We start from the raw sequence: 123,131 nt of genomic DNA on the forward strand, positions 1-123,131 counted from the left end.
CTGGCCCCGCCGCCGCTGGAACGTAGGCACAGAATCCAGCCCACACTGGAAGGCTGGGAGCCTGCACGCAGGGCCCCGCGTCTCCTCCAACCTCGTCCAGTCTAGAGGCCGCCGAGCGGCGCCGGGGCGGGCTCGGGGCTTTTGGGGTCGCTGCCAAGGGCTGGCTGGAGCGCAGGGAGCAGCTCCGAGGCGCCGCTGCCGCTGCCGCTGCTGTGGCCGACGGAGCTCCCGGCGCCGCCGGTGCTGCCGCTACTGAGGACGCCGAAGTTAAAACCGCCGCCGCCGCCGCCGCCGCCGCTCCCGCCACTGCCTCCGCTGCTGGCAGCGAGGAGGGCGCCGGCGGCCGAGGCCTTGATGACCGTCGTTTGGTGCAGAGACCGCTCGGCCCCCTCAGTCCGCTCCGTGTCGCTGGGAGTCATGTCCAGAGACTCGGAGTCGCTACTCTCGCTCTCAGCCTCGCCCTCCGAGCGGCTGGGGCTCAGCTCCGGCTCGCCGTCGCCAGCCGGGGCTCCGCCCGAAGGTTTCTCACCAGCCTCCTTGTCTTTGTCCTTCTGGGCCTGGGCCTCCTTGGAGTGTCGCCACTTCATCCGCCGGTTCTGGAACCACACCTTCACCTGCGCCGCGCCGCACCGGGACACAAGAAGGGACACGGAGGTGAGACGCACGCTCGCTCCTACTGGACTTGCGCGCACCCCGGAGCACTCCCAAAGGCGGGAAAGCGTCGCTAGATGTCCCCAGCACCTCTACCACAGGCCAGGTACTGCTCTAGAAGCAGGGACCGAGAGGCAGCCCAGAGAAACCACGAGGATCACGAGAGATCCTCACTTAGGGAAGCAACTAGGACTGTTTCTCAAAATGTGGCCCTCCGACCGCTAGCCTGGAGTGACCTGGATGCCCGTTGGAAAGGCAGATCCCTGCACCTTGCCCTCAAACTAGGGAGGATCAATGCTCTAAATCGATGCTTCTTAACCCCACTTGAGCCAGGAACCCCCCTCCCACGAATCTGACTACAATTATGGACCCCTGACCCAGAAAAATGCACATATACCCAAGATTTTGCACACAGTTTCAAGGGTTTGGTGACCCAATGTCAAGAATCCCTGCTAAGGTGGGCCCCTCCTCTACTGCCACTACCCAAGGCAAGTCCCTACAAAAACAATTCTTTTTAAGGAGCAACCGTGGAAAACAAAGGGGGACGGGGGTTCAAAGAGTTAATCCCAGTGGGGTGGGGCACCAATGGACCTTCTATAAAAGAGTATTTCCTTGGCATGTGTGTACTCAGAAGCTGATAAGGACCCTGCCCCTGCCCGGGATAGACTAATCCTTCTGTGGGCTTAGAGAACACTGGAATTAAACCTGTGCAAAGTGGAAGAAGGGGGTAGGGATGGGGCGGAGATTCTTTATAAATATACAATCCCCTGGGGGTCCCAATGCGTTCACACAAGTTCCAGCTTCCCTTTTAAAAATAACATCCACAGCTGGTGGAAAACGGCTAGGCTCTTCCAGTGTGTGTGCTGGGGAGGGGAGTTGTGTGCTGGAAGACAGAAGCACCAGGGAGCAAGGGCCATGGTGAGGTGTTTGAGAACGGGGACTCTTCTTTTTTCAAAACTTGAAAAAAAAAAAAAAACAGGTCTTGAACTTGAGAAAAGAAAAAATATTGAATTCAGGCAAAATAGATTTGCTATTTGAAGATTTGTCTTGGAAAAAAAAAAACTCAACTAGGCAGAACCTGGTGAAATGCTCTTGGGCGTTCTAAGCAAATCTCTTTTTCTTTCTCTTCCTCACTTCCCCCTCCCATTATGCCGTTAGAAAATCGGACTGACTGTGGCCGCTCCAAGTGGACTTCTTGCCCTACTGGGGCTAAGTAATTCCGTTTGAAATAATGTTTTCACTTCCTCACAACTGGGGATTTCACAATCCAGCAGCAGCAGCAGGAGGATGAGGGAGGGAGGGCCGGAGGGGGGAAGAAACAACAACAATCTCTTGACTTTGGATTTTTATCTCTTCTGAAATAAACTGCCTCCTACAGCAAATTGTGCTACAGTCGAGTATATAATTATTATCTCCTGCTGCCTATTTGCTTTCTCGGTAACATGCTTTCGCTGGTTGGCCAAAATAAACACGCAGCGCTTGTTGACAAACCTCTCTGGGGATGGGCTATTCTTTCTGTCCTTGTCCCCCACCCCCTTCCTCTCTCCTGTCTCAAATTGAGAAGTCCACCTAGTCTCCTGAAATTCGAGACCTAGTGTTTCCACTGCAGAAGGAGAGTCAGCCGGCGGAGGGGGCCTTGGGGCTAGGCCGCGAGCTGCTGCCCGTCCAGGGGGCTGTGCGTCGGGGCCAGAGCTGGCTTACCTGGGCGTCGGTGAGACCCAGCATCGCGGCCAGCTGCTTTCGGTCTGGCTTGGTCACGTACTTCTGAATCTCAAACCTTTTCTCCAGACCTTTCCTCTGCAGGTTGGAGAAGACCGCCCGCGACCACGAGCGCTTTCTCTTGTACGTCTGCGGCATGGTGTCCTTTGTGAGCACAGCGTAGGGACCTGTCACCATGCGGGAGCAAGAGAGAGACAGGAGGACCCGGTTAGTGCCCTGTCTGCGGCCTGCACGCCTGGGGCTCACTTGTTTTACGTTAACAGTCGGCTCTCAGAGCCCTTCACGCAGACACGGAATGGCCTCTCTAAGGAGGAAATGTACGGCTCTTAAGACCATAGGCCGAAGGCCTAACGCGAGTGTGGAGTGGAGAAGCCCGGCGTTTCACCGATTAATTCCAAAGTAAAGACGTAAACCAAATGCATGGCCATCAGGCATGCTAAGAGCAGGCGAAAATGTGCCCCGGCCTAAAGGATCTAAAGATGACTCGATTCTCCATTGTGTGTGTGTGTGTGTGTGTGTGTGTGTGTGTGTGTGTGTGTACTCGCATCCATGCCCATCCGTGCAGACGGAACCTTCGGCAAATGTTTGAGGTCATTCCAAAATGAGTGTATGTTAATAACACCACCACTGGCTGCATTTTCAAAGCACCCTCTCGGGCGAAAAGACTAGGGAAAACCCCCCAGCCCACCCGCTCACGCACACTTTCTTCGCTACCCAGGCTCCCCACCCCTTAACCCCGGGAGCCGACCGAAGAGTGAGCTAGCTCACTGAGAAATCTTTCGGTTTCTCTCCGGACGTGGTAGCCTCCCGCATCAACTCCGGGATTGCTACACCTCGGTGGCCACGTGATCCTCCAGTCCTAAGTGTTCTGGCAGTCGACCTGCCCGTTAGGCCGGCATTCAGGAGGGTTTCCGTACCTGGAAAGGTGTCTTGAAACTGATGCTGAACTGAATTTCTCGGGTTCGAGCTTAAGGGACTCAGGATGGCAGAAGCCTCGTTGATGGGATCTAGAGACGCGAAGAACTGGCCAGTGGAGGGCTGCAGAGCGGGGAGGTGCATCCCCGCGGGCCGCCCGCCGGTTAGCAGCGATGTGAGATCTGGGGACGAGGGAAAAGAAGAGCTGTTACCCCTCCGGCAAACCCACACTCACACTCTCTGGGACTTGTTCGTCTCCTCCCCAACCCCTCCGTTCCGTTTTCCTGAAGGGAAGTGGTGAGAGACCTCTGTCTCCGTGCCGCCGAGACGCCTCTCTCCTGACAGTGGCCCAGGGGCACTGCACGAACTGTTCCTGTGTGTCCCACAGGTCCACGTCCACGCATACAGCTAGGAAGGACTTCAGGTAAAGAGGCCTAAACGAAGTCACTTTCAGGTGCCTTCCAAGAATTCCACAGACCTAAACTGTCCCTCCAAAGGATCCCTCATCCTGCTCTCTCCTCTTGGGAGTTTAGAGGCAATATTGTTCATCTATATTCCTTGGGTGGAATTTCACTAGAAATCAGACCAATGGACGGGAAACTGTTCCCCAAAAGGGCTTTTCCTGCCAAATAATATAGTTCTCTTTGTAGATACGTGATTAAAGAGACAGAGAGATGATAGTCATTTTAGCAAATATTATTTACACCGACGGTTTTTATGAATACTGATTCTGTGGCTTGTGTTTTTAAAGCATCTCTGGATTCTTCTTCCTCTTTTTTTTAATGTAAAGCAGGTGAGTTTTAAACCTAATGTTTCACAGTCTCCTTACAACTCATTTTCTTCTCCCTCATTTTACCGATTTGTCCTTAATTGTAAAAACACTCAAAGGAATCCCAAATGGCCCAGAGATCGGGGAGTGCGTCAGTGCCCTGTTCAGAGGCCTGCAGCCTCTCGCCCAAGACTTACCTCTCAGTGTGTTGCCTTCCTTGACTTTTGGGTCAAATTCTGCAGACAAAATGCGGTCAATTCCAAATTTGAGGTCCTTGCTGGAGGGGGCCGGGGCGGAAGCGCTATGGTGGGGGTTCGGGACCAGCCGCGACCCGGAGGCCTGGGGCTGCAAGCCTCCAGCCCGGGGTGGAGGCGGAGGCTGCTGCTGCTGCGGTTGCTGCTGCTGCGGTGGCTGTTGTGGGTGATGGTGGTGGTAGGCGGCTGAGAGTGGGGACAGCCGCGGAGGGAAGCCAGCCGGGACTTCGGAGGGCGCCACCACCGGGGTGGGTCGAAGCGGGGATCTGGTGGCAGCTTGGAAAGAGGCGTGCGGGTGAGCCGATCCCAAGTGCGCGGTGAGGGCAGCGGCCGAGGCCCCCGCCAGACCCTCCGGAGCCGCCCCCGTCTCCCCAACGCCGGCGTGCAGGATGTCCGCGATGCAGAAGGAGGGTTTCTTGACGGCGGCGGGGTCCAGGGGGAAGGAGCAGCCGCCCGGGCCGGCGGAGGAACAGTAGGCGGCCGACCAGAGGCTGAAGTTGGACGCGTAGAAGGGAGCCAGCCCGGCGGCGAACATTCTGGCGGGGTGCACGGAGCTGCCGCCGCGGCCTGGCCGGGCCCGGTGGGTAGGGAGGGGCGCGGGGAGGGGCGCGCTAAGTCCAGGAGGAGGCGGCAGCGCAGCCGGGGACGATCCGCTTACTCTTCTCCGTCCGAACTGAAGGGAGGCCAGGGAGCCCTAGCGCCACCGAGGGAGGAGGCGAGGGCCGGATCCCGGCCGCTCACGGCCTCAGCCCCTGGCCTCACTTTAAAGGCGGCGCGGCGCCCGCGCTCCCCGCAGGCTGTAGGCGAGCGAGGGGCGCTGGAGCCGCTAGGCGGGCGGGGGCCGCGGCTCCACAAACGCCAGGGAAACCGGGGAGACAGGAGCCGGGCACCGAAAGAAACACTCAAACAGCTAAGCTTTAACAGCTAAATTTAAAACAATAACAATAATAGTCCGTTAGTTTAAAAAGAAAAAAAAAGTAATAAGAAGAAAAAAAAAAAAAAACTCCTCTCTAAAAACTCCCAAAGTTTTGGCAGGAGCTTTCGAGTCAGACCCAGGGTAGGACCTCGATCCGAGCGCTCATTGGCCATCCTGGTGACCAATGGGAGCGGGAAGTGGAGGGGAACTGGGAAAGAGGGCGTGGCCCGCCCCTTCGGCCACGCCCCGGCCACGCCAATCTGTTTGCTGCTGGCGCGTGGGCTGTGCTTGGTCGGGCGCGTCCTTCTCCAAAGGGTAGGGGACCTCGAACCGCTGCTCCAGGGAGTTCTAACTCCCACTAACTTCTGCAGCTCCAAACCGGCACCAGGCGTGGAGAGTTGGTCACAGCGCCCCTGGAGCTCTCGCCTAGGGAAGCTGGTGCTCCCGCAGATTATCGCGGGTGCAAGGCCCGCCTTCTGGAACGCTGGCGGCGCCCTAGGTTTCCCTCCTGTTTACATCACTCGGGCCAGATTTTTCTCCAGTCGGCCTTTATCCCGAGAGTCGGTGTCTTCTACAAGCTCCGTCCTTCGTGGGTCCCCGCCCCCACGCTGCCCTGCTCTGCTCTCGCGCGGGAATGCGGCGGCACTGGGTCCGCTTCCCTGCCTCGGAGATCCTCAGGGAAGAGAGGAGGGGCGGTCGCAAATTAGCTGTATTCCGAGCTGTCACACACTGACAACTTGAACCAGTAACTTTTCAAACAAAATAAGATGGATGTCTCCGAACATCTCTCTTGGACGCAGCCAACCCGAGCCTCGGAGACAACAAAACAAGCAGCCGTCCGAAACCCGGGAGAGAGGCACGCGCGTCCCCTCCTTTGCTGCACCTTGTAGGAAATGTCACCCTCCCTTCTCCGCCACATCCCCGATCACGTGGGGTCCATTGTTTTGCAAGGGCCCACAAGAGTAGATATCCTTGGGGTTAAATACTACTTTCAATGCTGTGACTATTTCTCCAAGGAACCCCCTGGGCCTGGTCGCAGGAGAAGCTTCAGTGGTGACCGACATCTTCACTTCGGACTTCGGGTCTTCAGAGCGCATAGTGGTTGTAGTGCGGGGTTTTCTGCAACACCAACTTCTCTATTTTAAGAATTCGTTCTCTTTTAAATTATAGTCAGAGTGGATTTCCCCACCCCTCTCCCATACCAACCACAGGCCACCCAGATGAGCTCTTCTTGCATATTTTCAGGAAGAAAATAAAATACTACTAATAATAATGAAACAGAGAAATCTTTTGTTTTCGATTGTCCTGATAAGCATCTTCTAACAGAACAGCATCTTCTGTGGCGTTTTCCTCCCCAGACTTTCAATATAGTTGCAATAAACTTTCTGTGGCTTTTTTTTTTTTTTTTTGTCTACTTCAGTATTTACAGGTCTTGCCGAAGAAACCCAGGAAGGCAACTGAATTTGCCATGCCTATCTCGAGTTCAGGATTGGGGCTAATGAATTTGGTTTCTAGCCTCTGGTTGCAGATGCTGTCGTTTTAAGCTTTTGACTTTGTCCTGGAAAGTATCAATCACTAATCGATCATTTGTAACCAGCCAGCACTGAGAACAACCGCCGCCCTCCTGCCCGCCCCCACACCAGCTTCTGTCTGTCTCTGTCTCTCCCTCCCTCTTTTACTAAGGGGGTTTCTTGCCCTGCTCTGTGGAGCCTCAGCCCCGACAGAGGTGTTATGTCCAGAGAGGGAGAAGAGCGGGGTGATCTGCTGAGGTGAAGGGCACCTGGGGCGAGAGAAACGCAGGAAGACCAGTCCTTCTGTTTCTAGCCAGAGGCCAAGGGGTAGACCAGCATAAAGCCACTGGAGGTGCTGGACCCTCCTTGAAAGGCTCCAGTGCAGGCTTTGCAGGAAAAGGCTGAGGATTCTGGGGAGACTCCTGTGGGAGGGCGCGGCCTCAGTATAACTTCACTGCCCTCGGGGAAAAGCACTAGCGCGAGTGTGGAAAGGGTGGCCTTAAGCCCTCTCTCTCTTTTCTGGTGTCGCTTCCAATTCCGCTGCAAACATTGAAACCGCGGCCTAAGCACAAACTCACAGTTCGAAAAGAGGCGCTAATATTTAGGCCTCACCCCCGGCAGCCGGCCGGCAAATAAGACGCGACCCTCGAGAGTGGGTGCAGGGTACAGGCTGGGCGGAACGCGGGCTCTCCGGGTTTCCAGCGGCATCCGCTACCCGCCTCTGCAGCATTTCAAGGCCCCGGGCAGGAGGCAGGAAGGGTGAGGACGAGGCCCGAAGGCGAGTTTTCCCCCCCGGCAGAGTCTTAGCCCCGCCTCCCGCTCCTTTCTCCCGGCAAAACCCGCGGCTTGATTGTAAATTGCAACTTGCCCCGCGCGCCCTGCTGCTCTCCCAGACTCTCGGCTTCATTGCAACCGCATCAGCGCCACCCAGACCCACCCGGAGCTCCCGGAGGGAAACGCGAAAAAGGAAACCTTTGGAACGACCTCCTGCCTCCCCTCCACACTCCTTCCCAGGCCCGGGCTTCGGCTCTGCGGGCTCCTCTCCCTCTTTTGAGTCCGCAGAATCCCCTCCTCCTCCTTACTCCCCCCACCACCACCCACCCTCAGAACCAAGAAAGCAGCAGGAAACCCTGGACTCGCCGGAGTTCAGGTCATCTCCTGTTTTTTGATGGGCTCAAACTCGGACTAAATGAGCGGATGTGCCTGCAAGATTGGTCTCAAAATAGAAGCGCCCTTAGTATTTTAGGATACTGCAGAAATCCTTATTTCTTCCGGAGAAAAACTCTATAATGACTCCTAGCACTTCCCCTTTCAATATTTGTGCAACTTTATCTCCACCGACACGTTGCTCGGGTGACGCAAATCCGCCCCTGTGTATTACAACTACCAAAATAAATGCGCGGAAATCAATTCCCTTCTAGCAATGAAAATATAAATATACAGCTGCGACTTTCCCCTTTAATCTTTGCTTTCCGAGCGGCTCCGGGCTGTGGCGAAATGAACTGGTCCAGAGCAATTGAGACGGGGCGGGGGGTGTCGGGGGAGATGGGGGGAGGCCCTGGGGGCCTGGTAGCCGCGGATTCCGAGCTCCAGCAGGAGTGAAGAGGGCCTGACTAAGCCGAATCAACTTGAGCTTAAAGGTGGCTGCACCGTCCTTTGAGGAAGCTCAGACGAAAAGACGACTTTGGGGCTTCCCTGGTGGCTCACTGGTTGAGAGTCCGCCTGCCGATGCGGCGGATACGGGTTCGTGCCCCGGTCCGGGAAGATCCCACATGCCGCAGAGCGGCTGGGCCCGTGAGCCATGGCCACTGAGCCTGCGCGTCCGGAGCCTGTGCTCCGCAACGGGAGAGGCCACAATAGTGAGAGGCCCGTGTAACGCAAAAAAAAAAAAAAAAAAAAAAAAAAAAGACGACTTTGTCTGAGGTTGCATAGCTGCACCGGCAAATTACAGTTGACAATAGAGCAACAGAGGTAGTCGTTTATACAGAAAGGTTAAACAGCTTTGGGTGGGGGGCGAACTAGAGGGGGAGATACCATAATAGCAGGGGTTTCAGACCAATTCTGATGGCTGTCTTTAATGTTTACATCCTCCCTTTCTAAATCAGAGGTTTATGCGTTGAAGGGAGAGATGGGTCTCATTACCCTTTGGTTGTCCTGTCTTCTGAGTCTCCATCCTTAAATCACCAGTGCTTGGGAACACAGATATGCACCAAATGAGCATAAAAGCTCAAGGAGAGTGAATGTTGAGCTTTGCTTATTACATAACATAACTCTTCAAGGGCTTAACCTGTCCAGATGTGCTTTCTGCTTTTGGACTCTGGAAAAAATAATGTACAAGGTACACCCTGCAACACACAACCTTAATTTCAAATATGCATTCAAACAAAGAAAGAGATAGAAATAAGTAAATATTCACAGTCAGAACGAGAAGGAAACAGCTTACCTAGCTATCAGGATATGAGAGGTTTGCAGCAATGTAGGAATCTGAGTATATTCTGCCTGTCATTCTGCCAGCTGAAGATTTACAGACTGCTGGGCCCAGTGCTCGCATTTAGCGGTCGGTGCGGGCCTTCTCTTCCTTGTGACGCTAGATACTAGAGCTTAGGACTCTAGAGAACACACACACACACACATACACACACACACACACACACACACATACCTTGGATTATTCTAAGTAGGCCACAACTCCCTTTTCCTGGAGACCTTAGTTATTCCAGAAGTAAATATAGTTCCTGAGCTTTTTGAAGATAGTTAGACTTTGATAGGGGGAAGGAAAGGTGAATAACAATGTGGTAGGACTGCAAGGTCCATAGTCCCTTGATTTATTGCTTTTCCTTTTCTCATTTCCCAGGTGAGACAGACTTACAGGTGGCCATCTTTTTATGTGGCCATAGCCCTGCCCTTGACCTCTTGCCAACAGATCTGCCTTCAGAGCTGAAGACAGCTTTTCAGGTCTGATCCCATTTGCCCTTTCTCCTCATAGAGTTTCTCACATATTTCTTTTTCCCCATTAATAGGATATACCACTTCACATACATGTGCCTTCTCTCTCCCTCTTCCTGTCTTACATACACACACACACACACACAAATATGTGTGCACACACCCATCACTGGGGATCTTAGAGACTAGGGAGAAAGGCAGGACAGGCAGTTTGGGGTTTGCTCCCGTTGCAAAAAGCTATATCTCTGTCTCTCCAAGTCACCTCTCCACACCTAGCCAAGAAAGACCTCAGACCTCATAGAACCCATTCCCACATGGCACATTGTAACACAGACTCACACATATTTGCAGTGGAATCATGACCTCATAAGAATAAAATATGAGAGACCGTCTTTAACATGGAAGAGATTTAGTACTTCATTCAACAGGTTTCTATTCAGTCGCTGGAACCCGTTCTCCCTCCCTCTCCACGTATTAGTCACTTGCCTTGTAGAAGCTGGATGTGCTGCCTGAGTTATTGAATCTGAATAGCTGGGGTTTTATTTCTAGTGAGTGAGTTGAACATTAAGGTAGGAGAAGCAGGTGTAGGTGAAAATCTTATATTCCGAACAACTCTGGTGTTGACAGAGAGAGAAGAAAGGCACTCCCAAAACAATATTTATCTAAACAAACAAAGCCTTCCTTTCCTTTGAGACAAGTTCCCCAAGTAAGAGCACAGGTTCTAAGAACAGGAGCGGGATTCAGACCCAGACTAAGAGGCAGGAACGGGAAGGAATCCTCTGAAGGGAGAAGATACTCAATCCAAGGTAGGTCGAGCCGGAGGGTTGTCCCCATCTCAGTGATTCCAGTCTGCCCACCTACACCCCTCCAGAATTGGGACAGCTCTGGATTTAACAGCAGAATCCTGCCAGCCCCCTTTCAGCTCCCCAGGCCCCTGCATCTCCTCATCCCTAATAAGCCTGCTTAGTACCAAAAGTTGGTTCTCTGCTGACACCTGCTGGGCCATCTCTACATTGCTTTCTGGCAGCGCCCATCCTGTGCCAGCGATGTTGCTGTGATGAAAGTGGACTCTTCCTTTTGCGAAAACGCAGATTTCTAAAATTGGCTTGGACCAGCAGCTGTTTCCTTCCACACTGCCGACAATATGAAAAGATCTTGTATTATGTGTTTGAAATCACCAGACAGGGTGAGGGAAGCTGTCATCCCTCAGTGCTAAAACCTTACATTTTACAGATCTCAAGGCCAACTTCACATTTACTATCTTACTTATTCTGTAAAATAATCTATTGTAAAGATGAAGGGGAGGTATTATTACCCGATGTGAGTTTAGGAAGTTGATCCTCAGAGAGGTTAAGTGGCTTGTCTGGGGTTACATAGTTAGGAAATGGTGTTGCAGGGGGCAGAGGCTACATTTTCTGACTCGTCAGCTATGCCACTCAGTCAATTTCTTTAGGAGAAACAGTTTATTCAGAGGGAAAACTCTCTGCCCCCCAGTCAGAATGTGCCTTTGTTACAGGCAAGGGGCTGGGGAATAGAATTGTGTCTAACCCAGAGGTTGTCATAGGAACACTGTGAAACAAGGACAGATTGGCGATCACGTCACTGATTTGTGATTACAGGTATCAGGGAGACCCTGAGTTCGCGATGTTTACCTTCCCTTCTGCTCGAGGTAGCTGAAATTCTACTCCTGCAGGATTCCTTCTTTGGAGATGAGACATCATACTATGAATGCATGTATCTGATCCTTTTCATTTTCAGGTGCATATACCTGAGGGCAAGGAGTTGTTTTGACCAAGAGAAGACAGAAGGAGATTCTGAGCATGAAGCAGCCAAGGGCACATGCCTTTGTGGGGCAGAGAGCAGTGTGAGAGCACTGGGCATGGTCTCCTTGCAGGGAACTTAAGAGGGAGATTGCAGGATGGCATTTTAGCATCTTTCTAGGGTCCGTCCTCTGTCCACAAGTTCTCTAAATAATGAGAGGGGAGCAAAGATGGGTACTCCAAACCCTGGCACTGTGACATTTATTTTCCCCCATCAGCACCAAATAGTTTTATAAGATTTCAATGCTCAACTGAAATACACACAAAAAAATAGCCTTTCACTTTTGAAGCTGATAGTTATACAGTAGGATCACTGTATTATAGTTATTTCGTGTAGACACAGTGGTTCTTTTGTCTGAGTCTTAGGTATTAAAAAATGACCATAGGCGCTTCCCTGGTGGTGCAGTGGTTAAGAATCTGCCCGCCAATGCAGGGGACATGAGTTCGAGCCCTGGCCGGGGAAGATCCCACATGCCACGGAGCAACTAAGCCCGTGCGCCACAACTACTGAGCCCGCGTGCCTTAGAGCCTGCGAGCCACAACTACTGAAGCCCGTGCGCCTAGAGCCCGTGCTCCGCAACGAGAAGCCACCACAATGAGAAGCCCACGCACCACACCGAAGAGTAGCCCCCGCTTGCTGCAACTAGAGAAAGCTGCACACAGCAACGAAGACCCAAAGCAGCCAAAGATAAATAAATTAAATAGATATAATTTTTTTTAAAAAAAGACCATAATACTCGTCTTCATGGGTCTTAAAAGAGAATCAGAATCGTGAAGAAGTAGAAAAGCAAGCCTGAGGTCACCAAGACCCCAGTGGGACAGGGATCTTTCTGCTAACCAGTGTCCACCCAGCTCAGTCCAGTTACAGAAACTTTATTCCCGAGAGAGAGATGGGGATAGCCTAAAGTAAAGCAGGGGGGATGGGTGTAGATGGGGGTAGAGGGAAAGAATTCAAGATGCTTAGAAGGTAGAATGGACAGGATATTCAGTGACTTCATTTAAACAGACCCTGTTAAGAGCACATACTGTATTAGAACGTGGATATAACCACATTCAATCACAAATTTGTAGATGGAGCGCTTGATGATAATTTAACATTCAGCTTTATGGTTTGTTTTCTCTTGTGTGGTTGCTTCCTTCTTTGGGAGATGCTAACAAAATGTTCATGATTCTTCCAAGTGATCGGTTGTGTTTGAGTTTATACTTTTGAACTCAGGGCTCATTTTTTTTTTTTTTTTTTTTTTTTTTGCGGTACGCGGGCCTCTCACCGCTGTGGCCTCACCCGTTGTGGAGCACAGGCTCTGGACTCACAGGCTCAGCAGCCATGACTCATGGGCCCAGCCTCTCCGCGGCATGTGGGATCTTCCCGGACCGGGGCACGAACCCGTGTCCCCTGCATCAGCAGGCGGACTCTCAACCACTGCGCCACCAGGGAAGCCCAGGGCTCATTTTTGTGTTTGCTTGTAATTAGGTTCACATAAATAAGCTGGTAGGTTCAAAATAGAAATATTTACAAAAACTCAATTTGGTGATTTAGGATGGCCATGAGCCTGCTGAGGAAGGCAAGGTTTGAAACATAATAGTACTTCAATACCCTCACTTTGTAGAAATTAAAACACAATTAGGGTACATTTAATTTTCAGGGGGGTTTATCTTATTTTTCATTTAGTGGTTAGCCCTAACAGTGCTTTACCAATAGAATGAGAAATCCCACCACTCAGAATGTATGAGGTCTCCTGGTGATGGAGAAGAAAACCATCACAGAAACAACTTCCATTTTACAGCATTAGTTCTTCCCTTCAGACCCTTAATGGTCCTCACTGGGTTGTTTGTTCATTGTGTTTTTCAGAATCCACAAAGGAAAGTTTTATTTCAAGAATACCAACATTTCAGATGCTCACTCATATCACTAAATGGGAAACCATGTGAGCAGAAAATGAACACTAAGATAAAGCTGGCCCACACAGGTGACTCTTCCTTCCCCACATGGAAGAAGGTGAATGGTTGACAATTCTCCACCTAATTCAGGCCCAACCTCTCAGAAAAAGTTGATTTGGCATTGAGTTCATGTGAATGATTCCCTGACTTCTCCATGTATATGGGGCACCTACTCAAACTCTCTACTTGTTTGACTCATTTATACCCCACACTGAACATGTCCCAAACTGAGCTCATCATTTACTTCCACAAACTGTTTCTCCTCTGGGGTTCTTGGTAAAGGCACCACTGCCTTGTAGGGTTTTTTTGTTTTGTTTTGTTTTGTTTTTTAAGCCCAAATCTGATCATCATCCTGGACTCTTTCTTTCACTATCCACATCTAATCAGTCTTCCAACTCTCAGGGATATCGAAAATCCTTCCACTTTTCTCTGTACCCTGGCCCCCACCTCAGTCCAGACCACCATCCATCCTCCCCTGAAATATTATGGTGCCTCCTAATGGGTTCCCCTGCAACCATGCTTGTCCCCCTCCAATCTGTTCTCTATTCTGGAAACCAAGAGACCTACTAACAAATCATTTTTAATCATACCTCTCCTCTATCCAAAGTCCAACACTGGCTTCCCACCACACTTAGCATACAGTCTCTAATTTAGCACATCACTTACAATGCTGTGCATGATTACGGCCCTGGGCACTGGTCCAGCCCCATCTGGCTCCACCGTCTTCACTCTCTGGATGGAGCTGAGTCAGCTTTCTCTAGATTCTGTGAGCACACCATGCCTTGTCTGCTATGGGGCCTTTGCAGGACCTTTTCCTGGCTAGCCTTCTGTGTAGCCAACTCATTTCTCTTTCAGCTGTCAGTTTAAAGGACATTTCCTCAAAGAAGCCTCCCTTGATTTCCCAGCCAAGTCAGGTCTGCCCCTTTTTGCTCCAGCCTGTAGTTCTAGGTACCTCTTGGAAATGGTCCTCATCACATTTGTAATCATTTGTTTCCTATCTGTCCTCTGTCTCTCCTATGAGGACAGAGCCTATGTTTCTATATCTGGCAAAATGCCCAATACATATTAGGTGTTCAAGAAACATTTGTGGACAAATTCATGGTCGAAATAAAGAGTTGGCTCCTTGATTTCATATCTAGGCTGATTCATCTTAGACTCTCCCATCTACTGCCACCCACATATTCTCTTGCCTATCTTCCCTTCCTAAATCAATAGACAGAGAAGTGGGGAACAATGCTCTCTTCACTCCTTTTACTTGTAACTTGACAATTTATTTTGTTCTTACCACTGAATGGGGCTGTTGATGTAGTGGGAGAATCTGTTTCCTTACACATGGGTCTTCCTCTTACCCAAGACCTCTGGCTTTATATAGCAGTATCAATAGATAGCAGAAATGTGGAAGACAACAGGTTGAGTCTCCTTCTCTCTTTGCAGTCAGTATCATGGAAAATTGAAGGTTTTGAAAAGTTTTCAGTAGTACAGGAAAGTGCTATACATGTTAAAATATTTTCATTAGCAGTCTAAGCTGAACTATATTTATACATGTATATGCATAGAGAAAAGATTAGGAAGATATCAGAGTGGGCATCTCTTATCTTTTCTATCAACCTAGCACGCTTCCTTTTGGAAACTACCCACCTTTTTCCTCAGAGCTTGGGTTGTAAATCATGGGACCCTGCACAGGACAAGTATGTCACAGCAGACATGTGACAAGCTTATGAGAGTAGGACTGGAGTGGGACCAATCAGATTCCTCCTTCAAGATGGATAGAGCCGGTGAAAAAGAGGATCTCTCCCTTTCCCTGGATTTACCAGTTCTGAGGAAAATATATGTCTGGATCATGCCATCAAGAGGAGAAAACCTATCCAAGAGACAAGCCAAGAACTGAGAGAGAGAGGGAGGCTTGATGTCAACTTCTGACATTCTGTATGCTGCTGGGTGGGGCTGATAGCCTCCCTTTGCAAACTTCACTATTGTGCTATTTATTTCCAGGGCTTTGTTGCTCCTGTTGAAAATCGTGGGCTTTCATTTAATTTTTCCTTCATTGCTCATTGCTTTTGATTTGCATAACATTCCGTAATGTGCATGTATGGTAATATATCATCCCTGTATTGATGGGCATTTACTAGGTTTCCGGTTTTTTTTCCACTATGATCAATACCAGTTCTGCAAAGAAGCAATATTGTGTGTTGGTCCTTATATACTGGTTACTGTACTTCTTTTAAAAAAATGATTCCCAAAGGCTTCTGGGTTAAAGGGGACATAAATAGATAATTATATTTTAATTAGTTATTAATATAATTAATTAAAACTATTATATATTTAAATCTGCATATATATCTGTATATATATATTAAGTAGATGTTGTCAGATTGCTTTCTAAACTAGCTGTACCAATTCACATTTCCACTGTTAGTTATAACATTACCCTTCTTCCCCATAGCCCTGACATCAATAGATGTTCTCAGTCCTTTTAATTTCTGCCAATCTGATGGATATAAATTGATATCTCATTATTATTTCAATTCACATTTCCCCGACTTCTCATGAGGGTGCCCAATTTTCCCACAGTAGATGCTCACAGACTTCAATTTCTGCAGCTCTAATTGGTAAAAACACAATAACTCTTCAAGCACCCCCTGTTTTTGACATCCCCTTGTCAAGAGGAATCCCAACTCCACGAGCCCTCCGCACTAACCTGAGCCCACTTTCTCTCTCCAGCACTCAATGTACACACTTCCTTGTCTCCCACCTTTGGTATCAGGCTGTCCATGATCAGAATTCAATGAGGGCAAAAGACAGTGTCCAATTCACAAGTGAAATGAAATCCCTCAGTTTATATTCAGGTGTCTGTGCATTACTAAAAAGGAATCACCCTGAATACTGAAAATATTTGACCAACTAGGTATGGTTTGGAAACGGGCCTAGGAAGGCATTCATCCAAGCCATCTGACCCTCCACTCGTGCCCTCAATCTTAACATCCAGGTCACCTTTTTCCACTGCAACTTGAAAGTGGAGTCTATTTTGGTTGCCAGCAAAGCCCCAACTCCAGCTCGATGACCCTCTGGCTCTGAAAACGCCTCTCAGCTTCAAATGTTTCCTCCTTTCTCTAGCATCTCCCCTTCCTCTCTCCACCCCGCCTTTCTCTCCCCAGCAGCCACGCATGATGGAGAATTCCACAGGAAAGGTGCAATCTGTGGTGCTCAAGGAGCAGAAGCCCAAGAAGCCTGGGAGTGGATTTTAAGAGGCTTCCTTGCAGGAGCCCAGAAGCAAGCATCCCAGATGGCATCAAGCCTCAGACCTCGATGCAGGCACAGCATGGACCGTTACCCCAATCTGCGTGGAGGTAAAAAAGGTTTCAGCTACCCTCCCCCTTCCTTTGCCCTTCTCTCTCCTCCTCCATAACCTGTATAGTTTAATTATCAAAGTCATGGAGAATCTTCTGAAATTTCTCTTAAAATGTTCCAAACCTATTGCCAACCTCCCTGGGTCAGGGTCTGCTTGCTTCATGCCTAGATATACACAAATAGTGAGTGCTAGCGCCCAGCACTGTGCTAAGCCCTTATAGACATTATCTCACTTGATTCTGAAAATAAGCCCAGTAAGGAGCTGTCATTAGTATTTCTGTTCTACTTGGGAAAGCAGAGTTTTCAATGGTTTAGTAACTTGCCTAAGGTCACTGTGAGTAAGTGGTGCACACTGGATTTGAACTTGGTTTTTTTTTCACCACTAGGGCCCATTCTCATCTCTTCTTTGGCCTTTCTTTTTTCTTGTTCTTTCTATAGATAATGAGCCATAAATTTCTCTCGCAGGCACCATTGCCTCTTGAACAGTAGCTCCCTGCTCAAGAATCCTTTTCCAGCCTTTTGTCTCTGAAATCCTTCATCTCCATTGACTCAGCCAGATTCCCTTCACCGAATCAACTCTGTTCTCCTTTGCTCCACTCTCTCCAACCTGATCTGGCCCTCTGATTTCAGCTCTTTTCATTCTCCCTCATTAAATGGGCTTCAGCCTCACAGCCGTTTCTGTCCCTACAACATGCTAAGCTCAATGACCTTGCATGTGCTATTCCATCTGCTTAGGACACTCTTCCTTGAGCTTTGCATGACTTGTCTATTTTGTGTTATTCAGAGCTCAACTCAACTGTTATCTTGTAAAAGAGGTCATCCCCGAAGCTCACTTGTTCCTATCACAGTCTTATCTTCTTTTCTTCGGAGCATTCGTAAACAGCTGGAACTGTTATTTGTTTTTCACACAAGTTTATTGTCTATCCCCACTCACCTGTAAACTCCATGAGAACAAGTCTTTATCTGCAGGGTCACCACTGCTTCTTCTATAAATGCACCAGGCATGTAGTAAATGTTCAATAACTGTTTGTTGGTTGACTGATAACCAGAATACATCTTAGTGTCTTGCTCATTCTAGCATCCCCACGGAAATAGTTTCATCTTCCCAAATCTACATCCACTGTTTCTTGCACAGTTCGAACAAAGCTCACTTATGCTATGAAGATCATCTTGATTAGTCCCTCCCAGAGATTCCTGTCCAATGTTCCTTTTCTAAAAATCTACAGGAGGGCTTCCCTGGTGGCGCAGTGGTTGGGAGTCCGCCTGCCGATGCAGGGGACACGGTTTTGTGCCCCGGTCCGGGAAGATTCCACATGCCGCAGAGCGGCTGGGCCCGTGAGCCATGGCCACTGAGCCTGCACGTCCAGAGCCTGTGCTCTGCAACGGGAGAGGCCACGACAGTGAGAGGCCCACGTATCACAAAAAATAAAAAGAAAAAATATCTACAGGAGCTCTGGTTCCATGCTCACTGCTTTCTCATGTGTCACTTTTCAGATGCCATTCCGTATGTGCCATTGTTTGTCTTATGCATCCTATTTCTTAAGGGTGCTCTTTCTCCAAATATTCCAAGAAGATGAGACATACTAGGTAGTTTAAAAGGAAAATAGAGGTTTGTAGTTATCAAAAGAGTTTATCCATAGCTTTGAAGTCTCAAACCTGTGATGTGTTAATTTTCTACACTACATGACAAATTCCCACCAATTTATTGTTTTAAAACAAAACACCTCTTATTAGGCTAACCTGGTTCTCAAAACCACTATTTTAATTCTGTATTTGATCTTTCATGGAATTGACATTTTCACGTGGTTTTCAGTTTTCTTTATCTAAACTGTCTTTTCTTAATCTTCATTCATTTCTTTCTGATGAAACTTTAATGTTTTTCTTATTGGTAGTTGTGAACTTCTATATATTGAAGATGCATTATGACTTTTTGTCACAGTTCCTTTATCCCAGTTTTGTGGCTTGCCTTGATTTGCTTTATTCCTGTCCCTTAACCTCCATGAGAACTTGGGGCCTTGCTGTGCAGGCCTAGATGTCAAAGTGTCCATGTCCTCCTTATAGCCATTGCTATGGTCCCTACACGTAGGGGACAACCCCCTCACTCCTTGTCAGACTTGTCCAGTGACGCCAGATTTCCTGTGCTGCCACCTATAATCTGAGGTTATGGCTTCTGCATATAGCAATAGCCTGTTGTGTCTACTTGCAGACCTAGCTTTCCTGGCAGCTGAGACTTGACTCTGCTTAGTTTTAGTTTCAGCTTAGTTTTAGTTTCAGCTAGTCTCAGTTAACCCCCTCAAGGCTGAGCTGAACATGTCAAAAATGTTAAAAGAGGGGAGGGGATAGTGACCCTTAATCTATCCCCAGCCAAAAATCTATGGCCAATCCTTTGATGAGCAAGGTTTGGTGGTCACAACTCATTACAGGTTGCTTTGAAATATACGTTTAGTTCAGTTGTTTAGCAAATTTGATTGTAATGTTATTCTTGTGTTTATTGAATTATTTTAAGTAATTTTTTTTAATGCTCTCAATATGTGCTTCACTATGAGGGCTGTTTGCTTCTTTGAAGCAGGAATGTCTCAACACTTTGTTAATGTAGACATTATCTAATAGCCACAGAAAATGTAGGTGTTTATAGAACTATCATAGGAAACAATGTAACTTCACTTCTATGAACAGATACTGTAAAAGGGGAAATATGTCTCAGACATATTGACATATGGAGTTTGACATAGCAAACTCCACACTTAACAATTGTACCTAACCCCAATGGAAGATGGGAAGAAGCCAACATGGGTATATGGGGAGGAGGGATGCTCTTCAATAGGCTTCAGTTTTTAAAACATCATGTACCAAAGCTTGAAGTTACCAACATCAGGACCAAAAGAGTGGTAGGAACCTCTATGTGTAGTTGCCGAATGGCTAGACCCCGTGGTGAAGTTAGACTTCTAACATACATGATCGGTTAAAAAAAAAAATAGGACTTCTAAATCTATGTCTGAAAAGGATGAAAAAGCACCCGGCTTCAGTGAAAATCATGTGATATCAGCTGATAACAAAGAGAAATCAGAATTATTCAACTCATTTTATTTGTCTTCTACAGGGAGAATGACTTTCAAATTGCAAGTAATTTTTAATAGTCAATGTAAATTTGGTGCTCCAATATAGTATACAGTATACTCTTCTATTACCTCTTCTTCCTTGGAGGGACTAAAAAAAGCAGTTACCTTACATTAGTTCAGTTCTTGAGCTCAGAGTCACAATATCCCAAAGTGCTAAAAAGCATTCAAATATGATATTAGATTAATTGTTAACTATATCTATGGGAATTTGTGAGGAGTGGGAGAGGTACCAAAACCTAGAGGCAAAAACTAGGCCAAATTTTAAAGGATTTTTAAACTTTAAACTGGTAAAGATGATGATGTTCTCTAGTTCTGGGTTGGAATATCCAGTTGATAATTTGTCTGATTTTGAAAAACATATAGGATTCCACTGAAGAAATATGGATTTTTTAAAAGAACAAATCATGTCAAACTAATAGCTTTTTTTCCTTAAAAGTTACTAAGTTGATAGAATAATTCATTCATTTCATTCACTAATATTTATTAAGCCAGGTTTTACATACCAGGAACTCTTCTATGCAACCTAGCAGAAGAAAACGGATGAGCCCTTGCTTTAAAGCAGTTTGCATTTTAGTGGTGAGGCAGGCAAAAATTGAATAGATATGTCATATGTTAATGGTGATAAATGCTGTGGAGAAAAATAAAGCTGGATAAGGGTTAAACATAAGAGGAATAATACTGGAAAACTGCATTTTGATATAAGCAAAGCACTCAACAGTGGCTGCATAATATATTTTAGGACAAGAAGGTGAAATGTGAATTAATGATGTGATGCTAGTCGATTGAATTTTTCAACCAAGCCTGACACACAGCTGTTGACAGAAAGACAGGGTGGTTGAAGAATATGCCTCAGACTGTTTCTGGTCCAGTCCTGATCAACACTGGCATCTATGATTTGGATGGAGATGTAGAAAGCACCTTAGGATGCAGTGCAGTAAAGCTAGGAAGAAAAATTGGACAAAACCAATAGAAAACCAAAAAAGGGCAAAATAATCGTAAAAGACCTCTGAAAATTCACTCCTTTATAAAAACAATAAGAATACTGGCAAAAGTGGTCAAAATAAAAATTTTCAGAACTCTAGAAATTAACCAAAACCTTGCCACACTTTGAGAAATATTTACAGTATTTGAGAAAAATGGCTGAATCATTTTAATAACAGTGTGCTTTGTGACACTTTAGCTTGCCCCATTGTGACCCCCCCTCCCCACTTATGCAGTAGCCATGAAAACCAATAATTTCACAATCATAGTACAGTGAAAGCCAGCAGCCTAGCAGCCATTAGACTAAGTTGAATAGTTTTGGATTTCCCCCAAAATCCCATCCCCAGAGAAATGTCACTATTTGACCTCTCTGGCAGTTAACTGGAAACCTCCACTCACAGGGCTGACATTTTTTTCTAATATTTGCTCTTTTTAAAAAAATTATATAAGTTTTAGGTATAAAGCATCATAGATTTTCATCTGTGTAGACTACAGAGTGATCACCACTCTAAGTCTAGTTAACATCTATCACTATACGATTGACACCTTTCACCTATTTTGCCCACCCTGCCAACCCCCTTCCCCTCTGGTAACCGCTAATCTGTTCTCTGTAACTATGAGTTTGTTTTTGTTTTATTTCATCTGTTCATTGGTTTTGTGGGGTTTATTTTTAGATTCCACATATAAGTGAAATATGGTATTCGTCTTTCTCAATCTGACTTACTTCACATAACATAATAACCTCAAGTATGTAGTCATAAAGGGCAGGATTTCATTCATTTTTATGGCTGAATAGAATTCTATTGTGTATATATATAATATGTATATATTTTGTACATATATATATACATATAGATAGATCACATCTTCTTTATCCATTCATCTGTTGATGGATATTTAGGTTGTTTCCATATCTTAGTTATTGTAAATAATGTTGCAATGATAGGGGTGCAGATGTCTTTTTGAATTAGTGTTTTTGAATTCTTCAGATAGATACCCAAAAGCGGAATACCTAGGTCATATGGTAATACAATTCTTAATTTTTTGAGGAATCTTCATACTGTTTTTCAATGTGGTTGCACTAATTTACAGTCCCATCAATAGTGTACAAGGGTTCCCGTTTCTCTACATCCTTGCCAGCATTTGTTATTTGTGGACTTTTTGATGATAGCCATTCTGACAGGTGTGAGGTAATACCTCACTGGGTTTTTATTTGCATTTCTCTAATAATTAGTGATGTTGAAACTATTTTCATGAGCCTGTTGACCACTTGTATGGGGTTTTTTTGAAAAATGTCTACTGAGGTCCTCTGCCCATTTTTTAAATTGGGTTGTTTGTTTTTTTCCTGAGTTGTATGAGTTCTTTAGATATTTTAGATATTAATGCCTTACCAGATATGTGATTTGCAAATATCTTCTCACATTCAAACTTTTTCAATTTGAAGATGGTTTCCTTTGCTGTGCAGAAACATTTTAGCTTGATGTAGCCCCATTTGTTTATTTTTGGTTTGGTTTTCCTTGTCTTTGGAGTCAGAATCACAAAAAACATCACTAACACTAATGTCAATGAGGTTACCACCTATGTTTTCTTCTAGGAATTTTATAGTTTCAGGTATTACATTCAAGTCTTTAATTCAATTGGAGTTAACCTTTTTTAAAAAATTATTTATTTATTTATTTATTTATTTTTTGGCTGTGTTGGGTCTTCGTTTCTGCACGAGGGCTTTCCCTAGTTGCGGCGAGCGGGAGCCACTCCTCATCGCGGTGCACGGGCCTCTCACCATCGCGGCCTCTCTTTGTTGCGGAGCACAAGCTCCAGACGTGCAGGCTCAGCAGTTGTGGCTCACGGGCCCAGTCGCTCCGTGGCACGTGGGATCCTCCCAACCAGGGCTCGAACCCATATCCCCTGCACCGGCAGGCAGACTCCCAACCACCGCGCCACCAGGGAAGCCCGGAGTTAACCTTTTATGTATGTATAAGATAGTTGTCTAGTGTCATTTTTTGCATGTGGCAATCCAGTTTTCCCAACACCATTTATCAAAGAGACCGTCCTTTCTCCATTGTATGTTCTTTGCTCCTTTGCCATAGATTAATTATCCTATATGTCAACTACCATAGAGTCTTGATACTATAGCTTATAGTTTGAAGTTTGGTAGTGTGATACCTCCAGCTTTGTTCTTCTTTCTCAAGATTGTTGTGGCTATTTGGGGTCTTCTTTTGTTCCATACAAATTTTAGAATTATTTGTTTAAGTAATGTGAAATATGCCATTGGCATTTTGATAGGGGTTGCATTAAGTCTGTAGATTGCTTTGGACAGTATGATATTTAACAATGTTAATTCTTCCAATCCATGAGCATGGTATATCTTTCCATTTGTTTATATCTTCCTCAATTTCTTTTATCAGTATCTTACAGTTTTCAGTATACAGGTCTTTCACCTCCTTGGTTAAGTTTATTCCTAGGTATATTTTTTATCCAATAGTAAATGGTATTTTTACTTTCTCTTTCTGATAGTTCTTTATTAGTGTAAGAAATGCCACTGGTTTCTGTATATTAATTTTGTATCCTGCAACTTTACTGAATTCATTTATTAGTTCTAAAAGTTTTTGGTGGAGAGAACTTCTACATGAAATATCATGTTATCTGCAAATAGTGACAGCTTTACTTTTTCCTTTCCTATTTGGATGACTTTATTTTTCTTGCATAAGTGCTGTGGCTTGGCCTTCTAATACTATGTGTTGAATTTAAATAGTGAGAGTGGGCATCCTGGTCTTGTTCCTGAAAATCTTTAAGCTTTCACCATTGAATATGATGTTAGCTGTGGGGTCGTCATATGTGGCTTTTATTATGTTGAGGTATAATCCCTCTATACCCACTTCATTGAGAGGTTTTATAATAAATAAGTGTTGGATTTTGTCAATTTTTTCTATATCTATTGAAATGATATACAACTTTTATCCATCATTTTGTTAATGTGGTGTATCACGTTTGTAGAGTTGTGGATGTTGAACCATTCTTGCATCCCTGGAATAAGTCCCACTTGAGTGTGGTGTATGACCCTTTTAATGGATTGTTGGATTCAGTTTGCTAATTTTTTTTTGAGGATTTTTACATGTTCATCAAGGATATTGGCCTGTAGTTTTCTTTTTGTCATGTACTTGTCTGTTTTTGTTTTGTTTTGTTTTGTTTTTGCAGTATGCAGGCCTCTCACTGCTGTGGTCTCTCCCACTGCAGAGCACAGGCTCTGGACGCGCAGGCTCAGTGGCCATGGCCCACAGGCCCAGCCGCTCCACGGCATGTGGGATCTTCCCGGACTGGGGCATGAACCCGTGTCCCCTGCATCGGCAGGCAGACTCTCAACAACTGCGCCACCAGGGAAGCCCTCCTTGTCTGTTTTTTATCAGAGTAATGCTGACTTAAAACAAGTTTGGAAGGTTTCCATCCTCTTCAATTTTCTGGAAGAGTTTGAGAAGATAGATATTAAATCTTTTTTGAATGCCTTGTAGAATTTGCCACTGAAGCTATCTAGGCCTGGGCTTTTGTTTGTTGGCAGCTTTTTGATATATTCCAATCTCATTATTAGTAATTCATCTATCCAGATTTTCTATTTCTTAATGATTCAGTCTTTGAAGATTATATGTTTCCAGAAATTTATCCATTTCTTCTAGGTCGTCCAATTTGTTGGCATACAACTGTTTGTACTAGTCTCTTATGATCCTTTGTATTTCTGTGATTCAGTTGTAATTTCCCCTCTTTCATTTCTGATGTCATTTATTTGAGCCCTCTCTGTTTTTTCTTGTTAGTCTAGCTAATGGCTTGTCAATTTTGTTTATTTCTTCAAAGAACCAACTCTTAGTTTCATTGATCTTTTCTATTTTTTTAACCTCTTTAACCACTGATTTTTTATTATTCTTTATTATTTCCTTCCTTCTACTAATTTGGGGCTTTGAGTGTTTTTTCTAGTCCCTCTAGGTGTAAAGTTACCTTGTTTATTGGAGATTTTCCTTCTTTCTTGAGGTATGTTTGTTTGCTATGAACTTTCCTCTCAGAACAGTTTTTGTCTCATCCCATACATTTTGGTATATTATAATTCTGTTCTCATTTGCCTCTGATTTCTCCTTTGGTTTCTTTGATGATCCATTGCTTACTCAGTAGCATGTTGTTTAATCTCCATGTTTTTGTGAGCTTTCCCAGTTTTTCCTTGTGGTTGATTTCTAGTCATACCATTGTGGTTGGAGAAGATGTTTGATGTGATTTCAATCTTGAATTTATTGAGACTTGTTTTGTGACCTAACATGTGATCTATCCTGAAGAATGTTCCATGTGCACTTGAAAAGAATGTGTATTCTGCCATTTTTTTGGATGGAATATTCTACATATATCTGTTAAGTCCATTTGGTTAATGTGATCGATCCACCATCTTTATTATACATTTACCTTATCAAGTGAAATGTTATTTTTTTATGTTTTCTTATTACTAATTAGTGCTACTTCTTTTCAGCTTAAGGAAGTCCCTTTAATATTTCTTGTAGGGTCAGTTTGGTGTTGGTAAACTCCTTTAGCTTTTGCTTATCTGGGAAACTCTCAGTCTGTCCTTGAATTCTGAATAATAATCTTTCTGGGTAGAGAACTATTGGTTAGAAGTTTTTTTTCCTTCCAGCACTTTGAATCAACCAGACCTAACAGACATCTATAAAACACTCAAGCCAACAACAGAAGAATATACATTCTTCTTAAGTATACATGGAACATTCTCCAGGATAGACATGTTAGGCCATAAAACAAGTCTCAATAAATTCAAGATTGAAATCACATCAAACATCTTCTCCAACAACAATGGTATGACTAGAAATCAACCACAAGGAAAAACTGGGAAAGCTCACAAAAACATGGAGATTAAACAACATGCTACTGAGTAAGCAATGGATCATCAAAGAAACCAAAGGAGAAATCAGAGGCAAATGAGAACAGAATTATAATATACCAAAGTGTATGGGATGAGACAAAAATTGTTCTGAGAGGAAAGTTCATAGCAAACAGGCATACCTCAAGAAAGAAGAAAAATCCCCAATAAACAATGTAACTTGTAACAATGTAATAAACAATGTAACAGAAATAAATTTGGGAAATTCACTAACATGTGATAATTAAACAACACACTCCTAAATAACCAATGGATTAAAAAAAAAGAAATCACAAGGGAAAATATTTTGAGATGAATGAAAATGAAAAACCAACATACCAAAATTTATGAGATATAGCAAAAGTGGTGCTTAGAGGGAAGTGTATAGCTATAAATACCTATTTTTTAAAAAAGGAAAGAAGTCAAATCAATAAACTTTCATCATAAGGAAAAAGAAGAGCAACTAAATCCAAAGCTAGCAGAAGGAAGGAAATAATAAAGATGAGAGCAGAAATAAATGAAATAAAGACTAGGAAAATAATAAAGAAAATCAATGACCCAAAAGCTGGCTCTTTGAAAAGATCAATAAAAATTGCCAAACCTTTAGCTAGACTGACCAAGAAAAAAAGAGAAGAGTCTCAAATTTCTAAAATCAGGAATAAAAGAGGTGACATTATTACTTACATTATAGAATTAAAAATTACAAGGGGATATTATGAACAATTATATGCCAACAAATTAGGTACAATAGATGAAATGGCTAGAGTCCTAGAAAGACACAACTGCCAAAACTGATCCAAGGAAAAATAGAAATTTGAATAGATGTATAGTGAGTCAAGAGATTGAATTGGTAATAAGAAAACTTCCCACAAAAAAAAAGAAAACTTTTCACTAAAAAAGCTTGTCACAAAGGCTCAAATGGGTTAATTGATTAATTCTATCAAACCTTTAAAGAAGAATTAACACTAGCCCTTCACAAACTCTTCCAAAAAATAAAAAAGGAGGTAACACTTCTCAATTTGTTCTATGAGGTCAATATTACCTTGATATCAAAATTAGACAAAGAAATCACAAGAAAAGTACACAACAATATCCTTCATGAATACAGATGCAAAAATTCTCAACACAATACTAGCAGACATAATCCAGCAACATATAAATAGAATCATACACTATGGCCAAGTGGAATCCAGGAATGCAAAGTTGGTACAACATATGAAAATCAAACAACATAATACACTCTATTAGTAGAACAAAAGGGAAAAAGCATATGATCATCTCAATAGACAAAACAGCCTTGAAAAAGAAAGATAAAATTGGAGGGCTCACATGTCAAGATTGACTTTAAATCTTACTATTGATACAAAGCTACAGTAATCAAGACATTGTGGTACTGGCACAAAGACAGATATGTAGACCAATGGAATAGAAATGAGAGTACAGAAATAAACCCTTACACTGGTCAAAAGATTTTGACAACAGTACCAAATCAATTCAATAGAGAAAGAATAGTCTTCAACAAAGGGTGTGGAATAACTGGATATTTATTTGGAAAGAATGAAGCTGTTGCCCTACATCGCACTATATATAAAAATTAACTCAAAATAGATCATTGATCTGAATGTAAGAGATAAAACTATGAAATTCTTAGAAGAAAACATAGGACTAAATCTTGGTGATCTTGTACTAGGCAATGGTTTCTTATATGACACCAAAACACATTCAACAAAAGAAAAAATAGACAAAGTGGACTTCATCAAAATTAACAATTTTGTGCTTCAAAGGACACCATCAATAATGTAAAAAACAATCATGTAACAGAAAAAATATTTGCAAATCATGTGTCAGATGAGGGACTTTTATAAAGAATATATAAAGAACTCTTACAATCAACAATAAAAAGACAAACCAATTAAAAATGGACAAAGGATTTGAAGAGATGTTTATCCTAAGAAGATAAGCATATAGCCAATAAGCAGATGAAAAGATGTTCAACATCCTTAGTCATTATAGAAATGCAAATCACAACCACAGATGTCACTTCACATCTACTAGAATGGCTAAAATTTTTTAAAAGACAGAAAACAACAAGGGTTGTTGATGTGGAGAAATTGCAACCCTCATACACCGCTGACAAGTTATAAAATGGGGAGGCCACATTGAAAAACAATTTGTCAGTCATCAAAATGTTAAACAGTTATCATATGACCTAGCAATTCCACTCCTTAGGTATTTACTCAAGAAAACTGAAAACATATGTCCACACAAAAAAGTTTACATAAGTGTTCGTAGCAGCATTATTCATAATAACTAAAAAACAGAAGCAGCCCAAATGTGCTTCAGTTGATGAATGGATACACAAAATGTGGTATATCCATACAATGGAGTATTATTCAGGCATAAAAAAGAACTAAATTACTGATACATGCTACACCATGGATGAACCTTTAAAATATTGTGTTAAGTGAAAGAAGCCAGATGAAAAGGCCACACATTATGATTCAGCATATATGAAAGGTCTAGAAGAAGCATATCTTAAAGACAGAATGTAAATGAGTGGTTTTCCAGGAGCTGAGGGAAGAAACCTGATTGTGATAATGACTGCACAATTTTGTGAATATGCTAAAAAACACTGAATTGTACACTTTAAGGAAATGAATTTTACACTATGTAAATTAAATACCAATAAAAATATTATTTAAACTAAAATGCCAAGGCTTACCTTTCAGTTTAAAAACCACCTGCACAAGTACAGATTAGGGCAATTTGCTTTAGCAGGAGTTTATATGAGGAAATTCTGTGAGCCAACTGCTTGACACCCTGAAAGCAAGCTGTTTCCCCTCATTTTGTTGCATTTTCACATACTGTATTTTCTCTCTGGAGCATTCTCCAGCCTCACCTTGCACTCCATGTTCTTGGCTAGCTCCTGCTTATCCTCCAGAGCTCATCCCACACCACAGCTCTTCCCAAAAGCCTTCCCTGACCTCATTTCCATTCGTTATTTGATCCATGCTGGGAACTTTCCTCCAGAGTCCCGAAGCCATTTGTGTTTACCTTGGTCACAGCCCCTGTCACCCCATGTTACAATTGCCTCTGTACACACACACCTAGCTCAGAGTCCCTTCCAGGCAGTGATTGTCTTATTCATTTTGTATCCTCCATTCCTAGCACATGGACTGACAGCAGATGCTCAGTAAATGGTTTTCAATGACTTATTGAGCCAATAGTGCTACTGAAATGATAAATAAAGGAGTTAACAACACAAAGAGAACTGATTGCATTTAAAACATTAAGTTAAGAAATAATTCTCTGAACTGTACGTTCACCAATAGATTCCTACAAAAAGAGAAAGACAATGGCAAGTAACAGAAGGCTCAGGGAATAACATAGATGATAAAACACTGGGATTCCATTTCACATAAGGAAAAGATAAATAATTGGGCATGTTGAGCCCAAAAGAGAAGCAAAAACCATGCACAGGCATGATGGCCATCTTATTTGGCCATATATTTGAAAGAGCATCTGGATAAAAGAGAGTAGATTGATTCTAGGTTTTGAGACTGGGGAAGTTGGGACAGGAAGTGGAGGCAATCATTAACAGTGCCAATGAAAGAAGTGTAATCTCAAAGCAAATTTCAGTCCAGTAAATCACAAACTTTTTTTGAAAAACTCAAACTGATCTTCTTTTTGACTTCCCTGTCACACACACATAAAATTAATGGTAATAACAATAGCTAAATCATACTTATTCGGTGCCAGGCACTGCATCAAATCCTTTACACGTGTTATATCATTTAATTCTAGCAATGTTTTATGCAAAACACACCAGAAATTGTTCTTACTGCTTCTTTCTTTAAACAGATATTCAACAAGGTCCATTTTAATGTATTCTGTAGAAGAAATCCCCCCAAAAGACAATAGTTTCTTTTTAAAGTGGTTGAATATGTATGCACATTAATATTTTTCTATTTTATTATTTTTTCTTCTTTTATATTTATTGACTTTGTTTGTTATTGCTATTATTCCTGAGTTGAATGCTTTGGGGGTTTTTTTTGGCCTCACCACCAACTTGCAGGACCTCAGTCTCCCAACCAGGAATTGAACCCAGGCCCTTGGCAGTGAAAGTGCGGAGTCCTAAAATGCTTAGGTTATTTTTTAATATTTCATTTTCTAAAAAATAAATGCATTTTAAAACTACAAAATTTCCTCTGAGTATTGGCCATATATCATTTGTTTTGATAAGTGACCTTCTTATAATTTATTTATAAATAATTTCGATTTACTTTCAAACCCAAGAACTTAGAAAGACAGGTAAGACATTTTTCAAATGGAGAGATTTATATGTGTGTATGTGACAATCATTTCTGATAATATTTATTTTTATTGCATTGCACACAGAGAATGCAACCTGTATGATTTCATTCATTTTGGAATGTGTTGATATTTTCTCTGTGGCTCAACATATGTTCTAATTGTTTTTAATATTTTTAAAAATAATATGTGTTTTATATTTTTAATCTTATTTTTTTGTATATCTTTATCAGTTTCTTCTTGCATTTTTATTGGTTTTATTTTATATATTTTGATGTTGTTAGAGGTTGAGGTTAGCAACTTCTTAGTGGAATGTACTTTTAATCATTATGAATCTCTTTTTCTTTTTCTTTTTAATACTTTTGGCCCTAAATTACATTTTGTCTCATATTAAGACTCTAATACTAGCTTATTTAAATTTAATTTAAAAATTTTGAATAGTGTTATATTTACATATTCCAACCTTGAAAAGAAACAAAAGCATATTCAGAGAAGTTGCCTTTTCACTCTGGCTTTCCCAAGCCACAGAATTTTCCTCCCCAGACACGAGTGTTATCAGTATATTAAATATATATCTGGATCGGGGAGGCGCTGGAGAGACAGACTCACATGCATAAGCTGCCATCTTGATGCGGTCTCTGAATATTATTCCAGTGGGGGGAATGCAGCTAGCATATGTTCTCTTGCATCAGTCTAGAGTTGCAAATTCTCATGTTAGACCCAAAGAGAATTTCTTATGATCTATCCACTTTGGGCTTTGTGGTCGAGGGAAGCCCTTCCATATTCCTGACCCTAGACTGTTTTCTTCCTTGTGGGGAGGGAAGAAAAGGGTAGTAGGCATGTAAGTGTGACATAGGTTTGAGACTTGAATTTACTCATCTTGAAGAAGTTTTCCAATTTTTATTTCTTGAAATGCCTATACATGACAGACCTTCTGACATTTCAAGACAATATGATTCAATCAATTAATTGATCAATCAACCACCAGTTTTGACTGATACTTATTTGTCTTAATGTGGATAACCATTTGAGACATAGCCAGTTCTTACCGCTGGGGAGCTTAAAATTTAGATGGGGCTAAAAATATCCACGAAACAAGTAACAACATGAAAAACATAAAACCAAGTGTATGCCTCAGGATGATCCTGTTGGTCTTAGTGCTATTGGGATAGTTTATAGAATAGCTAGATAGCTAGCTAACTAGACAGACATATGTATAATTATATAGTTATATATAGTTATAGATATATTCTATATATAACATATAATATATAGTGTTATATAACCTATATATATGTGTGTGTGTGTGTGTGTGTGTGTGTGTATCACAGAACTCCAATATATCTCTTTTTTCCTTATATGAAACTCAAATTTTCTTTTTCCTGTATATATTTCAATATTTATTAATACCTGGGAAGCATAAAAATATTTTAATGAAGAACATTTAAGTAATGGGATTAGCACTTTATATTTTATATAGAACTACTATTTTTAAATGGAGCACTTATATCTTTAAATGGAGCCTTGTTTCCTGCTGGCTGTTCCTTACACGTAGCATTTGAAAAACAGCCCCCTGATGTTAATGGGAATCATACCCAAAGTATGATTTATGCTAACTGACCATGTACAGTTGCTTAATACTTTGTAGCACAGATGGAGAATTAACTCTTCTCTCTTTCATTTATCACTTTCTTAATCTCCCCCCTTCTTAACCTTGTTCTGTCTTTTCTTTCTCCCATGCCCTTTCGTTTCTTTCCCCACTATGCTTCTCCTGCCAGGTCTGATGAAGTCTTCCTAACAAGCACTCTGAACAGACCCTCCTCTGTGGCCTCCCTCCTGAGAAGTTAGGTGGCTGTGTCAGTGCCTCTGATGCCTATTTTTACACTCATGTTTGTCCGGAGTCTGACGTGGTTTATCACAGTCTCTCCAAAGACCCATTGTTCAGCACTTCAAGAAGAATGTTGTTATATTGACTGTTAGTGCGTCAGCCCGGCTCTCTCTGGAGGAGCTCTTGGATGAAATTAGATAATTTCCATTAGAAGACCGTGCATTATTAGTCCCTGGTGCCAAACTGGAGAATGAGCCAAGATGACTATTTCTGGCCAGGCTCACCTCAGGAAGGAACCTTCTCAGCTTTAATGGGATTTTGCTATTGTTGGTTGCCTTCTGTTTGACACCAGGCCAGCCCAGGGTTGGAAATTGTTTAGAAAGCTGCATGAAATATAATAGAACCCCAGCCATTTGTTGAGGCACATTCCTGCACAATGTTTATTTTGAAGAAGGGAAAAAAATATATTGTCCTTGGCAGACAACAATAAAAAAAAAAAAAGCAGTAACTTGAATCTCTGACCATATGCCTCTTGTTGCCAGTTGTGTTTAAAAACTCCCTGCTGGTATCAGAGATTTTCACACCGAAGTGATAAATCTCTTGTAATATTTATAAGCATCTTCACTACAGACCCAGGAAGATATTTCAAGTCATCAAGGCCTTCAAGGCTGAGGCTATATGAAATGGGTTGGTGCCGAGGAGGGGATGGGGACTGAAAGAATATTCTGGACACACACTGGTCCCAGTCTGGGCCCAGATGTGGGCCCACAAAAATCCCTCTGCCCTGATGTCTAGTCAAAACCTTTCACACCCAAGAGCTGTGGGAGCTGAGCCTTTATAAGCTGATTGTGTTCTGAGCAGACAATCATTGAAGCAGTGGAGGAATGTAGGAATAAACACCTCTTCAGTCTTGAGGACATTGTAAAGATCAACCTTTGATCACAATGGTGGGGGGGGGGGTGTTTGGTTTTATTTTTGTTTCTGTTCCATAAAAGCTGGCTCACCATCAGAGTTGACTTTGGAGAAAAAGTTGTCCCTATTTTGATAGAACTATGGCATGAACTAAGGATATTAAAACGTTGGGCATTTTTAAATGAAATTGAAATCCCTAAATTGCTTCCTTAAAAATTTGCTCAGTGTCACAGGCTTGGCTTTCATGATTGTCCAATCCTTTTGGAGCTAAGTGTATATGCGTGAAAATGGTAAACAGAACAAAATAAAACCAAGGAAAAAAAACCTAAGGTGGGGTCTCAATAGACAATCGTCGAAAAAGCAATCCAATTCCGTTATGAGTTTTTTGGTTGAATTAAAATGCAGTTTCCCAAGACTGCTTAAAGATAAAATCTTCAGGTCTAGAAGCTGATTCCATCAAATGACATTTAGATGTCCTCAGACATGTTTCTTCCTTTCAATTATTTGGCCTTAGCCTTGGCCTTTTGCTCTTTAGCTTATTTAATAAATAACATGTACAACTACGTCTTGACTGTCAACACTGGGACAGAGGGGAAACAGAGCTAATTAAAAAATATTCACCAGGGCTTCCCTGGTGGCGCAGTGGTTGAGAGTCTGCCTGCCGATGCAGGCGACACGGGTTCGTGCCCCGGTTTGGGAGGATCCCACATGCCGCAGAGCAGCTGGGCCCATGAGCCATGGCCGCTGGGCCTGTGTGACTGGAGCCTGTGCTCCGCAACAGGAGAGGCCACAACAGTGAGAGGCCTGTGTACCACAAAAAAAAAAAAAAAAAATTCACCAAAGCTAATCACCAAATCAACTTTTGACATAAATGTCACCCCTTTCCCATGAAATCTTGCATCAGAAATACTGACCCATGGCCAAAACTGACTGAGGGATGGTAGATGGGCCCTGCACAAGGGGAAATGGAGACAAAGAATTTCACAGTACATGCAACCCACAGACAGACTCTGCTCTGACCCCACCTAGATAATGGGGTCCTGATTTAACCAGAGGGAAGACAGCACACCCATGGACACCAGGAATGAGTTCCAAGTGACAGGCAGAATTCTGAAATGACCTCAAAATTCCACTCCTCAGGTGTACATGTCCTATATAATACCCTCCCCTTGAGTGTGGACAGGACCTGTAAGTAGGGTGGGATATCACTCTTGTGATTAGGATACATTATATAGCAAAGATGAAGAGATTTTGCAGTTGTAATTGACATCTCAAATTGGTTAGTTTTGATTAAACAAAAGGGAGATTATCTTGAGTGGATCTGACTTATTCAAGTGAAAGCCCTTATAAGGGGGTTGGGTTCTTCCTCAGGAGATACTCTCTTACTGACCTCAAAGCAGCAAATAGCTCTGCTGTGAACTACTGTGGAGAGGGCAGAGTCTAGGAGTTGAGGATTCCTACAGCCGAAGGGAACTGCATTCTCCCAACAATCTGAATGGCCTTGGACATGGATCCTGAGCTCCAGATGAGAATGCAGTAGGCTAACAGTTTGATTGTAGCCTTGTGAGATCCGGGGCAAAGGACCCAGCTAAGCTGTATCCAAGCTCCTGACACACAGAAACTGTGAGATAGGAATGGTATTGTTTAAGCCACTAAATTTGTAATAATTTGCTATGCAGCAATAGATGACTAATACAAAAGCCCTACAGACAACTTGACAAGTTTTGAAATGCTGGACGCTCTACCTGAAGTCTGCTATTGCTGCAGACCTACTGGTGGCAGGTCATCTATGTGGACATGCCTACAGGGGGCTGAAAGCTTTTCAGGATCCATTCCTGAGATCTCTCAATGCCTTCAGTTGGACATGACTGCCTTCCTGGAGTTCCTGAGGCCCTAAGGGACCATTCACTGGCCATTTCTTTTTATTGAGGTAGCATTGTGTATAGTGGGAAAAAATGATATATTTTGAGACCACACTAGCCTGGGTTTGAATGCCTTTTTTGACATTTATTAGCCATGTAACTGTTCAAGTCATTTAATCTCTTTGAGTCTCAAATTTGTAAAATGGGGATAATAATATAATTTCTAGAGTTTTCATGAGAAGTAAGTGAATTATCTATATGAAACACCTGGCCCAGAGACTGGACTCTAGCATGTGCTAATATGTCCATTTTTTTCAATACTTAGCTTAAGCTCTGTCAGAAAGCCATCTTTGATTCTGCCTCTGCTGTCTGCTAGTAAGTTACTTAAGTTTGCTCTGCTTCCATATTATCATGAGTAAAATGAAAATAACATTAGTCCATATTGTATACTGCTATTGTAAGGATTAAATAAAATAATCCAAGTAAAGCATTTATCACCTGCATTGTACACAGTAATGTTAGTTTGTGTTTTAATTATCTTTCTTCTCCCAATTACCAAACTGGAATGCATCACTTCCTTCTCCGTGGTCTCATGAGCTTTGACTGGATTTCTAAGAAAGCACTTCTCATATTCTCAAATAAGCATATTATAAAAAATTGTATGCATTTCTTTCCCCCCCAATCTACCTTTTGCTTTTTGAGGGCAGGAGCCATGACATTCATTTCTGCAAGCCACCCAAAGCCTTGCCTATTGCCTTCCACATAGTAGATGATCAAAAATATTGGCTTGGGCTTCCCTGGTGGCACAGTGGTTGAGAGTCCGCCTGCCGATGCAGGGGACACGGGTTTGTGCCCCTGTCTGGGAGGATCCTGCTTGCCGTGGAGCGGCTGGGCCCATGAGCCATGGCTGCTGAGCCTGTGCATCTGGAGCCTGTGCTCCGCAACGGGAGAGGCCACAACAGTGAGAGGTCCGCGTGCCGCAAAAAAAAAAAAAAAGAATATTGGCTTGACAGAATTTTCAATTGACTTGGACAGAGCCAATATCAGATAAGAGCTAATTACGGAACCCAAGCAATAGTAGTGACCTTGTAGGATCATTGGGTCCTTCCTCCTTGGTAGAGCAAGTCAGCCAAGATCAATGTGTCTCTAGCCTTGGTTGAAAGATCCGTACATTAAGACTTGTCCATACCACTCATTAACCAATCATTTGAACATTAATTTTCTGGGAACACATGTATCTAGTAGATGCTATGGCGTGGTGGTGCAAACCAAAAAGGAGAAGATAGATTCCTTCCCTCAGAAAACTTCATGATCTGACAGGGAGCACTACTCGCCTAGACCAGGAACTCTTTCTCACTCTAACTAATATCCATCCCTCCTTGCTGAAGCTCTGCTCATACCCTCTGCTCTGAACTCAGGAGATGCCCAAGGACAACTGCTCCCCATCCTCAGCCACATGACCCTCACATAGTTAAAACCCATTACTGAGTCACCCCTCAGCTCTTGCCTCACTTAAGCTCTGCCTCTAAAGCAGGGATATTGATGGCGACCTGCCTGGTAGGGCGACTGTGAGAAATAACTCATTAAAATGGCTGCAAGGTGCAATGAAAAGGCCAGAGAACAAGGCCAAGCAGCTTCCCCCAGCACTCCATTCATTTTCAAGGGAAAACAACTCTGGATCAGAGCTATAAAAAGAACACTGAAGATAAAGTGTACCTCTCTCCCCACCTCACTATTTGTCTTCAGTGAGGACCCAGGCACTTGCCAGGCCTCCTTTTCAGCCTTTATCTCAGCACATTTCTCATCTGTTCTTTTATTCATGCTGGGCCATTTTCATTGTCTCCTGCTCAGAAATGTGTGATAAGAATCTAGCTGAGTGGCATTAGGAAAATCCGCTGTTCAACAAAGGAACCTGCCATTGTGCCCCCGGCACTTCAAAGCTCTCACAATATCTTATTTTTATTATTTGTTTTTTTTTTCAAACGCTTGAACAATGTGTTTTGCATCCTAGATTGTCTGTGGGAAAATATATTTCTCATTAGTTGGATCCTGAGCTGCTGACGACTGAGAAAATGACGACATAGTAATTCATGCTAAGGTTTGTAAAAATACTTTAAATTCTTTTTTCTTCTAAACTGTGTACAATAGCACTGATTGGACCTCACTGAGGGCATCAGTAGAAACCAAGGGTCAGGATGTTGCAAATAGATTATTCCAGACTCAATGTTAGCGAATTTTTGATTAATATTAATTCAGTACAACTGAGTATTATTGTAGCTGTAAGGAGAGTGAAAGGACCCTACACATTCTTATAGGAAGGGCCAGACGTGTCTACCAGAGACTATGGTAAGGGATAGTAACAAAGGCCTGATGAACGGAATGGACAGTGAGTGTAAAGTTCAAGTGGATTTTAGACCCTCAGGCCTCACATTTCTACAGATCACGCTTAATGGTGCACAGGGGTAGTTTAACAGATCAAATTAATCAAAACAAAACTGATAATACGTTATGGACACCAGGAATTAGGAGGGAATACTCCAAATGGCAAGGAAGTATAAACTGAGGGGAAGTGATAAAGTGGCTTCTTATAATCCATTCATAGAAACAGAATGAATAGTGCAAACTCAGAAAAAAATGGTTATTCTGAACTTTTCTTCATCTCAGACACCACTCATAGCCTTCTCCAGTGGCATATGATTAAGACTCACTTTTCCAGGTCACTTCCTGAGCTGTAAAGTGAGGACAAGAAATATTCCTATCTTATTCAAACTGTTTACCAAGCATCTAACAAGGTGCTTCATACACAGTCAGTACGTGTTGTATGAATGAATCAATGAATAAGAACATAAGTCTAAGAAGCATCTTGAAAGGGCCCAGCATTTCTTCCATCAACTCCCTGTTTTGTTTTGGACACTAGTAGCAGATATTTAATCCTATTTCTCTGTCCATGTCATACCATCATCATCAGGCCTTGCAAGGCTGCCTTCTTATTTTAATTCTACTTTATTATTTCCTCCCTCTGTTCCTCCAGCCTGAATCCCATTTCTCTCTCCACCATAAGCATCCACACCAGAGTATCTAATTTATGTTCTTAGTTATGTGCATACTTGTAAATATCATGACATTATTTTATATGTGTGTTTAATTTACACTTAGTATTTATGTGTATCTCATTAAATTTCTTACTTTTGCCATGGAATAGTATATTTTAAAGATCTAGTCATGCTGTTACATGTACATATATGTTTTTAATTCTGACTACTGTATTTAGTCCATTATTTTTGTATACGATCTTACACTTATCCATTCCCTTAGGAATGGACATATGATTGCCTTTACCTACCCACGATTTTAATTACTCTTACTAACAATCAATCCTTTCCCCATTTATTTTGTTGATAATTTATAATTTTAATATAATTTGAAGCTTAAAGAAAAGTTGAAAGAGTAGTGCACAGAACTGCCATTAGTCTACCCAAATTCACCAACTGATTACATTTTGTCCCATTTGCTTTCTCATTATCTATTTATCTTTATTTATAAGTGTAAATTTTTTAATCATTTAAGAGTAAGTTGGAGATATGATCAGGCTCCTTTATCCCTAAACATTTTGATTTTATTTCCTAAAAAGCCATACAGAAAATCAATAAGGAAACAGTGGTCTTAAATGACACAACAGACCAGTTGGACTTAATAGATATTTACAGGTCATTCCATCCCCAAACAGCAGAATACACATTCTTTTCAAGTGCACATGGAACATTCTCAAGGATAGATCACGTGCTAGACCACAAAACAATTCTCAACAAATTAAAGAGGATAGAAATGATAGCAAGCATTTTTTTCTGACCACAGTAGTATGAAACTAGAAATTAATTACCGGAAGAAAAATGAGGAAAGCACAACACATGGAGACCAAACAACATGCTACTAAAAAACCAATGGGTCAATAAAGCAATCAAAGAGGATATCAGAAAATACCTCAAGACAAATGAAAAAAGGAAACACAACACTCCAAAATCTACAGAAGACACCAAAAACAGTTTTAAGAGGGAAGTTTATAGTGATACAGGCCTACCTCAAGAAACAAGAAAAATCTCAAATAAAAAATCTAACCTACCATCTAAAGGAGTTAGAAAAAGAAGAACAAACAAAGTTCAGAGTTAGCAGAAGGAAGGAAATAAATAAAGATCTGAGAGGAAATAAATACAATAGAGATAAAAAACAATATAAAAGATCAATGAAATCAAGAGCTGATTGTTGGAAAAGCAAACAAATTTGATAAACCTTTCACCAGGCTCACCAAGAAAAAAAGAGAGAGGTCTGAAATAAATAAGAAAAACACAGAAACACTGATTCAAAAAGATACATGCACCCCAATGTTCATAGCAGCACTATTTACAATAGCCAAGGTATGGAAGCAACCTAAGTGTCCACCAACAGATAAATTAATAAAGAAGATGTGACATATATATATATATATATATATATATATATATATATATATGTGTGTGTGTGTGTGTATATATATAAATATATATATGTGTGTGTGTGTGTATATATATATGTATAGATATATATAATAGAATACTACTCAGCCATAAAAATGAATGAAATCCTGCCATTTGCAACAGTGCAAATGGACCTAGAGAGTATTATGCTTAGTGAAATAAGTCAGACAGAGAAAGACAAATACTCTGTGTTATCACTTATATGTAGAATCTAAAAAATAGAACAAATATAAATAACAAAATGGAAACAGACTCACAGATATTAAGAACAAACTAGTAGTTACCAGTGAAGAGAGGGAAGCAGGGAGGGACAAGATACGGATATGGCATTAAGAGAAACAAACTACTTTGTATAAAATAAATAAGCAACTAGAATATATTGTACAGAACAGGGAAATATATCCATTATTTTGTAATAACTTTAAATAGAGTATATTCTATATAAATATTGAATTACTAGGTTGTACACCTGAAACTAATATAGTAAAGTAAATCAACTATATTTCAATTTAAAAAAACAGGAAACCAGGTTTCCATTATCTTCAATATATTTATAATATAATTTGCTAACCCAAACCACTTCAATGACCAATCTTTCTAACAATTTTAATATTTATTTAGAATTATTTTAATATAAAATTTTCATGAGTGAAATGTAGAAATCTTAAGTGTACAATTCAATGAGTAGTGAATACACCCATATAACCCATGCAATTATCAAGATATAATTTATTTCTATCACTCCAGGAAGTTCCCTCATCAACAACAACCTTCCCACCACTGGCAACCGTTTTTTTTAGGTTTTTTTTTCATCATAGATTTTTGTTTATTTGTCCCTTCCTGATCTCATATAAATGGAATGATATAGCATCTACTCCTTTATATTTGTCTTTTCTTGCTCAGCTTATATGAGAGATTCCTCCATGTTACTGCTTGTGTTACTAGTTCTTTCCTTTTTATTGTTCAGCAGTATCACATTGTATGAAGATAATACAATGATCTATCTATTCTTCTACTCGTAGACATTTGATTTTTCGAGTTACTGTCTATTATAATTAAACGTGTTATGAACAGTCTTATAAAAGTCTTTTTGTGGACATATAAGTCATTTCACCAGTCTTTTAAAAGAACAAATTTTGGGTTTTGTTAATCTCTTTTCTTTTCTATTTTTTTCTATGTCATTGATTTTTTCTCTTATTCTCTATTCTTTCCTTCCATTTACTATGGGTTTAATTTGTTTTTCTTTTTCTAGTTTCATAAAGTGGAAACTTAGGTTTTATATTAGGTCTTTTCCCAGTGTATGTATTATAACTATGTATATATTGTAATGTATATTATAAATTTAATTATAACATATTATATAACTGATAATAATTTATAAACTAATTATGGTGTGACATAAAATTACTCTGCAAGTTTATTCAAACATATCATATGGTCCCGCATATAATCTATTTTAATAAATGTTTTACATGCACTTGAAGAGAATGTGTATTCCACAGATATTGGTTGTAATGTTCTATGTATGTCATTTAGATCAAAGTGTGTTGATAATATTTTTCAGATCTTTTGTATCCTTAATGGTTTTTTGTCTAGTTGTTCTATCAGTTTCTGAGAGAGAGGCAAAAGTATCTCCAATTTTGATTGTAGGATTTTTTACTTCTCCTTTTAGTTTTACCAATTTTCATTCAATGTATCTTGTAGCTCTGTTATCACACAACACATATCTGGGGTCATCATGTTTTCCTGATGGATTCACCATTTTATTATGATGAAATGTCTTTCTTATCTCTGACACTATGTCTTGCCTTGAAGTCTATTTTTGCCTGTTATTAATATAGCCATTCAAACTTTCTTATACTTTTTGTTTGCCTTGTATATCATTGTCCACTCTTTTACTTTCAATCCATCTGTGTTCTTATATTTAAGGTACCTCTCTTGTAGACAGTAGATAGTCTTGGTCTTGCTTTTTACCCACTCTAACCAAATCTTCCTATTAAATTTACCCAATTACATGTAGTTTAATTATTAATGTGTTGGATTCGGGTCTACCATTTGCTGTTTGCTTTCTATTTCTTCCATTTGTTTTTTATTTCTCTATGCTTTCTTTGATGACTTCTTTTCAGTTAATTGAATATATTTTAGCATTCCATTCTTCTACTGGCTTTTTAGCTTTGCCTCTTTGCATTTTTTTTTTTTTTGCTTTTGTTTTTGTTTAGTAGTTGTTTTAGGGCTTTTTAACTAGTCACTTAGAATTAATATGAATTAAATATATGAACATCGCAACAGCATAGTTCCATTCATCCACCCCCCTCAACCTTTGTGCTATTGTCAATATATATTACATACATATATGTCAATATATTATAAACCCCATATATGTTTTAAAGAAATTAAGAGAAAAAAGTACTTTCAATCCAACCACTGAGTTCTTTATTTCAACTATTACATTTTTCACATTCAGTATGTACATTTGACTCATATTCATAAGTTATTATTCCTGTTTCATGTTTCTAATATCCTCTATTAGGGTTTTGAAGATATTTATCAAGCTTTTTTCCATTCCTGTTCTTCCAGTTCATTAATTCTGCTTCCTCTGGCATATGTTGGCCAGTTCTGGCCTTTCTTTCATGATGTTTGTGTTCCTTGGAGGTGTCAATTTTTCTTTTGAACTCATATCCACTGGAGACTCCAAAAGCCTGTATCTAGATTTTATGACTTCCAAGTGAGTTGGGAGAGGCAGAATACTTCAAGGCAATTCAGGGTGATGTTACAATTCCACTAAAATCACTATCTATGCAAACTTGACCCTCGAGGAAATGCTCAGAGCCTCCACCCTGGCCCTGCTCCTTTTCATAAGCTATTTTTCTGTGTTAATCACCAAGCCCAAAGCATCAACAGGGATGCTTTGTTAAGAAATACTGAAAGGGGGCTATCTAGCCAACCCCAGGGAGGATCTAGGATCTCACTATGCTGCCTTTGAGATGCATGATTATTTTCCTGTCCTAAGGTCTGTGCAGCAGGCAGTGATTTTCTCAAGTAAATATGAAGGAATGAAAAGAACCCAACTGGAAAGCATGTTCCAGGCACAACCCCAGCGCCTTAAGCTTCTCAGAGAAACAAAACTAATAGAAGATAGATAGATAAATAGATATTATAAGGAAATGACTCTTGAAATTAGGAGGGTAACAAGTCCCAAAACCTGCAGTTGGTGAGATAAAGACCTAGGAGAGCTGACGTGTAGTTCTAGTCCAAGTCCGAAGGCCTGAGGACCTGAAGAGCCAATGGTCTAAGTTCCAGTCCAAAAGCTGGCAGGCTCAAGACCCAAAAAGAGCTAATGTTTCCGTTCCAGTCTGGAAAAGGCTGATGTCCCAGCTCAGCAGTCAGGCAGAAGGAATTCCCTCTTACTCACCCTTTTTTGTTCTATTCAGGTGTTTGACTGGATGAGGTTCATCTACATTAGGGAGGGTAATCTGCTACTCAGTCTACCAATTCAAACACTAATCTAATCCAGAGACATCCTCACAGATACATTCAGGATAAACTTTGACGAAATTTCTGGGTACTGCATGGCCCATCAAGTTGACACGTAAAATTAATCATCACACCCTGTCTGTCCCTACAGTTTCTCTCTTAGGTTCTGGCAACCATCAACTTCCTCTCACTTCTCCAGTTTGGGCTCTGAATGGAAGCTGGAACCCTTTGCTAGTTTACCATCTTTTGTGGAATAGGAAGCTTCCAAAGTATTTAATTGTAACCTTATTTAGGAAACTCCAAATTGTGGGATTGCTCCAAGACATTTCTTTAAAAAGTGTGGAAGCCTCATTAGCAACTTTTAAAACACTTCTCTGATCTTAAAGAAATTTAAGAGGAAAACATGGGCTTGCTATTTACCAAGTTTTGTTTGATTGGTTGCAATTTTATTTGTATTTTGTTTTTAATAAATGAGTGCTAATGGTTAAAATTCAATATACTAGCCTTATAAGAAATATGACAGTCATGGGCCAAAAGAAATCAATTATAGGAAGTGGAAATTCTGAATAAGACAATGAGATTCCCTGCGTGATAAATATAGTCCATCAAGCAAGATTTTAATCCCAGAGGAAAATGATTTTATAGACTAAACGCTCTTGATGGTGCCAGATTTCCCCTTCCTTGAGGAAGCATTTCCCAGCTCTTCATCCACACACCCCTTGCTCACCCGTGCTCTTTTTTCCTGATAGACAACTCCAAAGCCCCAGTTAGAGAATGCTGCAGGGTCAGTGGAAATGTACAGAGATTCAGCCCACAGATACCAAAATCCAGATAAATATGCAAAGCATCCAAGTGTGCTAAAACCTTGAGAAGGGCTCTGGTGTGGTTCGTTTGTGTTTTATGCTGCATCTCAATATGTTTAAGCCAGTTCCTTAGTTCTCAAGGAAGAGGGAAGGAGGTGAGAATTCCACTGCACCATTATTCATTCTTCTGTCCTGTGGAGAGCAGGACGCTGGCCACTCTTGGAGAGGGAGGAAGGCGTAGTCTGGCTCACGTATTTCTTTATGTTTTTCTTCCTGCCAAGCTAGGGGGTCTCAGAAGAGACTGTGAAAGCCAGAAGTCACACTAGAAATCCTCTGGTCACCTCTCATTTTACAGGAAAGGGAAACTGAGTCCCAGATGCGGTCAACAGTTTGCTCCAGATCTCACAGTTGCAGAGGTAGACAAGAAGCCAGGTGATCTGACTCTTAAATCAATGGCTTTCCCATGACACTGAGAGTTCACATTAATAATGATTTTTAAAATCTAACATCTAAGGGTCTCCTCTGTTCAATGGAGTTATGTTACTCATCTTGACATTTTTTGAACGAGTGATGACCTTGACTCTCAGAGATAATACTTTTGTTCTTATTGATTTCTATGGTTTTTGCTTCTTTCCATTATTTTTTTCTTGACATGGGGAGGGTGGGTAAAGGGTAGAAGTAAATTAGCCTAATTTGGAGCAATTAGCATTTGTACTTTTTTTGACAAAAGGGTTTCCAAAGCTGAGCTTGAGGGGGAAGACAGAAACTGGGCACAGGGAGACCCTCCTTTGCTTTCACCACCCTGAATGGCACTCAATTAGTGGGCTGCTTACTCACTTGTCAGTCATTATGCTTTTCTGGAGTTGCTACGATGTGTCAGGTTCTGTTAGATGCTGGGGGTACAGAACTGAAGTATATGGTTCAGGTAGCAGGTAGGTAGGACGTCAGGAAGCTAGAAAGACACAGCACAGCAAACCATGGATTTCCAGCCAGTGTGTTCAGTGCCGTGATGGAGGTAAGCACAGGATCCACAGATAGGCTGTGGGAGGAGAGGAGAGGTAGACCCAGCCGGGCACGGATCACGTCATGCTGGCATTCCTTATTTACGAATATGTTGCATCTCAGTTACCTGTTTTCCCTAGCCCCCTGTGTAGTACCAGCTCACGAGAGGTGACAGATAATTATCAAATGAATGAATGCATAGATAAGTATTTCAGGTTTTGTAAATACCATGTAGAATGTATAAAGGATCCAATACTTTGCCTACACACACAGGTAGCAAACCAGCAGCCACAGGTTCAATCTGACCCAGACTTTTGTCTTTGACCCATATCGTGATTTTTTAAAACTTTGCACTACATTGGACTTTAAAATACTGATGTTGGACTTCTCTTCAAAGATCAGCAGAATATCTGGCAACACTGCACACTTATTCCAGAATACTGACTGGTTGGCACTGGGTGGGACCTATATTTTCCTATTGAGCACAAGCCCTGAGGTGGCCGTGTCCCCACCTGTCATACTGCGTGAGCCTATGCACCTCACCCAGACATCTACTCTCACGTGTGCTGCTGACTTGGCTCCTGGAAGCATTTGATTCTGGATCTTGACATTCACAGGAGTGGAGAACATTGTGGGGAATATAGCAGGTATAGCTGAGGGAACCAGGAAAGGATTTCTGGAGTTCTAGGGGCCCTCGGAAGTGCAGCATGTGCAGCTGAAGAGAGGGAGGCCGGCCTGGGGGTGAGGAGATCCTAAATACTAAAGGTGGGAGCTCTGGCTAGGTGATGGCTGAGGGCGAGGTGGCCAGGCCTCTAGTTTCCCTCCTGAGAAAGGAGATTTTTTTTATTTTTGAGAAATTAAAAAATACATTTATTTACTTATCTTATACATAGCATCAATAGTGTATATATGTCAATCCCAAACATATACACACTATTGATGCTATGTATAAATAGATAACTAGTGAGAACCTACTGTATAGCACAGGGAACTCTATTCAGTGCTCTGTGGTGACCTAAACGGGAAGGAAATCCAAAAAAAAGGGGATATATGTATACTTTTAGATGATTCACTTTGCTATACAGTAGAAACTAACACAACATTGTAAAGCAATTATACTCCAATAAAAACTTTTTTAAAAAGAAAAGACAATGTAAAATAGAATTCCTTTGTGAACTGAATAAACTGCATATTTCTCCTGTAAAAAAATTTTTTTAATTTAAAAATACATTTATTAAGTCATTCAAAAAGCAATTATAAGCCCATTATATGTTAATAAGCCCATTATATGTTAACATGAAAAACATATTTTTACAAAATGATTATATTTCCTAAAATAAAAACTTTAGTGATGAGTGGCATTATTTTACATTTCTGCAAATATCTTTATATTTAGCTTAATAGAAGACAGCTGGTATTTGTTTCTGTGTTCAGTCTATAGTGATACGTTGTTTTGATTGAAGTATAAGAAGAAAATAGACTCACACAGAGATGAAATCAGAAAAGGCAGGAGTATTTTAATAGACTTTTCAGATAATTATGGCTGTCCTTCTTTAATACTATACTCCAAATTTAACAAGTGGTAGGTTTTTTGGTATTTTTTTTAATTTTTATTTTATATTGGAGTATAGTTGCTTAGCAATGTTGTGTTAGTTTCAGGTGTACAGCAAAGTGATTCAGTTTTACATATACATGTACCTATTCTTTTTCAAATTCTTTTCCCACTTAGGTTATTACAGAGTGTTGAACAGAGTTCCCTGTGCTATACAGTAGGTCTTTGTTGGTTATCTATTTTAAATATAGAGAAAGGAGATGTTCAATCAGCCCTGGGTTTCCATACGGGACTTGGAACTGCTGAATGTAATGCCCATTTGTTGAGGTTCCTTCAGGAGAAGTAGGGATTGCTAGAGTTCCAAGGAAACCTGAGCCCTGTGATTTACCACTGCATTTTGCACTGGAAGAAACTGAGGCCAAGAGAGGGGAAGTGCCTTGGCCAAAGTCATACAGCAAGGTCGGGAGCAAGGTCAACTGCTGCTCTATTTTACTTATTCCTTCACCAGAGAAATAAAGAAAAAGGGAAGGAGGGAGAAAAGGCAGGTGTGAGGAGATACAAAAATATGAACCAGTGTTCTGCTTTTAGGGTAATCAGAACTTTGAATTCAGAGAGTTTCTTCTTCTCTTTCAAGAAAGAAATGTGTTTTTATAATCCGACTTCAATGGCTGGTGGGAAAAAGTCCTTCGAGTCCCCAAGGACTGTTAAGAAAACTGCCATTAAATTCTAGTCTTCAGAGCTGTCTGAGTCATAATAACTGTAACAAACTCTGGGAGTGTGTCTTTTCTTAGGATTTCTCTTTTGGCCAGTCACGCGAAGAAATAGGGAAGGGACGGCAAGAAGGAATAGGCAAGTTTTACTGGCATAACAAGAAAAGGTACAAATTGGGATAATTTCATAATTAAGGGTAGCCTCTCTGGGTCTGGTGAAGATTCACTTCACTATACAGTAGAAACTAACACAAGTATAACATACCAAGTATAACATACTAGAGTATGTTATACATATACAAGTATAATATACAAGTATAATATACACAAGTATAACATACTATAGTAAAACAACTATACCCCACTAAAAATAAATAAAAAGTAAATAAATAAGCTGTCAAGACATACAAAAAAGAAACTATAGTTGCAGAATTCCAGAGGAAAAAGGTGTTAGGAGAAAGAGTAGGGTCGGGTTTGTGGTGGGGAAGGAGGAGGTAGACTATATATGGCACATATGGCATCATGTCCCTTCCCAGGGAGGAATATGTACATACGTAGGTTCCCTTTGCTGGGAAAGCTTTTCCCCACATCCGACCCTAACCATCCCAACACCCTTCAATGGACTGAGGCAGTTATCCTTCAGGGCTCAGCTGAAATGTCCTCTTGGGACCCTGAGCTTCGCCATCGTAATATTCATCACACTTGCAATTAATTATTTGTGTCATTAGTTGCTTTCTGCCCGGCTTTCCTGCTGCAGGGTAAGCGCCACTAATGACTACAGTGTCGGCGTCTGTTTTGCTCATGACTAACAGCGTAGAGCCCATAGTAGACACTCAATCAGTATTTAGTGAAAGGCTTTAGGACATCTTCCCTGCCTCTAATCCCTCATAATCTTTATGGAGACCGTCCAGAAGGCAGCTAAGCAGGAGAGAGGCTTTCAGTACAGCTGTTCCTGGCCTCCCCTCCCTCCCGATACGACCCTGGCACATCACATCTTCAGACTGCTTAAAGAGGCAGGCCTAGCAGACAGGGAGTTTGTTGGACTGGGTCTAAACAAGCAATGCAGAAATAACTTATAAAGGCGCTGACTGCCAAGAAGTGAGCCCAGTGAGGGAACTCCCTCCTCGGTGCGGACATGTGTCTGAGCAGGAGAGAAAGGCCCCACCCACGAGTGAACTGAGAACCGAGTGATTTCAGATGTGACCCCAAAATGCCATCCTGAAGACTTTGTTCTCTGTTGAACTGCTTCTCTCTTAAGGAACTCGACAGCCCAAGCTCTGGGCAAGTATTGGAGGTTAGCTGATTTCACCAGGGTATCAGTACTCCTTAAAGATTCTCTAATGTAAAAGTAAACCATTTGCAAACTGAAGTTCTGTGAGTTCTCGGTAACTACTTTCTGCCCGCACACCCCAGAGCACGCTGGCTAACAACCCCCCAGGGAGGCAACTCTGCAGCTTGCAAAGTGCTTTTTACACACCTGCTATCAGATCCTCACATATACATGAGGCATTTTCATCTTCATATGATGTATGTGGTATTAGCATCCTCATACCTATTTTATGGCTGTTTCAACGAATGCCCACAAAGTTTAGGAACCCTGCCCCCAGTCACCCAGCCAGCTCAAGCCAGAGCTGGGGCCTGGAAGGGCCGTTGTCCCGGCCACCTGCCAGTTCCCTCTTGCCTGTCTTATAAGGCTGAGGTTTTTCCAAGGGAACCAGTTGATGTTGGAAACTGAAGTGTTGCCTTCCAGCAGGCCGGGGGACCTGGACGTTAGCCCTTGAGCGTGGGATCAAAGCTGATCATCTCCGGTTGTGATCAAGGAAAGAAGAACCTCTCCGTGGGCCAACAATATTGTTATGAAGCTCGCCGACAGGGTCCCAGCCTTTGGTGCCCTTGGTGTGTGGGGTATGGGGGTGTCCAGCTGGGCATGTCGCCCTGGGTGCTTTGCACTTGCAGAGGAGGGGGCAGGGAGACAGCGTGTGGGAACACAGCCCCGGGCTGGCTCAGGGTGGAAGGTCACTGCCGGGGGATGGGTGTAGAGGTCGGTGGGTACAGAGCAAGAAGGCAGGAGCCAGGCCTGGTTTTCAAAATCAGCCTCCAGGGCTTCCCTGGTGGCTCAGTGGTTGAGAGTCTGCCTGCCGATGCAGGGGACATGGGTTCGTGCCCCGGTCCGGGAGGATCCCACATGACGCTGAGGGGCTGGGCCCGTGAGCCATGGCCGCTGAGCCTGCGCGTCCGGAGCCTGGGCTCCGCAACGGGAGAGGCCACAGCGGTGAGAGGCCCGCGTACCGAAAAAAAACAACAACAAAAAAATCCGTCTCCAGCCTGTTGTCCTCAGAAGAGGAGACCGCAGTCCCAGCACAAAATAAAAGGGTGGAGGAAGCAAATGAGGTTGCTTCTCTCAGTTGTTTATTTTTCCTCCCTCGTTTCCGCTGGTGCTCCTGCAGCCCCAATCCCCCTGGCCTCTGGTTTCCAGCCACTATCTGGTTAATAACCTCCCACATCAGCCTGCTCAGCCCCCCTCGGCTCCCCCTGCAATCTCTTCTCCAGGCTTTGCTGAGGCTGTATTTACCCACACACAGGATTTCCGTAGGTGATAACCACAGTGCCTGTTGGCTCCGGCGCTGTCCCTCCTCCCCTCATGGGGGTCTATTTACAGCCAAGGAAGAATTCCAATCCCCCCACACACCCAAGAATGTGACCGTCCTTAGACGTCTCACCTACGCCTCTTGGTAAGATCACTCACCCTCACACCCGTGCCTCCCCGGTCTCCTCAAACGCAGAGACGAGAGATAAGGTACACAGGTGAGTTAGCCAAGGTGGGTGGCTCACTCACCCACAAACCTCCAGGCCGAGGGTCGTGAGGCGGGACCTCCGGACGCCTCCCCGTCTGGGCCCCCATCATAGCACAGGCCTTGTCAATCCAGATCCCACAGGAAGGGGATACGGCATCCCCGGCAGACATCCTCGGAAACACGCCCCCACCCCACTGCGTTTACCCCTTCCAGGACCGTTCACTCAACACCCAGAGAAGTTTCCACCTCACAGGGTGATTTGCTTTTTGTTCAGCTTTGGAGGGATGGGCGATGCACATTCGGAAAAGTGCGCAAGTCAGCAGCCCAATCAAGTTTCACAACGTGGACGTCCTGAGGCAATCAGCACCCAGATGAGAATGTTTCCCACCTCCAGAAGCCCCTTCCTAGACCCCAACCTGGCCGCTGCCTACCGTCTCTCACCCCTAGCCCCCAGCACCCAGCATCCCGACTTCTGACACCACACATCAGTTTTGCCTCATGGTTTTACACTTAAGAAGCTCGATTCCAGAGATGTGCAGACAAGACTTTTACTTTTTCTCCATCAACAATATCTGGGAGGCAGGAGGCTTGTTGAGCCGGCTGTGGGTGTTCTATTTTATGTTCAACTGTCAGAATCGCTAATTCCCTAACACCACATAACTGTGAGGAATTTTAGGGAAGGAGTTATCTACGTGAGAAACCCTGCAGTGGGCAGCATGCCAAGTGTGGAGGAAAAGTGGAATGAGATAAATAAGATGAAGGCGTTGTGAAGAGATAGGGACCACATGAAGCTGAGGCCTCCAGGAGGGGGGGAAGGAGGGGGATGGGGACTGCAAAGATGGCAGGAAACTGAAACACAGGCTAACATTTTCACCAAAGGGAGAGAGAAAAGAGTTCCAACCGCTCCCAGCCATCTTCAGCCCATCCTTGCCTCTTTTCACTTTTTTCTCTATTTCTGGAGATGCTACTTTAAGCAAAGCCATACTCCCTACCTCTTTACTTTAAACACCCGCTGAAAACAGAAGTACAACATAAGCCACATTTATAATGTGTGTGTGTGTGTGTATGTGTGGTGAAATATACATGACAAAGTTTACCATTAGTGACATTTAGGACATTCACAATATTGTGCAACCATCACCAGTATATGGATCCAGAACCTTTGTACCACCCCAAAAGGACACCTCATACTCATTAAGCAGTCACTCTCCTTCCTCAAAACCATGTTCAGATGCCACCAAGTAGGTGGCAATGCCTTAACTATACGTGTGTTGTCCAGGCCTCCTCCAATCTTGTCAAAAGGAATGCATATCTTCTCTTTCTCATACAAGACCCACATATGTAATTTTAAATTTTCTGGTAGCCATGCTAAAAAGGGAAAAACAAACAGGTGAAAGTAATTTTAATAATTTATCTAATCCATTTTTATGGCTGAGTAGTATTCTGTTGTATGTCTATACCACACCTTCTGTATCCATTCATCTGTCGATGGACATTTAGGTTGCTCCCGTTTGCAGCCACATGGATGGACCCAGAGATTATCATACTAAGTGAAGTAAGTCAGAAAGAGAAAGACAAATACCATATGATATCACTTATATGTGGAATCTAAAATATGACATAAAGGAACTTATCTACAGAATAGACTTGTGGTTGCCAAGGGGGTTGGGGGTAGGGGAAGGATGGAGTGGGAGTGTGGGATTAGCAGATACAAACTATTATACACAGAATGGATAAACAACAAGGTCCTAAAGTATAGCACAGGGAACTAGATTCAATATGCTGTAATACACCATAATGGAAAAGAATATGAAAAAGAATATAGACACATATATATGTATAACTGAACCACTGCTGTACAGCAGAAATTAACACATTATAAAACAACTATACTTCAATAAGATAAATTTTTAAAAATAACTTCTTTAATGCAATATTTCCAAACTGTTATCATTTCAGCACCTCATCATTATAAAAATGATTGCTGAGATATCTTGCACTCTTTCATTTGCACTAAGCCTTTGAAATCAGGTGTGTATCTCTCACATACCATACATCTCCATTGGACCAGCCACATTTCAGAAGCCCCACGTGGCTAATGGTTACTGTGTTAGGTGGTGCAGCTCTAAACAATTTGTAGAATGCTATCAATATGCCAAGTCATCTTTTTAAGGGTGGTTACTAAATACTGAAACGTTTTGAGGTTACAGTTTTGTTTTTAATACAAATTTATTTTCTTCATTATGAAAAATACTATACTTGGAAACTGTGGAAAGAAAAATTACCCCTAAGCACCAGCACAAGCAAAACTATAATCACTTTTTGACACTCCGTATGTCATGACTTCTTTGTAGTTTTTTCTCATCGTTTTGTGCCCCATACAGCGATATTACCACCACTTTGAAGTGGAAACTGAAGGCCAGTACGACCATTTACCAGAGGCAACAACGCAGCTTTCCCCAGAGTCTCAGAGTCTTGAGGAGGTTTGTGAACTAGCTTGTGTCTAAAATTCCTTCCAACCCAAACATGCCAGGGTGCTAGGATGTCGTTCATCCCTTCCACCTAACAGACACACACAGACATACAGACTCATATACACATACACACACAGAGAGCCCAGGTCTTCCGTTCCACCCCATAGAACAGTCTGAAAAGAGTAAGAACACCTCTACTCAGCCCTGCTAACTCTCTGGGAAAACACAGAGATTTAAATGGAAACACTTTTATTTAGCATTCATGCTCAGAAAGAAAAAAACCTAGCAGAAACCAGACTCAGTATCCAAGAATGTAAAAACATTTCTTTTTAGATTCCCAGCAGCTTCGTGCCACAATGCCCCAAGCTGGAAAAAAAAAATGTGCCATTTCATATGTTTATAGCAACATCTGATTTAATATTATACAGTTTTGCTTAGTCACAAACCAGAACAAATACTTTCAGATTTATTACATCCTTCCATTCAGAGACTCTATAATCAGTTACTAATGCAGCCATTCCACAGCCCAAGAAAGAAGGTTTCTAATTTGGGGGACCAAAGATTCCTGAGAGACAGGTTATTTTCAAGAAGGATTTAAGGTTTTCAAGCTCTCAATGAAGCTTGAAATTCATCTTTTCCAGTTCACATGAAAAGAGTTTCCTCTGAATAGTGGCTGGGAGGTAGAAAGAGAGGAAAACCAGTTGACAGACAGAATCTCCCAGAGCTTTTAGAGAATGTGGCAATCACTCACCAGCATTCCTAATCCTTACCTTGTCTCGCAAATGAAAACAAAATAAACACAAAGCAAACAAACAAACACAAAAACCATACCATTGACTCCCATGTTCTCTGTGCTGTTAATGCTGTATTTGGGGCTTCCTTCTTACTCGTTGATTCATTAAAAGGCACAAATTGATTTTTAAAAGAAGTAAATAGTCTGACAAAGCATACTTTCTTATTATTCCCCCACGCATACATTCCCACGCAGGCATTTGTCACACGTCTGTACACAATTGTTCTGCCTCAAGCCTTGCCCGTTCCTGCCTAATTAATTCAGAATTAGTTACTGAGGTGGAGAGTTAACCAGCTGCGCGAAGGTCCATCCAGGTTGTGTCTTCAGGTCTCGGCTCTCTTTCAGGGCACAGGTGGTCCTCCGTTGCATCCAGATGTGGGTGCTCTGTGGTCCTCTGAGGGGTGGGGGATGCGTGTTTGGATTAGCGTGAGCACGTCGCCCAACGTGGGCGCGTCATGTTAAACCGCAATGCATTCTAGTGAGTTCCATTTCTCAAAGAAAGCCAGGATTTGTCCCTCCAGTATTTCTTTGTTGTTTTTTTTTTTACATCTTTATTGGAGTATAATTGCTTTACAATGGTGTGTTAGTTTCTGCTTTATAACAAAGTGAATCAGTTATACATATACATATGTTCCCATATCTCTTCCCTCTTGCGTCTCCCTCCCTCCCACCCTCCCTATGAGGTGGATGGACCTAGAGTCTGTCATACAGAGTGAAGTAAGTCAGAAAGAGAAAGACAAATACCGTATGCTAACACATATATATGGAATTTAAGGGGAAAAAATGTCATGAAGAACCTAGGGGTAAGACAGGAATAAAGACACAGACCTCCAGTATTTCTTTACACACCATTAAAGAGAATGCCAACGTTAAGGTAGGGTGAGAAGGTGTCAGTGAGAAATTAGCCTGCAGGGAATCAGTTAAGAGTTTAGAAGAGACTGGGGCCCTTATAAAACTGAGGATTCCTAGGTCCTACCACAGACCTGCCACGTTGGGATATCAGGGGGTCAGATACAGGAATAGTCACTCTGAGCAAAATTCTTAGGTGATTCACATACACACTGCAGCCTACACACACCGGTCTTAAAGTTCCCTTCATTAAGTCATAAGCAAATACATCAAAACGAGACTGTAGGGTTAAACCAGGCTCCAGTTGAAGATACTACCACTCTTTGAATGAATTCTTGCTAACAGATTTTTAGCAGCACGTTGCCAGAAATCAAAAGCCTTGAGTTCTGTTCTAGCCCATCACCTATAACGTGGGCAAGTTACTTAACCTTTTCAAACCTCCCTGACACTGAGTTATGCCACTAGGGGCAAGTGTGATCACAATCCTGGAACAGCTTACAAAAGGCTTTCCCATCCATCCACCTCGCTGGATTGTCAGGAGGATTAAATAGTGTGCAGTGGATGAACTCTCTCTGCAGACTTCATGGCACCTGACAAAGGCACAGCACAGTTAAGAGTGTGGACAGGGTTTCAGATGAAAAGTCCTATTTGTTTTCTTTTGAGGTCAAATTATCTGTTTTATTACTGATAAAGTCTAGGCTGGAGGGTGTGGTTTAGGAATATAGAGGCAATGGAATTTCTTTTTTTTTTTTTTCTCCTCTCAGTTTAAAATGTATCCACCAAGCCTCAGATAGCACTGGACAGTTGCAGGTCTCTCCCATCTAGGGCAGGGTTTTTCTGCCAAGCTCACCACTTGAACCAAGGAGACTTGAGTTCCAGCAGCTTGAAGGCAGGCAGATCCCAGGAAGGAAGAGGGAGGAGGAACAGCAGAACTCAACGGCTAATCCCAAGTTTACCAAGCATTTCTCTCCTGAGAAGGAGAATGAGAAGAAGTGGGAAGGGACCAAGACTAACTAATGCCCCTGCGTTGGATGCGTTGGGGATAAGTGTGATTATAATACTCAAGCAGCCTGAGGGAAGTTACAATCTCTGCCCCCAAATTACTCAACTTTTTGTACTTTGAACCCATGATGCTCAATCATTATGCCTATGGTCAACCAGAAGCGGTACCACATCTTCAGAGAGGGAATCAACCTCCACCCCCAAACCAGCCACTGCTCCACTATAGATCTTCCTGGGCAGGCAGTGTGGATTTTTCTCCTATAAGTTTCTGAGTTGGGTCAGGGAAATACATTATGTTTTTCAAGGCCTTTCTACAGTCAAGAAGAAAAAGGTAGTTTCTCTTCAATTTTCCATCTCAAATTATTTCAAGCTACATTGACCAACATAGCCTATCAGAGGTTAGGCAGTAAAATCATGATATCATAATTTATGATATCATAAAAGTACCCCAAAAATGAAATGCCAACAATACGATGTTCTACACTTGAACTTAACCCTCTCAGTATCAAATTACCAGGGAGTCCCAGGTCCAAAATTTAATCCCCTTACAAGATCCAAAGAAGTGAAAAGAAGAAATGAAAGCCTGAAGTTAAATTATCTCACTCTCAATCAAGATCAAGTTCAAAGACATTCCATTTCAATTTCTTATTCTCTTTAGCCTCAGCAAGAAGAGTTCTTGATGTTCTGGGTGGGGTTGAGGCGCTGTCAGCAACTATAGCCTGGGCTGGCTTTCCAGGAAGGGGTCTTAGAGTTTGGATTAATTCAGCTCCTAGCCTTTCATGTGCCTCACTTTTTTTTCCTTTTTTATTATTATTTTTAAATTGTGGCAAAATATGCATAACTTAAAATTTACCCTCTTGGGCTTCCCTGGTGGCGCAGTGGTTGAGAGTCCGCCTGCTGATGCAGGGGACACGAGTTCGGGCCCCGGTCCAGGAAGATCCCACATGCCAGGGAGTGGCTGGGCCCGTGAGCCATGGCCGCTGAGCCTGCGCGTCCGGAGCCTGTGCTCTGCAACGGGAGAGGCCACAACAGTGAGAGGCCCGCGTACAGCAAAAAAAAAAAAAAAAAAAATTTACCCTCTTAGCCATTTTTAAGTGTACAGTTCAGTAGTGTTAAGTATTTTCACATTGTTGTGCAGCCATCACCACCATCCATCTCCAGAACTCTTTTCATCTTGCAAAACTGAAACCCTGCACCCATTAAACAATAACTACCATCCCCTCCCCCCCAGCCCCTGGCAACCACAATTCTTCTTTCTGTTTCTATGAATTTGACTACACTAGATACCCCGTATGCATAGAATCATACGGTATTTGTCCTTTTGTGACTAGCTGATTTCACTTAGCATAACGTCCTTAAGGTTCATCCATGCTGTAGCACGCATCAGACTTTTTTTCCTTTTTAAGGCTGAATAACATTCCATTGTACAGATATAGCACATTTGTTTACCCATTTGTCTGTCAATGGACATTTAGGTTGTCCTTCTGGCTATTGGGAATAGTGCTGCTATGAACATGGGGGTAAGTGTCTCACTTTTCAAAAAGACCAAAAAGTTTAGATCACACAGGAGATTATCATGGCACTGTCCTCACACCAGTAAATTTAGAAAATAATCCAATCCCCTGTAGAAAAGTTTCAGGCAAAAAGTCACATTTCCAAAGCCCAATATGTGCTTTTGCCAAAGGCTATAGCAGATTGAGAAGGGAAGATCCTTCTTAGAAGATTCCTCTAAGGGAAGAAGGGTAAATGGTTTTATCTGAAGTGCTCATCAATCATTGCTAGGTGACTGTAATCCACATGGAGTTTAATGATGGTACCATGTTTACCGAATCTGGGGGAGATGAACTCACCCCTATAAACAGTCTGCTCGCTCAGAGAGTAGCACGTGAGACATTACTGCCTGAAACACATTTTCATGGTCCAAAATAAAAGCATGATTAAAAAGGGTTTCTTAAAACAAGCATTTATTTTCTGCCTGAGAAGTTTAAAACGTGGATACTGCCAATAAAGGCCCACACTTCTGAACGCAGTGTAACGAAGAGGAAAAGTATTTGACCCGTCATACAGCTCACGCCCAGAACATCATCTGCCAAAATATGGATTGCCAACTGGAATATGCAAAACGTCAGACACACATCTGTGGGAAAGGGCCTCCTCCCACAGGAAACAAGACGTTGGGGCAGGAGGATTAATATAATTAAAACTTTAAGACACAGTGTGATACAGGGCAATACAGTTGAGACTTGAAATCTGTATTTTCTTTCTTTTCAAAAGCCCTGGGAGCATAATGAGAATACAGCTTTAAGAACTAAGATTCACCCCACCAGGCATTAATGGTGTCCAGAAACTATGTGAGCAATCTTACTTGACATCCCCAAGACGTTAATATCTGTCCAACGCCAAACTAGAGGGGGAAACATGTTAATTTTCTCAGCCTTCTGATAGCACTATACAAGATCTCTTAGCCCCACAAAAAGCTCCAAATATATTCTCTAGGACTTCAGCTGCCTTAAAATATAGGCTTGCATTTATCTTGGCCACATTAACGAGATCTGTTTGACCAATACATTTATATTTATGATGACTAAGGGCAGATTATGGTTGTTAAAATTTGTCCTTGGGACATGAAAACACTCCTCTGTCATTAATACATTCTGTAATATAAACTATGATGTCAGGTCAACGTAAAGGGTAAAAACGTTCCGAAAGTATGCACACATCATTTTTTAAAGCAATTGAGCCTAATGGAATAACAAAGGTCATCATAACAAACCATTACAGCCTTGGTCTTGGCAACTCTGGCCACAGAAGAATCTCCAAGAAACGATCATCATTCCTCCAATGTTATGGCATCCAGACGACAGGGATGGCTCTCAAATGAGTCATGCGGGCTCAGATCCTCGGTAGCTATGTGAGCGCGGGACGATCAATTATTCATGTGTTTACAAAGAGCTTTCTTGGTTGATGTTAACCAGAGCTGCTTGCACAGAAGAGCTCTCCAGCTGTCCTCGGCCGTCCTGGGCCTCCGACTAACAAGCTGCTTTAATTGCTGGCAAGTCATCTGGAAGGTGCCCCTCCCCTAGACCAAGTAAACGCCCTCCCTTTGAGACTTTACTAGGTGTAAAAATATTCATCAGAAATAATTATGACAACAATACTTTATTTATAGTACTCCCAGCAAACGCCAAAGGGAGACATTGAACTTGGACTTGACTTAGATCCCACCGAGCTCCACAAAGACTGGATGGAGTCTGAACCGTTGAAGATACAGGTCAGGGACTAGTAGAGGGGCTAGAGAGGAGGATGAAGGGGAAGAATCGGGCTGTGGGCTTCGTGAGGGAGACACAGGGAAGAACCGTCTAAAATGCTCAATGAAGGTAAAGGAGCATGACCGAGAACCACCAGAGAGGCCTCCTCCACGTGGCAGGAGACCTTTATCTTCTTCACCCTTCCCATGAACACACCTCCCCCACTAAGCATGACCCCTCACCCCTGGCTGGTTCTCCCTCTAGAGATGAATGCAGGGCTTCCCAAAAGATGACCAGACATAGACCTTTGGGGAGGACAGTGTTAAACACAAATAGAATTCTTCACTGCAGGACAATCTAGAGCCTTCTACAGGCTGCTGGGCCTTTGGAAGAGGATTGAGGCGTGCAGGACTTCCCAAAAGTATTGTTCCATGGAATTCTTTTTTTTAGGAGCATCCTTGTGGGCAAACTTGAAGAACACCCTGGACCAGTAAAACTTAGGGAAGTGCAGTGTTATGTGATCAACAGGTCTGAGAGCCACTCTGGCATCTTTGAGTGACCCTAAAATATCTGCTCTCAGCCACCACAGATTGCTTGCATTTGTCACACTCTCAGAGTTCTGGGGGCACCTGCCTGCGGTCACTGTTGGTGACAGCCTCATAGGTGGCTTCTCAAAGTCACACTTGGCTAGTCAAGCTCGCCTAGCCTCTGCACACAGTTCTAGCAAACTGGCAGCCCTCTCCCAAGGGCATCTCCTCACCCCGTATCACTAAGGGCAGAAGGAGATGAGGAGTGTTTCTCATTGCTGGACAGCTGCCTAATTTCCATCAGGCTCACCCCGATTTCTTCCTGCCCTTGTGCGTAAGTTGCTGCTTCTCTTTCCCATTTGTGACGTTCTCACTTTTTCTGGGGAACAGCTGGGAAAGTGAGCCTTTAAGCAGTCTGCCTAGGCTCTTTCCCACGTGGTTCTTTGCAAGATCTGCAGCTGTGAGTTTGTAACTCTCTGCTGTGACTGCAGCGAGACGTTGCCACCCAGAAAGAAACGCACAACGACGGTGGATGTTTTGGCCTGACCCTGAATGTCCAGTGTCTGCAGCTATAAGGAGACCTTTCTGAGGGTCTGCGATGGTCTATATTCCTGACCTGATATTTCAAGTGGGATTGTGTGCAGAGGTTCAGTATCCAAAATAAACCAGACATCAGCCCTGCCTTTGGCATTAACCAACTCATTAAATATAAAATAAACACAAGTAAATGGCTTTTAAATCTCACTGACAGAAAGCTTGGCAACTACTCTGAGATTCTAGAGGTCATTGGAACCTCTGTCTTTAAACTGGAATCTTCCTCACACTCTGAGTAGCAGAAGGAGGCTCCAGACAAATGAGGGAGGTGTTAGGGTTAGAGCCCCCTTCCACTGGAGGACTCCCCTGCAGTACACAGAAGGACAGGCTCCGCGTGAGTGTGGCCTTTGAAACAGATTGAGTCCCTGGGGAAGTGGCTGTTACTATTGACAAGGGGTTAGAAGTTCAGGTCGAAGGCATTCAGCTTGCCACTGGTTATAAATATCTTGGGATATCCACCGAACCAACCTTGAGTTTCTCATCAGTGCCTGTTGGCTGCTCTCAGAGATCCGACGTTCACGTGGTTTCCTAAATCCTGTGTGCATTCTGCCATGGGTTCACGAGGTCCCATTAGTAATGCCACTTGCTGAACTCTTATTTTTGCCTTAATCTATCTGTAGTTTCAGCATAAAGTGGATCTATTGGGGAAGGTCATGGGCCAAGGTTAACGGATTCATTATTCTAATTGCACTTCACGCCGTGTGTGAAAAACACATTGCAATAGATTCACCAAGCAGAATACATATGTGCACCTGTTACCTTGTAACTTTACCTCAGAGCTAGGCTTGGTTCCAATGATTACTAAACTCTTTTATAAAACCAAAGTGAAACATGCACAGCTTTTGGTAAAAAGCATGTTTACTTGACAGCCCTTCAAAGACGGGCGTTCGCCGGAGGATGCTGCATGTGTGTGTGTCAGGTGACAGGGTGATTGGTTTTGCCCATTCACATCGGTCAGCTTCCAAAGTCTGACTTCCTGCCAAGAAGTGAGTACGATCTGAAACCAGTTAAAGCAGCTTCCATTTATTTACAGTTTTGAAACACATTTTTCATGACTTAGCTTCCTAATACAGTCAAAGGGCAAAATGGCAATGAAAGATATACTTCATCAGATCTTAGAGTTATATAATCTGATCAGGAGAAAAATCAGATATTGGTTTTTAAGTGAATCGGCATATGTTTTCTTTTTCACCTTTGAAAGGTTTTATTCAAAACCTAAAATAAAGCCATTTATTTCAAATCACACAATCACGCTTCTTCTCATGCATGGACTTCAGAACTTTTTCACCCTGATTTTGAGGAGGAGCAACCAGTCTTGAGTTGATGGGACCAGCGAGATCCAGAAGGACCCCGTGACGGCACAACCACGCTTTTAGAACCAAATGCCCACAGCAGAGAAACAGAGAGTACCTGGAGGGTACCCCACTTTCTTTCAAAAAACTTTTCTAGGATAGAAAACTAAAACCCATCCACAAGTTTCCCTCTTTTCAACAGCTGAAAAGCTGAGAAAGGCTGAGCTGTCATTCAGTGCCACTAGGTGGCATCATGTCCTTTTCAGACTATTTCTTTTTGCTCTTAAGACGGGCACCATCGTTTCCCTGGGCAAGGTCAAACAGCATCTCAGACCACATCAGGCAAGGGCGCTTCCCCTACTTAGTGCTACAGTTCACTCTCATATACTGGGAAAAGTTTGGGCTCACCAATGGGATATAGTTGATACTCCATTTCAAGGCAAGGAAGGTTTTTGTCTTGCTTTCCACATATTACCTATCAGAGTCTGACTGCAACGCTGCTCTCATGAGTTGATTTTCTACCCTGGCATCTCTGCTGTCCTACAGCCCAGAGGTACTGCATGCTATGAAGATCCATCAAATCCTCATGGACACTGTCTGAGAGACAATAGTGTCAGATCCAAGATGATCTATGGAAAATGAACATCCTAAGTGTTTCCTGAAGGTCAGGCTCCTTATGCCCTTTTAAAAGCTTGTCTAGGGCTTGAGGAGAAAAGTGAAGTGACAGTCCAGCCTTATTCGGAGAGCTATTTAATTTCCATTGCATGCCCTGGGCATGGGGTACTAAAAGATTCCAGAACATTCTTCTCACTCCCCCACTCTTACTCTTTCTCTTCTCTCCTCTTTCCCTAAAGAGTAGCAATGAGAGGATGGGAGTTAGCCCTCTGGGTAGGTGAATGGAGAAGAAGGAGAAAGAATTATTCCACAATCACAGTTAAACAAGTGGTTTTTAGAATCCTGCCTTGTCATTTAAGTGACTTACGGAAGTCCTATTAAGTTATCAAAACTCTCTTTCTTCACTTTGTGCACTGGGATGCTGGAAGCACTGAGACACAAGGAAGCGTCCAAAAGATGAAACACTTGGAGATCACAGATCTAAAGAAAATGCCAAGGTGTCCAAAATACTGTGCTTCAAGTGTTGGCATTTTTGAGGACATTTTTTAAAGACACCTGCTATTCCAGGACATATGATTCCTATTCCTGGCCGAGCAGGTACACAGGGTCTCCCACTTGGATGGTCCCTGGGTTTTCCAGAACAAAATACTGTCCGAAGAGAGGTGATTTTCCATATAACTTTCGTTCAGAAGGGTCACACAGGCGATAACTGCAACAGGAGAAAGAACACCATGAATCACAGCCAACCAGAAGCAAGAGATTAAACAGCATGTGATTTCTTCTCGGCTGAAAGATCTACCCCCAAAGGCCAATGGGTTGCCTAGCTCCAGCGAGCACTGTTCCCACCCCGACTAATAGAACAGAGCTTCCTGGGGTTGTACAGTAAACTGCCCGCCCAATGCACCAACTACCAAGCATAACCAATGGCCATATTCCCACCTCTTTTCTCCTTGGAATGTTCCTGTTTTCAGCATTAAGAGGTTAGAGACTCGAGATGCTCAGACATACTTGATCACTTCCCTTTTTCCTCGGCCTCTCTCCATGCCTGTCATCCTACCAGTCCATCAGGCTCAGAGCCCTGGAGTCATCCTTTATATCTTTTCCCTCACTTTCCACAGCTTGTCCATAGCTGCCAGGTCCTGAGGTTCTTCCTGTACCACATCTTTTGAATTTGCTCACTTTTTCTCCCACTGTCACAATCTCCCTTCAAGCATCCTCAGATGACTATAATACCTTCTTTTTTTTTTTTTTTTTGGCCACACCACACAGCATGTGGGATCTTAGTTCCCCGACCAGGGATCGAACCTGGGAAGTCCCTATAATAACTTCTTTTTATTTTTTTTTTAAATAGCCAGCGCTTTTTTTTTTTTTTTTTAGATGTTGGGGGTAGGAGTTTAGTAATTTATTTACTTATTTTTGCTGTGTTGGGTCTTCGTTTCTGTACGAGGACTTTCTCTAGTTGCGGCAAGCGGCGGCCACTCTTCATCGCGGTGTGCGGGCCTCTCACTATCGCGGCCTCTCTTGTTGCGGAGCACAGGCTCCAGACGCACAGGCTCAGTGGTTGTGGCTCACGGGCCTAGTTGCTCCGCGGCATGTGGGATCTTCCCAGACCAGGGCTCGAACCCGTGTCCCCTGCATTAGCAGGCAGATTCTCAACCACTGAGCCACCAGGGAAGCCCTATAATAACTTCTTAACCAACCAATCTTCCTCATTCTCCCCTCCTCCACTTTCAATTCACTCTTAACACTACCCTACGTTACTTTCTTAATTTTGCTCTGGTCTTATCACTCCGAGGCTCAGAAACTTTCAATGGATCCCCAGTGCCTGAGGAATAACATTCCAAGTCTTCAGCCTGGCATGCAAGGCTCTTGACCTGGCCCCAGCCAGCTTTTTCAAAACCTGTCCCCCTCTGCCCTTTCTGTGCACTTCTGCAGTGCTCTGTTGGATTCCTCAATGTCCTTTCACCTTGCTTTGCATTTTCCTGGCTTGGGGGTTCCTCTGTGGGATCCCCTCCCTCCATTACCCGAGCATTAGAATTCTACCTTTTCTTCAAGGTCCAAATCAAATGCCACCTCTCCTAGGAAGGAAGCCAGGAGTGGTTTCCCCATCCTCAATTTTCTCCTCTCGCCCCTTGCCACTCACATGCTGTGTCCTACAGTGTCAGGGCATGTGTCTATCTGTTCTACTGTACAAGACAGAGAGTGCGTAGAGAGCAGGGGATGTGACTAACTAACCCCCTTGTACTACTCACACCCAGGGCTGGGCACTGTATGTCACTGGTGGCCCACAATCATTTGTTGAACAGATGAATGTGTTGGTGAGTAAAATCCTCTGTTAGAAGTAGTATCATATCTTTGTCGGCCAGAAAACACAAGAATCCCCATGAAGAGTGTAGATGAGATGCGTGTGAATGACACGGCAAGATTTTCCCTCACCCCACCTCCACCAGGAGAATGTTTTCCTTCTGTTTCTCATTTAAGCTAACTCCATTTTTTTAAACGTCTTTATTGGAGTATAATTGCTTTACAAGGGTGTGTCAGTTTCTGCTTTATAACAAAGGCTAACTCCAACTTTACATCACTTTTATATTTAAAACATTTCGATGGAAAGTATTTTTTTTTCATTCTACTATGCCTTGAGGAAAAAAAAAACTATTGCAACAAATCAGTCCTACTTTTGTTCTTCAAATCAGAAGTGGCTAATGAGAAAATGGAGAGGGTCAAATCTAGAGCTTCTTTCTGGAGACCCTGTACTGTAGCCAGGTCTCTGCAATGACCTTGGACCCTGGGAACCAGGCACCTCTCCTAGCCTGCCTCTCCTGTCAGCATGCAATACCAAGGACATCTGGGGATCTGTGTCCGTTGGAGGGTGACTTCTTCAGGATCCGGGCAGGTCGGCTACTTTTATGGCTTGGTATTTCTCCTTGTTGCAAGCTCGGTAGCCTGAGGTTCTGATTATCTCAGGGAGGGAACTGAGAGTTGGAGTTCTGTGCATCATACGTTGACACTTTATGAAGAACATCACACAGATGATCCCTTAATCCTTCCAACAAGTCTATGTGGGAATGCGTATCGTCCCCACTTTACAGGGGGGCTATCAGAGGAGTGACGGACTTGGCCAAGATCACAGAGCCAAGTGGTCAGGCTGGGGCCGGGACTAAGGTCTGGCTCACTCCAGAGTCAGGACTTTTCCCACCAGGGATGTGATCCTTGGTCCTCCTTATACCTCCTGAGTACACGCGCAGGCCTGAGAAGAGCTGAGGGGGTTAATATTTATTCTCTTACACGAACGGGGTCTCCCCTGCCTCTTCCCATCAACCACGCAAGCACACACGTACTACCCCCCAGGTAACTTAGGAGCGGAGGACCCACAGAAGCCGTCGCCCCTCCCAGCCCAGGACCTTAACCTGCTCGGGGAGGGGGGAGGCAGGGACAAACGCAGGTGACAGTCGCGGGGGCGAGGCGACCTTCTTGCCCTGCCAGCCGCCCCAGCTCCGTCCCACCTGCGCCCCTGCTGACACCGTCCCTGCAGGGCTACGGGGCAGACTCTACAAACGAGATCAACGGCGACCCCTTGTGGGCTTGAGGCGGTATTGTCAGCGGTCTGTGAATTCACGGGCACACCCAGCCTTGCTCAAGAGACGGAAAACACGGCATTACCTCATACACGGATCGCCTATGATTTTTTTTCTCCAAATATATATATATATTTTGTTGTTGATGACGATGGGATTAATCAATTACAAAGCCATTTAAAAACGCCTTTCTTAGTGCATTTTCTCTCAATAAATATGAAGCAAACGACTGACTCTAATGGGAGACACAAGACTTTCTGTTTACCTTAAACAGAGGTCTCCATCCTTAAGGGCGCGGTGTGAGTGGAAACTGTTACCTGTAAAGTGCTGTGCACCGGTGAGGGCTGCTTGGTTCACTCATTTACTGGTCAATGCCCAGACCCTGACTTGCAGGCAGGGTCTCGGATCACCGCTGGGTCCCCACCGAGGGGCACAGGCCACTTCTGGGACCTCCCAACCTGCTATGTATACGGCCAGATCAGGAATAAAACAGCACCGTGAAGACACCACGGAGAGGAGGAGACAAAGGCTGAGCAGGTTGGGCTGCGTTGCATTTAATGCAGCCTCAGAAACTGGAAAGGAGTGTCTCCAGGATTTTCCCTCTCTCGGAAGGTGTCAAGTTCATAAGCTGAGACTATCAATCACCATAGCCTACATGGTCGTTATGTATTTTATCATCTATTAGAAAAACAGTATTTATTGCTTTATTCTGATCAAGGGGGAGCGTGAACCAGGAGATGTATTATTAGCCCAGTTTTTACAAATAAAGAAACGGAAGCATCAAGCACGTAGCTGACTTGCCAATGTCACACGTTACTGGGAGGTGATAGAGCCAGATTGGCTGCGGGGCGGTTGTCTCCTTCCACGGCATCACTATCACTAAATCCTTCTGTCTTTAGCTCGGCACATCACAGCCTAACTCAAGCGGAGAGCGGCAAACGCCCTTACTGTCCAAGTATTCCTGCATCCAACAAAACTAGTGCATCCACAGAACAAACGAACTTTATTCTTTCTATTGAAAGCAACAGCGATAGACCCCCACCACTCCTGTGGGATCAGTGTGGGAGCCACTCTCCCTTCAGAAAGAAAAGAATAATTCTCTCTTCATATTTTCAAGCCAGCAGACCAGCCTGCACCGTGCTTCGGGCTGTGAGTATTTCCCAGACAAAGGCTCCCCTGGGCCTGAGACCCATAGCTATTCAGCAGTGGTCTCCCTGCTGAGAACTTGCATCCCCGAAGCAGCACAGCCCTGGGAACAGGCGACCCAGGAAGAGGGAAGGCAGTGTGGCTCCCAGCATCCTGCCAGAGAGCCGGAGAGCAGAGAGGATGCTCCTGACACCACTTTGCTTCGCTTCTGTGATTTATGTCAGGCAGCCGGGGCCTTTCTCTTCCTGATTTATGGCCGTCTGTCCTGGGGAGAACATAAATTACTGCATCTGTGGCAATTTACATCTCAGTAAGATACAGGAGAAGACACCTAGGCTGGCACCCATCTCCTGGGGTATTAGGACAAATTAGGTTGGGATGGTTCCTGAGAGCCTGCAGGCGACCAGGAGGGCTGTGCTGCTCCCGGAGACCCTGCCTGCCTGCCTTGGCTCTGTGTTGGGCTCAATTACCCTCCTTCTATAAACACAGGCTCCTGACAGGCTGGGGGGAGGCACTGAAGATTCAGAAGACTGGCCCAAACACAGGCACTTTGTGAATCCAGAGGGAAAGGTGCCAGACTCCAAGCACAGTGTTGGGAAGAGAGAAAGAACAAGATGTTAAAAAAAAAAAAAAAAAAAAAAAAGGATGACGGGGACTTGGTGGTCCAGTGGTTAAGGTTCCATGCTCCCAATGCAGGGGGCTGGGTTCCATTCCTGGCCAGGGAAATACATCCCACAACTAAAAAGATCCCGCCCGCGGCAACGAAGATCCCACGGGCCACAACTAAGGCTTGGCACAGCCAAGTAAATCAAATAAATAAATATTAAAAAAAAAAAAAAGATGACAGTCAATTCCCCAAATCACCTGTCTGGTTTGCACACAGAACCATCAAGGCCTGTCCACCAGGGCCTGAGACAGAGGGGGGCCTGTGGATCACCTGTTAGAACCAGGGCTCCCAACACCCACGACAGGACGCCTTCCCGGGTCCACCCTGCCTTCATCTTCCGTGTAGCTCCTCTGTGAGCACAGGAAAGTGGGAAGACCAAACTCTGATTTGTTCTCGTGGTGAGTGAGCCAGAACATTCTGAGGACATCACTGCCGGTTCTCAGAACCCCTCCTCTCTGGAATGTCCCACCACATCTAGTAAACTCTTCCCCAACATTTTATTGGGACCATTCTCCAACAGGCAAACAAGTTCAAAGAATTTTAAAGAGACCATCCAATTACCAACCATGTGGACCCTGCATATAACATTTTACTATATTTCCTTTATCACGTATTTATCCATCCATCGGTCCATCGTAATTTATTTTTCCATTTCCAAGTACGTTGCAGACTTCGGTAAATTTCACCTCTAAACAGTTCAGCTGGCACATCATTTCCTAGGGTTAAAATTTCTTAACTTTGCGGGGAGGGGATAAAATTTACATGGAGTGAAATGTACAAATCTTAAGTGTTCCATCGTATTAACTTTTTACAGAAAATTAATGTTGTTTTGGGCATTGAGATATACACAACATCCCTCAAAAGGATGGGATTTGCCTTAAGCTGGTCCGTAGCCCCTTCTTTGAATATTCCCACAAATCCACAACCCATGGTGGGGACTCAGATAAAAAGCAGCCATTTGCCCTTCACATCAAGAATCCCTCTCTGTACCTCCCCTCCCAACCTCCCTCCAACCCACCTTGTTTGAGCGTGTTCCTGACTTCCCTCTCTCTGCCATGTGGCCTGGCCCCTGGAAGGCCAGCTGTTTACCTCGCTGTAGCCTGGCCTTGATGCACGACACTGGTCTCCATGGACCACAGGTGCTGGCTTCATGCCTGGGGGCAACGTGCTGTTTGGGACAGAGCCCCTTACCCCAGGCTTCAGCCTGCCAGGGAGGGGGCCAGATTAGTAGCTTCTGGGACAGCAGGATCAGCAGAGAGGGGCGGGTGCTGATCCAAGTAGACTAGATTGTTGGTCCAAAGAGGGCCATGAGCTTGATGAGAGATGGAACGAAAGAGACTCCCATTCCAGGGGAACAAGTTTGGTCACACGAGCCCAAGCATAGCCAGCCCTTAATGTGCTCTTTCATGAGGGCTTTGATGTCAGGTGACCAAACTTCCACTGCATTCTTTCCTCAAGTCTTCCAGGGTTTTGCCTAAAGCAGGGGCCACCATCCTCCCTGCCTTCCCCCTCCCCCCTGCAAGTGATACCCGAGGATGCATGTCAAGGTCAAACCCGAGGGTCTCAGGGGCTGCAGAGATGAGACCTGACACCCCACCTGCGATCCTGCATTCAACATGGAAGGGACCAGTGAAGACGAGCATTTCAGGGTTTCAGCAATATCCCGGCCACAGATTTGACAGATAACAGCACAGAAGTGTGTGAATCATAAATTGTTGTTTTAGCAAAAGTACTGCAGGTTGATTATAGAAAGTTTAGAGGCTACATACCAGAATATATATTTTCTCCATAATTTCATTACCAAAAGAGCCATGAATGTTTCAGTTTACAGCCTGCCAGGCTTTTAGCTACTCAGGCACATTTATATATTTCAAAAAGGAAAATCAAATAAACAAAAAAAGTCAATACTATATATGTTAATTTGTAATCAGCTTTTTAAAATGAATCTTATCTTAAATATCATTCCATGCAATTTAAACTTATTGTCTGTCATTGTCTTTCATTAAAAAATTGTTATGGGACTTCCCTGGCAGTCCAGTGGTTAAGACTCTGCGCTTCCACCGCAGGGGCCTCTGGTTCGATCCCTGGTCGGGGAACTAAGATCCCTCATGCCATGCGGCACGGGCAAAAAAAAAAAAAAAGTCATTATGAAAATTTTAACATAAACATAAAAGTAGAAAAAATGGTGCAATGAATCCCCACATAATTATCACCCAGATTCTATTTATCAAGATTTGCCACATTTTTCCACGTGTTCTTTTGCTAAAATAATAGCACACCCCAGATATCACATCACTTCACTCCTATATACTTCAACATGCTTCTCTTAAAACATATAGGCATTTCTTATAGCACCAGAAAGCCCCTATCACACCTAATGAATTTGTGATGTCACCAAATACTCAGTCCACAATAAAGTTTGCCAAAACATCTAAACCATGTTTTGCTGTTGCATTGTAATTGGTGTGTTCGGATCATGAATTCTAAATGAAAAATAAAATGAATTCTAAATGAAAAATAAAATTATTTTTCTAAATGAAAAATAAAATAAAATAAAATGCCAAGCAGGCATTCTGGGGACCAAAACACCCAGGAATGTTTCCCAAACTATCCAGTCACCAGGACCCGCTTCCACTTCAAGAATACACCTGCGTGGTGTTTTCCCTGCTTCCTCGCAGAGACGTTAAATCACTTAGTCTTACCTCTTCAGGGTCTCCAGAGGCTCCTTCCTGCTCATGACGCCCGTGTCCGGGTCCACCGTGGTTAAAATGCACCTGGACACACACACACAGGGCATCATACACGGGACAAAGCAGACGATCTTCCCCCTCCCCTCCGTCTCCTGGGCAGCAGTGCATGCACCTCACCTGGAGCAAGCCATCACCCTTTTCAGTTCCACATCACCAATGAGAAGCTCATTCCATGAGTCCTGGGGACAAAGCACGTAACTCATGTGAGCACTTTGGATCCCCAGCCCTGACCCACCCGTGTAGGGACTTCGCGTGATTCAACAGCTGATGAAGCCACTTCCATCAAAGATGGCCAACTGTACATCACGCCTACCTGCTCCCTCCCTCTGCCTTTGACTTGTTGGTTCTTTCCCCTGAAATGAAATGCTCCCTCTCCTCTCACTTGTAAAGCTGGAATTGAAACTCCTCTCCTTCAGGAAGCCTCCCTGACTGACCCCACTTGACTGGAGGTGCTGTGGAAGGCCAGGGTCAGGCCAATGGAGGAAGCGGGTGAAAGAGAGGAGAGGGTATGGAGAGGGGGCCTTACTCTAGGTTGTATCAGATCCCTTCGTGCTGGCCTAAGGTGGATTAATGTCCTTAATCGTTGTGTCTGTTGACCTTGTAGCTCCCCTGGCCAGATAGGAACAAATCCAGAGCAGGCCTGTAGCTTTACTTCCCTTTGCATCTCCATGGGAGCATTCAAAAAGCTCTCCAGCCCAGGAACCTCCTGGGGAGTGTGTCTACGGCCCGGGTCACTGGTGCTTACTTTTCAGGACAAATCAAATCAATGGACTGTGTCCCTCAAATCCAGAAGGGGAGATAGAACATACACACATGAAAAGTGAAGGGTCAATATTCCTTTTAAAAGTTTCAGAAAAGTTGAGAAAAAGCTTTACAAGACAGCAAGCACCCTGTGGGCTGGTTGAACTTTGCAGACAAGCATGGATCCGGTGGCTTAGAAGAAGAGATTTTTAGGCTGCTCTGGGCAGGCAAGGTTTTAAGGTAAAGGTAGGATCTGAATTGAGTCTTCCAGGGTGGAGACTTTGAGAGGCACAAAAGAAGAGTGAGGGGACTCCAGGCAGTAACAAGAAGGAAGGACATTTGATTGTGGTTCTGACCTTCTTACCCTCACAGAGAAGGTGCCTGAGAGCCAAAGACAGGAATCCATGAGTTAAAACAAACCTGCCCAGTCCTTTGTTGATCTCAAGCCAGAGAAAAAGTTCCAGGGCCAGAATTTTAACTCTGACAGTGTGTATTATTCTTGATATGTGTATTGCAGGGTTTTGTTTTTGTTTTTTTAATCATAAAATAAGTCTCTTCACTGCATATTTCAGAACAGTCCAAAAAGCTGGGCACCTCGGATTAGAGCAACCCAGCCTGCTCTGTGTACATTTCTCCACCAGGAGGCACTGTGGTCACAAAAAAAAAAAAAAACATAAAAGATCTGAAAAGAGAGAAATGAAGGTTCTGGTTAGGAAATTAATTTATTTTTAATTAAAGAAATATTTACAGAACCCCTTTTATGGGCAATAAAAACTGTTGGGGATTGCGTCACAGATAAATAAGTTAAAAATTCCACCATCAGGAAAGTATCTCTTTGGCAAACTGGCGGAAAAGGAGAAAACTATTTACATGTTGAATGCAGGCTATGGGCCCAGAACCGTATTAAACGTTAGAGAAGCGCCCATAAAAATCTTCCTAAAGAACATGTTATCTTGAGGTGATAAGAAATTGAAACAGGAGAAGCTGGATATGGAGAGGCACAGACACAGCACAGTGTGGTTTTGGAAAAGAGAAGCAGCTCTTCCAGGTCTGGCAATCAGAACAGATCTCTCAGGGGAGGTGGCTTTTCATCTGGGCTTTTAAAGAAGGCCAGGAGTTTCTAAGTGGGACGAGAGGCAAGACTTGGGGTGAGCAGGAGATGAGAGAATATAGTCCTTATATAGTTCTCAGTCCAGTCTGTAGCTTGGAGTTTTTATTGGAAGTAAAGGCTGGGAAAGCAAAGTGTGGCAAGATTACGAAGGGACCAGAATGGTAGAGTGGGCAATTTGGGACTTTTGAGAACTGGGGAGCCACTGAAGGCTTTTGAGCAAGGCAGCAACACTGACTGTCACAAACTTTTAGAGTAGAAGAGATCACTCTGGTGCTCTGAGAGGCTCGGCTGTGACAACATCCATGACCACTCAGTGGTCCAGACTTGAGACAACAAAGGTGATCTAGCTGGCGGCTGAGAACAGAGAGGGAGCAGACTGGGGCTGGGGATGAGGGGCACATGGGAGAAGAAAGAGTCAGGGGTGACTTACAAGCTCTAAGCCAGGGTGAAAGAAGGAATATGGTAGCCAGGATAGACGTTGTGAAGTCAAGAGGAATTTGCGGAGCTTATGAGGACAAGTTTGCTAGGTCCACAGAACATATGAAAACTCCCAGCAGACAGTCAGAAATGTAGCCCAGCACAGCAAGGGGGAGTCCACGGTTGGACCCTTGGGAAGGACCCACATAAGGGTGACAGATGGTGAAGCTGCAGGAGAGGGTGTCATCACCAAGGGAAGGTAGAGAAAGAGAAGGGTCAAGGCCAGACATTTTGGAAGCCCCTACCTGAGTGAGGAGTAGGGGGAGGAGAAACAGCAAAAGCACAAGAGCAGTGCCGCCAGGGAGGGAAAGTTCCATAAGTAGTGCCTATTGGTCCAAGGGGAGGGCATTGATGACCAGGAAGAGGTCTCTGAAGGAGGGAGGGGAGAAGGGTAGCCTTGGACTGAAGTGAAGGTCTGAGAAGTGAGGGTGAGGAGAACAGATGATGGGTGTGAAGGGATGCAGAGAAGGACCACGATCACAAGAGGCAGGTTCTGAAATGAGGAGGGGGTTCTCTTCCCAGAAGCCTCCGTGCAGGTCCTCAGCCTCTGGACAGTCTGCTTCGCCCACTGCACCTGGCACCACCTGCCCTAATCGTCTCGAGATCCCTGCCGCAGGCAGATGTGCACAATGTAAATCTGTTTTTGCCACTCTCTTGCCTAAAATCCTTTCCAGACCCTTCCTCTGAAGGGGATACCCCTTGACACCAAGGACCTTGGCTCTCAACGCCCCTCCCTGAGCGCCGATGCTGTAAAAGACAGCAGTTATCTCCGTGCCAGCGCAGCCCTGCTCGTGTGCCCCCTCCCTCAGTGTTTCTTCCTTCTGCGCCACCTGGCCAACCTAGGCTCATTCATTCACTTAGCAAAGAATTCTTGCTTGGTGTTTTTCTAGGAGCTGGGAGAACAACAATGGTCAAGTCCTGTCCCCAGAAAGCATGTGTAGGGGAAACAGACAACAAATCCCCCAGTAAACACGGTGTATCAGGTGGGGATGTGGGCTGGGGGGGACTAGGACATGCAGGCCAAGCAGGGTACAGGGTGATCAGGGAAGGCCTCACTGAAGGGGAGGGAAGACCTCAACAGGGAAGTGAAAGAGGTAAGGGAGTGAACCATGCAGATACCTGAGGGAGGGCATGCCAGACAGAGGCACCAGTAAGAGCAAAGGTCCCGGGGGAGGAAGCAGCAGAGAGACAAAGAAGGGAAGAGTGACAGGAAGTAAAGCTCTGGAACTAGGAGGGTGTGGCATCCCATAGGGCCCTGACAGCAATTACAAGGACCCCATGTTTTACTTGAAGAGAGATGCAGAACACAGAGAGAGTTTTGAGTAGGAGGACATGATGTGAGTTACATTTACAGATGACTTTGACCTTAGCTGTGATGAGAATAGACCTTGTAGGGTGGTGGGGGTCAGTCAAGGATAGACCAGTGAAGAGAGGCTCTTGCAACAAACCACAGGAGAGAGGGTGGTGACCTGGCCCAGAGAGGAAGTGGAGAAGCATGGCAAGAGGACAGAGCCACCAAGATTTGTTGATTATTCAAATGTGGGAGGTGAAGGAAGAGAAGAGTGGTTCCCACTTTGGGGCCTGAGCAGCTAGAAGTCAGAGCTGCCGTACACTGAGATGTGCAAGGCTGGGCAGAGCAGACTTGGGAGTGGAAATTCAGCCCTCAGTGTTGGACCTCCTGAATCTGAGACGAGATACCCCGGTGGAAATACAGAGAAGGCAGAGGGAGTGTTCTGGTGTAAAGATGTTAGTCAAGGGGTCCTCAGTGTGGAGAAGGTTTTGAAAAACGCAGACCAGGGCATGAGTAGAGACAGAGATTGCTACAGACTGAGGGTTTGTGTCCTCCCAACCTTCATATGTTGAAACCTAATCCCCAGTGTGTTGGTATTTGGAGAAGGTGGCCTTTGGGGGGTGATGAGGTCATGGGGGTGGTACCCTTGTGAACGGAATTAGTGTCCTTATAAAAGGGGCTCCAGGGGACTTCCCTGGTGGTCCGGTGGTTAATATTTTGCCTTGCAATGCAGGGGGTGTGGTTTCGATCCCTGGTCAGGGAGCTAAGATCCCACATGCCTCGTAGCCAAAAAACCAAAACATAAAACAGAAGCAATATTGTAATAAATTCAATAAAGACTTTAAAAATGGTCCACATCAAAACAAATCTTAAAGAAAAAAAAACGGGACTCCAGGCATCTCCCTTGTCCCTTCCACCACATGAGGTCACAGAGTGAAGACAGCCATCTATGAACCAGGAAGCAAGTCCTCACCAGACACCTGCACGAATCTGCAGGTGCCTTGATCTTGGACTTGCCAGCCTCCAGAACTGTGAGAAATAAATTTCCATTCTTTATGAGCCTGAGCCCATACTGCCCAGTCACCCCCCCCCTCCTGTCTGTGTTAAAAAAGTTGGTTGGCTGGTCACCTACCACCCTAGGCTCACCAACTTCCTGGCCTGTCTTACCTGTCTGTAACTACCTGTTCACATTCTAATCACCTGGACTGTGAACTCCTTCGGAGAAGCAACTGTTTCTTCAATCCCGGTTTTCCTACAGGTCTATTCACAGTGCATAGTACACAGGGGCACTAACCCATTGTGTGATGTGTGAAACATTATTCCAAAACATGAGGCCAGCCCAGCTGAAGCGTTGTATTAACATCCAACTTAAAGTATGAAAGAATCCCAATTAGGGACCACTTAGAATCAGAGAGAAAGCCTTCTAGGACAAGAGTCAGTTCAAAGAAACCTCCTAAATCTGAGGTCCTACTCTGGGCCATCCCCTCTGAACTTATCCCGTCTTCATCTGCCCATCTCAGACCGTGGGGTAGGAAATGTCTTCCATGTGAACCGTGATACAAAGACCAAAGCCAGGAAGAGAGGAAGCTTAAAGGGGGCCACAGTCAGGGAGGGATCAATAGCCTGAACCAAGCTTCTTTACTTTGATTATAGCAATGAAACCACTGCCCACCTCTCTGGGCACTTTCTACATCTTGGTGCTTTTGGGGGAGGCGTCAGCTGAAATTACTCACATTTTATAAACGCAAGAAGCAGAGGTCTCAGAAAGTTCCAGGACTTATCCGGGGTCAGACGGCCACTTATTGAAGCAGGGGGATTCAGATCCAGATGTCCTGACCCAACGCCCGGCCCCTAGAATGCTCAGAGCTCCTGTGGGCTGTGGTACAGTCTGGGTTCTTGACGTGGGGCAGCCCTTGGCTGAGCCATCTCACTCAGGTTGAAGGTGGCACTGGAAGAGTTTTAGGGAAGTGCCATCTCAGCTTGGGGACAGTGTCCCTCCACCACCCACCCACAGCAGCCCTGCTGTAAATGACTGTCTTCCCAAGGGAGCCCTCAACTACACAGGAAGGCCACCTTCCACATCCTGCTCTGTGGCCCACACAGATCATGTATTCTATGCTAAGTACACTTGACTCAAAATGAACCTGCCACCTTGGAATTCTCCTTAGAAGTCTCAGACCCTGAACTGCCCCTTGACGCCAGCATCTTGCCTCATTTATATTTGTATCCTCCACACAGAAGTCTGTACTGATCAGATGCTCAAGACATTGCAAACTTGAATCATTGCATAATACAGAGCCAATACCTAACGCATCCTTCTGAATAATCTAATACAACAGCAAAGACTCTCATACCTTAAAAAAAAAAAAAAAGTTAAATCCAAGGAAAGGGGCAAGAAAGGTAGAGCGTTACCTCTGCATAGACACCACACCCTGAAATTATGATATTGGGCCGGAAGTTAGTTGCCTTAACTTTCTTCTCTAGCCTGGAGTTGAGATCTGCCAACGATGCCTCAGAAAGGATCAAGAAGGGGCTGGCATCTGAGTACGGGATCTGATGGGGAAATAGGAGCTGTTATAGCATGAGGCTCACAGAGGCATTTCTCAGAGGTCACATGGGTCTGATTCCTGGAACCTTCCACCCCTCCCCCACCCCACCTCCCCACATGATCTAAGTATTTCTCTAGTTCTATTTACAGAAAAGTCACGGGGATTCAGAAGCTTTAAATAGCCTTGCAGATACCAGGAATTACATGATGGAGTGAAGAGAACATGGTCTCAGAATCTTAGAGCTGTCCCTTTCTCATCCTCCAAACTCTCACACATTTATTTTGTTAAGGTTTGATGGCCTCATTTTGTGTGATAAAAAATATTCACTGATTCCACAGATACTTATTTTTCACGCAACCTGCAAATCAATGTTCAGCATGGCCGTGGCAATGGCACTACATAGCATTGTATGTTTCACTCTCATGATGAATTCTTACAGCCTTATTTCTTTAAGGGCCAGTCTGGTCATTTTAAATCTGTGGATCTCCATACCCACACTCATCGGCCCAACTGTGAGCTGCCACACCATTGCAGTCACAGTGTAAAAAGGTTGGACTCCACATGCAATTACAGAATGGAGTGGGAAAGATACTGACCTAGAACAGTTTTGAAGCTGCATTAGCACCAGAAGGTTTCTGTGAATAGGAATTTTTGCTCTCAGGCAAAAATGCAAGAGTCCCCTAAATCGAGAAACACAGATGGTGCTCCTAGTGGAAGGGCCTTACTTTTTGCAATTGCTTGTGACGAAAGTAATGGCAAAGTGACAGAACCGAGCTCAGCAGACATGCCGCCCTGTTCTCCCCTTTCCAAGGAAGCCTGTCTTCCATAGGACACAACAAAGGCCAAAGCCAAGGGATGCTCCTCTGACCTGGTCTGTGGGTCGAAACAGGTCTTCGATCTGGTGAGAATTTCTCGGTTGCATGTGAGGTTCAAAGTGCACCAGGCGGTACGGCTGCGTCTTCAGGAAGTTTGTTATCCACTGGGCTGCGGCCTCACCGCAGTCCCTGCCCTCGATCTCCAGGCCATGCACTCTGCAGGGGTTGTGGGCAAAGAACAGATATTTGAAGATCTGGACATCCTACCATGTCCTACACATATCCAAAAGGCTGCACCAGGCTATGATGTCGCTGTAAGTCCTACATTATCAGGAGATGTCATTTTAGCCTGGCCCTGCCTCTGAACCATGTGGAAGCTCAAAATGAAGACGCAGTTTCAAGCCTTGTTCCCCGCCCCCGCTTTTTTTTTGAAGTATAGTTGATTTACAATATTGTGTTCGTTTCGGGTATATAGCATAGCGATTCAGTACTTTTGCAGATTATATTCCATTACAAGTTATTATAAGATATTGGATATAATTCCCTCTGCTATACAGTAAATCCTTGTTTCTTATCTACTTGATAAACTTAACAGATTTCTGTATGTTAATGTTGTCTCCTGCAACCTTGCTGAATTCATTTATTAGTTCTAATAGTTTGGGGGTTGTCAAAGGAAACCTGAGTCCCAAGGGCTCTTGGCATCTTTACCCTAATCTAAGCTTTCTGATTCTGCAGTTTCCAAACGTGACCTTGTGTAGTCTTTGGGGCATGGACCAAAAGCCTGTATGGGACCATGAAAAAAGTTTCCACATAATTCCAAGTGAACCAGTAATTAAATTAAAAAAATTTTAACCACAAGAAAGTATGGGTATATATCCAACTGTAATAGGGGCCAGGCATGCTCAGTGGGCCGGGCCAGCAGGTTTGAGTAGCCGCCCGCGGTCAGCCCGACGCCACGGCCCGTCACTGCCACTCCTTCCCCAGGAGCCAGCAGGCGGGCCGTGGAAGGCCTGAGGCCCTGGTGCTGCTGGCAGTGAGGGCTGCAGGCGCCACATTCGTGAAATAGGGACAGGGCGGGCTTGCAGCTGTTAGCGCCCGGCCTCGGGGATGGGGGCTGACACTGAGCGGTCCTGGGGCAGGGAGTGTGATGGCAGGCGGAGTGCTCCTTTTCCCCAGAGCCCTCCAAGCCCTAGAGCCTCCGGGTGGGTGAGCTGAGGGCACCGGGGATAGGCTGAGGGCTGTGTCCTGCAGAGCTCCAGAGCCCTCGCCACGGCTCCCCCACCGTCAGGGCCAGGCTTGGACCTAATGGTCGCAGCCGTCTCCATGGAGGCCTCAGCAACTGGAGTACATGGACACTGGCATTAAGGTAAAAGCTTCTACCAGCTTCAGTCTCTCCCGTTCACATTTCTGATTGGTATTTGCTAACGTTTGTTTTGGTGGAGGTTTATAGGAACATCATGACCTGACCGTGACCTGACCTCAAGAACAAAGGATGTGACCCCAAGCAGTTTGCAACAACTAACCACGCCCCCCCTCACCTCTCCTAGAAAGGGGCTTTGCTGAAAGCTTTCAGGGAGTTCAGGGCTTTTTAAGGCATAAGCCACCCGTCTCCTTGCATGGCCCTGCAGTAAATCTTTTTCTGCTCCAAACTCCGACGTTTTGGTATTGCTTGGCCTCACTGTGCATCGGGCACACAGATTGCGTTTGGTAACATAACAGCGTCCGACAAACAGGAATCAGAATATGGAGAAACATGAAATACAAATTGCAATAGGCATATTAAAAAGTTTGCCTCAGACAATGATGAATGCAAATTAAATCAATAAGAAATTACCGTTTTTAACACAAAAATGGCAAAATACTTTTGAACATAATGGTCAGAATGAGATGAGACAGATATGCTTATAAACTGCTGGTGAATATAGAGCTGGTATAACCATTCTGCAAAGCAATTGAGCAACATATATCAAAAGTCTATAGGAGCCGTACTCTTGTCGCTGGCAAAACCACTGCTAAAATTTTTTCCCTAAGGAAATAATAAGAGATATGAACAGAGATTTATGCCAAGTTATCCATCACATTCTTCTTCATACCTGGGAAAAACTGAAAACAATCCAAATGTATAAACATGGGATGTGCTAAAATGCATTCGAGGACACCCATGTTTTTAACAATCTGAAAAAATACTCAACGTACACTTAAGTATATAAACCATATTCAAGATTGGTACTATTTCAATTTGGTTTTTAAAGTATTAGCCATAGAGACAGAAAGAAAATATGTCAAAATATGAATCATAGTTATCTCAGATGGGTTTTGTTTTCTTCCCTTTTTTGGTATTTTCCAATTTCTCAACAATGAATATGTATTACTTTCATAATCAGAAAAACCATCAAATTAAAACGAAAACATATTACTATGTTTAAAATTCTGATATTACAGAAATCATATTAGTTCTGCATTTTATGAACTTTTGGGGGTCTTTAGACATTTTTCAAGTAACTACATTTTTTGATGGGATGTTATTTTCTATGATAGGCTGTGGACTAATTAAGCATTCACGTGGCATTTTCATTCAAAATGCAGAAACTGTAACAAAAGTATAATTAGACCATATTTTAACTTTCTCATAATAAGATAAAAAAATGAACTCTAGACATGATTTCTTAAAAGCAGAGCTAGTTTTCTGGAATATTTGCTCCCTTGAGGGCCTTCTGATGTTGAGGAAAGACACTCTGTACAGAGCAGTCTCCTGGCTGAATCTCCACTCTCACTATTACAGGGACACCTGGGCATCTGCAGGTCAGAACGCTCTTCTGGTTGCAGCTGGTCTTTTCTATTTTGGAACTTCCTTTCATCAGAACTAAATATCATAGGTCATATAGCCATTTGCAACTCCCACCATAACTCAGATTTGGAAGATTCCCAGTCTTTCCAGTCAACATAGACATGATCCTAGGGTAATACATTGATCTAACCTCACCTCTTCCAGGACCCTCTCCCCACTCACTTCAACCCCATTTTTGTCCTTTATCCTCTGGTGGTGTTATTTTTCTCTTGTTGACATGTCAATATGCCTTTGATCCCATAGTTTTCTACATAAGTCTTTTATGTTTCTCTGCCCCACATCAACACACAGTTCTGAAGCTGCTCCCCTTTTCCACCTTCTTTTAGATCATCACGATGTTGAGGACCTGACCCTACATATGGTACATTTACAATCAATGGTTAATTATTGACAGTGTTTCTCCAGATTTCCGCCACATTTCCCATTTTCCCAAAACTGCAGGAATAAATGCTCACACAAGGATTAAGAGCTATCCTTTCCTTACCTGCACTTGTGCACTGCATTTGTGGTGGGTGTCTTGATGGGCAGCCGCAGGTCCTTCGTGTAGGCTGCACTGAGGGTCAGGGTGTCACCCTCACAGGTCGGGGAAATCAGGACCAGGCGGGGTTCCTGTCGAGCAGTAACCATATTCCCCTCCTTGTTGATCACAAGCCAAAACCTGCCATTTTCAAAACACAAGGTATGCATGGCCCACAATGACAGGCAGCCAGTCTCTGGGGGAGTTTCAGTGATGCACTGTCATGTTTGATTTCCTTGCTGTAAGACTGGTGTGTGTGAGTTTGTGTGCGTGTGTATATGTGTGTGTGTGTCAGTCTGTCTGCCTGTCCTAAACATCAGCTCATCAGCCCAGCAAGACTGAATCTGTCAGTTAATTTCAAAGTGTTTAATAATCACTCATGCATCAGACAAAATATCTGCAGAACATTTTGGACTCCTTGATGGCACAGAAATCAAAGAAGTTAATTATACGTCCATCTCAATTGCCAGAAAGTCTGGTCACTTTCATAAACATGCTCTAAGGAGATGATAGGAATCTATCTTGGAGAAAGACAAGGAAGCATGGTGCCTGGTACAAGGAGACGTTGCTGTATTGTTCTCAGAGGGTGGAGTCAAGCTGAACAGCAAACAATGCCACTTACACTTTGCCAAATCCACCCCCAACTTTAAAAAAACATTAATGTTTCAGTATTCAGAGCTGTGACTTCTGCAATTTTCCAAAAGGCCTATTGTTGATATGGACAATATTTTTGGGCCCAGTACTCAAGGTCTAGAGGTACTTCCCAAAACAAAGATAAATGGAGAAATAAAAGCAATAGAAAGAACTGTTCCTAGTTAAAAAAAAAAAAAATGATGGTTTGTATAGAGGACGTTTCAGCTACTGAGGAAGCTAAACATTGACATTTTGGTCATTTCCATTCACACTGAATGGAATGATTACAAGGATAGAAGTGAGCTTGTGCTTTGGGAAGCCAGAGACATAAGAAAAAAATATGGCAGATACTTTAGATCATCACCTCGGGCGGGTCATCGCGGTTGAGTTGTTCAGCTATGCTAGAAAAATAAAGTTAGTGTAAGACCTTTCCCGAAGGAATTCCCTCTGACCAATCCTTCATCCTGGATACAGGATGTCCCAAATCCTTGGTACTAGCACGTGAATATTCTTTCTGGTAATCTTTCCTAGTAATAATGGTAGTCTGATATTTCTAAAATACATATCTGATCATGTCACCCCCTTCTGCAAACCGCAACCCACCACCGCCGCCCTGTGGTTCCTACTTTCAGAATAAAACCCCTAACTCTTCAGCAAGGCAGGCAAGGCCCTTCATCATCCAGCTACCCTCCCAGCCAGTCTTACCACCTGTGCCCTCACACATGCCAGCCTTTCTTTTTCTTTTTAATTTTTTTATTGCGGCAAGATATACACAACATAAAATACTTGGCATACTCTTAGGTACACACCCAGAAGAACTGAAAGCAGGGACTCCAACAGATACTTGGGCGCCAATATTCACAGCAGCCTTCTTCACGACGCCAAAAAGTAGAAACAACCCAAATTTCCAACAACAGAGAATGGACGTGAAAACAATATAACTTTAACCATTTTTAAGTGCACAATTCAGTGGCATTAAATACTTTCATAGTGTTGTGCAACCATCACCACTGTGTATTTCCAAAACATTTTCGTCATCACAAACAGAAACTCTGAACCCATGAAGCAATAACTACCCATTCCATTCCCCTGTCTCCCCAGCCCCTGGCGACATCTAATCCGCTTTCTATCTCTATGAATTTGCCTGTTCTAGGTATTTCATATAATTGGAACTATATAATGTTTGTCCTTTTGTGTCTGGCTTATTTCACTTAACATAACGTTTTCAAGATTTGTCTGTGCTCTAGCATGTATTAGAACTTCTTTTTGTGGGTGAATAATATTCCAAAGTGTGTATATACCACATTTTCAGTTCCAGCTATGAAGTCCTTCCTGACCACCCCAGTTTCTCATGCTCCTTCCTCTGTGCTCCCTGGCACTTGTCACATTGAGTCAATTACCACCTAGGACTGCAAGCTTTTGTTTGCTTCTCTCCATCACACTTTTTGATAGTATGATGACAAAAACAGCTCACCGTTCCACTGTGTCACCAATTGCCCTCTGTCTGGGGGACTGGAAGGGGGAAAAGTTACAACCCTCATCAGTCCTGTGTGTTACCTACAGAAGCTGAGGGCTGGTCTGGAAGGGAGTCTGAAGTGCAGCCTTACACTGAGGCCGAGGCCAGACCCAGAATAGGACAAAGCTTCTTGCTCTGGGCCTTTGAGATCTTTGCAGAACCCCAGGAATTCACACAGGTCGATACTACCCAGGTAGGGCATGAATAAAACCCCTATTTACAAAGCACCAGTGTGCTAAAGAAAACAAGAGTCCCGATGCCACTGCTGTGTGGCTCTGAACCTCAGTTTCTTTATCCATAAAAGGGTGCATGGGGCTTCCCTGGTGGCACAGTGGTTGAGAGTCCGCCTGCCGATGCAGGGGACACGGGTTCGTGCCCCGGTCCAGGAAGATCCCACATGCCGCGGAGCGGCTGGGCCCTGGGCCCGTGAGCCCTGGCCGCTGAGCCTGCGCGTCCGGAGCCTGTGCTCCGCAACGGGAGAGGCCACAACAGTGAGGCCCGCGTACCGCAAAAAAAAAAAAAAAAAAAAAAAGGTGCATGAGAGAATTAGGGAAAATAAAGTATGTAATAGCACTTTTTAAGCTGCAAGAATCTGAAACTTTAATCGTTGTTGTTACGATTATGTGCTCCACCTTGGAGGGCTCTTTGAGGGCTTGGATCCGTGGCTCCAAGTTTCCCCAAGCTCTCAAGAGACAGTAAAAGTAAAGTGGCGGGGACCAATCCTGTGAAGCTCGCCCCTTCCGCTAGACGGAGTTGAGTCAGTTTGCTTGCGCACCGGCTGACACCTGGGGACCAATGTCGCACCTCCTCTGGGGCGCGAGCCATCGCAGGAAGGCAGACCGGGACCCTGGGTCTGCTGTTGGGAGGTGACGGCCCCCTTTCCTCTTCTTCCTTGCCGCTCCCCCGACCCCGGCCAGCTCCCACTTTCTTTGTAAGAGAAGGACTCCGCAGGCCTCCCCCGCTCCCGGGCTCAGCCCTACCTGTCCCGCAGGTGACCGCTGCGCAGCCCCAGGGCCGTGCACTCCGCCGCCTTCACCGACACCCCCTTGCAGGACTTGACGGGGTAGATCCAGAGCTCTGCCACGGTGCCCACCTGCTGCAGCCGCCGGCGCCGCCTGGGCCGCGCGCGGCGCCAGACCACGGCCCCCAGCGCCACCGCGGCCAGTCCCAGCGCGGCGACCCCGAGCCAGCGGGGCCGGGGCTGCGGCGCGGGGAGGCCCAGGCGGGCCAGCGCGGACGAGCCGGCGGCGCCCATGACCCAGCGATCGCGGGCGCGCCGGGGACTCCAGCGGGGCCCACCCGGGACGCCAAGCAAGCCAGGCAGGAGCGCGGCCGCCGCCGGGGGCTGCTGGCGGAGGTGCCGCCCTTAACCGGGAGCCCAAGGGGACGGCGGTTCCCGAGTCTCTTTCCGGCTGGAGTACCGCGTCCTGCTCCTGAGGTTGGCCCCTGGGGCGCTGCGGGCAGGAGGTGGTGTCTCGGCTGCTACGCGGTCTACTGCCCACCGCCGCCTCCACTTCCGCCGCCTGCTGGCCACTCGGCGACGTGCCCTCCCCCAGGATCGCTACAAGTGACCAGTTTACTTATTTACGTATTTGTGGCGTTGACTTAAAAAAATGCACAAGGTGAAAGTTGCAAGTTAAGTTTTATTTGGGGCAAAATGAGGACTGCAGCCCGGGAGACAGCGGTTCAGGTAACTCTGGAGACTGCTCAGAGCGAGGGGGCAGCCAAGGGTACATAGGAGTTTGGCAACAAAGGGCAGGCAGTGTGGAACGTCATAAGATTATTGTTAATTAAAGAAAACCAGTTATCTCAAGTTAAGGAATTTACCCCTTTTCTATGTATGGGCAGATGCAGGAGACCGGGCTCACTGAAATCATTCCTTTGATACGCACCTCAGCTATCTGTGCCAGGATCCTGTATGTTTACATCCTGAGTTTCCTAGGGCTCACCGCAGGGAGTGACTGCAGTCTGATGGCTGCTAGATGGCAGGGATCCTCTTCAGCCCTGAGTTTCCTCAGGGCTCATAGGTTCACGTTGGAGAGTTGCAATCGTTGATGACTGTGACATCCTTTGTTTATTGATATGGCAGGAAGTATGCCATTTATAAATATTCCATTTATCAGTGGGTTGTTTATTTAACCTAAAATAAACAAAAAAAATTCGCAGGGCAAAACATAATTTTGAAATTAGATATCAGGCAGCGGGCAGATCCCTCTCCTAGAGATAGGAGTGGGCGGGCACCACGTGGCCTTCCCAGTGTCCAGCTGCCTTAGAAAACCCTAAAGATTCCACACAGAAATAAAAAAAAAAAACAACTGAAACTGTTATAATTAATAAATGAATTCAGTTAAGTTGCAGGTCACGAACTCAATATACAAAAATCAGTTGCATATCTATACCCTAACAATGAACTATCAGAGAAATTAAGAAAACAATCCTATTTATAACTTACCAAAAAGAGTAAAATACCTAGGAGTTAATTTAACCAAAGAGGTGAAAGATTTGTACTTTGAAAACTAAAACACATTGAAGAAGACACAAATAAATGGAAAGATGGTCTGTGCTCATGGATTGGAAGAATTAACATTGTTAAAATAACCACACTACCTAAAGCAATCTGCAGATTCAATGGAATCCTTAACAAAATTCCAATGTCATTTTTCACAGAAATAGAAAAACCAATCCTAAAATTTGCATGGAGCCACAATAGACCCCGAAGAACCAAAGCAATCTTGAGAAAGAAGAACAAAGCTTGACACATCACACTTCCTGATTTCAAACTATATTACAAAGCTATAGTAATTAATATAGTATAGAGTTGGCATAAAAACAGACACATAGATCAATGGAATTGCTCAACTGAGAGCCCAGAAATAAACTCACACATATCTGGTCAATTAATTTCAACAAAGGAGCCAAGCATAAACAGTGCGGAATGGATAGGATAGTCTTTTCAATAAATTGTGTTAGGAAAAGTATGAAACTGAAACTTCACTTCCCACCCTAACTTACACCATACACAAAAATCAATTCAAAATAGATTAAAGACTTGAATAAAACCTGAAGGAAACTCCTAGAAGAAGACATGGGCAGTAAGCTCCTTGACATCTGTCTTGACAATGATTTTTAGATCTAACACCAAAAGCAAGGGCAACAAAAGCAAAAATACATAAGTGGGATTACATCAAACTAAAAAGCTTCTGTGCAGCAAAGGAAACCATTAACAAAATGAAAAGGCAACCTATATAATGAGGGAAAATATTTTCAAATCATATATCTGATGAGGGGTTAATATTCAAAATATATAATGAACACATACAACTCAACAGCAAAAAGAAAAAAGTCAATTTTTAAAATGGGCAGAGGAACTAAATAGACATTTTTTCAAAGAAGACATACATACAGATGCCCAACAGGTACATGAAAAGGTGCTCAACATCACTAATCATCAGGGATATGCAAATTCAAAACCACAGTGAGATATCACTTACACCTGTTAAAGTGGCTATGATTGTAAAAGCAAGAGATAAGTTTTGGGGAGAAAGTGAAGGAAAGGGAACCCTTGTGCATTGTTGGTGAGAACATAAATTGGTCCAGCCACTTTGAGAAAAAATATGGAGGCTCCTAAAAATTTTTTAAATAGAACTACCAAATGATCCAGCAATTCCACTTCTGGGTATACATCTGAAAGAAACAAAATCACTATCGTGAAAAGACATCTACACCCCCAGGTTCACTGCAGCATTATTTACAATCACTAAGACATGTAAACAACCTAAGTGTCCATAGACTGATGAATGGAGAAAGAAGTTGTGGTGTATGTATATACAATAGGATATTATTCAAGCATAAAAAAAGGAAATCCTGCCATTTGTGACAATATGGATGGACTTCGAGTGCATTATACTAAGTGAAATATGTCAGACAGAGAAAGACAAATACAGTATGATTTCACTTATAATTGGAATCTAAAAAACCAAGCTCATAGATACAGAGAACAGATTGGTGGTTGCCAGACATAGGGGTGGGATGTGCAAAATGGGTGAAGGTGGTCAATAAGTACAAACTTCCAGTTATAAGAAAAATAAGTCCTGGGGATGTAATGTACAGCATGGTGATCATACATAACAATACTGTATTGTATATTTAAAAATTGCTAAGATATTAGATCTTAAAAGTTCTCATCACAAGAAAAAATATTGTAACTCTATGAGGTAATGGATGTTCACTAAACTTATTGTGGTTTCATTTATACACACACATATCTTTTCATTTATATATACACATATCATTTCATTTATATGTATACATATCAAATCACTATGTTGTGCACCTTAAACTAATACAATGTTATATGTCAATTAGAAAAAGAAAACTATTTTAATAGAGGTCATTACAATAGGGCTCAGCTCTGAATACAGCAAAGACATCTGGGGATCTATAGCCAAGGAGCACAGGGAGGGAGGGAGTGGCTGAAAAATTACTAAGCGGAGACATCAAAGGTAGGGATTCTCTCGAAAACTGGGCTTAGCAGGATTCTTGTTAAAACTGGGCTTGGCAGGTCTGACAAGGCTATAGCCAAGGTGAAGGCCCAGTCGAGAAGAGGACTCAGAGGAGCTTGAGTAAGGTTTGGCCAAGGAGAGAGTTGTTCTCAGGCTCAGCTCAGCACACGGGCCAGGATGGTATAAGACCTCATCAAAATCATCCATGCAGATAGAGGGTGTCTTACATCACAGAAGGATCAGTTTCCAAAGGACAGTAAATCCTCTTTCCCCAGATGGCAACACACCTCAGGGCCTTTCAGTGCTGAGCAAAGATCTGTCCTTGGACATTGTTCCCCACCATAAATATTTAGGCCTAAACAGAGTATATCTGTCCTACGTTTCCTCCTCCCTCCCCAGGTACGCCCTCCCTCCCCACTCCTGTGAAATCCAAGAACTGAGTTCAGAGTACAGAGGTCAGCGCTGCTTCAGCCGTTAGGGCTCTTCAGTGATCTGGCCTCTTCCAGGAATGAGCTGGAGGAAGAAGGGGCTTGCATGAACCTAGCTTCCCCAGAAGAAAGGTTGACTGGTGGTGACATGCACCATGGTGGGGGGTGTTGGAGGGGAAGCAGTGGCGGGGCGGCGGGTTGTGGGGACAGCGTGAACAGCAACACAGCACAGAACAGCCAGGACTTGAGCTCCCTGTGCTCCACAGAAAGGGCAGCTCAGGGGCACTAAATTTTGCTTACTTCTGTTTCCTTCCCTCCCTAACTTCTCTTCGGAAATTTAACAGGAAAAAAGGTGCTTCTCTACTTTAACGGTTGACTTTAAAGTGAGCATGATTTTTCAATTTCATCATTTCCAAACTTCACCCAGGGATATAGTTAAGTGAACACTTATACCTCACAGGGTACTGGGAGTGGAGGTGAATTTCAGGCCCAGAACCCAGCAAAGGAGAGAGGAGAAGGAAGGAACAGCTGCTCTTCACAGGGCACCAGGCAGTCCCCGGGCAGTCACTGGCCATCACGCCACAGACGGGCTATCTGTGTAGCTTATGATGGCCCTACCCCACCAATATCAGGAGGTAACATCTGTGGAGTCCGACTGCATCTCTGCTAGTCTATCAGAAAGGGTAAAGAACAATGAATGACAGTGACTGAAGCTTTAATACAAAATGAGAAAAGCCCTGGAAGCAGACTCAGAAATACCAAAGAAAAAGTACAATTGAGAATCACATTTATTAATATGAAAGAAACCACAAAATTGTGAGTTCATTCATTCTCATATTACATCAGTGAGGATTCTTGTTCTAGTCATACCAAAATAGTTCAAAACTCACTGGCATCTAAAAGAATAGGTTCGTGATTCCTCCTACTCCTACTCTCAAAATTCCATTCTCTTTCAAATCCCATTCTCTTCTTTATCGTACTTGGAATTCGTACATGGTGTATCTGTCAGTTACAATTACTTTTACCTGGCTTAACAGAGGCATAATCAAACATAGAAGCAAAGTCTACAAAATAATTTCCATTTTCAAGTAAAACCCGATTCCATAATGGTGGGATCAAAACCACACAAGCAAAAAGTCAACAGGACTCAATAGCGATGTAAAAACCAACCAATAAGAATCTGTGTGTTAACGTGTCACTAATAGGAATTTGTATGTTAACATGTAAAGGCATATCAGGAAACCAGTTGTTTCCCATGTCTCCTAAAACACAGAATGATAGGTAATAAAATATAAACATTCAAAAAAATTGTGTAGCTTTTTAGCTGATTCTTTAAACTTTTTTTTTTACATTCTTTTTTATATTATTTTCCATTATGGTTTATCACATGATATTGAATACAATTCCTTATGCTATACATGAAGACCTTGATTATCCATTCTAAATGTAACAGTTTGTATCTACCAACCCCAAACTCCCAGTCCATCCCTCTCCCTCCCTGCTCCCCCTTGGCAACCATAAGTATGTTCTCTATGTCTATGAGTCTGTTTCTGTTTTATAGATAGGTTCATTTGTGCCATATTTTAGATTCCACATATAAGTGATATATGGTATTTATCTCTTTCTGACTTACTTCACTTCGTATGATGATCTCTAGTTGTATCCATGTTGCTGCAAATGGCATTATTTTGTCCTTTAGATTTTCTTTATTCATCAATATTAATGTCAGGGATTGGAGAAGTGCAGTAGCTACCATAACATTAATTTTATCGACAATTTTATTTATTTTAAAAGTCTTCATTATCTAAAATCTACATATGTTCTTATTCCCAAATCAGCTCTCATACATTCCTTGCATTAACTCAGAGCATCCGTTAACTCCAAAAGGAGATTCATTTCTACGATGAAGATGGTCACAGGCTGGGTAATAAGAATTTGCCCAGGTGGTGCTGCTGTGGTCATTAAAATCCTGATCAGTGCCTCCGGGATGCTGAAACCTGAAAAAATTGTAAGAATCTCTACTTATCTGGCTGTTTCTCTTACCAGTCATAAATAATTCAAACATGCACAAACCAGCACAGCCAAATAAATAAATAAATAAATAAATAAATAATTTTAATGACATTTTAATAGGTTGGAGGACTATGAAAGTGCTTATGATACCTAGTTTATAATTCATAGATACATATTCATAAGCTCATAGTTCATAGATATACATATATATGTGTGTGTACATATATCTTATGATATGTGGGCAGGGAATGTTGCCTGCCCTTCCAGTAAATGAAAAATGTTGCCACCATTCTGGTTCTATGAGGATCAAGCCATCAGCAACTGCAGAAGCCCAAGGAAGGTGTGCCCTGAGGAGAATTCAGGATGGAGAAAAACAGAAAGCGATCTGTGCTTTGAATACTGGCCCTAGATCATTAAGGTGCATAACTAAGGAATAATTTCAATGAGCCCAGACTCTTGCACCTTCCCATAGGCAGAAAAGCACTAAAATCATTAACTTGAGATGTCTACTCTTTGTGATTAGCTGTCGTCTTTTGAAGTTCGACTACATTTTTTTTTTCCCAGCAAAAAACTCATATATATCCTGGCTTCTCCCTTATCTCTTCAGAGCAGTTCCTCAGAGCTAGCTCAGAGGCTGTCTCCCAGGCTATATCCTCAGTAAAATCCCCCAATAAGACTTAACTCACAACTTTTAGGTGGTGTATTTTTCTTCAGTCGACAGATACATATTTGTATATATATAAATTATATATAATATATATCTGCATTATATATAATATATAATCATACAGATCATGATATAATATAGATCATGGCTACCTTAAACAGACAGAAAACAAACCAAAATAAAATTTACAAATGGTAACAATGGGTGATTTTTTCTTCTACATTTCTGGTGTCTTCTAAATTTGCTGTGATTAACATGAATTGCATTTATAATGGAACAGATAAACTTTTGTATAATTATATTTTAAATGGATTTTTTTTTTTTTTTTTTTTTTTTTTTGCGGTACGCAGGCCTCTCACTGTTGCGGCCTCTCCCGTTGCGGAGCACAGGCTCCGGACGTGCAGGCTCAGCGGCCATGGCTCACGGACCCAGCCGCTCTGCGGCATGTGGGATCCTCCCGGACCGGGGCACGAACCTGTGTCCCCTGCATCAGCAGGCGGACTCTCAACCACTGCACCACCAGTGAAGCCCACGTTGTTATTTTTAAAGCCCAACAGAAATGCCCAGCAGAGAGGAAACCTCTCGGTGCCCTGGGGGGCGGGCAGCAGGGATGACCACGTTCCCCGGATGGGACTCTGAAGGGCTGGCCCTCAGGACACTCATGGAGTAGAAGAATGTCCAGAGCGGAGAAGCAGGACAGAGCCATCGGGAAGCGTTCAGGGTTTGGCAGGGGAGTGGTGATAAAAAACAAAGCTGAAAAGTGATAAAAAACAAAAAAGCTGAAAAGGAGCTTAGGACCAAAGGGCAAACAGCACCCACGTCATGCTGAGCATCTGGACACGCCACACTGCCTCTCCACGCCCATGACCTCCACCCCATTTAAATCATATGCTGTCGCCCCTTCCTGGCCTTTCCCCTCCCCTCTCACCTGCCTCCTGTCCCTTCCACACGTGGCTCTCAGGACGATCTTCCAAACGCACCGTTTTGATCATGATTTGGACTTACACAGTTTCCACAACGACCTCTACCAGCAAACTAACTTTCAAGAACCTATAATAGTCTTCAAGCCTCCTCTTGGTCAGCTGACCTATCTGAGCCTTTGTTTCTTGCCCGTGAAAATGCTGATTATCCCATCTATCTCACAGAGACCCTAGAAGGACTACAAAAGGTAACACATTATCTTAGGCTTTCTAACACAAGGGCTCTGGGAGCTAAGACGATTGGAAACGGCTGAATGTGAGTGAAACACGGGTGTTCCTCACCTCTGTCCACTGCAACACAACAGGATCTGATTTTGAGGAGGTCTGAGACTGAGCAATACAGAGGACCCCTAACTGTTAAGGTACTTCAGAGGCCATTGGGTCCTTCAAATGCAGACAACAGGGGCTTCCCTGATGGCGCAGTGGTTGAGAGTCCGCCTGCCGATGCAGGGGACACGGGTTCGTGCCCCGGTCCAGGAAGATCCCACATGCCGCGGAGCGGCTGGGCCCTGGGCCCGTGAGCCATGGCCGCTGAGCCTGCACGTCCGGAGCCTGCACGTCCGGAGCCTGTGCTCCACAACGGGAGAGTCCACAACAGTGAGAGGCCCGTGTACCACAAAATAATAATAATAATAATACATTTGATAACAAGCATTTGATTTAACAATTTCCCCCAAGTTGACTTTGAATAGTCTATACATATTCCCTTCACTTTTCTATCACAGACACAAAAAATAAATACAGAGCTCTCCAGAACCGCTCACCTTCACTTTCTTATCCCTTCATGATATTCCCTAATGAACTGGGACCCAAACCTGTCTTTCTGCTGGGGCTCCTGCATCCACATTTTATAACTGGATGGGAAAGGGAGGTGGAGGAGGCTGCAAGAATGCCAATTGCTGCGGGGAATAAAAATAAGGGGCATTTTCCAGCTCCAAAGATCAGAAAACAAACTGCCCATTCTCCCAAGAGTTAAAGCAGCAAAACGCAAAAACATCTCAACACAAGAAAATGTGGCCATGGTGTCAAGGCACTGCATTCCAGAAGCAAAGATTGCCCTTTACCTAGTGGATCTGTCACTGTACCATCTGGTACACGGGGTCACCAACTTTCAGGCTTCCATTTTTTTCCACCGAATAATAGATCCCAAAAAGTGGGGATGAATGGTAAATGGGCTTCTCAGAAGGATCACACAGGCGGTAGCTGAAAAGCAAAAATTCACCCTTAGGCACACAGAGGAAATAACCTAAGTGCTCTCAGTGGAATTCAAGTGTTCATTCTCAGGTTCTCTATAAATAAGCAGCAAGCCTGTTCTAAAATGTGGACAGAGAAGTCTTGGCAATTAGTCAAACTGCAAATAATCCTGGTTTTTCTAGAAGTATCCTGAGAGTCTGAACAGTTTTTCTATGGCTTCGTTTTGAGCCCAAAAGAAGAAACTTGTACGTGTTATTTAAAATAAATGCTTTGTTTGCATGTGTACTTCCAGCTTCACAACTCATGGAAATAAATGCCCGTACAATCTCAAAATGGACCTGCCCTGAACTCCAGGCTTCCTCAACAATTCTCATATTCTTGACATTGATTCTATCAAATAAATGTGAGTTGCAACAAAAATAAAATGACTCGAGGTCTTAATTTGGAAATACACATGTAAAGATTATTAAAAATTGATGTGAGAGAGACGAAAATTTCCAAATGTAGGATTATACAATTAAAAATTTGTCCAAAGCACTCGAAGATCCATCTAGAAAAAAAAAAAGAGACAGCCACAAGTACTCACATACATTAAACAACAGACACAAAACAAGCAGAGAGCAGAAAGGTGCCCAGACAGAGCACCTACAGTCACAAGCAGTTCAAAGGATGGGGATAATATAAAAATACACTGGACACGTGGATGTTCTACCTTTTCAGGGTTTCCAGCGGCTCCTTCCTGTTGATCACTCCGGTATCTGGGTCCACCGTGGTCATAATGCACCTGTCACACAATAACAAAGGGTTAGGGGACAGTTAAGAACCGATGAGCATGGCACGCCCCGGAGAGTCCTTACCTGGGACAAGCCAAAACCTTTTTCATTTCTACGTCGCCAATGAAGAGTTCACCCCAGGTGTCCTAGGAGAAAAGGAAAAGGTATTTTTTGAATTAAGGCTTCATCAGTCTTTATAGCAGTTTATTCTTTGGCTGGTCCTATGAAGCTAGCAGAAGAAAGCAGTGCAAGAGGATGCCACGAAGTATTCCCCCAAAAGGACTCAAATGGAGGCAGTGTGCTGGTGAGTCCAGGATCCAGCTCTTGACTTGGTCTCAGAAGCCTGCCCCTTTCAGCACAGCAAAAATAGATCTTCTCTAGGGGGTAGTTTGCCATGAGGACCGTAAACAACTCCAGGTCAAGTTAATGATAAATAATGAGAAGCAGAAAGCTTGCAAGACTGCCCACCCTTTCCTTTCGCTAAGCTACAATGGAAGCCAAGTTACAATCTGATGGTTCTTTGATGAGTGGGACATGACCCAAGAAAAATCAGTTCTGAGACTCATCCATCCAACACCTCCACCTCCGCAGAGCGGCAGCCTGCCCCCGGCTCTGGCCAGTCACGGCCGCCGGCCCTGCTTTGCTTTCCCACCCTTGAACCGTGGTAGGTCCTGCCAACGTCTGCCTCAGGGCTTCCATCAAACCTCACGACTTTGAGGGAGGTACTATTATGGTCCCATTTTTACACAAAGATAAGGAGGCAAAGAGAGATTTAAAAGTTTTCTCAGGGTTGCAGCAGTTAGGTTTGAAAACCTTTCTGATTCTGAAGCAGGACTTTTAACCATCCAGCTTCTAACTACACCCATCTATATATCTATCTACACACACACATACAAACATATATACACACATATATGGAGGTTATACAGCTTACATTATATATACATATACATATTCATATACACACACATATACACATATATATATGAGGAGGGTATGTTACAGGTCTCTCTTGCTACCAGGAAAGCCATCTATCTGCAAAGCTTGAATTTCACAGGACAATTCTTTGTCCAGGCCCCTGGAGGAGAGGCGGGAGGCATCGGGGCTTCACTGGGGCTTCACTCCAGGCTCCATAAACCAACAGTACTTATAGCTAGATGCAAAAAAAAAAAAATAACCCTTGAAAAATTGTTTCCTGATCTCAACCCAAGTGAGGTTTTTGGAGACCATGGGTCTAACGGATTTGGTGAGAAATCAGCCTCCAAATGAGGCAATGAGGCATTTACTCCTCTCACCTGCTGGGCTCACTCCCCCAGGGACAGGAGAGGAGAGCAGTCTGTCCCTGCAGGAGGCAGGCAGAGCAGGGCGTGGGGCCTCTCATGTAACACTTCCCCCTCCACTGATGACCAGGCTCCAGTCATGCTAGGGTCCTCTTTCAGGGATACACTCACATCCCAGGGCCTATAGGGGTGATTCAGCGAAGGCACAAAAGGAAGTCCAGTATCTAACTGGGTCTTCCCAACTCAGAAATCTCCTGCGGGATATGACTGAAGTAAGGAGGTCTCTGTGAACGCCCTGGGCTCCCAACCATCATTTATGAAACAGTTTCTGTGCAGAAATAAACTCCGCATTCCAAACAACCCGTTGAGGAGTGAACTGTGTAACCCTTGTAAAAGGCAAAGCCACATCACGTAAAATGGAATCTCTATAGCCTAGCCGGGACTTTTTACAAGCAATGTTCAAACGCAAAACTGCAAGACAACCATGGTGTCTAGCTAACCTCCTGGAGGAAGGTGGAATATGACCGGTAATAACAGCTCCTGCCTGGGGAAGTGATGGGCCTTGTGGTACCCTGGCCTGGAAGCGGCTAAAACGGCTGGACGCACTTCGCCACACGAGGGCGCTGCGGCCACAGGAACGTGAGCCCATCAGGCAGCCCGGGCCGAACCAAGCCCCCCCTCAGCATTCCAAGTAGCCCCCCACCCCCGCCAACGTTCAATTTCTTTTTACAAGTGCTGAGCAATCGCATATTTCAAAACAACGTTATCTGTGGAACGTCGGCCTCGTAACTGTGATATAAAGCAGGAAGTCTGAAAAGTTCAGTTAGGTTTCCTAGTTTAACAAGACATTTAATCTGCTCTTAACGCTATTACACAGCTGAAGTACCCAGTTTAGAAGAACAAATTACCCGTTTTCATATGAATTGTATGAAGCCCCCCAAATGCCAGTTCTAATTACCTCCTAAAATATTAATCAGTTTATATGATAACATCACCCATCCTTGATCTGATTGTCAGCATTTTGGTGTAAAGCCTTATTTGCAGTAAAAAAAAAAAAATGCACTAAGCATATTAACTTAAATGAAATTATTAATTATGTTATTAGAGAAAATAATAATGCATTTTAAATTATAGAAAAAATAAATTTAAATTAAAGAATATAGGAAGTTAAATTTACCATTACATTCTATTAGACACCCGAGGTGTCTTCCCTAAGCACAGAAACAGCTCCAAGAGCTTACAGCTCCCCCTGCTGGTAAGCAGCCTCTCTGCAGTCTGGCAAAATCCAGGCCATTTAGAGCGAACACAGAAAAAACCATGGAGTTTTTGAGATGGAAGAAGAAAGGAAAGCAAGAAAGAAAGCAGGGAGAAAGGGGAAAGTACTACACATAAAGGGCTCAGCTCTGTGGAAGAATGCTGAGAATTTACTATTAATCTGCAGGCATTTTGTAAACACTAAATTAAGACTACATGGTTTCCTATCACAAGAAGCATCCAGAGAAAGACATAAAAGAAGGGTTTGGAGTCATTGCTGAGGAACACACAGAACAGCACAGGGGAGGATGTCTGTTTATTGGAGACCTTCACTGGAGTGCATATGGGATTGTGCCCAGCAAATCACTAAAGCTACGCCAGGAGATGAATCTCTCTCTCTCTCTCCATATGGCTATATATACATAGCTATATACATATATTTAGAGAGAGGGAATAGCTATATAGAGAGAATATTTATCCATCATTCTCTATGTATGCTATGGTTCTCTCTATATATGTTCTATGATCACATACATATATACTTGTGGCTATACATACACATGTATACATGGATATATACATATATTTGTAGAGAGGAAATAGATATATATCTATATATTCCATCCTTTTCTATGGATATATATATATATATATAGGGAGAGAGAGACAGAGAGAGAGGAGAGCGCCAGGTGGGAATGTAGGCCCAGGTAAGCTCTTGAATAACCAACTAACCATAGACAGACAAGACATTTGAAAGGAAGAAGGAAAGACAGAGGGCAAAAGCCTGAGTGGGTCTGCTGTTCCGTGGTCTACAAAGGAATTCTCCTGAAGAGCACAGATCAGATCAGCAGTTCTAATCAGACTAACAGCTACAGAGCCTTTGGGCACCTATATCTCAGGCCCTGCTCGCCTATGACCACCTGAGCCCTTCCCCTCCCAAATCTCAGATACATGATCGGTGCCTTCCTTCCTCTGCTCCTGATTCGTTAATGGCTACTCCTCAGTTCATTATACTGTGTCATACATACAATTGTTAGAAGAAGTTTTAAGCTATGTTGGGATAATTCAAAGGAATGAATAAGTAAATAAACAAAATTTTTGTCTAGAAATCTTTAAGTAATTTTCCGGCTTGGTATCAATGACTGGACAAGATTACCATAGGCTCAGAAAGTCATCTACTAGAGGCTGGCTATATGCATGCAGACTTACTGTTTGGGCATTAGAAAGGAGGGTGTGAATCTACATTTATTAACGCTGAATAATGTTCAAGATGTTGCTGAGTGAAAAAAGCACACCTAGATATATATACGACATGTAGGATGATTCCATCTATGTAAAACAAATCTGTATAAATACCTGTGTGTATATATTTATAGCAATATATTTGGAAGGCTCCTCAAGTTTAAATAGTATTATTTGCTTTTTATAATAAATTTTTCTTTTATTTTTTTCATTTTACTTTTTATACGAAGCATTATAATCCCAACAACGCATTTTAAAAAATCGTTTTAGTCTAGAAAGTTTCTCAGATCCTTTCTGACAACAAATACATGGTGTCTTATCCAACACCAAAATGCAATTCTTTGACACCAACTGCTGTCCAACAATTTAACTCAATTCTGATACTAACTGCTCTGAGTTAGCACAGACCCCATGGGTTCAGGGCTCAGTCCCTCAAGACTGTCCCACTTCAGACGCCAGCTGCAAGTCCCAAGTCTCCCGTACTTCTGACCAACCAGCTATAAATCAAGGGTTCCCATGACCCCCTCTGAGGTTCCATATTTTGCTAGAAGAGCTCACAGAATTCAGGAAAGTGCTTTACTATTACCAGTTTTTTATAAAGAATACAATTCAGGAACAGTCAAATGGAAGAGATGCACAGGGCAAGGTATGGGGGAAGAGCACAGGCAGAGCTTCTGTGCCGTCCCCAAATGCACCACCCTCCCAGCACCCTGATGTGTTACCCATCAGTGAGGTCTCCAAACCCCAGCATCTAGGTGTTTTATGGTGGTCTCATTACTTAGGCATGATTGATTAAATCATTAAACTCAACCTCCAGCCCCTCTCCCCTGCCTGGAAGTCTGGGGTGTGGCTGAAAGTTCCACACTGTAATCATCTCTTGGTCTTTCTGATGACCAAGCTCCGTCCTGAAGCTATCGACCTGCCTCACCCATCCTGACGCTCACCTCATTACCATAAACTTAGGTGTGATTGAAAGGGGCTTGTTATTAACAAAAAACTTTCCTGTCACCCTTGTCAGTCAGGAAATTCCAAGGGTTTTAGGAGCCGTGCCAGGAACAGGGGACAAAGACCAAATAGATATTTCCCATTACACCGCACAGTTAAGCTGTCTCAACCCAAAATCTGTTTCTCTATTTTTAAGGTACACAAGCAAAATGATATTCTTTAATGTCCTGTTCAAATCTCCCTATAAAGGAACCCCGTGGCATTCTTCCTACAACGAGATCCCTGTACACACACATACCTTGCACTGCGTGCTCCTTTCTCTGTGCTCTAGAGAAACATAACATGGTTATGTTCCCAGTACCACAACCCTTCTCCTACTGAGCCCTACATCCTGCTTCGTCCTGAGACCCTTGCAGGCAGAAACAGTGAGGTCACTTTGGTAATCTTAGCATCCGTCTCAGAGATTAGCACCCAGGAAGCCCTCAATAAATGTTTGTTGCCAACAGGAATGTTCCAGAATCTTGGTTATGATATGAACTTGCAGGAAATGTTTCCTTAGCCAAAGTAAAACTCTACCTCATGGTCAAACTTCCTTCACAGACTGACTAACACTGGATGCCATACTCTGAGAATTACCAACTTACATGAGACGTGACTTTTCACTTACCAGATAAGTAAAGATTATAGACATCGATGCTGGCAGGAGTACTAGAAAAAGGGCATACTTCCACTGAGCTTGTGGGAATATAGATCGGTGCAGGGTTTCTGCAAAGCAATTTGGCAATGTATCTGGAGAGCCTTTAAAGTGCTGATTCAGCATTTCTGAAGAGTAAATTTAGAAATGTAGACAAAGACTGTTTTACAGAGCTGTTCATTATTCATGTAAGGGGAAATGGAAAATAACCTAAATGCCCGATTATACAGGAATGGCTAAATAAGTTATTGCCTATTTCTGTGATGAACTAATATGGAACTATGAAAACTATGCTGATGAGGAATTTGGAAAGATAGAGATGTGTTTGCCATATACCATTAAGTGAAAATGGTGGCATTCAAAATTATCTATACAATATCATACAAACAATATTGGAAACACAATAAAATGTTATTGCTGGCTACTTTTTGACAGTAGGAGGGTGAGGGATTTTTATTCCTTTAAATTTTTCTGTATTTTTCTAACGGTATACAGAGGATGTGGTACTTTAGAAAATTACTTTTATAATCAGAAAAAAATTAGCTGTATCTTAAAAAGATTCTTGAATGAAATCATTAAGATGCTTTCTACTTCTCTGCAGCCCTGGTTCCAGATGTCCTCAAGGCTTTCTCCTGACCCCGTGTTTGAGCAACGCTGCGCAGAGAAGTAAATCACTTCATCCTCACATCCTACAGAATTACGGGAGATACATTTCTGTTAACCTAAATGCATAATAAATGTGCCAGGAGGAATTTGCCCTTTGGAGGCACTTGGACTTGGAAAATCCAGGCAGAAGGGAAGGACTTCCCAAAGCTGGATAAAGCCAGCAAAGCTAGCTTCTGTTCCCTGGAGGGGTCACCTATTTTCAGAGCACCAGTAACAGGCTACAAAAAAGGAAAGAAGAGACCTTGGGATGTGGCTCTTTCTCTCTCTCTGATGTGTATTCATGGAGAGATACTTTGCGGGGCTGATGTGGCTGCTCGTGTCCCATCCACACACCAGGCTCCTCTCAGGGAGGTTAGAGTCCTGAGGATTCCAGTGCTTCATGGACAGTAAGAGATCCTAGTCTCCCCTTGGGGTTCAGCTTCTGACTGAGATGCTGGGGGCCCCACACCCACCAACAGCAGAGTCTGGGAGAGGCAGCCACCATCCCCGATTCCCAAAGGCAGCAGCCTGGGTTACTATTCAGCATCTGGGTCCAGGTGTGTGAATCACAGCCTTCTGGAGGACATGGAGGGAAAGGGTTGGGTGTATGGTGGGGGGGTCCATCCGATGACTCCTACCCGCCTCTACAATACCTTCTCTGCTTCAACATCTGTATTCGATGGGCTCATCTCTAGGGTTGTTTTGTAAAGCATATGGCCATTCCTTACTCGTGATGTTCAGATGTGTATGTCTGTGCCATCATACCTGCTCAAAGGGAATAACCATGTACTATTGTCATCGAAGGCTTTTATTTCCTCCTTGATCTGAAAAATAACATACTTAGAGGTGGGTAGGATATGATGAACAAAATTCAATGGTCAAATCTCTGCCCCTTGTTGAATTCAGTTCAACAAGATCTTACATACTCAAGAGCTTGTGCATTCAGGACCAAGGATAAATGAGAAAAAGCACAGTGAGGCATGTCTTGAGAAATAGACCTCATGCAATTGTTAGGAAGATCAAAATGTGTTTGTTAACTTACTTTTTTTAAAAAGTTGGAATATAGTATGTGCAACATTAGTGTTTGTTTTAAAAAAAGCCAGCTAACATATATCCAGAAAAACTCTAATTAGAAAAGATACATGTACCCCAATGTTCAGAGCAGCACTATTCACGGTAGCCAAGACAAGGAAACAACCTAAGTGTCCATTGACAAATGAATGGATAAAGAAGATGTGATACATATATGCAATGGAATATTACTCAGCCATGAAAACAAATGAAATAATGCCATCTGCAACAACATGAATGGACCTGGAGATTATCATGGTTAAGTGAAGTAAGTCAGACAGAGAAAGACAAATATCATACGATATCACTTAAATGTGGAATCTAAAATATGATACAAATGGACTTATTTACAAAACAGAAATAAGCTCACAGACATAGAAAACAAACTTATGATTACCAAAGGGGAAAGGGAGGGAGGGATAAATTAGGAATTTGGGATTAACAGATACACACTACTATGTATAAAATAGATAAAAAACAGGTCCTACTGTAGAGCACAGGGGACTATATTCAATATCTTATAATAAACTATAATGGAAAAGAACATAAAAAGAATATATATATACATATATATGTGTATAACTGAATCACTTTGCTGTACACCAGAAACTAACACAACATTGTAAATCAATTATACTTCAATAAAAAAAGCCAACAAAAGAGGTCATGTCAGGGAGGGGGTCTGAGAGACCTTTGTGATAAAGTGCCTTTTTGACCACACACACACACACACACACACACACTCACATTAACAGAGAGAAGAAAAAGGCAACAGGAATTGTACAGCTCTAGGGCTGCAAAGAACCTTTAAAATCCTTTAGTAAAACTTGCCCACTTTAAGATCAGAAAATGATGCTCAAGGAGGTTAAGGTCAAGCTCACAGAGACAGAAGGACCACGCGGCCCTCCTGGTCTCCAGCCAGGAGTCAGACATATCTGATTATCACCTTGCTCCCAAGGAAAACCTCAGGCCAGAGGGTCTCTGCCCTGGCTCAAGCCAGAGTCACCAGGGGGCTTTAAAAAGCTCCTCTGCCCAGACTGCAACTGGGACCCGGGATGGGTATTGTTCCAGTGTGGGAACAACATGATCTCTACGCATTCTCTCCCACTCTAAGTCCACTTGTCTTCCTGCCGCGGGCTTTCAGGTGTGGTGCATGTACTGCGTGGAGGCAGTGATGGAAAGGGCTCTGTGAGGCTGTACAGAAAGAAGCCCAAAGAAGCGTCCTCCAATTTGTCCTTGATATGAGAGGGGCCGAAGTTCTCTAGGGTTTGGCTTCACATGCTTCTCTTCTCTCTTTCTCAGCCCCTAAAAGTCTCTGTGGCAAATATTTTGAGTTACTGAGATGGAAACAAAAAAAGCAAACGTATAAGGAGATCTCCTTAAGTAAAGGCACTAACTTCGTTGGCAAATTCTCCAGGAATGTGACTGTATTACTGCCCCCTCCACCCAGGACTCCTGTCTCCCATGTGCTCATCATGTTAGCTTTTCTAAATCAGGACTAATTCACCTGAGGTCCTTGCTTGAGGCTCCTATCAAAGTGGGGATGTCAGAAAAGCTCTCCAGATGAAAATGGGACCCCTTACTTGAAAGGCATGCCATAAAGGGATGAGGGGAGCCCCTGCAGTCCACCACATGCGTACAACACCGAGAGTAAACCCTAAGGTCAACTATGGACTTTGGGTGATTATGATGTCAGTATAGGTCCATCCTTGGTAAAAAAAAAAAAAAATGTATCTCTTTAGTGAGTGATGTTGATCATGGGGGAGGCTACACGTGTGAGGGCAGGGTGTATATGGGAAATGGTCAACTAAAGATAAGAAGCATTGATCAATTTTATTACTTTCAAACTTGATTGCTCTACGTTCCCAGAATTCAAACACACTTACACTAGACCAAAGGAAGCCGCTTTTTAAAGTCTGTTTGATATTCTGAGTTACATGGTAAAAGTACAAAGTGCTTTGGGTCACAAAGAGTAAATGTTGCACAATGAATCCTCTTATCACTCTATGATCCTGCAATAGATAATGGCCTGAATTTTTGTACCATGCTTAGGTTTGCTATATTTTTTATTATTAAATGGTCTATGAAATATTTATCTGCATTATCATTTTACATTAATATTTAACAGAGTCCCACTGATTGGAAGGGTTATAGTTGTGTGATGATGCCAGGTAGACAGGTTAACTCATCAGGCCCTTAACTCTTTGTCTCCTTAAGTTAAGGGAGAATAAATCAGCAATATTAGCATCATTTTATAGTAAAGATTTTTTAATGTGCATTTCCAGAGGACTCTTCTATTCAAATAAGAGTAGCCTATCTTATGTACTATTTCCGTAAGCCCATCCATCACAATGCGGGACTAAAACAACAAACGGACTTGGGAGCACAAGGTCACTTAACATTAAAAAAAAAAGACCCCACCCACTCAAATTGCCTAAGAGAATACGGTTAGGTTTACATCAGCTTTAGGTTCAGTTTAACAAGTTAGACGTGAGCAAAAATTCTTAGTTGACAAGTTACAGAAAAGCAAAAATTCTTTAGCCGGGAATGGGATTATCTTTTCTTCTTATTCCTCTGGTTCAAGATCTTAAACTAAAATTATTATCTTCAGTGGAGACAAATCAAGAAAAATTGTATTCCCTAAAAGAAAGTTTCTCAGAAAAGAATGGGCCAGTTATAGGAGTCCTGTGCAAGAATTTTTGCTTCCTGGACTAATTTCTAATCAGTCTTTAGTAACTTGCATTATTAACACTGAGTCTAATTTCATTCGGTGTTTAACAAGTGTCTAATGACTCCATACTTCTGTACCCTCTGTTTATCAGCGTGGGAAAAGAGAACAGGGGAGAAATAGGTGGGTTTACTGGGAATTTCACTAATGAGGCTTGAGCCTCAAGCCCCAGACCGTTTCGAGACCCTGCACTTAATTTTGGTTTTGATATTTTCTTTTCTTAAAGAGCACCCTCAAATTTTATCCACTTCAGGTCACACCAAATCTAGATTATTCCTGGGGAGAAATCAAGTCTCTTCTCTCAAGGAGCTGATGGTCTGAGAATGTCAGCGCCCCTTTTTCTCCCACCCCCTCCGTAACACTTGCCTCCTCACCTCTCCTAAATCAATGCTTCCTCAGGCACTGTTTGCACAAGATTCACCTAGGATGGTGCTGCTGACACAGTCACAGGCATATCACGATTCTGATGCAGGTTTCAGGTAAGTCCTGCTAATCTCCCTCTGGGGATGAAACATGGCACTGATATTTCTGCCTCAGTTTCCCTAACGTTCCATGCACTTTCTAGGGAGTGGCCAGAGTCATATCATGCAAATCATAATACCATGCAATTCGGCAATATTTCTTGGATGAATGCAAACAATAATTAGTTCCTCATTCAAAATTATGAGCACAGTATAAAGTCCAAACTCCTCGGCGTGCTGGCCTTCAGGCAGCTCCAGGTCCACCCTCCTTCTGCGGCTTCTCCTTTACCCCCAGTGTCCCTATGATTCTGAAATGCTCCCAGGCACCCTTAATGTAATGGCCTGTCGTGCTTTTAGGCCTCCCAACTGGTGGCCTCCTTTACCCACCATGACCCTCACTCCCCCTCGTCAGCACACACAGCTACGCAGCATGGCTTCTGGGTAGCTTGATTTGACCCCTCTCTGACCCCACACTCCCCTTCTCCAGGCAGATTTAGGCATCCCTACTTCTAAGCATCCTTGGCACCTGCTGAGCATGTGCTTTAAAGTACTCCTCACGCTGGGCTGTCATTGCCTCCTGGCCATTCTTCTCCTGTTGGGAAATTCTGAAGGGCAGGATCTGTATCTTTTTATCTCTGTATCCAGGGCTCTTATTATGGACCACAGCGCCCGGCCCATGAGAGATGATCAATTAAAAAACATTTTTTTTAAATGTGGAGCAGGGGCTTCCCTGGTGGCGCAGTGGTTGAGAGTCCTCCTGCCGATGCAGGAGACGCGGGTTCGTGCCCCGGTCCGGGAAGATCCCACATGCCGCGGAGCGGCTGGGCCCGTGAGCCATGGCCGCTGAGCCTGCGCGTCCGGAGCCTGTGCTCCGCAACGGGAGAGGCCACAACAGTGAGAGGCCCGCGTACCGCCAAAAAAAAAAATGTAGAGAGGAATTAAAGAAATTAGATAACAAACAACAGGATAATATCAACAAGTAGACAGCTTCTGAATACATTGCTATTTTTTTCATTATCAAGTAATATGAAGTACCTCCATGTGCACGGATTTATACTAGCTTCCATGCAAAGGTTTACCCTAAAAGGCAAACTTTACCAGCAAATAGGGGCACATTTCACTCACACACAAAAAGTGTGGTCACCCAAGCGAGCAAAGAATTGTTAAGGTATTCAAGAGCCTCTCCCCTCAGAGTTAACTGCTTGGAATCTCTAGACTAGAGCCATGACCTCTGCTCCTCAGAAGCTGGAGTTGCAAGTCTTGAGTTCTCATCCAAAGCCACCACTTCCACGCCTAACAAGTTGTGTAACACCTGCAAGCTTCTGTTTCCTTATTAAAAAGGAGAAAATAGTACAGACTTCACAGACTGTAGGCTTTGATCCTATGGATCGAATTAAGTAATTTGCATGAAGCCATTCATTGGTTCTGTGCCTGACACCCAGTAAACACCCAGCAAATGGTATTTGTTGTTGTTATTTCCAGCGCTAACAAAGTTGAGCTGACTCCCAATGTTTAATATGATTCCTCGTCCTTCTTATTACAGAGCAACACCCGGCTATATGTATTTTTGGTACAGATCGCAGGTTACAACTGGGTTCTGATGTGGCTGTCCTTTTACGGCTACAAGGGGCTGAGTCTTTGGAGGGTGGAAATTTCTAGTTTCAACTACATAGGGGAGTATATGGGTCCTCTGGGAGAGACCTCAGGCCAAGCATGGAATGTCCCCAGATCCTGGTTCACAGGCAGATCTCCTATATCCTCCTGGGGCTCCACTTTGGGGTCTGGGGCTTCCAGAAGTCTCAAATCTTTGAGCATCCCTGGATGCTACAGGAAAGGGAGAGATGGCTGTTCTCTTCATCTTTTTTTTTTTTTTTTTTCCCATTAGTTACCCTGAGCTATGATTAGACATTCTAGCCTTGTCCCAGACTTGCTACAATTTGGAGTTGCCTTTGCTTACTTTGGGGCCTGAGCACTGAAGAGAGTGAACAGCAGCCCCCCTGAGGCCAGCGAGGTGACGGCAGCAGTAATAAGTGAACAACTCCACACAAGGCAAAGGTGATCCTTGGAGGAGGAGAGCCTCCCCAGCTGCCAACCTCAGAGGGTCTGACTTGGCACTGCCTAAGGAGCACATCTGGGCATCAAGCATAAAAGCAGCAAGCCACTTACCTCCTCAAAAGCATTGTTGCCTGCCACCACGATATTTGGCCTGAAATTGTCGATTTTCACTTTCTTCTCCAGCCTGGTATTCAGATCTGCCACGGAGGCTTCTGAGAGGATCATGAGGGGGCTGCAGTCCGGGTAGGCCACCTGTGCCAAGGACACAGCATGATCATGCCTCGCTGCCCATGGAACGGCTCAGACCAACTGCACAACTAAGCAAAATCCAGAAGCAAAACTACCTGAGTGCAGAAGGGGAAAGTGGTCTTCAGGAAGGATAGGTGACACTGAGGGCTTGGAAACGGCCAAGTCAGGGTTCCTGTCCACCCTGGACGCAGGTGGGGCTCCCCATCCACACACAGAAGGCAGCAGCCAGGCTCAGGTCCAGGGTTTCCCTCCAGTCACATCTCTTTTTCTTCCCTCAGGCGCCCAGCAGTGAGCCCCTTGTCACATCCTCAACACCACCGGACAGGGCAAGGGTCTCCTGCCAATCAGCTATACTCTAGCCAGGATTTCCTTCAGCAGCACCATTCACTCACATGCATTTATTAAGCACCCACTGTATATTAGGCACTGTCCTAGGTGGGGAAATAGCAGTGAACACAGCAGATAAAACCCCCTGCATTCAAGGAACTTTTCGTTCAGGGATCATGAGGAGAGACTCCCCGAGGTGCATTTTGAACCTCATCTCACTGCAGAATGAAAGGCTTTGGTTTGGGGGCTGTAGCTGACACAGGAGGAGGTGACTTCTCAGCCCCGGAAACAACCACACCCCACTGGCTGTGAAGGGAGGACTTGGAGAAAGTCTGCTTCTGTGCTTTTAGGAAACCTGAATTTTGTCCCAATCAAACTTCACTGTTGCCTCCCAGCCCATCCTCTCCTGAGTCCCCATCTCCCCGGGAGTCACCCCTGGCTTCTCCCCGCACAGTTCCTCCCATACTCCATCCTCCGTGCATCCTGGAGAGTCCACCAGGCTCTCAGCCACTTCCCTCTCCATCCCTGATACCTGCCGAGGGAGCACCCTCAGTACCACTCCCCTGGACCATCACTACCCTTTCCTAACTGAGGCCCCAAGAGGGGCTCTCTGTGGGCCCAGAAGGAAGCCAGAAGTAAAGGGCAGCTCTCTGCAAGCTCACCTGGTAATTCTGGCCAACAGAAGGGAAAATTTTGCTTGATGGTCTTCCCTTCATGTTCTTTTCAAACTGAACCAGCCTGAAAGCTTCTGTTTTCAAGAAGTTGGTGAACCACAGAGCAGCCTCATCACCACAGTCCCTGCCCTGGATGTCAAGACCAAACACCCTGGAAGGGTCACAGAGAGCAGTGGGGTTACTTTCTTCATCAAGACACTGAGGGATGGGGTCAAGAGGGAACAGCTGTGCTGCTGGGATCTGACTCTCCCAGAAGACCAGTAAGTGGTCTGTGGGCCAAAGCTGGGCAGAAACAGAGGGGGAGGGAGCAGGGAAGAGCTTGTCAAACCCTAATAGGCTCGTAACTCACACAGATCTCGTTGAAATGCAGATTCTGGTTCAGGCTTTTTTCTTTTTTTTAAGTTGAAATATAGTTGATTGATAATATTGTGTTAGTTTCAGATGTACAGCAAGTGATTCCATTTTATATATTTTTTTTTTCAGATTATTTTCCATTATAGTTTATACAATTTTTTTTTTAAGATTTATTTATTATTTATTTATTTAAGTAATTTTTTTATTTTTGGCTGCGTCGGGTCTTAGTTGCGTGGTGGTGCGCGGGCTCCTCTCTAGTTGTGGCGCACGGGTTTTCTCTTCTCTAGTGGTGGCACGCAGGTTCCAGCACGTGTGAGCTCAGTAGTTGTGGCACGTGGACTTAGTTGCCCTGTGGCATGTGGGATCTTAGTTCCCTGACCGGGAATCGAACCCGAGTTCCCTGAATTGTAAGGCGGATTCTTTACCACTGGACCACCAGGGAAGTCCCTATACAAGATATTGAATATAGTTCCCTATGCTGTACAGTAAATCCTTGTTGCTTATCGATTTTATGTACCGTAGTTTGTATCTATTAATCCCACGCTCCTAATTTTTCCCTCTCCCCCTCACTTTCCCCTTTGGTAACAATGTTTGTTTTCTATGTCTGTGAATCTCTTTCTGCTTTGTATATAGGCTCCTTTGTATTATTTTTTAGAGTTCACACATATGTGTTAGCATATAATATTTGTCTTTCTCTGTCTTACTCCACTTAGTATGATATTCTCTAGGTCTGTCCATGTTTTTTATAAGTTTAATTTGTTATGAATGATTAAATTTCCATTGAATTATAAATATTAACATTTAAAATAAAATTATATCATAATTTATATATTATGTCTTAATATTATAAATATATATAAATTATATTAAATAAAATAAAATTATGCTTTTAAAAGCACGCAATGGAATCCAAATGCCAGGCTAGTTTGATATCTATTTTTAAAAACAATCTATTTTTTAAAATAAACGATTAAGGGCTTCTTTTATGGTCCACATTTTAAAAATTATTTTTAACTTTTTTCCCAGTTTTATTGAGACATAATTGACATACATAAGTTTAGGGTGTAAAGCATAATGACTTGACTTACATATATTGTGAAATGATTACAAGTTTAGTTAGCAGTCATCATCTCATATTTTTTTTAAGTTTTTTTTTCCTTATAATGAGAACTCTAAGGATCCACTGTGTTAATAGATGGAATGGAAGAAGTTGAGTTATAATAATTTCACTCATCCTTTGAACCCTTCTGTGATCTTTGGCACTTAATAATCATTCATCAAAAAGTGTTTTTTAATAATTTATCAGAAAATTTGATTAGAGGCTCCTTAATTTTAGCGTAAGACAAAGACTTTGAACCACTGTCTTGTAGAATGACTTTACCCCATCACTGGAGACATTCTCCTTTATCAACACCAGTATATTTTATTGTTTGGGCCCCATAGGTTTTCCCCTCTCAGAGCAGTGCTCCCTACTAAGACATGGGGTGTGCAAGCCTTTCATCTGTACAAAGGGGAGGTGGAGAGAACTTGCCCCCTGCAGCTAAGATCACTGTTGGAGGGAGAACCTATGGGATTTGAGGATCTGGAAATTGATTCCCTTACCCGCCCTCCGGTACCACAGGAAGTGTTTGCACCTCTCTGTGTGAGTGCTGCTCCCAGCTTGAAGGCTCCTGGGGTGATGTATGTGAGGGAATCCAAGGTGGACTATGAGAGGCTCAGGAGTCAACCCTGTGCTCCCCGAGGACCACAGTCCTGGTCTGACTGCTACACATGCCTCATTCTCTGACAACCTACTGTCAAATCTCCGTGCTGTTCTGATGTTTCTTAGCCTTTTCCTTCTCTCTAAACCCCCTTCTTGGAGCTGCTGTTTGGCCTCGGTCTCCCTGCCGTCTCATGGTCCTCTCTCTCAGAGCCTTCAGCTTTTCCCCTAAAACGCTCCTCAACCAACCAGTCTACTGTTTCACACAGATCTGATTCCACCGTTCATCAGCTCCTTAAGTATCTGTTCCTGGACTGAGCACTTCTCTCAACCCCTTCACCACAGCCCTCGTGTATAAGTGCACACACTTCTACCCTCAGCTTCCATCCACTCAGATAAGCTTAGTGTGGGCACTTTGAAAAGTAGAAAGCACCCAGTGGGGCAAGGGAAAACTGATTATCCAGTGCCCCTTCCCACTCCTGAAACTTATCCCTCCCCTAATCCTTCCTCTCTCCCACCCCTGCAGCAGACTCTATCCCTCTGCCATTCCACCTTCTTCAATTCTCTCAGAATTTGGGAATTCCCGAGCAGTCCAGTGGTTAGGACTCAGCACTTTCACTGTCGTGGGCCCAGGTTCGATCCCTGGTCAGGGAACTAAGATGTCATAAGCCATGCGATGTGGCCAAAAAAGAAAAAAAAAGTTCTCTCAGAATTTTATGCAAAGTCTACTTTCTTCCACATTCTGATACAAAATGTTCCATCATCAACACCCCATAGAAAAAAACTGAATCTCCATGTGTGAGTACACTAGAACTAGCATTAGTTAGTAATCTACTAATTCATAAAGCAAAATAACTTACTAAAAATACTTAAGAAGACATAAAAGCTTGAATGGATTTTTATAAAGAAAATCCAGGCAGTTTCACTGGAAATTTCCACCACTTATCAGAGAACAAATACTACCAAAGTTAAACAGAAAAAAAATTTTTAATTGTCATCTAAAATAGGAACAAAAAGTTAAGATGTCTAGGACTAAATCTAACAAAAGATGTACAATTCTATTATAGAGAAAATTATAAAAAAAGTTTTAATTTTTGAATTTTATTTTATTTTTTTATACAGCAGGTTCTTATTAGTTATCTATTTTATACATATTAGTGTATATATGTCAATCCCAATCGCCCAATTCATCCAACCACCACCCTAGCCCGCCCCGCTTTCCCCTTTGGTGTCCATACGTTTGTTCTCTACATCTGTGTCTCCATTTCTGTCTTGCAAACCGGTTCATGGGTACCATATTTCTAGATTCCACATATATGCATTAATATTTGATATTTGTTTTCCTCTTTCTGACTTACTTCACTCTGTATGACACTCTCTAGGTCCATCCACATCTCTACAAATGACCCAATTTCATTCCTTTTTATGGCTGAGTAATATTCCATTGTATATATGTACCACATCTTCTTTATCCATTCATCTGTAGATGAGCATTTAGGTTGCTTCCATGACCTGGCTATTGTAAATAGTGCTGCAATGAAGATTGGGGTGCATGCATCTTTTTGAATTTTGGTTTTCTCTGGGTATATGCCCAGTAGTGGGATTGCTGGGTCATATGGTAATTCTATTTTTAGTTTTTTAAGGAACCTCCATACTGTTCTCCATAGTGGCTGTATCAATTTACATTCCCACCAACAGTGTAAGAGGAATTTGCACTTTTCTCCACACCCTCTCCAGCATTTGTTGTCTGTAGATTTTTGGATGATGCCCATTCCAACCCATGTGAGGTGATACCTCATTGTAGTTTTGATCTGCATTTCTCTAATAATTAGTGATGTTGAGCAGCTTTTCATGGGCCTCTTGGCCATCTGTATGTTTTCTTTGGAGAAATGTCTATTTAGATCTCTGCCCATTTTTTGATTGGGTATAAAACTTTTTAAAGAAGTAAAATAAGATATAAATAAGTGGGTAGGGGCTTCCCTGGTGGTGCAGTGGTTAAGAATCCACCTGCCAATGCAGGGGACACGGGTTCATTCCCTGGTCCGGGAAGATCCCACATGCCGTGGAGCAACTAAGCCCATGCACCACAAATACTGAGCCTGTGTTCTAGAGCCCGCAAGCCCCAACTACTGAACCTGCATGCTACAGCTACTAAAGCCTGCACATCCAGAGCCCATGCTCTGCAACAAGAGAAGCTACCGCAATGAGCAGCCCGCACACCGCAACAAAGAGTAACCCCCACTCACTGCAACTAGAGAAAGCCCATGCACAGCAACGAAGACACAACACAGCCAAAATAAATAAATTTAATAAATTTAAAAGTTCCTGTCTGAAACAGTTTAAGGTAAAAACTTGTAATTGTGTGAGCCACTTCTATCTGACACTAAGATGTTTCTTCCTAACAAGCTGAAAACGGTTTCAATAAAAAGCATGAAAAAAAAAAAGAGAAACGAAAAGCCTACAATTCAGTAAATTAGTCATTAAAAAAAAAAGATATAAATAGAGACATCGCTGGTGGCGCCATGGATAAGAATCCAACTGCAAATGTGGGGGACATGGGTTCGATTCCTGGTCTGGGAAGATCCCACATGCCATGGAGCAACTAAACCCATGAATCACAAATACTGAGTCTGCGCTCTAGAGCCCGTGAACCACAACTACTGAACGTGCATGCTACAGCTACTGAAGCCTGCACACCCAGAGGCCATGCTCCGCAACAAGAGAAGCCACCACAATGAGAAGCCCACATATCACAACAAAGAGTAGCCCCCGCTTGCCACAACTAGAGAAAGCCTGCGCGCAGCAACGAAGACCCAATGCAGCCAAATAAATAAATAAATAAATGGGGAAAAAACAGATATAAATAAGTGGGGAAAGATAACACGTTCATGGATGGGGGGCTCTATGCCACAAAGATGATATTAACTATGTAAGCACTAACATTTATTTAAGTGCCTGAGATGAATCAGGCACAGTCAAAATAAATAAATAAATAAATAAATAAATGACTATATGAATTCATTTCAATTTTCTCTAATTGAGCCTCAAGTTCAATTCAATACAATTCCAATCAGATGGAACACAATCTCCAATCAGGAGCTACAGGTGGTAACATCTCCACTAGTGCCCTTGCTTGCCTGGCAATTCTGAATAGAATTCCATCCTACTTGAATAAAAGGAGACAAACCCTAAAGATTGGCCCTTTGTATCCTCTCTATATTTGTATTAATCATGACTTTTTACTTTTTATATTTTTGATGTTTTGACATCTTGAGACTTGGTGATGCTGAAGGAACTACCCCTCCCAGGGCTAGTCAATTCCTAGAGATAGTAAAACACTAGGTTTTCATAGGCAAACCAGCCAATCCAGAGCCCTCACCCCTTGTCCGTTGTGCTTTTATACTCTGGCCACTGTCCCCTGCTCTAATCACCCAGGACCAGGTACCAGAAAACTAGGGACAGCCCATCTGCCCCAGAGCCAATTTTCCCAGAGCCTGTAGAAACCAGAATAAAGACTTGTGCTCACATTTTCCCCTGCCCTCTCTGCCTCCTGACCGACCTGGTATTTCCCCATGTGGCCCTGCATGGTATGAGCCTCCTGTTTCTAGGGATCTGTGAATATAAAAAACTTCTTTCTTCATGACAGTCATTTCTGTATCTGCATGTCTTGCCATACCTGATGAAAACAAATCTAAATATCCTTAATGCAATATTCTGCTTCACCCACTCATACCTGACCACTGGCTTGATCCCAACATAGCCTAGACTTCTCTTAAATAATTCCTTTACCAGTCTCAACATCTAGCATGCAAAGTGTAGCAAGGCAGAGTACAGGGTGGAGCCTAAAGGGAAATCAGTTGTCACAGATCCCCAGAGACCCCCAAGCAGAGCACCTGCAGTCATGGATCTTGTTTGAAGAATGTAGCTTGCTTGGCAAAACCAGCTGGTCCATGCCTGGTGCTCTGAGAATAAGGCAATCATCCTCATAGGTAGTGGAGACCAGCACGAGGCGAGGTTCCTGCCGGGCAGTCACCATGTGTCCATCTTCCTTAATCACCAGCCAAAACCTGCCAAGAAACAAACAAGGGCACACTCAGAAAATCTTCTACCACCCTCTCCATAGCTTCCCTCTAGCTTTCTATTTCATCAAAACCCTCCCTCTGCCCCAAGTCAGGACCCAACAATTTTTTCCAGACAGTATCCAGGTCTAGCCAAATTTCGGGGGTCCAAAACTCTTTGGCTGTTTGGTACAAACAGCCCTGGAAAAGAACATCTGGCCAATGTATGAAAATCCCCAGTCCTGAAAATCCTTCTGGTGAGGTTGGTGTAGGGACCTTCTCAACTTCTGGGGCAACTACTTTGCTTACTTTGGGACTTTGTTTTGGTCAGAGACTTCCCTGAGCCTGCCTCTGGTTGAAGCGGAATGTCTTCCAGGTCTTTTTGCTGTGGAACAAGATGGGGTTGACCAACTAATGGCCCAAGCAGACTGAAACTCTAGACAAAGGTCTTGAATGTTTGTGACTCCAGCAGATACAATCCAGCCTCTGCTGGGTTTAAATTGCTGGGGCATGTGGACCCTGATCAGGAAAACCCTAAACAGCCTTTCTTCTTCATACACACATAAAAACTTATATAATGTTATAAGCCAATATTACCTCCATTTTAAAAAAAGAAAATATATCTCTACAATGGAATATCATTCAACCATAAAAAAGAAGGAAATCCTGCATTTTTGTGACAACACAGATGAAACTTGAGGGTGTTACAATAAGAGAAATAAGTCAGACAGAGAAAGACACATACTGTATGATCTCACTTGTAAGTGAAATATAAAAAGGGGGGAACTGCTAGAAACAGAGAGTAGATTGGTGGTTCCCAGGTGTTGGGGGTGGAGGAAATGGGTAAAGTTGGTCAAAGAGGAAAAAGAAGTTCTAAGAGGAAAAAGTTCTGGAGACGTAATGTACATTATGGCAACTATAGTTAATAATACTGTACGGCAGGGGTCCTCAACCCCCGGGCCGTGGACTGGTACCAGTCTGTGGCCTGTTGGGAACCAGGCCGCACAGCAGGAGGTGAGTGGCAGGCGAGTGAGTGAAGCTTCACCTGCCGCTCCCCGTCGCTCCCCATTGACTGTATTACCGCCCGAACCATCCCCCCGGCCCCAACCCCCGTCAGTGGAAAAACTGTCTTCCACGAAACCGGTCCCTGGTGCCAAAAAGGTTGGGAACCGCTGCTGTATGGTCTACTTGCAAGTTGCTAAGAGAGAAAAGTCTCAAATGCTCTCACCATAACAACGACAACAACAAAGCGGAAATTACGAGAGGTGAAGGATGTGATCACTAAATTTATCATGGGAGTCATTTCACAATATATATGTGCATCAAATCATCACATTGCACACCTGAAACTCACACAATGTTATATGCAATTATATCTCAGTAAAGCTGGAGAAGAAAAAAATTCATGCAAATCATGTGTTAGATAGGAACGCCATTCACCTTCTAGAGAGCACCTCCCTCCACCCCCCATTCCAGGCTCAGCTTTCACACGCTGTGTATCACATCCAAGGGGATAGTGGGGTGCGGGGTGAGGTGAAGAATGGAATGGGAGGCTGACCTGCTTAGGTTGGCTAGGCTCTTATCGGTAGTAGAGCATGTATTTGGGGTGACGCCGCACAAATGATTGGATGACTAAAAAAGAAAAACGTGCCACCCCTAGGGGAAAGGAGTTTCAACATCGCTATTTTAGACAGAGCAAGTGCAGCGGGTGAGGAACTCTGCGGGCTCTGAGGAGTGAGCCACCACTGAACGCTGGGGCCTCCCACATGTGAGCAGGATAAAAAGGACGGCCCCTTCCAGAAGGAGGGAGACATTTCAAAATATGACTGGAGCGAGATGGAAGGTTCACAATAACCCGGTGAGGACATCCGCTATCATCACAGCGCAGGGAGCCAGGGTCTCCTGACCCTGGCAGGTAATCTGCCCTCTGGAACCTCCCAGTCAGGTGACCTATCCCTGTCCAGGTTCTGGATAACTGCCCTCCCCTGCAACCGAGCCAGCAGACAGGGGCTGGGTCCTGAGCCCTGCTAACTGGCATGTGAGTTGGTGCGAGGGTACAGCGGCGGGGATGGTGAGAGTGCAAAGGCATTTTAGGAATTGCCGTGGTTACTCTTCCCAGGAGTTGAGCATGCTGGGCAGTAGTAGGTCTCCGACCCTCTGAGGAGGCCACCTTTTTCTTTCTAGGGATCTTTGGTTCCCAGGGTTCTCTAGCCCGTTCACCTACAGGGTGAGGGTGGGTTCTGTGACCCAGGGATTTCCTGTCTACTTTGTTACAGCCCTATTGCCTGGGGCCTGGGCCCCATTCCTTATTTCCAGCCTCATCCTTGGGTGCAGAGTCCTGGATGACCCTGTTCTGATGAACTCCACCAAAGTCTGCCCTTGAACTTCCAACGTGGCCCGTCCCCCTCTGAGACAAGGCTCGCCCTGAGAGCTGCACATGACCAGACACATGTCCAGACAGGAGTCACTGCCCCCTGCTCCCCCCGCCATGGCCCATTATTTCTGACAGTCAGCCCCCTCCCTGGGCTGAGTCTTCTCACCTGCCGTCCATCCCCCAACTTTAGCTCTTCACTCTGGCTCTCAAGCCACGCCCCCAGCTCCTGCCGGTTGTATAATCACCTGGGGGTTAAGCCCTGGGACGTAGCAGGAGAAGTGGTGGCTAGAGGTTCTGTGCTAAATCCTGCAATGGAAGGGGCAAGTGGCAACTTGCAAGCAGCCCAACACTGCGGTAGGATGAAGACCACAATAAAAGGTGCAAAGGTGCCTTCGGCAACATACCCCAGCCAGCCACCCACCTCACCCTGTAACCGGGATGAGGATATTTTTCACCTCTTGCACACAAATGATGCCCAGGGAATGAATAATGACCTCTGTTCTGCCAGATTGGAAAGAAAGGATATGTCTGGAGTGTAGATTTTTTCACGACCCATTTTTTCTCGTCTGTGACCCTGAAAGCCAGCACCTTCGTTTTACAAAGAAAACATGAGTATGTGGCACGAAGAGCAGTGCAGAGACCAGAGCTCAGAGTCTCCAAAAGAACAGCAACGCCCTGAACAACCAACAGCCGTGCTCAGGAAGCAGAGTCCAAGACAGCTGGAAAGTCTCATTTCTAAACTGGCAAACTGGCCTGGGAAGTAGGAATGACTGAGCTGGAAAAGGGGGGAAAACAGGAGCCCTACCACAGAGAGCTGGAGGGTAAGGGCAGTGGGGAATGACACTTGGGATAATAAACTTAGCAGACTCATGTCTCCAAGAGGTAATAGTCTATGCAGGAGAAATGAAGGGCTGGATTTATCAATGGGCGAGTCATATATGGTTGCTGAGGAGAGTGAGGCTTTACAAGGTCAGGGAGGGCAGCCATGCCCTCCCAGCATCTGCACCAAGCAGCCAGTGTTAGCCTTCTGCTGGCTGGACTTGAAATGAGCTCAAAGCTCAGAGCTCTCAGGCCAAGCATTCGCACAAATATGCTAAATGCTTTGAGCAAAATCGCTCTAGAAATTTAAGGCACAGAGTGCTTAGAGAGGAAGCTCTTGGCTTCTTAGATCAGTTCCAAAGACACAGATTCAAATTGGAAATAAATAAAGGCAGGTTTTTCCCGCATTCTGGACTATTTGTAGTTTTGTGATTGAACTCTCAAGTTGAGAGAATAACAGCATTTAGCAGAGTTCTTTCCCGCTTGCTTTCGAGTTTCAATTATCCTTTAATAAATAAAATCTAGATTTGATAAGGTCTTGGAGATCATCAAGTTCAACCTCTTTTGCAAATGAAAAAAAAAATGAGGCTCAGAGAGGTTAAGTGACTTTGCCTGAGGTCCCCTGATCCTTGGCACGACCCTTGCCCTTGTAAATCACATGCTGGTTTTACAGGAGGGGCGTGAGTGCTGCACTCAGAGACCTGAGTTCAAATCCCTCCAGCATATAATGGTCTTGTGATCCTGGGGGAGATACTCATTCTTTCTGATACTGTTACCTTATCTGCAAGGTGGACACAATACCTAGCCCACAAGATTGTTCTGAGGCTTAAAGTATATCATCTGTTGAAAGGACTTAGTTAAGCATCTGCTGCATATGAACCACTGAATAAAAGTTTATTCCATTGTTTTTCCCTGCCTCATCCCAGTCTCCATACCACACCACCCCATCCCAAGCATTTATTGCTCAAAACAAGGGAAAGTGGATACAGTTCCATCTATTTTCAGATGCCCACAGAAGCAGAAAAGCAAAGGACAAATATTCTCTTTCCATGGAAGCAAGAGTCACAGCAAAGTAGTGACCAGGAGCAGGGGGAAAGCAACAGTTATTCTGATGATAAGAGGAAACACAGATAAGAACTGAATATCTCTGTGAAATAACCTCAGTCCTTCACGTGAGGAAGGAAGGAGCACAAGTCCATTTTCTCTGGGTGTGCATTCTGAGAATTTACGTCTTCACTCTGTCTGAGGTCTTCCCAGCAGTCAGAAGGCTTTTCTAAGCCTTCACACTTGAATAGGCTTGAAAAATGCTTTTATTTTTTTTATTTTTTTATTTTGTTTTTGCGGTACGCGGGCCTCTCACTGTTGTGGCCTCTCCTGTTGCGGAGCACAGGCTCCGGACGTGCAGGCTAAGCGGCCATGGCTCACGGGCCCAGCCGCTCCGACGCATGTGGGATCTTTCCGGAGCAGGGCACGAACCCATGTCCCCTGCCTCGGCAGGCGGACTCTCAACCACTACGCCACCAGGGAAGCCCCACACTTTTGTTTTAATAGCAAGTATTATACACACAGTCCACCTGCCACCTCCTCTCCCCAAAGGAAGACTTCGCTCTGCTCATTCTGTATTAAAGTGGGTCAGGCCCTCCACCGCCTGCGTCTCCCAAGCACCTTCCCCAGCCCCAGAAGCTGTGAGGGAAAAGCCCCAGCAAGGCCAAAGCCAGTGTCCTTGAATAAGACTTGGTTTCAGCATTGCTCCCATCTACCCACTAGTGCCAATAACGTTTTATTTTTCTACGATTGTGCTCATACTAAGAATTAGAAAGCTTAGAACTAGAAAGAGCCTTGGAGATAACCAGTCGGACCCTGTCCTTTTACAGAGCCTCTCCTCCGGGGTGGGGCTGGGGGTGGGCAGAGGCTTTGTAACCGAGCAGGACTCTCCAAGGTCTTCCCAGGACAGGCCCTTCCCCCATATCCTCTGCTTTAGCTCCTTTCTGAAGTACCTAGATAACAGTACTTGATGCACATTTCCTCAATTGTTTTACAGATGTGACAACCCCCCATCAAATGGAAGATGTTAACTACTTGGTGACCAAAAGCGCAAACCCCAGGCCTCCTGGAGCCTAAGGTGGTGATGTTAACCCCTGCGACACTGTCCTCTTACCTCACCATCAACCAGTTGGAGAATTGTGCACGAGCTGATCACATACCCTGTGACACCTCCCTCGCTCACCTGGCTTTTTTTTTTAAACATCTTTATTGGAGTATAATTGCTTTACATTGGTGTGTTAGTTTCTGCTTTATAACAAAGTGAATCAGTTATACATATACATATGTTCCCATAACTCTTCCCTCTTGCGTCTCCCTCCCTCCCACCCTCCCTATCCCACCCTTCCAGGTGGTCACAAAGCCCCGAGCTGATCTCTCTGTGCTTTGCGGCTGCTTCCCACTAGCTATCTATGTTACCTTTGGTAGTGTATATAAGTCCATGCCACTCTCTCACTTTGTCACAGCTTTTAAAAATGCTTTGCCGAAACCTTTCAGGGAGCTCTGGGTCTTGGGGGGCCTGAGCCACCCGTCTCCTTGCATGGACTTGCAATGAACCTTTCTCTGCTCCAAACTCCAACCTTTCGGTTTGTTTGGCCTCGCTGTGTCTTCGGGCACAGGAACTTGCGCTAACATCTTGCCTCCACTACCTTTCCAAATCTGCACCAGACACGAACTTCATGTTTCCAGCTTCAGGATCAAAGGCAGAGGATCCAACAAGCAGCCCAGGACACGCACGTGGCAAACCTCCCTTCTCCTACCCTGGGACAGGGCCCAGCTCCTCAGCCCCGCTCCCTCCCTCCTCAGCAGGTCCTCCGCTGTGGCCGCGCCCGGCCCTACCTGTCCCGCAGGTGACCGCTGCGCAGCCCCAGGGCCGTGCACTCCGCCGCCTTCACCGACACCCCCTTGCAGGACTTGACGGGGTAGATCCAGAGCTCTGCCACGGTGCCCACCTCCTGCAGCCGCCGGCGCCGCCTCGGCCGCGCGCGGCGCCAGGCCACGGCCCCCAGCGCCACCACGGCCAGTCCCAGCGCGGCGACCCCGAGCCAGCGGGGCCGGGGCTGCGGCGCGGGGAGGCCCAGGCGGGCCAGCGCGGACGAGCTGGCTGCTCCCATGACCCAGTGATCGCGGGCGCGGGTCTGAGCGCGGACTAGGCAGCGATTGGCGTGGGGAGGGCGCGCGGGCGCTCAAGGCTGCAGGCGAGCGGGAGGAGCCAGAGTTGGCCCAGGTACCGGCCCTGGCACCCTTTCCGCGCGCCGAAAGGACTGGCTGTGCGCAGGGAGGGAACGCCTAACTGGGTGCCAAGGACCAGGCAGTGGCCTAGAGAAGCGAAGCCGAAAGCGAACTGCGATGCTCAGGTGCCCTTGGGGGCGGTTCGGGAGGCCCCACACCAGAGGCCTGGCTGCCCGCTGCCTCTGGAACGGTCACTTTCGCTTTATTTCTCCCCCTTCCCGGGGCCCTGCGACTCAGCCGTAACTCCCCATCCGCCCTCACGCTCCCCGGCTCTCCACTGCCCCTTCGCCCCCTGTACTGCCCACTTTGTTGCGTGATTGCAGAGCAGGGAACAGTGCAAGTGGATGGTAGATTGCAGAATGGGTGATTTTAAGTGTTTAGGAGCTCCTACTGGCAGATCGCTCTGAGAACTGCACAACTTTCGGTCCATAACCTGCTCCGTGGAAACTTATGCACTCTGAACAAACTCGAGAGTGGCTTCTTCTTCTTTTTTTTTAATACATCTTTATTGGAGTATAATTGCTTCACAATGCTGTGTTAGTTTCTGTTGTACAACAAAGTGAATCAGCCATGTGCATACCTGTATATCTCCATACCCCCTCCCTCTTGAACCTCCCTCCCACCCTCCCTATCCCACCCCTCTAGGTCACCGCAAAGCACGGGCCTGATCTCCCTGTGCTATGCGGCTGCTTCCCACTAGCTCTCTATTTTACATTTGGTCGTGTGTGTATGTCGATGCTACTCTCATTTCGCCCCAGCCTTCCCCTCCTCCCACCTCCCTCCCCCACCCCCGTGTCCTCAAGTCCATTCTCTATGTCTATGTCTTTATTCCTGCCCTGCCACTAGGTTCATCAGTACCAATTTTTTTTTTTTTTTTAAGATTCCATATATGAGCATGGCTTCTTGACGCCTAAGGCCAAGTCCCAAGGATGACCCTAGCTCCCCATTAAAATGCCTGTCTGAGAAAGCTCCCTGCTGCCGGGAGATTTCACTGTTCCAGCCAACATCCAGGACCGGCCTCTCACCCCCTTTCCTTCCGTTACGGACCTTTGTTCTTGACCTCCTTAATCGATAGAAATTGATAAGAGGCCAGGCAAGAAATTCGGGCAAGGTTCTCTTGAGACTTGAGCTGCAGCACCAGAGAGCGAAAACAAGTAACAGGTTCCCTTGCTTACTCCCTGAGTGGGGTGAGTGTAGGGGCGGGTCCGGGGGTAGGGCTGGAGGCGTGGCTGAGGTCATCGGCCCACCCCCTTGGTGGTGCTGTGTGCCGGGGGCATGTGCGGTCCCCTGCTTTTGCTGGGTTTTTGGTCGTTTTGTATCTTGTTCATAATTTGCCCCAATTGCGCAGGCACGCAGTTATTTTTAGTCTCTTATAATTTCTTCGTATTTTGTCGCTGGAGGAGATGTTTGTCCAGGTGCAAGCACTGCAGCAAAGGGTCCCAGGTCCCAGCCTGTCTCACTTAGAGCACTTACTCAGAAGGGTTTACCATTGTGAGCCCTCGCTTTGTCCCTTCCAGATGTGTATGAACCTCCTACAACTCAGAAGTGTTTTTCTCAAGGACCTGAGAGCCATGCCTTTGAACTGTAATCAGTACCGCTGGCCCGACCTCGGGTCCACTGCCCCACCCTTGTCAGCATTCACCTGAGCCCCCCTGGCCTCATTCACCCTTTAAAACCCAGTCACCTCTGCATTCACGGGGCGGGAGCTCAGTTCTTTCCTCTGCTCATCAGTAGTTACTGCATAAAATCTGTTTTTTACTAAAGTACAGCTTTGTTTCTCCTTACCAGCTCCATTCACACAAGCTCTTTGGTAAACGGTGGATTTTCTTAGAGAAGTTAAGCTTTGAGGCCATTTGTTTATTTTGTTTATTTTTCAAAGATTGTCCCTTAACCTGCCGCATCGTTCTAGAGTTTATGGAGGCAACCAGTGGGAACCTCCCACAGTCCTGATTGGTCATCCTCTGGAGAAGAGGGCCGCCCTCCAGGCTGGGAGGAGAGCAGAGAAGGGCCGGAAGCCAGAGCCAAGCTCCCTTCCGCAGCTCCTCGTGCAAAGTGAAAGTCAAAATCTCCCTGCAAACGGGCCCTGTTTGAAATCCCAGGCCAGTGGACTGCTGTCTCTTCAGTGAGCACACATTCTCGTCATACTCAGCGGCCAAGACTTGGACTTCTTTTTCAAGTGTAGTGTGGTGAATGAGGTGTGTATTTAAACTTGCACCTGGATCCCTTCGCCTCTCCAGACACTAGACCCCATGAGTTTACCATCAGCACGAGGTCCTTATAAGCCCATCCTCCTCACGGGCAGTGAGGAGGAACAGATAGGAGAAACATCTCGTTGATTAAGTATCTGTTCCTTTCCACACGCATTTATTGATCATTCCCCCTAGATTGACCCTGGGGATTTAATGTTTAGAAGAAGCTTCCCTATTGTTCAGGAGCTTACAGAGCCCCTGGAAGATGGACTGGGAGGACAATGTTGGAGGGCAGGCACGCTCAAGGTGCCGTGCAAGTGAGATGAAAAAGCAGGGAAATCTCAGGACAGTGGTGTCTTCAGAAGAAGGAGATTTTGAGCTGAGACTTGAACAAAAGGGCTTTGAGAAGGGGCCCGAGGAGAGGATCCTGGGCCAAAGGTGCACATACAACGTGGACTGAAGGAACAAGAGGATGTGACATGTTTGGACAGCCACTAGCAATCCAGCTTTATTAGAACGTACCTGTGTATGCAAGCGGTAGGGGGAGTTGAGACAAGACAGGTGTGCGGGGCCAGACCACAGATGCACCTGTCTCATCTTTTTTTTTTTTTTTTTTTGCGGTACATGGGCCTCTCACTGTTGTGGCCTCTCCCGTTGTGGAGCACAGGCTCCAGACGCGCAGGCTCAGCAGCCACGGCTCACGGGCCTAGCCGCTCCGCGGCATGTGGGATCTTCCCGGACCGGGGCAGGAACCCGCGTCCCCTGCATCGGCAGGCGGACTCCCAACCACTGCGCCACCAGGGAAGCCCCGCACCTGTCTCATCTTAATGTGGAGACACCTCCGGATTCAGAACAGCAGTGAGGTGTGATCAGACTTGGGTGTTAGAAGGTCACTTTGGCTGCTCTGGGAAGGAATAATGCCAAAGGTGGTTAAATGAGAGGCTAATGCCCTAGATCAGGCTGAAGTAATCCAGAAACAGGGAAAAACAATAATGGAGATGGAGATGGGGGGACTTCCCTGGCGGTCCAGCGGTTAGGACTCTGCGCTTCCACTGCTGGGGTCCGGGGTTCCATCCCTGATTGGGAAACTAAGATCCCAGAAGCCTTGTGGCACAGCCAAAAAAAAAAAAGATGGAGTCAGGGCTGTGGATAGGAGAGATAGGAGACGATAGCAAGAGATGGTGACAGATGAACACTGTGATTGAGAGAGAGAAGGAGTCCACGGTGACTCCCAGCTCTCTGACGTAGCTGTCTGGGTACCTGTGGGAGGTGTCATTCTCTGAGGTAAAGAATTCAGGAGAAGAAGTTAATGGGGGAGAAAGATGACGAGCTCTGTTGTGAACAGTGAGTGTGACTTATATGTGGGACATGGAAGAAGAAATAGTTACCAGGACAGGTAACTTGAACCCTCTGGGCCTCCATGTCCTCAACTGTAAAATAATGGCTATAGACCTCTAAGATATCAGCTCAAAATTCTGTATTTCCTAAATCCATGCTAGCTGGCATTTGTTCTAACAGACAAACAAGTGAGGAACCTTGCCATGGTGAGTGCCAGGTCTCTGCTACCCTCACCCACCATTACCTGGCACCTAGCCTGCCCTGATCGCCATTTCACCACAGCTCAGGGTGGGGGTGATTTCAGGGGAGCAGGGAAATTCTTTCGCAGTAATGTGTACGATAGCAGCCCTATAGCATCTTCATCTCTAGAATTTGTGGGAGGTGATAGGAGGGGAGGATCTATTAATCTTAATGGCTATTTGCTTTTCTTTTCCCTGTTGAGTTCAGAGATTGATTGTCTTCCCTGTATTTTCCTTGTTGATTGATAAGAGACTTTTGTAAATTTATAAAAATACACTTTTAGCATATGTGACGCAGAGTTTTGACTCTTCCCCCCTAATTCGTCAGTTTGGGGACAACTTCTGCTTCATACGACATCACTGTCTGCCTAGAGGCACTGATATATCTAAATAACTCAGTTGATTAGAGTACCAACACAGGAAGCAGAGGGGGAAAAAAAGGCGTTTAAAAGACAAATATTGCTCTTGCATAGCCAGGCCTTTATCAGGAGTGTGGATCCCCAGCAACCAACAGAATTCGTAGGGCCACTCAGCAGTATATCTCTCCTGGGGAGATGTACAAATAAGATTATCAGAATGTGATGATAATCAACCTTCAATTCACATAAGAAATCTGATGAGTGTAAAATCTAAAAGGTTGTAACCATCTCAAAATCTCAACAGCCTAACAAAGTAAAAGTTTATTCCTCACTTAATCCCAGTTCAGTGCAGACCAACAATGGAGCCAGTCATTCAAGGACCCAGGCTCCTTCAGGGTTGTTGCTCTACCTACCTTCCATTCAGTCAGTGAGAGGAGAAAGTGAGCAAGGCTCTTTCATGGGAGGTTTCATACTGGGCTGATCCCTGAAGTGGTGCACATTCTTCTACTCACATCCATGAGCCAAAAGCCAATCCCACAGCCACGTGTGTAGAGAGGTATAGAGAATTGAGAGTGTGAAGGCTGTTCAGGACAGGAGGAAGTAGAGTCTATCTGTTCCCAGCAAGAAGAGGGCATTTGAAAATGATGATGCTAGTGATCGCTACCAC

General features: G+C 44.1%; 3 protein-coding genes across 3 annotated transcripts in view; all 3 read right to left on the reverse strand.

The window, feature by feature from the left end:
- The window catches only part of HLX (H2.0 like homeobox), a gene marked incomplete at its 5' end in the record, with an annotated part of 5,105 nt that extends 262 nt beyond the window's left edge, over positions 1–4,843 (reverse strand). The window contains 4 exons of the mRNA XM_079696651.1: positions 1–614; positions 2,353–2,537; positions 3,288–3,467; positions 4,252–4,843. The exon at positions 1–614 is cut by the window's left edge and continues 262 nt beyond it. Of these exons, the coding sequence (XP_079552777.1) occupies positions 102–614; positions 2,353–2,537; positions 3,288–3,467; positions 4,252–4,843 (1,470 nt within the window). The 3' untranslated portion in view covers positions 1–101. The remainder of the gene's footprint in view (positions 615–2,352; positions 2,538–3,287; positions 3,468–4,251) is intronic.
- A 56,680-nt stretch (positions 4,844–61,523) lies between these two features.
- MTARC1 (mitochondrial amidoxime reducing component 1) lies at positions 61,524–82,835 on the reverse strand (the record flags this gene model as incomplete). The annotated part of the gene is made up of 7 exons (XM_079728441.1): positions 61,524–61,653; positions 69,035–69,106; positions 69,200–69,261; positions 75,115–75,255; positions 76,120–76,282; positions 79,399–79,572; positions 82,561–82,835. 7 exons carry the CDS (start codon positions 82,833–82,835, stop codon positions 61,524–61,526), a joined length of 1,017 nt encoding a protein of 338 aa, XP_079584567.1.
- Positions 82,836–88,471: 5,636 nt separating this feature from the next.
- MTARC2 (mitochondrial amidoxime reducing component 2) lies at positions 88,472–118,221 on the reverse strand (the record flags this gene model as incomplete). The annotated part of the gene is made up of 8 exons (XM_079698030.1): positions 88,472–88,507; positions 91,235–91,373; positions 92,077–92,148; positions 92,222–92,283; positions 104,624–104,764; positions 105,751–105,913; positions 111,709–111,882; positions 117,947–118,221. The coding sequence occupies 7 exons, from the start codon at positions 118,219–118,221 to the stop codon at positions 91,247–91,249; spliced, it is 1,014 nt and encodes a 337-aa protein (XP_079554156.1). The 3' UTR covers positions 88,472–88,507; positions 91,235–91,246.
- Between the last annotated feature and the right edge of the window lie 4,910 nt (positions 118,222–123,131).

The sequence above is a fragment of the Hyperoodon ampullatus genome, assembly GCF_949752795.1.
Source record: "Hyperoodon ampullatus genome assembly, chromosome: 2".
NCBI lineage: Eukaryota > Metazoa > Chordata > Mammalia > Artiodactyla > Ziphiidae > Hyperoodon > Hyperoodon ampullatus.